Source organism: Chiloscyllium plagiosum, unplaced genomic scaffold (genome assembly GCF_037043375.1).
Source record: "Chiloscyllium plagiosum isolate Xiang-an unplaced genomic scaffold, Cpla_swu_hap1 HiC_scaffold_30, whole genome shotgun sequence".
Taxonomy (NCBI): Eukaryota; Metazoa; Chordata; class Chondrichthyes; order Orectolobiformes; family Hemiscylliidae; genus Chiloscyllium; species Chiloscyllium plagiosum.
Window position 1 is genome coordinate 14,118,862 of NW_028270168.1, and position 144,179 is coordinate 14,263,040.

Below are 144,179 nucleotides of genomic sequence, written 5' to 3' on the forward strand. Positions count from 1 at the left end.
TAACTCCCTCAGCAACTTGTGCTCTTTGTTAAGCCTGGATATTGTCTGCATTGTTGCCAAATTGTGACTAATGGTCTGAGCTTTTATCAATGTAAGTGCAGATTCAAACCCTTGGGAAGCAGCCATTAATTGGATGGTTACTTTTTTAAAAAGCCTTTTATGGGCTGTGGGTGTCATTGGTAAGGTCAATGTCAGTTGTCCATTTCCTAATTGCCCATTAGGCTCCATTATTTCCAACAGTAGTTAGAAGTCAACTTTTACTAGGGTCAGACCAGCTGAAGATGACAGATACCTGTCTCTACAATGATGTTAATGATGGGTTTTTAGTTGTCATGGTCACCATCACTGAGACCAACTTTCTGTTCAGATTTATTCATTCACTTTACATCCCATCAGTTCTCGTGGCAGGAGTTGAATTTTTGTTTCCTCGGACACCTGTCATCCTTATCCAGGTCTGGTATACATGCGACTCCAGTCCCACAGCAATATGATTAACTCATAACTGCTCTCAGGGCAATTAGAGATGGGTAATAAATGCTGGGCAGTGGCACCTACATCCCACAAATAAAACATACCTAAATAAAGGGGCAGCATGGTGGTTCAGTGGTTAGAACTGCTGCCTCACAGCACGAGGGTCCCAGGTTCGATTCCAGCCTTGGGCAACTGCCTGTGTGGAGTTTGCACATTCTCCCTGTGTCTGTGTGGGTTTCCCCCGGGGGCTCTGGTTTCCTCACCATAGTCCAAAGATGTGCAGGTCAGGTGAATTGGTCATGCTAAGTTGCCCATAGTGTGAGGTGCATTAGTTAGAGGGAAATAGGACTGGGTGGGTTACTCTTCGGAGGGTCGGTGTGGACCACACTGTAGGGAATCTAACATAATCTAATCTAAAAGACAAGACATGCCAGGAGAAGTAACATTCTGGTCCAGTGCAGTTGGCTATTGGCTGGGAGATATCAATAGTTCGGGAGTCCATGTTGAGATGAAAGTGAGCTACAGGCAAGGCAGGCAAGAAGTGACAGACTGGGAATCTTGTGAAAGTCAGCAGATCATTAGAACTGGTCCATTTGCCATGCAACACTTAGTTGGCTAAATGCCTCGTAGGTTAGGAACAGATGATTGTGCATTTGTATGATGTGTAGGTTATTGACCAGGAACAGATAAAAAAAGCAGAGGAATGGCTTTACAATACGACAGAATAAAAACAGGACAAGATCCAATGATGGGCTGACATAATTCAGTGTGTTCAAAGGCAATTAAGAAATGCTGAATCATAATTTTCTGCTTAGTTGCTAAACATGAAGTAAAGTCAAACATGAAAGTAACATGGATCACTTTACAGCACAGTCAGTGAAAGACCTCAAAATGACCAATATGGTTATTTTAGGATCCATTAAGATGCTAAAATATTGATGAGAACATTACATATCTCTTACTTGCCGCTGAGATTCAGAATCAATGAAGCATGACACCCAAAAAAAACTGTTAACTCTTCATAATCTTTAGAATTTCATCACAGTTTGACATAGACACATCATACTAACTCTTAACCACAGACTCTATGAAAATGATGGTGTAATGATTAAACTTAAACTACTGAACAGTCAGAAATGATACACCTCAACGAAGACGAGGCAAAAGTGGATACTGCAGATGCTGGAAACCAGAGTCAAGATTAGAGTCGTGCTGGGAAAGCACAGCAGGCCAGGCAGCATCCGAGGAGCAGGAAAATCAATGTTTCGGGCAAAAGCCCTTCATCACAACTCAAAGAAGAGCCCAGGCCAGTTTGCAGGGGTCATAGTATCTTGTAGGAAACAGAAGGATGATTCCTGATCTTCTCAACAAACAAACGTAAAGGTTTTCTAAGCTGTTGGAGAGCAGTCAAGCTGCCTCATGGCCTGTGGAGCTGGAAGGACAGTACACAATGCTTGCTTCATGCAAATGTATCTGATGATTGCGGTTCAGCTGTTTGCTGGCTTAGGGACCATTTCCATATTTAAGCAGCCTTACAATAACAATATGTTTGTGCAGAGGGAGGCTGCTGAGTAGAGAACATGGAGGGGTTTCAACACATGGATGAGTATTTTAAAATTCAGCTGTTCACAGATTAGGCACAGTGGTTGCTGATCGAATACATGATGATGGAAGAACAAGTCGTGGGTGTGAGTTAGGACAAGAGTAGGAGATCATTAGATGATCTTCAGGCTAATGTGTTGCTCGTTCACTTAAAGGCCATGGATATCCTATGCGTGACCAAGGTATTCCACATCTCCACCCCTTCCTAATCTTCAATTGCTTTCTAGTTTGAAATCAAAGGCAAGCAAACCAGAGCTGATAATAAATCCCCACAACACAACACTGGCTTCGTGGTCTGATTACTAATCAGTAATTAACCCTCTGAATGACTTCCACCTTTTAATTGTGCTTAAGATCAAAAACAAAAGTCAGTCAAAGTGACCATAGTAAAAGCACAGTGACCGTGTTCTGAGTGATAAAGTGATTGTTTTTGACTGGCACGGACATGATACGTCAAAGGGGCTTTTTCTGTGCAGTAGATTTCTAGGACTCTGGGCTCGAAATGTTAACTCTTGTTTCTCTCTTCTCAGATGCTGCCAGACCTGCTGAGTTTCTCCAGATCTTTTGTTTTTATTCTACTGACCATAGTACTGCCTGATAATGCCTGAGGAATTTATTTTCAAGAATGCAAACAAAGGTACCCTGTTACTGTGTGACAGGGACCTATGTCTATATTATACATTTAATTGTTGTACAATGTTTCGCTCCTGTTCTTAATAAGTTCACTTAAGCTGCTGGAAGTGCCACTCGAGATCTGCTAATGTGTATTCCTACACCACAGGGATTTATAGTCAAACATTAATTCAATAATGCTGGAATGACATAATTCCTATTGAAATATTCTTCTGGCACACAAAATGTCGAAAATTGCAAATGAGTTGAGTTTCATCAGGGTGAACTGTAATTAATGCCTTCATTAATATTGTTGTCAGTGTGCTCTCATCTTGATGCGTGTGCTTAATAAAGAGGAATGGACTTGCATTTCTATAGCAACCTAGCTGAACTTGGGAATTTGCTCGACGAGTTGTAGCAAACAAAGTACTTCTGAAATGTAAAATGCAATAAAACTGATTAAGGAACCACTGGACTCAAAATGTTAACTCTGTTTCCCTCCAGAACTTTCTGTTTCACTTCTGAAGAATGTTGTAATGCAAGGATCAAATTCATGCACAGTAAGATCCCGCTTTCAGCAATGAGATAATTAACTAGGTAGCATTTTAGTGATAAAAGGAGAATACAATGTGAAAATTAAGCTCTAATGATGTTAAAAGCAGAACTAATAATACTATTATATGCAGTGAGTACACTGTGCACTTTAATTCCTAAGTTTATCAGTCTCTTTAATCTATAACTATGTTTCTGCTGTCAATGTTTCAGTATTCCATTGAAAGTCGTGTTTCACATGACTGCATTATGTTAGTACCTATCTCTAACCATATTGAGCTGTCAGAGATCTTTTGTAGCTCTGCAGTGTATTACTATTCCATGTACAGTGTGTGCGATTAATATAAAGGGCAACATGGCAGATGCACTCAATGACCATGAACTTCTGAAATTGAGGTTAACGCATGTTTGATTAAATCTTTCAATTGCTATCCACCAACCACCCCTTCAGTTATTTACTTACTTGAAGCAGATCTTGTCCTCATTTATGCCTCTCCTGTTCTACTCTCATCTCTGGAGACACTAACTTATGCCAAGGCTCAGTTCCATATGAGCACTGATCACTATCTGACACTTTGCTAAAATTATCATTACTCACACACGATTTGTGAGGTTAGTATCAGTGGGAACATCACAGCTATGTGCAAATCTGTTCTATTTATGCACCTCATACACTTTCCAACAGGAGCCATTAGGTAGTATCACAGAGATTCACAAAACGGAGGCCAATCAGGCCTTTGTATCTATGCCAGCTCTTCGTTAAAGTGATCCCAAATTTAATCTGCTATCCTCTTCAATCACTACAAATGCTGCATCATCCTCCAGTTCAAAAGGTATTGCAGAGAAAAAAAGGATTCGCATTCAGATTGCACCTTTCATGACCTCAGCACATCTCAAAGCATCTTACAGTCGATGAAGTATTTTTGAAGGTGTGGTCACAGTTGTGGTCTTGGAAACATAGAAGCTGATTTGTACACAGCAAGATCCCAGAAATGTGAAAATGCCCAGATAATCTGCTGTTCTGATTTTCCTTGAGGGATAACTATTAGGCCCAGAGAGAATTTCCTCTACCTATCTTTGAAAAAGTGCCAAGGGTTTTTTTTCACAGCCACTTTGATCTGAAATAGAATTCCTATGATCTTTCCAACCCTCCTACCTGCTTCCTCTCAGTCGAAGTTTGCTTCACCTCAGGTCGTATTTTTATTGTTATTCTGATCAAAATAAATGAACTCACTATATGCAGCACATCTATAGGTGTGATCAGTTGTAAAATCTCATTCATTTTGAAGCTACAAATAAAATCTCTAAATCAAAATTGTTGTCTAGCAAAGGCAAAGTATGGTTGAACTAGGGAGATTTTATAGTCTCGTAAGTTAAAAAAAACTGCATGGAAGATTTATGTCAAGCCTCCTTTGGTTATTTTCACAGAACTGAGTCAAACCCAATATTTGTTCATCTTGAGTTTGCAAGAAGTCCAGTTCTGTTAAAAAAAAGTTACATATGGCCAAAGTGGAAATCACTTCTAGAGCTTGTAAAACTGTTGCAAAATCCTTAAAAAATTCTCAGGAGGTCTCTAATTGATTTAGAGATTGATTTGAAGCAGACACACAATTGAAACAGTCTACTCTACAGGCAAAGACTTGACAATGATATTGTTTTAATATATTGTACGGTTTGTTGTAAAAGTCAGGCTCAGCTTGTTTATTCCATTTATAGCACCATGCATTGATGTACATTGCAATTATAATGAAATTAAAAAGACTCAAGAATATCATTAAGTCGACAGCTTTCTCTTGGAATGTTGAGAACTAATGCATGTTAAACACTTTTACCAATAAAGCAAAGATGAGGGAAAGGTGCAGGAGTGCATTGTTCCAAATGCAGTATATTTTTCATCATCCATAAAGGGAGATATCAATAAATTTCTACTTGTTACAGTCTGTCTAACACCATTGACAATTAACTCAACCCCAAGATGCTCCTGGTTACATTATCAAACAAAAACAGTGAGTGTTCAAATTCACTCCAGGTTATGACAAGAAACAGACAGTGTCAGTTTACTTCCAGTGACTGCAATGGATCTGAAATATCAAGCTCTGTGCATAGCCAGCACTCTCTCTAGTAATTTTGACATTACTGCCTAAGATTAATTTTGAGAACAGCTCAGAATTTAACAACTGGAAAGATTCAATCCATCAGTGTTGGAATCAAAGAGGTTTATTTCATCTAGGAGTTTGGGTGTAAGTCCTTGCTCGGCACGTGAGCCCAAGAGGGGAAGATGGGATGGGAGTGTGCCGAACATTAAGAGTATGGGTTCACTGCAGATTATACACAATTTACTGCAAATGGCATCAGTAAGGTCAGCACTTAGGAAGGATCGAGGGGAACAAAAGGGAATGTTCGAGAAATGTTAGCTATTAGGCAGTTATAATAACCTACACAGCATGCATTGGACTGTGGTATTACATCAATATGAGAGCAATGTTTTACATTTAATATCAAAATGTCAGTTGTAGCTGAATTGTAATGCTCTTGCTGCAGAGTTATGAGATTGTGGGTTGAAGTCTCACTCCAGAAAAATCAATGCTGGCTGTCCCGTGCAGGACTGAGGGAGTGCAACGCTGTCAGCTCTGTGATTTCCACATGAGATGCTAAAGCAGGGCTCAACTCACTTCTCAAGTGGATGTAAAACATCATCAGACAGTATTTCCCAGAAGAGCAGGGAGATCTCCCCAGTGCACTGGCCAATTGGTATTCTTAATCAACACCACAAAAGTGACTATCAGGTTGCTGTTTGTAAGAATGGGTGGGCGGCACAGTGGCACAGTGGTTAGCACTGCTGCCTCACAGCGCCAGAGACCCGGGTTCAATTCCAGCCTCACTGACTGAGGACTGACTGTGTGGAGTTTGCATGTTCTCCCCATGTCTGCGTGGGTTTCCTCCGGGTGCTCTGGTTTCCTCCCACAGTCCAAAGATGTGCAGGTCAGGTGAATTGGCCATGCTAAATTGCCTGTAGTGTTAGGTAAGGGGTAAATGTAGGGGTATGGGTGGGTTGTGCTTCAGCGGGTCGGTGTGGACTTGTTGGGCTGAAAGGGCCTGTTTCCACTCTGTAATTAATCTAATCTAATCTAATCCACTGTGCATAAAATTAGCTGCCACATATCCTGTACTGCAACTGTCTGCCCTTGAAAATAATTTCAGTAATTGTCAGTCGTTTGGTGACATTTTAGTAGTTGTGAAAAGTGCCATATAAATGCAAGGGTTTCTTTGCAATCCTGTTCAATGTATGGGTTGGGCTGTGCTGAAACAATATTCGAAGTGCTTTCTGGGGTTTGGAGATAATTTAAAAATCTTTCATAGTCTTCTGTTGCAATTCTTTACTAACTCACAGCACTTCGTATTTACTTATTCACTTGCACGTTGTTTTGGCCGGCTGGATAAAAACAAAGCAATTTTAAAACACAAAACTGGATTTTGGCCACTCCTTCAAGTTTTATTGATGCTCCAGTCCTTGAACAAATTATTTATTCAGACTTCTGAAGGTCTCTGTTATAGCACACATCTGATTAAACTAAGAGTATTTCCAGTTGATGGGAATCCATGCGTTAGTAAATCTTCCTCTCGGGTCCACACACTTCCTATCAAACCCTGTGATAAATGGATTGAAAGCTCAGCAACTACAGACTTACCTCAGTGACAGAGAAATTTCTGGAAATGGAAAATTAGGACAAAATGAATAGTCACTTGGGCCAAAGCAGAAGGAATGTTAAATCATGTCTAATTATCTTACTGGAGGTATTTAAAGAGGTAAAAGAGAGGGTCAATGAGCACAATGATGTTGATATGGTATACATGAACTTCCATAAGGTACACATACTGTGCCACACAACACATGTGTGAAAAAGTTAGAGCGTATGTAATAAAAGGGTCAGTAGTAAAGCAGATTAGCAAATAGCTGAATGACAGAAAACAAGATTAGTGGTTAATGGATGTTTCTTGGATTGGAAGAATTTCTGTAGTGGTGTTGAAAGGGATGATTTTAGGGCCCCTGCTCTTTCTGGTGTATATTAATGACCTAGACTTGGTGGAGTGGGCATGATTTGCAATGGTCAAAAGCTTACAAGTACTGTGAACTGTGACACTAACAACGTGGAGATGCTGGAGTGGGACCGTGACGGACAAAGTCACACGACACCTTGACTGAAGGAGCAGTCAAGCAGTCCTGTTGGACTATTACCTGGTGTCATGTGACTTCTGACTTTGTGATTCTAATGGTCTAGAACATGAAAACATTGGTGAACTGGATGAGCAAATGACAGACAACAATTACTGCAGAAAAGTGTGAGGTGATTCATTTTGGTAGGGTGAACATGGAGAGAGAATATAAAACAAAAGTGACAATTCTAAAGGGGTGCAGGAGCAGAGGGATTGGTGTGGGTATCTGCATAAGTCATTGAAGGCAATAGGACAATTGACAGCGTGATTAATAAAGCTTTTTTTTACAAGGACATAGAGCGTGAAAACAAGGAATTAGTGTTAAAGTTGTCTAGAACACTGGTTCAAGTGCAGTTGCAGTATTGTATCAGTTTTGGGTGCCACACTTTAAGATCAACCTGAATGTGTTAGAGACCGTGAAGAAGAGATTTGTGAGAATGCTTGAAGAGAAAAGGAACTTCAGGTTCTTTGATGGATTGGAGCAGTTGGGACAGTTTTCTTTGTGGAAGACAGCTTATGTGGAGATGTGTTATAGGCAGTGAGTGGTCTGGACAAAGTAGATAGAGAGAAATTGTACCCACTGATAGAAAAATTAATGATAAGAAGGCACCAATTTCAGATAATTGGCAAAGAAGCAACATTGACTTGAGGAGAAATGTTTCCATGCAACGAGTGGAATGTACTGGCTGAGAGCATTGGGAAATAAATTCAATTGAGGCAATCAATTGGATTATTATCTGAAAAGGAAGAATGTTCAGGGCTAGCAGATAAAAGCAATTTCATCTCTGGACAGCCAGTGTAGATGTGATGGACCAAATGGCTCCGTTCTGAGCTGTAGCCGTTCCAGGATTCCGCGGCATTGGAAATCTAGGAAAGTGACATTAGAAACCTAAAGTTAAAACGGCCAGCTATTTTCAAACATGAGAGATTCACCTTCTATCTCTTCAGTGCATTGTGGTTTGGTATGCACATTACACAATGCAGCTTAGTGTAAAGCAGCTCCTGGAAGAAAAATCTATCCACAGTAACAACAGAAATCTGTGTACAGGAGGAAGCCATTCAGTCCATCTTTTCTGCGTTGGCTTTCTGAAAGGGAAGTTGTGCTTTGACTCATAGCTCCACTTCTTGTCCACAGCCCTTCTGACTTATTTATACTCAAGGTTGAATTCTGCAGTGGTGCCCTAATCCTACTGGAGCACCTTCAAAGGACCTGGACAAGAAAACAGCAGAATCATAAGGTACATGCGAAATGATCTCTGCGAAAGTATTTCCGCAGATTTCAAATGAGGGGTTTAACAATTTCAATGAAATGTAAAACCTATGCATTTCAATCCTTTTCAGACTTTTAAAATAAGTGCTTAGCATCAGCTCAGCAAGAACTCTGGTGATAAATCTCAGCAATTTAATAGATGTCACATTGTATCAATTGTGCTGACTATAATGAATGTCATGCATCTGAACTGATTTTTTTATTAAATAAAATAAAAGTTACCATCACTTCTGTTGCAAATTAAGATGTGGAGAGTGAATTGGGATTTTTAAATGAACCAGTATTAGTATACAAATGGCTCAATCGTTTGTCTGTATCTCTTTAGTGTAGAGCTACATGCACCAACCCCTTTCTTTAATAGATAAAGGATAAGGCACTGCATAAGGCAGTGTTTACTGACACTGGCAACTGTGGGCAACTTTGTGCGTTTGCTCCTTTGAGAATGGTCCCAAATACAATCCCTCTTTCCTAGACTTTACTTCACTAAGTTTTTAACGCTGTCAACTTTACTCAACTCTTTTAAATTTAAGCACTTGTCAACTTTAACAAAGGCAATAGGTAATGCTGCAATGTAAATGTATCTGAGTATTTATCTGTCCTTCCTGCACTTCATATGATCTCTGGGGATGGGAGTGGAAGTGGGAAATGAGGCAGGTGTAGTGCACAGGGAATGTGAGAAATTAGGAGATTTGTGTAAATTCAGGTTGAAATAACATTATGGATTCCTCTGTCTACAGATGTTTTGGAAGCCCTTCACAGTTTTCCAGATATTTTACTTGGATTAAATTTATCTGAGTGTCAAACTGTGTACCCAAACTCCATGTTGACTATATACTATGTTGACTGGTGGAGGTTATTAAGCCACATGTGCTCATATTTTAAGCTTCCTCCAGAAACTTGATCTTTTGCCACAGTGTTCCTTGAAGGTACTATTAGATGTTAATTTGATTTAGTTTCATTTAACTGCGTTTTCAACGATTAGATATGGGAACAAGCTGAAAGGAAATTTGTTGCTAAGAGGTGCACATTGTGTAAGGTATTCCACGATACATATCAGTTTGTAAGTGGATCCATACTGAAGGTGGAGGGGCTGGTGTAGAAGTGATGATGTCATTTTGTTGGTAAACTATAATCCTGTTAATGTTCTGGAAACATGGGTTCAAATCCCACCATGGCAGATGGTAAAATTTAAAGTCAATTTGAAAAAAGAAACTAGAATAAAAACAAGAGAAAACCAATCTAATAGGTGACCATGATTGTGACACAAACCCCCTTTACTGCTTTTTAGAGAAGGAAGTGTGCCATCTTTACCCAGTCTGACCTACATGTGATGCCAGGCTTATAACAAACGTGGTTTGCTGACTTAGGAAATGGCATAGATAGCCAATCTGTTGAAGGGTGTTGAGGGATGGGTGACAAATGCCTGTCTTGCCAGTGATGACAATATTTCATGTCAGAACATTTTGTAAGAAATGCCCAGCTGCAGTCCTATTCTGCAATACCTGGCAACCCGAGTTTTACTGCTCCACATTATCTGTTCTACCACAGGCACCCAGTCAATTTGGAATGCTGAGCCTGCATGATGTGTTTGTAGACATGCCCTTTCAAGGGACAGGCTAATGAAAGGCTATACATGGGGTTTGCCACCCTAGTACAGGATAGCGGATAGGTCAATAGGAGGCTTTCCAACACTACCACATTACTAACCCCACTGGGCAAGGTGAGAGTTGCAGACTCGCAATGGGCATAGAGTGAATGCCTCAATGTAGTGGCATCACATGAAGTAGAGGACAGGCTTTCTAATAAATTTGAAACACTGTTGGCCCATGACCATGGAGAATCCATGGGACCAGCCAGTGTTCACCACTGTATCCTAGCAATTCCTGTGGGTTGGGAGGTGAAAGTCATTTTCATTCTTTGTTCCCCGCCACCACCCCCCCCCCCCCCCCCCCAAGCACTCGCTGCCCACTTTCTGTCCTGAGGCCATAACATTAGCATGGCACTTTTACCTATTATCCATTGACCTGAACCGGTTACACAGTGACAACCTCAGCTTGAGTTGATTTTGTCTGTGGGAAGAGTCTTCTACAACACTTTGATAATAATTATCCAAGTGACCACTTCCTCATCTTCCAGCTCACAATAGGTTTGCTGAGGGGTTTTTTTTATATCTTAATGTTTCTAATAAATCCTCATGATGTGCAGTAAATTGTACAATAAATCTTCGATTCTTAGATTTATAACTCTGACCTTGAATGTTATCCATATTCTCCCTTACTGTCAATGGGATACTTAAACACTTTTTTCCACTTTGAATACAAAACACCTCGATTTTCAAAATTAAGGATAAGTTTTAGTTAATTTTATAATTTATCTTATTAATTAGCTAGAACTATGATGAACAGCCAAAATATAGTTTTATTTTGTTGTGCAATACAACAACTCTCCAGTCAATATTGCTAGACCAACTTTTGCCTAATTCTAAATATTTACTGCTAATTATTTCCTGCAAAGAGCAAAACAAGAATCTTAATAAAATATCATTTGTGTCATTTATAAGTTTAATGAATGAATATATGTTCCCTCTCATCTTGGAAGGTGTGCAATACATAAAAATAGAACCATTTTCTCCGACATATTGAAAACCATAAATATTCAGTAAAAGTGCTGACCTTCACAACCTGGCTGTCAGTTATTGAGTTGGTACACTTGCTGCATTCTTATTGTATTCCGTTAGTTTAAGGATGACATTCTGCGCATTTTTTACTGAGAAACTAAAGTTAAGGCATAAGATACTTAGTGCATTGATATAGTGCCCGTCATAACCACAGGAAGTTCCAAAATGCTTTATAGCCAATGAGGTGTTTTTGAAATGCTCTCACTGTTGCAACGTAGGAACCAATGCCAATGTGTTTTCGTTCCATGGGCCCAAAGCCAAGGTTGTCTCTCTAACAATGTTTCCCCCTACACAAACCTCCAAGATCTGTGCGTGGTAGCAGCTTCTGAAAGTGGAAGCCGTTATGTCTGTCCGTCAATCGGCATGTGCAGAAATTCCCAGTGGCTCTGCTGTCATGCAGCTCAAGGGGAACTTTGTCTGAAACTCTGGAATACCCTTAATAAACCTCTCCACCTCATTACCTCACTTTCCTCTTCTCAGACAATCTTACGGAATGAGGATAAAAAATTCCAGATACTGCACCCGTTCAAGTAAGTACAGCAACAACAAGGCATATTTATATAACGCCTTTAACATTATGAAGCGTCCCAAGGTAATTAACAGGAGTATTAGCAAACAAAGTATGATAATGAGGCAGGCTGGGTTAAATGAGATGGGTTCCAAAGATTAGAGTTCAGAAGTGTGGCACTGGAAAAAGCATGGCAGGACAGACAGCATCCGAGGAGCAGGAGAGTCGACGTTTCAGGAATAGTATCTGGAATTTTTATGCTGATTCCATAATAGCACAGGATATTTTTTTCTTGGTGATGTTCTCCTGGCTTTGAATCTATTTGTTGATCAGCTTAGATGGTCAGTCCATGAATCAATCACCATTGTTGCTGCAGCTCCTTCCCAGCTCTATAGCACTGTGCCATGACCTGTGCCAGAACTGTCCTGCTGTTGGGACAGGACATATCCAGGGATGGTGATGCTGGTGTCTGGGACATTGTCTGTAAGGTATGGTTCCGTGAGTATAACTTTGTCAGGCTGTTGCTTGACGAGTCTGTGAGACAGCCCTTCCAATGTTGGCACTGGCCCCTAGATGTTATTGAGGGGGACTCTGCAGGGTTGGCAGAGCTTTGTTTACAATTGTCATTTCCAGTGTCTTTGTCCATAAGGCCATAAGACATAGGAGTGGAAGCAAGGCCATTCGGCCCATCAAGTCCACTCCACCATTCAATCATGGCAGATAGGCATTTAAACACCACTAACCCATACTCTCGCCCTATCTCTTAATTCCTTGCAAGATCAAGAATTTATCAATCTTGTTGATGATTGATCTGGTGAACCAGGTAGGTTTTTCACAACACTGGTTTGATCGTCATCCTTAGACTTTCAATTCCAGATTTTATTAAATTCAAATTCCACCAATTGGTGTGGTGAGATTCAAACCCAGAACATTACCTGAGAAACCAGATCACTAGTCCACAGGCAGTACCACTACAACTTTGCCTCCTCTTCAGACTGAAAATGGACAGGATCACTTTGGGTTACAGGTTAGATATGTGAGACTTTGCATTCGCACTGGGCAGTAGGTTTTGAACCTTTTGGAGGGATTTGAGACCCATACTGTCTAAACACTGTGCACAATGATCTCAAGAACAAGTTGGTCCCTGATCCAAATTAAGTGGCGATAGGTCAGCTGGAACCTGCAATGGTTTGTGTGCCTGACTACAAAAGGATTTCCAAATTACAACTGCATTGAATGGGGAGGTGTTCCACTTGACAAGAATGCAATGTGGTTTTTTTTGTTACTGAATGCCTAGGCTTTTCTCAAAGAGAAAATAAAATCACCATTATTTAAAATTGACAAAGAAATGAGGAACACATACTGTAATGTCTTTAAGCGGATTACATCAGCAACACAATGAACAAAAAGCTAAAGTCTGCTGCAGTAAGGTAAACAATCTCAAAAATTAACACCACACTACAGTCAACCTTATTATCTTTGCACCAACTTATTTTTAGCAAGTTTATAGTGACGTTTGCAAATAGCACTCCCTATGGTGATCCTGCTGTATCTGCTGTTTAGCAAAGGAAGCACACTCAGTATGGAGGTTAATTCTTCCAACCATTGTTACAAAACTACAGGAGAGCTTCCCTTTTCATTTATGTGACCTTGACACCAATGAATGCATTTCCAGAGCTGAAAGCTCAATATTTTCCAGTGCTGTCTGCCACCATAAAATTAGTTACAATTGTTGACAGTAAGATCCTAACGCACAACTGCAACCCTACCCTCTTTCAGGTCGAGGTAGTACCATTCATAGTCTGAGGACCTAGCTAGAAGAATGGATGATAATAGAATCATAGAATCATAAAGATGTACAGCATGAAAACAGACCCTTTGGTCCAACCCGTTCATGCTGACCAGCTATCCCAACCCAATCTAGTCCCACCTGACAGCACCCGGCCCTTATCCCTCCAAACCCTTCCTATTCATATATACATCCAGATGCCTCTTAAATGTTGAAGGCTTGAATCATTTTCCCAGTATTTGATACATCAGTATGACAGTAGATCAGTGCTGTATGTCTTGATGGAGAGGAGGTGACAGTGTCTTATGTAGCATTGCTGCCCCGAGCTAGAAGCACTGGGTTCAGGTCCCACTCCAGGAAATAATGGCCAAAAAAGAGGTAGTTTGTAATATGACAGGTTGAGTGCCATCTTGAAAATCCTTCCAACACATACCAATAGCTAGCTGTTAGACTGGAAGTGATTCCTGATGAGACAAGTGATGGGAAAACTTTGGAGTAGTCACATCTCCAGGCAACAACGCATCTGTAAAAGTGCACAGTATCACACCAACTTGGACTTTGTGATTGATCTATGAGACACTACCTTCATAGTAAGGGGAAATGTTTTAGTTTATGACTATTAACCTCAGCCTCCATCTCTCTCAATAGTAACTTCCGTTGATGCTTAAAAGAATGATTTGCTATCAGTCCGATCAACACATGCATTGTTGCAGGGAATAAGCAAGAATACGGTTCAGGCGAACTCCATCAGATAAAGTCATACTTCAGTTTAAGGATGAAGTGCTCTGACAATTCCCTGCCAGCTAAATACATTAGTCCTGTGCTAGAAACCTTAGTTGCATTTCATATTGCTGAACGAGTCAACCAGTAAATGCCCTACTCATCATCACTAACAACATCTATGGAAGAAGCTTTCATGTATTATACATGATTGACAATGGAGAACAGCCAGTCCCCATCATTTCAAGAAAAATAATATACACCCTGCATGTTGTAGACCAGTCTTGGTGATCATTATGCAGTCAGGGTTTGACTGAATTGCTTTGTACACGAACTAAATTTATTAATCAATTTCCGAGTATTTCAGGTTGTACTGCTGACAAGTGCACCTGATTTTGATGGGTTTCCAGAATATCCTATAGGATCAGCAAGGGACTCCTGTGGCTCAGTGGCTCTGACCCTACTTCTGAGGCAGGAGGCCAGAGTTGAAGTCGCACCTGTATCAGACATATGTCATGCTATTTCTAAATAGGTCGATTAGAAAATATCCACTGCAACTTCACTTCCACAGGCACTCTGTCTAAAAATAAAGGCTGGAATTGCAATTTTATATTGGAGTATAAAATACAATGTCGAGAAGTTAGCAAAGCTGCCATGTAATAGAAAGGTGATGAATCTGTCTGAATCACAAGTAGAGATATATCGAGAAACAAAACCTGAATGATTTGTGACTGTGTAAGTGGGCAGCTTTACCAAAGTAATGGTACTAATTGATACATCAGCTTTCAGAATTATATTTCAAATGATCAGAGAAATGATCCTTGCATAATACCGAGTGGAGAGAATCAAAAGGGATTGTAATTTTCCTTCACTTTAAGTGCATTAAAAGAAAGACTGTTCCCGTATTGCAGATATATTGCAAGTGCCGGTCTGAGGCCACTTCTCCATGGAATGTAATCCATATTCCATGGAGAAAGTGAAGATTGCAGATGCTGGAGATCAGAATCAAAACGTGTGGTGTTGGAAAAGCTCAGAAGGTCAGGCAGCATCCGAGGAGCAGGAGAGTCGACATTTCGGGCATAAGCCCTTCATCAGGAATGTTGGGAGCGGGGAAGGGGGCTGAGAGAACACCACTCAGCCAACATTCCTGATGAAGGGCTTATGCCCAAAACGTTGACTCTCCTGGTCCTCGGATGCTGCCTGACCTGCTGTGCTTTTCCAACGCCACACTTTTTGACTCCATGTTCAATGGACCCAAGTTATAATGCCAGTTGCAACCTGCCTAAGGGTCAGCTACAGCGAAACATGCACATAGTCCAGATTCTTCATTGTTTGTATAGGGCATGTGGGAGCATCTGTTTACTCTGAACATTGTAAAAAGTGATGAGTGGGTCCCTAAAGAGTCTACAGGCTTCAGAGAACAACTGGGACGGTTTGAAATCAGGATTTGTTGAGCTGGAGGTATGCTGCACCTAGTCAATTTGACACTTCCCTGAAGACTTCTTTTCCCATTTTGACATCAGCAACTCAGATTGTATGTCTGTAATAATGACAAGCTAACTGACACTTAACAAAGCAGAATATTACCAAAATGTTAAATATCTATCAAACACAATTGCGATATTCAAATAAACTGATATTTTTGATCTTTGGCATATTTGACTGCCTGAATATCAGCTTGTGGTGATTCACAATTAAGGTCTTTACAACATGTAATCTGAGATCCCACTGATGATACAGAATCTCACCAGATATGAGCTCTGGATGTAAATATGGTTTCATTAATGAGGCTCCCATTCTGAGCATCCAGTTCTCCAGAAATACGAATCTGGATCAGAGGGGAGCATCATAGAATCCCTACAGTATAGAAGCTGGCCACTCAGCCCATCATGTCCATACCAACCCTCCAAAGAATAACCCACCAAGACTCAACCCCGCTTCCCGATTCCCATAATCCTGTATTTTCTATGGCCAATCCAACTAGTCTTTGGACTGTGGGAGGAAACTAGAGCACCTGGAGGAAACCCACACAGATACAGAAGGAACATACAGACTCCACACAGTCAGGTGCTGTGAAGCAGCAGTGCGAACCAACAAACCACTGTGGCACCCCACAGCTTCTGCCTTTTACAAAAAAGATGCATATGGTTAGAAGCACGGGATGATAACAAAGTAATACATTTTTGGAGGGAAACATGTGAGAAACACACCGCTCACCAATCAAATTCCCTCAGTCAAAATAAATATCTTCCACATAAAACCTTAAAAAGCTTCAAAAGTAGTAGAGGTCTTGGAAATAAAAGTGTGGAACATAGAATACATAGAATACATAGAAAAATACAGCGCAGTACAGGCCCTTTGGCCCTCGATGTTGCGTCGATCCAAGCCCACCTAACCTACACTAGCCCACTATCCTCCATATGCCTATCCAATGCCCGCTTAAATGCCCATAATGAGTGAGAGTCCACCACTGCTACTGGCAGGGCATTCCATGAACTCACGACTCGCTGAGTAAAGAATCTACCCCTAACATCTGTACTATACCTACCACCCCTTAATTTAAAGCTATGCCCTCTCGTAATAGCTAACTCCATACGTGGAAAAAGGTTCTCATGGTCAACCCTATCTAAACCCCTAATCATCTTGTACACCTCTATCAAGTCACCCCTAAACCTTCTTTTCTCCAATGAAAACAGCCCCAAGTGCCTCAGCCTTTCCTCATACGATCTTCCTACCATACCAGGCAACATCCTGGTAAACCTCCTCTGCACCCGTTCCAGTGCCTCCACATCCTTCCTATAGTATGGCGACCAAAACTGCACACAATACTCCAGATGCGGCCGCACCAGAGTCTTATACAACTGCAACATGATCTCAGGGCTCCGGAACTCAATTTCTCTACCAATAAAAGTCAGTACGCCATATGCCTTCTTCACCGCACTATTTACCTGGGTGGCAACTTCCAGAGATCTGTGTACATGGACACCAAGATCCCTCTGCTCATCCACACTACCAAGTACCCAGTACCCCATCTTTTTGTTACTCTTACCAAAGTGAATCACCTCACACTTACCTACATTGAACTCCATTTGCCACCTTTCTGCCCAGCTCTGCAACTTATCTATATCCCGCTGTAACCTGACACATCCTTCCTCACTGTCAACAACTCCACCGACTTTTGTATCATCCGCAAACTTGCTCACCCAACCTTCTAGCCCCTCCTCCAGGTCATTTATAAACATGACAAACAGCAATGATCCCAAAACAGATCCTTGGGGAACACCGCTAGTAACTGCACTCCAAGATGAATCTTTACCATCAACTACTACCCTCTGTCTTCTTCCAGCCAGCCAATTCCTAATCCAAACCTCCAACTCACCCTCAATGCCATATCTCCGTATTTTTTGCAGTAGCCTACTATGGGGAACCTTATCAAATGCCTTACTAAGATCCATATACACCACATCTACCGCTATACCTTCGTCTACCTCCTTAGTCACCTTCTCAAAGAATTCAATAAGGTTTGTGAGGCACGACCTGCCCTTCACAAAACCATGCTGACTACCCTTGATCACATTATTCCTATCCAGATGTTCATAAATCCTATCCCTTACAATTCTCTCTAATACTTTGCCCACAACAGAAGTGAGACTCACCGGCCTATAGTTACTAGGGTTATCCCTACTCCCCTTCTTGAACAAGGGAACCACATTTGCTATCCTCCAGTCGACTGGCACTATTCCTGTAGACAACGAGGACATAAAAATCAAAGCCAATGGCTCTGCAATCTCCTCCCTTGCTTCCCAGAGAATCCTAGGATAAATGCCATCAGGCCCAGGGGACTTATCTATTTTCACCCTTTCCAGAATTTCCAACACCTCTTCCCTACATACCTCAAAGCCGTCCATTCTAATTAATTGTGACTCAATATTCACATCGGCAACAATGTCCTGTTCCTGAGTGAATACTGACGAAAAGTATTCATTCAGTGTCTCCCCAATCTCTTCAGCCTCCACACGCAACTTCCCACTACTATCCTTGACTGGACCTATTCCTACCCTTGTCATTCTTTTATTCCTGACATACCTATAGAAAGCCTTAGGGTTTTCCCTAATCCTACCAACTAAGGACTTTTCATGTCCCCTCCTTGCTGCTCTTAGCTCTCTCTTCAGATCCTTCCTGGCTACCTTATAACTCTCAATCACCCCAATTGAACCTTCACGCCTCACCTTTACATAGGCCACCCTCTTCCATTTAACAAGGGATTCCAATTCCTTATTAAACCACGGCTCCCTCACACGACCCTTTTCTCCCTGCCTGACAGGTACATACTTATCAAGGACACTCAATAGTTGCTCCTTGAACAAGTTCCACATATCAATTGTGCCCATGCCTTGAAGCCTACTTTTCCAAGCCACGCATCCTAAGTCGTGCCTCACCGCATCATAATTTCCCTGCCCCCAGCTATAACTCTTGCCCTGCAGTGCTCACTTATCCCTCTCCATCACTAGAGTAAAAGTCACCGAATTGTGGTCACTGTCCCCAAAGTGCTCACCTACCTCCAATTCTAACACCTGGCCTGGTTCGTTACCCAGAACCAAATCCAGTATGGCCTCACCTCTTGTTGGCCTGTCTACATATTGTGTCAGGAAACCCTCCTGCACACATTGGACAAACACCGACCCATCTAACAAACTCGAGCTATAGCTTTCCCAGTCAATATCTGGAAAATTAAAGTCCCCATAACAACCACCCTATTACTTTCACTCTTCTCCTGAATCATCCTCGCAATCCTTTCTTCTACATCTCTAGGACTATGAGGAGGCCTGTAGAAAACTCCTAACAGGGTGACCTCACCTTTCCTATTCCTAACCTCAGCCCAAACTACCTCAGATGGCGAGTCTTCATCCATCGTCCTTTCCACCGCAGTAATACTATCTTTGACAAGCAATGCCACACCTCCTCCTCTTTTATCCCCACCTCTGACCCTACTAAAACATTTAAACCCTGGAACCTGCAACAGCCAATCCTGTCCCTGTTCTACCCATGTCTCCGTAATAGCCACAACATCGAAATCCCAGGTACCAACCCACGCTGCAAGTTCACCTACCTTATTTCGTATACTTCTTGCATTGAAGTATACACACTTCAAGACACTTTCCTGTTTACAGGCACCCTCCTTTGAGATTGATGCCATGTTCCTAACCTCCCTACACTCCAGGTCCTGCACCCTAAAGCTACAGTCTAGGTTCCCATGCCCCTGCAGAGTTAGTTTAAATCCCCCTCCCCAAGAGCACTAGCAAACCTCCCCCCAAGGATACTGGTGCCCCTCAGGTTCAGGTGTAGACCATCCTGTTTATAGAGGTCCCACCTTCCCCAGAAAGAACCCCAGTTATCCAGATACCGGAATCCCTCCCTCCTGCACCATCCCTGTAGCCACGCATTTAACTGTTCTCTCTCCCTATTCCTCGACTCTCTATCACGTGGCACCGGTAACAAACCAGAGACAGCAACTCTGTTTGTTCTAACTCTGAGCTTCCAACCTCGCTCCCTGAAAGCCTGCCTAACATCCTCAGCCCTCCTCCTACCTATGTCGTTGGTGCCAATGTGGACCACGACTTCGGGCTGCTCCCCCTCCCCCTTAAGGACCCGGAAAACACGATCAGAGACGTCACGTACCCTTGCACCTGGGAGGCAACATACCAAACGTGAGTCTCTCTCGCCCCCACAGAACCGCCTATCTGTGCCCCGAACTATCGAGTCCCCAATAACTATTGCGAACGTTGAGAGATAACTGAAAATAGAGAGGAAATCTTTGAATATTATTCTAAGGGAGACACAGGGAGGTGGTAGCAGATTGGAAACAAACTGTGATCACTGGATAATGCAAAGTGTTTGATGAAATCAATCAAATACTTTTGAAGAGTGGTCACTGTCGAAGGAAAGAAACACACACTCAGAAAGGGCAACAAATCAAACACCGATAACTAAAGAATGATGAATTTTCCTTCAGTCTTGAGTAAGATAATGGATTGGGTCAAATCTAAACTGCACTATCTGTAAAGAAGCAATGGCATTGTATGCCTCAGGAGATGGTGGACTGCATGTGGGGTGAATGTCACCTCTGCTGTGAATGTTGCCTACTGGTGCCAGTCAAGGCTAATTTGTGAGTAGAAGCACTTCCCTAGCTGGCCCAGATGAACAATATGGCCCGAGATCCAGGGCAGTTTCTTCCTTCTGCTGGACTCTCTTTTCCATCATCTGGTCATTTCTTTTGTCCATGGTCCTTCTGATTGCTTGTCTTTAATCAGCTGTGAGGATTTCCCATGTATTCCCAGCAAACTTGAGATCTTGCTTGTGGGTATCCTTCTATCACCCAGACCAGTTAGTGTTGTGGCGAGAGCAAGTTCAGCATTGAACATATCTTCAGTAATGTAGCCATCAATCATTCAGCTCACATGAACCAACCATCCAGGGTGACTCAGACTGAAGAGGGTGAACACACTGGGGACCCCTACACAGTGATGTGAAGCCCAGCACAGTGGCACGGTGGCACAGTAGTTAGCACTGCTGCCTCACAGCGCCAGAGACCAGGTTCAATTCCCGACTTGGGCAACTATCTGTGTGGAGTTTGCACATTCTCCCTGTGTCTGTGTGGGTTTCCTCTGGGTGCTCCAGTTTCCTCCCACAATCCAAAGACATGCAGGTCAAGTGAATTGGCCATGCTAAATTGCCCGTAGTGTTAGGTGAAGGGGTAAATATAGGGGTCTGGGTGGGTTGCTCTTCGGAGGGTCGGTGTGGGCTTGTTGGGCCAAAGGGCCTGTTTCCACACTGTAAATAATCTAATCTAAATCCTTGTTCAAAATCAGGTTTAATTACAAATCAGTCAGTTTATGTTCAGTGAAGGGGAAACTTCTCAGAACAATAATTCAGGATAGGAATTAGTAGTCTCTTAAACAAATGTGAGTTAGCTATGGAGAGCTAGCAAGGATATCAGGGAAAATTGATTTTAACTAACTTGTTTTGAAGACGTAACAGAAAAGGTCAATGAGGGCAATGCTGCGGATGTGTGTACACAGACTTCCAAAAGCTTCCAATACAGTTCCACACATCAGGCTTGTGAGTTAGGGCTCAGGAATATAAGGCACAGTAATGACATGGATATGAAATTGGCTGAGTGATAGGAAACAGAGTGGAATAGTTATGTCTTAAAGGACTGGAGAAGGTCAGTAGAGAAGTTTGTTCAGGCTCTGTATTAGGACCCATCTTTTCCTAATATATATGAATGATCTAGATCTTGGTATACAAGGGACATTTTCAAAGATTGCAGAATATACAAAACCTATAACCATTGTAAACTGTGAGGAGAAGAAAGTGAGGTCTGCAGATGCTGGAGATCAGAGCTGAAAATGTGTTGCTGGAAAAGCGCAGCAGGTCAGGCAGCATACAGGGAACAGGAGAATCGACGTTTCGGGCATAAGCCCTTCTTCAGGATTCCTGAAGAAGGGCTTATGCCCGAAACGTCGATTCTCCTGTTCCCTGGATGCTGCCTGACCTGCTGCGCTTTTCCAGCAACACATTTTCAGCTCTAAACTGTGAGGAGAACAATTTAGGATATCAAATGGACATTGTCACCCTGATGGAGTGAGCAGATAGGTGACAGGTGAAATTCAATGTGAGGTGACCAGGCCATGCAACCATAAGATATAAGAGCAGAATTGGGACATTCAGCCCATTGAGCATGCTCCCCAGTTCGATCATGGCTGATATATTTCTCAATTCTATTCTCCTGCCTTTACCCATAACCAATCAAGACCCTATCAATCTCTGTCTTGAATACAGTCACTGAATTGGCCTCCACAGCTCTCTGCGGCAATGAGTTCCACAGATTCACCACCCTCTGGTTGAAGAAATTCCTCCTCATCTCAGTTTGAAAGGGTTGTCCGTTCACTCTGAGGTTGTGCCGTCAGATCCTAGTCTCTGCTCCGAGTGGAAACATCTTCTCCATGTCCATGCTATCCAGGCCTGTTGGTATTCTGTAACCTTCAATCAGATTCCCTCCTCATCTTTCATATTCCATTAAGTACAGACCCAGAGTTCTCAACTGCTCCTCATATGTATCATATGACATTTGGTTGAAAGAACATGGAGAGGTAAAGGATACTCTGGTACTTGGTCTGCAGTTGCAGAGAGAGATGGGTGGAAGTGAGCATAAGTCATTGAAGATGCTGCACAATTTAGGAAAAACGTGAATGCATTGAAGTAACAACAGAAGAGATTGACCAGAATAGTTGGATAGAGGATAGATGGGAAAGGTTAGGGCTATTTCTCTTGGAGAAGGGGCACTAAGAGAGGATGTTCTAATGAAACAAATGTGAGGTGAGAAAAAAGTGAGTTGTGGAGGTGGCATCAATCCATGAATTGATAATGAGACTTGATGATTGTGTGAATAAAAACAATGTGCAAGGCTATGGGGAAAAGGCAGCAGGAGAATGGCACAATGTCCCGATGCTTAATAAAGAGCCAGTACAGACACAATGGTCCTTTTCTGCACCGGAACAATTCTGTGATTCTATCAAATACAGCAGTAAATCTGTACAGTAATTGTTTAGTAATCAGCAGTCAATGAGATTCGTAAAGATGAATGCTGCATGACTAATCTCCTTGGCATCTTTGAAGATGTGATTTTCCCAAGTAGCTTATGTTAACCCCGATGACATGTTGTAGCTAGGCTTCCAAACTGCAGTTGAAAAAGTTCAGTAATGACAAAAACTTGGTTTTGTGGATAACAAATTGGCTGAGGGTAAAATAGCAGATATCCATTTGAGCAATTACATCATGCTGGCAGAAGCACTTAGTAGGTTCCTCAGGGACTGGTGTTCGGGTCATTACTGCCTTTAATTTACACTGATGTCTGGAAATTGGACACTGAAAGCAAATTGGATAGATTTGAAGCTGACACCAAATAAGCAGAAACATTGGGTTCAATAAAGGTAACTTAAAAACTGCAGGACAAGTTGAATAAGTGAGTGAGCCAGAACAATGTTTGGTGAACCGTAATTTAGGTAAGTGTAAAGAACAAAGAAACAAAAAAAGGATGTCACAGGAATATGAAAAGTTGAAGATGAAGGTGAAAGAGATCCAGAATTGTTAGACACAACTCTGAATGCATTCAACTAGTTTAAATCATTTTAAAAAAGTATGCCAATGTTTCCCTGGCTGGCCTCCCATATTTGCTGATGACACAAATGTAGGTGGAAATGCAGGTTGTGAGAGGGATACAAACAATTTACAGTGAATTGATAGGTTATGTAAGTGGGCAAAAAGTTGTAAATGGATTAGAATGTGGGAAAATGTGATTTGTTCATTTTGGAAGAGAGAACAAAAGAGCAGAATATTATTAAAATAGAGAAAAGTCGCAGAATGCTGCAACACAAAGGCACTTGATGTTCCTTGTGAGTGAAACACAGAAAGCTTGGGGCAGCACAGTGGCTCAGTGGTTAGCACTACTGCCTCCCAGTGCCAGGGACCTGGGTTCAATTCCTGCCTCGGGCAACTGTCTGTGTGGAGTTTGCACATTCTCCCTGTGTCTGCGTGGATTTCCTCCGGGTGCTCTGGTTTCCTCCCACAGTCCAAGATGTGCAGATTAGGTGGATTGGCTATGCTAAATTGCCTGTAGTGTTAGGTGCAGGGGTAAATGTAGGGGAATGGGTCTGGATGGGTTGCTCTTCGGAGGGTCATTGTGGACTTGTTGGGCTGAAGAGCCTGTTTCCATACTGTAGGAAATCTAATCTAATCTAACACACTGAGTGCAGCAGGTAAGTAAGAAGGCTAATGGAATGTTGGCCCTTATTTCAAGAATTTGGGAGATAAGATCAGGGAAATCTTACTGCAAACATACAAGTTACTGGTGAGATCATATCTGGATACTGTGAGCAGTTTTGGTCCCCTTATTTAAGGAAAGATATCATTTAATTGAGGCAGTTTGGAGAAGGTACACTAGGATGATTTCCAATTTGGAGAGATTGTCTCATGAACAAAGGTTAAACAAGTTGGGACTCTACTCACTGGAGTTTGGAAAAATGAGGGGTGATCTCATTGAAACATATAGGACTCTTAAGGGGCTTGACAGGGTCAATGCTGAGAGAGTGTTTCCCCTCATGGGAGACTCTAGGACCAGAGGGCATGGTCTCAGGATAAAGGGCGCAAAGGTAAGACTGAGATGAGGAGGAATCTCTTCTCTTATAAGGTAGTAAGTCTTTGGAACCCATTGCCACAAAGAGCTGTGGGACAGAGTCCTTGTGTATAATTAGGGCTGAAACAGATAGATTATTGATCAATAGGGGAATTGAGGATTATGGGGAAAATATAGGAAAGTGGATTGTTAGATCAGTCATGATCCCATTAACTGGTGAAGCAGGCTTGAGAGCTAAATGGCCTACTCCTGTTCCTATTTCTTATGCTCTTATGGTCTATTTTCTGTGTAAACTTGTGGTCATCCAGAGTTCTGTGTTGTGTTATTTCTCATGGTCATTATATCAGTATACCTTTAAGATATGTGCACATAATATTATCACTGCATCATAGTATGTGCCTTCTCAAGCTCACCCCTCACCTAAAATGATTTGGAGATGCTGGTGTTGGACTGGGGTGTACAAAGTTAAAAATCACACATCACCAGGTTATAGTCCAACAGGTTTAATTCTTCAAAGCACTCCTCCTTCATCTGGTGGTGAAGGAACAGCACTCTGAAAGCTCGTGCTTCCAATTAAACCTGTCGGACTATAACTTGAAATGTTAGTGATGCTCAGGTTAAACAATCACCAGTCATTTTTCTCTGATGATTGAACAGCCCTCTGGTCTGGTAAGACTCTTAACCTTACCTAATACGTGACCTAATAGTCTAAAATTCTCAGATAATATTTTACTCAGGATCACGTGGAACATGAAATGTCAGTAGAAATTGTTCTTCTGCTGTAACCAAATACCTAATCCCAGTTCAGATACCTGTCTATCTGTTAGTGTAATATTTGTGTATAATAGTGAACTGTGATAAATGTCTGTTGGATCTTTCAATACCTTTCAACATTATGCTCAACTAGATTCTTATGTTATGAGAGATCCCAGAGGGAAACACCATTCAATAAAGGCAGTATCTGCAGGCACATGAACTGCAGAGCAACTGTGTAGGTGCAGTCACATAGAAACATGGACATGGTTCAGACCCTCAGTGTGATTGTGTCTGCGCTGCCCAGGTGTCCAGAACAGGAGTGTATTAAAACAAGATTCAGACAGGTCTGGGTGGAGATACTGGATTGGGGTAAGGGGTTTGGGGAGGAGGGGCGAAGGGACTAGGAATAGTGGAGGGACAGAACAGCCCAAGCTGTGAGAAGAATGGTCAGGGGAGTGAGCTGGAGAAATGGAACATTCTGGGGAGTGTTGACATATGGGAGAAAGCTCCCCCAACACTCTCTTCCCTCCTGACCCATTCTTCTCCACCTTCAACCCATACGTTCCCCACCCCCTCGACCTGTTTCTGGAGAGTAAAGCCTACACTCAATGTGGTGTCAGCAAGCATAGCAATATTTTGTACCATAATGCCCCCTGTGACACAGCTGGGGATATTTAATGATGTTATAGGCACTATGTAGATAAGTTGTTGTTGTATATTGATGAGCAAGAGAATAGTTGCTAGGGGACACCTTGATTTTTATGCCCATTTCAGGTCACCGCGAAAAAAGAGAGACATGAAGCATTGAAGCCCCTGCAGTGAAGAACCATATGATTGATGCTTAATGTTTAAACCATGGTATGTATGGAGGCATCTGGATGGTAATGTTAATCCAGAGCCTCAGACTTATATTCTGGGCACACCTGGGTAGATGGTGGAATTTGGGTTCAATAAAAAACTAGTCTAATGGTAACTGTAGTTGATTATAGTTAAAGACCCATTGGATTCACTAATGTCATTTAGGGGGAAGGAAATCTGCCATCCTTACCTGGTCTGGCTCATATGTGATTCCTAATCAACAGCAATGTGACACTTAACTGCCCTTCTCCAAGCCAGCATTGCCCATATCCAATGAATAAAAGACATGTACAGTGTCAAGGAAAAGGCAGTCCCAGAAAATAATGTTAAATTAGAGAGCCACAGATTCAAATCATAAAATTCTTACAGAGACAAAGCAGGCCATTCGGCCCATTGAGTGCACACTGACCCACAAAGAGCATCCCACGCAGACCCAAACCCCTACCCTATCCCTGTTACCCTGCATTTCCTATGTCTAATCCAGCTACACATTCCTGGACATTATGAACAATTTAATATGGGTAATTCACCTAACCTGCATATCTTTGGACTGTGGGAGGAAACTGGAGCACCCGTAGGAAATCCGTACAGCTAATCTTTAAAGAGAATGTAGAACTAAGGTCTGGAGGTTTGTCACCACAGATATAGTGAAGGTACATTAAATAGCCCCTGAGAGAAATGGAGCTTAAGCACTCTTGAATTATTTATAAAAAGAATTACGAGAGAGGAAGAGTATTTAGATTATTCTAGATGAATAAATTCAGATGAGCTGGATATCCTTCTTCATCCAAAGTTATTTTGTGAATAAGTCTAAGATAATTTATAATGAAGGTGAAAGTGAGGGCTGCAGATGCTGGAGATCAGAGTTGGGAGTGTGGTGCTGGGAGAGCACAGCAGGTCAGGCAGCATCCGAGGAGCAGGAGAATTGACGTTTCGGGCAAAAAGCCTTTCATTCCTGATGAAGGGCTTATGCCCAAAATGTTGATTCTCCTGCCCCTCAGATGCTGCCTGACCTGCTTTAAGTTATAATGAATTAAACTTATCTCAGGATAGCCACTTACAGAAAAGCTTTTGGCAATTTTATCCTACTCTTCAAGTGTTAATAACCATGAATCAAAAATATCAGCACATCGACTTTTTTTAAAGAATTGTTAAGGGTTTAGCAGCTGGGTTGCATTAGCACAGATATATCTCTGTTTCTTCAGTGTTGCTGGGTCAAAATTTAGGAAATCCCTTGCTATAATGGCATTGTGGGTCCACCTACATCAAATGGACAGCAATGGTTCAAGAAGGCAGCTCACCATCATCTCGCTTAGCCCTGAATAAATTGCTTAAAATTCCATTGTGGTATATAACACCCATAATAAATCTACACTCTGTTACATTTGATCAGCAGTTTGTAACGATTCCAGTACACAAGTCTGGTAAAGGGCAGTTGCATCTGGCTTGTATATTCAGTAGTAAGGACATGCACTCATGCTGATATTCAGCAAATGAACATTATTAAGGAAATGGAAAAGACATTACACTTATATAGTGCCTTTCACAATCACAGGTCATCTTAAAGCACATTACGGCCAATGAAATATAGAATATTAGAATCTACAAAAGGGGTCCTTCACCCCGCATTGTCAAAAATATACAGGGAGACGCCCTGTATCTGCAGAATTGTTTCCTGCATTTTTGTTCTTTGCGGTTTACCACACCCTGTACATATTATAGGGGACCAGGGACCAGGAGGCTGCAGGGAAGGTACATTTCCCATTGAAATGGGTTCGCTCCTATCCGCGGTTTCGAGCTTCCGTGACAGGTCTTGGAAGATATCCCCCCACGGGGACGTGGGAGACAACCGTACTGTATTAGTCCCACATTCCAGCACTTGGCTCATGGACTTGGATTTTGTGATTTTGCAAATGCTCACCCAAGTACATTTTTAAAGGTTGTAAGGTTTCCTGCTTCAACTAAGCTTCCAGGCAGTGTGTGCCAGATTCCCACCATCCTCGGGGAATAAGCGTTTCTTCAAACCCCCTCTAAACCTCCTGCCTTTCACTTTAAAATGATGCCGTCTTGTTACTGACCCTTCAACTCAGAGGAACAGCTGCTTTCTGTTCACCCTGTCCATGGCCTGAAGGCATTAGTGAACCAGATGGGTTTTTACAAACAGTACGCACATGCTCACCATTCAGTTAACTTTTCAATTCTAGATTTTCGATCAAATCCAAATCCCACCAACTACCATGCTGGGAGTTTAACCCATGTGCCCAGAACGTTAGCATGGTGCTCTGAATTACTAGCCTGATTACTGGTATTTTAGGAGCACAGTCCTTCGTTAAAAGCACAGCAGCCAGTTTATGCACATCAAGGTCCTCCCAAACAGCAATGCAAGAGCAAACCCAGAGGGCAGTGGAGGCCCACTCTCTGGATTCATTTAAGAAAGAGTTGGATAGAGCTCTCAAAGATAGTGGAATCAAGGGTTATGGAGATAAGGCAGGAACAGGATACTGATTAGGAATGTTCAGCCATGATTATATTGAATGGCGGTGCAGGCTCGAAGGGCTGAATGGCCTACTCCTGCACCTATTGTCTATTGTCTATTGTCTAGTAGAAGGATTTTAAAGATGTTGATTGACAGACAAACAGATGTGATTCACCTTCACTTCGCCAAAGGAAGAATCTGGGATCCTTTTACACTTAGCTGAGAGGGCAGGTGGAGTCATAGATTCATAGAGATTTACAGCAAGGACACAGGTCCTTCGGCCCAACTTGTCCATGCCAACCCAGCTTTCACAATTAATCTATCCCATTTGGTCCATTTCCCTCCATACCTTTCCCATCCTTGTACCTGTCCAAATGTTTTCTCAATCACAAAGTTGTACTCGCCTTCAATACTATCTCTGGCAGACACTCACCACTCTCTGCGTGAAAACAAATTGCCCCTCTGGACCCTTTTCTATCCCTCCCCTCTCACTTTAAACCTATACCTAGACTCTCCTACCTTGAGGAAAAGCTTTGGCCATCTACCTTATCTATGCCTGCTATGATTTAGAAGCTTACCTTTCAGTCTTCAATGCACTAGGGAAAAAAACCCAGCCTATCCAGCCTCTGCTTATAATTGACACCTTCCAGTCCAGGTAGCATACTTAGGTCAATGCCTCATTTGAAAGTTGGCACGTTCAATAGTGTAGCTCACCCTCAGTAATACACTGGCATACCAACCTTGATTGTGTACCTAGCTCCTGGGATTTGAATCCAGAAACCTTGTAGCTTGGAGGCGAGAGTTCTGCTAACTGAGCCACAGATATGCAGAAACACTGGCAATGAGTATAGCTACTTATTAATTTTTTTCTTACTGCAAAAGAAGAGCACTGCAGCGTAAGAAGTATTATTCTTTCATTGAGTGACACTTTGGAACTTCCAGGCATTGTTTTTATAAAATTAATTCTGATTAAATTTGTCACACTGTATGCAAGAAAGATCAAAACTTTTTATTAAAAGGAAAGCGAATGAATGCATGAATACAAAAGTGGATTACTGAATTGCAAATTAAGTAAATTGAGCTGCTGTGAATTGAATTTAAAAATATTTCATAATTTTAGGGAACCGGTGTATTCGATTTATTTCGATCCCAGAAGGCAACTATCTTTCTTAATCAGTTGCACAAGAAAACTCAACAACCTCGCTAATCCAATTAGAGAAATAGGTTTGAAATTGTCCAGCAGCTCTGTCAGTGCAGCAACATCCAAACATTTAACAGCTGAAGCAGGCAGTAGACACATCCATGTGAGTGGTCCATGAAACCTGTTCATGAGACACCCTCACTCGATGGGATCATGGATCAGAAAATCAGCTCTCTCCGACCCTATTTCCAACCAACTAATCCTTCAAAGAAAGAGAGGTGAATGTTCACCTCCCAGGAGATCTTCCTGCCTTTGATTGAGCAGAAACCCATCTCTAGGTCGTTTCTGGATGCTAAAGGGGGAGCTTGGGTCTGGTTGTCAACTGCGGTGCCATTCGAAACAGAGGCAGTAAATAACTTGAAGAAATTGATATGGTAACTATTGCCGTGGGAGTGACTTTGTTCTGGTATTTCATCAATGTTAGGGATATTTACACAGCATGTTATAAATGCTTGTAATTGCCTTAATGTTTCACCCAACTATCTTCAAATTGCTACCACCATGACACTGTTCAGCTTCGTCCTCAATGCTCACTGCTGTTGAAACTGCCCTACCCTGTAAATAAGTCCACTGACGACAGCAGGCAGTACTCCAGCCCACATTAGCAGGAAACTCTTGCAGGGCCTTTTCTAATATGCATGTGATAGAAAATGCTTGGCTTCACACTGGGAGAAAAAGATTAGCTGACTATTTATCAGCACTTTCTACCGTTCTGAAAAACTGAGAGATTGCTTTGCCAAAGTCACAAATCTCAAGATGTCATTAGGTTCTTCAGAGAAATAGTTTTCTCCACAATTTCGATGCTGCATCATGTGGAACAGGCTGTTCCAATCTGAAACACTGCTGATAACTCTTGGAATGTGATTACACTGTATGGTAAATCACCCCTTTGTTAGGATACTGAGTTTTGCATATTAGTGTAAGATAGGAGATCTTCTTCCATTTCTGCCTTTGAAAATTGTAACATCCTCTTAATGTCAATGAATTAGCTTTTGTGGAATTACAACTGTGCCTAAATGATTGTTGGTAATTCGCCCTAGATGCTTTAGGTTTTCAATAAATGTTTATGTCATGAAGATGGATTTTGTGAGCCAAAATGTTGGTTTAGCCTGGATTAATTGCAATACACCGTCTTTATGAAGGGGTTGGAATCTGTCTACTGGGACTGGCCTTAAAAGATTGCTGTGCAATATTTTAGTGGTTAGCATTTGTCCCAATGGTATCTCCCAACATCTAGTGAACAGCTGTTCCAGAACACACAGCATGGACGTTGACTTCAATCATCCCTTAAAGGTGCATATGCCATTCCCCATTTACCTGTTAGTGGAGCTAAGAGATAGATCTCTGGAAACACACCAGGGACATTCTGAGACAACACATAAGCACAACTGCCAAGGGGCACTTGACAGGGTGAATGCTGTCAGGATGCCTTACCTTATTGGCAGACATACTTGAAATATCAGGGGTCTTACATTTAAGACTGAGACAAGCAGAATAGCTTTCTCTCAGAGCGCCTTAAGTCTGTGGAATTCGCTTCCCCAGAGGGTGGTCAATGCCTACTCAGGGAAAGCAGGAAATTGGCACGAGGTAAGGATGCTTGTTTGAAAAACAGACACAATGGGCTGGATTTATTCCTGTTCTATATCAATTCCTTGATGTTGACGTGAACTAAGGATTTTCATTGCACATCAGTGGACATGACATTGATGTTGCTTACTCTTGTACTTTTGAATGCAGTGATGTTTACAGTGCCCTGAATCTGAGTCACCTGTTTGTGCTTTGAATTTAATTTATTTTGTTTGGTATTCAGAATGAGGAAGCTGATCAGTGGGGAATTTGAAGTTTTTCCCAACATTAGGCACTGCTTACTGAATCTTAAGGCTGTCCAGTGCTTATGATACTGGACTGGTAATCCACAGGCCTGGGCTTACGATGTGGAGAAGCAAGTTCAAATCCTAGCAGGGGAATTTAAATTCAGTTCAATGAATCTAGACTAAAATGCTATATCCATAACGATTATTGTTTAAAAAAAAACTGAGCAGATCCAGCACCATTTGTGGAGAGAAAGCAGAGTTATCGTTTCAGGTCCAGAATTGAGAATAGCGAGGAAAAGGCTGGAATTGAGGATGGGGGAACAATCAAACAATATGTGGAATTGGAGCCCAGAGAGACAGCACAACTGTTCGGCAGACAAAGGACCAAAAAATTGCCAAAGCTGGAAATCAGAAATAAAAGCAGAAATTGCTGGGAAAACTCAGCAGGTCTGGCAGCATCTGTGGAGAGAAAACAGAATCATTCCAAAGAAGGGTCACTGGACCTAAAACATTAACTCTGCTTTTTATCCATAGATGCCACCAGACTTGCTGAGTTTCTCCAGAAATTTCTATTATTTTTAAGATATTCCAGCACCTGCAGTTCTTTGGACTTTTCTTCAAAACATTTAGATAAGGAAGCTGTCATCCTTGGTCTAACCTACATGTGGTTCCGGACTCACACCAACTATCCTCCGGAACAGCCACTTATTGATGTTCAAAGCAGGGGGTTGGTTAGTTCAGTTAACTGGATGACTGGTGTTTGATGCCAAGAATTAGGGTTCAATTCTCACACTGGCTGAGGTTTTCGTGAAGGGGCCACCTGAGGCATGGTGACCCTCAGGTTAAACTATCATCGATCATCTCTCTCTAATGAGGGAGCAGCCCTGTGGTCTGGTAAGACTATGGTGACTTTACCTTTGTTTCAAAGCAGAGATCCCACATCACCTTCTCAAGGGCAATAAATGCAGTGTCCTGTCAGTAACACGCACATGCTGAGAATAAATTAGGGAAAATGACACATATTCGATAAGAAATTCCCTCTAGTAACAGGTCATTAAAGCTCAAGAACAAAAATTATTACCCCAATTGAAAGGACTGTCAGAAGGACTAGGAAAGGACTGTCCTACTGTGGAAGGCATGAGGGATTAAATAATAAAAGCAATGATGGTGTGCAGCATAAAGAAATAATAATATAGAAGCAAAGGCTGTGTTTAGAAGAGGAGGAAATAACAAACCATCAGCTGCTGCTGGAACAGCATAAGGGACAATGTTCATTATCTGAAACTTTAATTTTCTGCCCACAGATGATTTTAGATTTGCTGAGTATTTCTACTAATGTCTTTTAAGTACAACTAAAAATTCAAACATTCAGCAGGAATGATTTTCTTTGAGTTTAGCTACAGTTTACAGAGTGAAAACTAAGATATTTAAGGCTCGATTAGTGAGCAGTTCCTTCTGACTGAGCCTGTTTAAAATGGCTCCTATTTGTGTAGCTTTCTCAGTGGGTTTGTGCTGAATCTACATTGTTGTTGTTGTGGGTTCACAATGAAACCCATTCCCCCTAAAATCCCAACAGGAAGCAGAGAACTGAGTTTTATCCCAAATGGATGGTTTTGACTCAGACCCACAGTCAGAAGTGAAAGAAGTATGTGCTAACTTCCTACAATCAAGGGTTGGATGTTCTTTTCATGTCCTTGTTATTTTTGTCGTGCCCTTACATTTAGTGAAATAAATATTGTCTAATCACAGAAGTCTTACAGTACAGATGGAGGCCATTCAGCCCATTATTCCTGCTTCTAATGTGTGCTGCTGTGAATTAAATGTTGCAATGTGTGCACAGAACCTTAATCTTGTCCAATGGGCTTTGAATGGTTAAGATACAGTGAATTAACTGCTCACTAATCGAGCCTTAAATATCTTAGTTTTCACTCTGTAAACTGTAGCTAAACTCAAAGAAAATCATTCCTGCTGAATGTTTGAATTTTTAGTTGTACTTAAAAGACATTAGTAGAAATACTCAGCAAATCTAAAATCATCTGTGGGCAGAAAATTAAAGTTTCAGATAATGAACATTGTCCCTTATGCTGTTCCAGCAGCAGCTGATAGTTTGTTATTTCCTCCTCTTCTAAACACAGCCTTTGCTTCTATATTATTATTTCTTTATGCTGCACACCATCATTGCTTTTATTATTTAATCCCTCATGCCTTCCACAGTAGGACAGTCCTTTCCTAGTAGGTATGATGGGTCGAATGGCTTCTATCGACACCGTAACAATTCCGTGCTGCTGTGATCTTCTTTATTCTTCCCCTAGCCCTAACCCTGCGTGTGGATGTGCTTAAAACCTGCTTCACCTCATAACATTGTACAGTTCCAACAAAAAGCTTCTGACCATATTACCTCTCGCTCCCTCTCAGAACATGTTGCCTAGTATTTTCAGCGTTTTCTGTTTTTAATTCAGAATTCCAGCATCCACACTGTTTATGCTTTTGTATTTTGTGTCTCATTGATCTCTTAAATAAAATAAAAGTGACAAAGGAGGATGACAGCAACGAGATTATGGCCTGTAGCCAACACCACAGTCCAGACTATGGAAAAGGCACTCTACACATTGATCGATAAATCTCTTGCTCCCGCATGCATTGCATGCTAGAGGGGTGATGTGTTCTGCACCCTGAAGAGAGGATGATGGTGCTGCATTCAGATTAATTCCTCTGCATTGCCTTGGAGAATGTTTCTGTAAAATAACTGAGAGCAGGTCAGATGGGAGTATGGTTGGTGCTATCCATGTCCTTGAGAGACCTTATCTGCACAACACCCATGAGCTGGGAGGGTTAAGTCTACCAATCATCCAAAAGAGATGAAGGAAGAAACAGCCTGGCAAACACTGGAACTGAACAGAAAACGCAGAGTATCATTTTGGGGAATTTCAACAGCCTTGAGATTAACTGGATTGAAGAGGTTGCAAGGGATGGTGTTGGTTCACATTTTTGACTCAGCAACACAGGAAACAGTAATATATTGGTCCAAGTCAAGAGGGCGAGTGACTCAATTGGGGATCCTGCATGTGGTGTTGTCGCTTTGATCCTGCTCCTGGAGCAGCAGAGATCTCGAGTTTGGAAGGAGATGAGTTGTTGAGTATATCCAAAGTTGACATCAGCAGCCATTTGGGCACTAAAGGAATTGTGGAATTTTGGGAAAGGGTGTGGAAGTGAGGTTGAAATAAAGGATTAGCCATGAACCTGCTGAATAGTGGAACAGCTTTGAGGGCACCTGAAAACGACAATGCTGCTGTGCTATCTAATATTCCTGGATAGGAGCTTCTCTACATATAGTATCATTGGTTGCAGTTAAAGCTCAGATTTCAAAGAATGGAAACTCAAGGGATCCAATGATAATAAGTATCAATTTAAAACTAATTCACTGCCCTTCCCTCCATGTAATCCAGTGCCAAAATACCGCTCCACTCTGCTTAGTTTTACTTGTTACAGTTTTGAGAAGGGTAAACAGAGGGCCCACTATGTTGTCTGTAGCCAGCCCTGATCATTATCCAAACCTGGGCCAGAGGATTTATAAGTCAGTCATGGGTGAAGAATCCACAGAGCAGATGGGGGAGTCACAATGCCAGTCACACATGTTGCAAAACCTTGAAGGGAAAACAGTTTGAAACACAAATATATCAATGTGTTTTCACTCCCCATTAATGAAGCAGGCAGCTGTTACCGCTTTCTTCATGCTCCACACCAAAAACAAATACAGGAGGGGAAAAGTAGGACTTGAATAGAAACTGCAAAACACATACAGAGAGTGAGATACCATTCCTTCCGTTCCTAAGCAATGTTATTTTCACCATTACGTGTGGAAGAATATCTTGATAAATAACATCTGACCAATTGTGGTAAATTGCAGAGAGACACGGGATTAATGTAATGAAAGCTTATAACCTCTGATTGACAATTATTGCTTCACAGCCACTTGAACACAAATAGTGCAACCGTAACAGAGCAGAGATGGGAATGGAATGATCCACTGTGTCACTTTACTTCTTAGTAGGAACAATTTATCACTCAAACCATCCAGGTGAGGGCTCCTATGATGCAGTGTTAGTGTCCCTATCTCAGAGTCAGGAGACCCAGATTTGAATCCTACCCACGTCATAACATCTCCCAACAGATTTATTAAAAAATACCTACAAACTCCCCCCCAGGTAACACCTCCATTTCAGTGTGTTACCAACTGCTGGGCTCTCATTCTCTCATCCCTATGGAGACAACGATCTGATCAATGTACACAATCATAATAAGGTCAGATGACAAAGACTCAATCATTACAAACCAAAAGCAGAATAATTGCAATTACAGACATGGACTATAACCTGGTGTTGTGCGATTTTTAACTTTGAACAATAACTGATGCTGTGTTCCCTGTTCCCTGTGGGGAGGGGGAGAGGGGCGTGTGCAGGGGTTAGTGTTTGCTGTAAAATAAAAGAACTGAAGCTTCCAAATCACCCCCAAAGAGGACATTACCAACAAGATTCCACTTTTTGTAGCTTTTACTGTAATAAGAATCAGACCATTGCAAATTACACCATCAATTAACTGGCAAAGGGTACTTGAAATAAAAAGGTAAATTTTATTTTAAGTAATTGACATAGCAAAGAAACGAAGTACATGGCACAAGTTTTCCAATCTCTCCCTGCACAGATCTGGCATTACACAATTCCACCCTGTGCTGCTGTTTATTTGTACAGATGAGGCCAGCGATCCTATCCACTAATATCATTCATCATTAAATGATGATTCTCAGCAAGGCACTCTCCCTTGAACACTCTGTCCCTCAGACAATAATAGTCCTGATAATGTACTTTTCCAGAATTCCTTTCAACCAATTAACCAAAAGCACCCTAATTTATATTATGGCCAGTTCTAGGAAAACACCCACCAGCTCATTAATGTCTCTAAGCTATTCAGGAAGCTTGCTGGGTTTTTCTGACCTCTCTTAGTCAGCTCACATATCGCTTCCAGCAGCTCCTGACTTCTTTTCTGCCGATTTCCCCTCAGAGTTAATCAATCACAGATGAGCAATTGATTATTCAATTGTCAATAAGAACTCCATTTTCTGAAGGAGCATCACTGGACACGAAACGTTAACTCTGAATCCTGTCCCACAGATGCTGCCAGACCTGCTGAGCTTTTCCATCAATTGCTGATTTCCGGCACCCGCAGTTCCTTCAGGGTTTTATGGAACTCCATGTGTTTTGGGTTTGCAAGCTGCATGCACAGAAAACATAAAGTTAGTTTGTTGTAACACTGCGTGTGTAACATGCTTTACTGTATTCTTCTAGTGAACCTGTGCTGTATATCCTCTAACGTGTATGCATCCTCTCTATGTGAAGGGACCAATCTGAAGGCACTTCATGGTCAGTGAGGTGCACCATTGTTCCTGCAATTGGAATAAATTAAAGGGCACCAGGTGGGTTACTTATAAGCACACATGCAGATCATGACCAGATTTTCCAGCCTCAGTCTGCCCAACCTGTGTTTGATATCCTGGCAATGAAACTAAGATCTCCCTACCTGTAGCCCTCTACAGGGTTGAGGTAGGAAGAGATTATTCCTCAATACTCTCCTCTGGAAATACTCATCAGCTTTCTGCAATCTGCAGTATTTAGGTACCAAATGCATCACTAACAATGACCATGACCAGCTTCTGAGGCTAATTTTTTAAAGTGCCCATATTGAAGGCTATCGGCTGTGTGCTGACCTTTGACCCAAAAGCAGCACAGAAAGAATAATATGTAATTTCTCTAGATTTCCTTTGGAAGGAAGGAATGTATAAAAAGGATACTTAAGGGTTTGCGTCCATAATAAATGTATCAATTCTAATTTTCTTAGATAGTCAGAAATACTGGCGACCTAGGAACCCTTAACCTGGAAGCACGGATTAAGAAAGAATCCCATGTCATTAGCAGGCACAAAGGAGAGCTACCAACAGAGGAGATAGAAGATAATGACACCGATAGAGGGTGCAGACAGAGACAAAAAGATGAATGCATAGTATTCTTGTGAAGAAACAAATCACTCTCAGAAAAAGGTTTTTCACTTCTGGGGATTTTGCTGTGAAAGCATCACGGATGAAAAAAAATCCTTGTTTGATATCTCAAGTCTGTTTTTTTCCAACAGGAGTTACTAGTTGGTCACTGTGCAGAAATGACAAGATTAATTGGAAATAGAGAAACTAAACATTAAATTCATACTTGAAGAGATAGTTTATTTAGAACAAGTAACACACATTGTAAATTATGAAGCAGACATTTAAGAAAACCATCTTATTTCTGTGAATGCATCCTGGAAACACACAGCAGACTAATTGATAGGCACAGTCACAATATTATACACATGGAGTCAATGATGTTCTTAAAGGTGAATTCCTTAATGGCAAGGTCAAAATGTAACAGGCTGAAGGGTGCAACTCAGCATTTAGATGGAAAGTAGCTTGGTTCCTGCCTCCTCTGTTGTTAGATGTTTTTAAACCAGATTAACAAAGCTGTTTTGCAAATAATGAAGCATACAGCGATCTCCACATAAACAGCAAGGTAATAAGACATCAGACAATGTATTGAGGTCTAATACAAAAGTAGAATACTGCAGATGCTGGAAATCTGAAATAAAAATGAGAAATGCTAGAACTGCTCCACAAGTCAGAAAATGCCTCTGGAGAGAGGAAGCACTATTTAAAGGCTGAACTTAACAAAGGTTGATCAATTCTGGTTCTCAGTTCACACATGTTGCCTGAATATTTTCAGCAGCTTTTGTTTCTATTTAATATTTGAAGGTGTTAGTTGTGAAGTCAATATTGAAGCATTAAGCTGTGTCACACTTTGAGTTCAGATGTTTTACTGAAAAGGCAGGGTGTTGGCTGACCGGGGAAAGAGAAGGAAGATAATCCTGTCCTCCAGGTCTCACTACCTCATGGCACATACTGCCCAAAGGGGTCCAAAGGTTTGCTTTTCGAGATTTGGTCTGTTCAGTCACATGTTGACCCGCAGCAGAAACACGAGACCCTGATGAGATGTCATCCTGAAAGGAGGGACAGCCAATGATCCAACTGGATGTCTCAGAGTATTTTATGAACCCTGAAAATAAAACATTTCTATGGATTCCTGAGGTGTATAAGTGCGGCTCTGACTCCAAGGAGCCATGCCCCAACCAGGTCAACGCCAGGATGTAGCCGAGGGCACTGGCAGAAGGGAGATGGTTGGATGCTGAGGTCTTTGCTAAGGTGAGCTGTATGCAGAGATATGAGCTAAAACAGGGCACAGAGCACAATCTTGTTCTTTAATTGTCATTTCATCTTGTGTCTCAGGACTGACATTTCATATTACGCCAATGTCAACATTTTTGTATGAAATTTGCTGTTCTGCCGTCTTAATAGAAATGCTAATCTGCTTACTATAAAAAGGAGCCAAAGGAATCTTATGTGAACAAATTATATCCAGGCCATAACTTACTGTCAAAATAACAATGAGGCCTGATGCTCGCTGTAATTTATGTGCAAACTGAACAGGCAAGGGCAAGTCTTACTAACAGTGTCCACTGTTCATTGCCTTGTCACAGTAAATTATGGCTGGTTAACTGTACACCAGTTAATGTCTAAACTGCATAATTTTAAAGTGAAAACTCCCCTATATCTTGCCCCACTCATTTATCTCCTTTATCGAACCAAAGCACTGAGAAGAGAATTAAGCAGGTACAGGTTCTGAGATTATAACTGTACGTTTTCTGAAATTTGCTGTTGAATTAGTTTAGAAACAGAAGTCAATTATGGCAACTGATTTCAGATTTCTAACCTATTTTCTGCATTGGCTTAGAAGTGTTCACCATGTGTTAAGAGATCATACTCTATCCCAGCACACAGCAATCCTTCTGCCTGAAGGTGAAAATATGAGGTCAAAGGCTCAAAACAGTAACCAATGTGTTTCTTATATCCACTGCCCTAGCTTTACCTACACTTCCCCAACCCACATCTAACCAAATGCATTTTTAAAATGTTCACCTCGGTACTTCTAGACTTACAGCACTGCTTTGATCAGACCTAACAAATGCTAACAAACTACACTGTACTTTCAAAGAAGTAAAAGTCAGAACATTATTCAGCTGAAGCAAATCAGTTTCGCCATGTTGCAATACAATCTACCAGTATATGTATGTGCCACAGAAACACCACTTCTCAGTACCGCAGGTGAAAGAAAAACTCAGTCATCCTACAGTTTTTCAGAATTGGGACTTCAAGCAATGCTCAAAGATCAATTGCTAACATAGTCACGTTGAAATAAAGCAGTCTTGCCTGTTAGTGAATCAATGCACAGTCTCTCCCTCCTACTGAAATTATTCATAACCTCCTCTCCTATTTAAATGATTCACAGCCTCCCCTCCTTGGGGAGACACTCTGCAGAGAGGTTTAGAAGTTGAAAAGGCAAAGTTGAATAACTTAATAAAATAAAGAAATATTGTAAGTGCCCAACCCTAGATCTTGTGACTTATACATTACTGCCTTTCCTTTTGTGTTGAATTTGTAAAGGAAAGTGTCAGGAAGTCATTACTTAAGAATAAAGGAGAGACATTAAAATATTTATAAATCACAATAAACTGAAGCACTTCAAAAGGCTAACCAAATGTTAATGGTTTCCTTTGGTTTGCAGATGATACATTGATGAAAATTTATGAAGCTGAGTTTGAAGGAATTTGTTGAGCAACAGGCTGCACATCAGTTTAACAAAATGGTTTGAAGAAAATTATGCACATTTTTTAATCAACCTGTTCAGAGATGTTGCTACACACCTCTGGAACAGGTGGGACTCATGCCCCAGTCTCTTAGCTCAGAGGTAGGGATATTACCACTGCTCCACAAGAAAATTGGAACATCTGCTGTAGAAGATTATGAGGTATAGTGGAGGATAAACGTGGAGAGTGAAGCAGACTCTAAGTGCTGGGGAGCCAAAAAACCTCACAGGAAAAGATTTAGGTTGCCTAAAAGCAGACAATAACGTCTCCACCATTCTTTAAAGTGTGTTAGATATTAAGAATAAAACATTGAGGCAATATTCAATCCAATCATTTCTGTAGGTCTTCAATACAAAGAGGAAATAATCTTTGTACTAATTCACTGACTACTGAACTGGGATTGGAGACAGATTGGAACCAAAATTGAGTGAGACAGTCAGGAAACATAGGATGGATCTCAAAGGGATAAATATTCCATTGGAAGCAACTATTAGCATCACTATATAATGGCTCTTTGAAGTGGACACATCATTCAGACCATTTCTTTATAGAGAAATAGCTGGAGAAGTGTGCCTTCATGTAGATGGATGGTTTTGGAGTGCACTTGGGAGATATTAGAACATTCAACATTGATCTTGACTTTGTGTAATCATTGAAGTCAATAAATATAAAGATATGTCAAATGGGTACTTTCTTGCTCTCAGCTGTTTTACAGTCTCAGGCACAATATCAGGATCTATCCTGTGTGTCTGAATTTTAATAGTTCCTTACACAATGCTTTTGAAAGACATGGTTGTTGAATATTTCATCATAAACAAACTATTATTATTAAGTTGTAAGTGTGCCCCTTTAAAGCCAATAACACTAAATGATTGTTAATTAAGTGCAGTTACAGATAATGAATGTCTAAGATATGACAGTGATGGCTGAATGAGGCTTGGAATGAGGAAGGAAACAGGCACCAGCCTTTTGGATGAGCTCAAGCTTATGGAAGGTGGGCAGGAGAGTCTTGGAATAATTGAGTCTGGAGCATCAATGAGAGTTTGAGCAATGGGGGGATGAAGCAGGTTGGAGAAGAATGAGCTTTTAATCATCAGATTGAGCTAGACAACATTAAGCCACATCAAGCCGTGCTCACCATGACTGAAGCTGCTTCTGGAATGCAACTATATCAGCAGTTTCCTCAAACCCGACTGATAACATTCTCAGCCACTGCCGGGTTCACCTTGTTGATCCTAATATTTTTATGAGAAATATTCCTACAGTGTACCATATCTTAATTAGGCCTTGTTTCAAAGGTACAGCTCTCTAATGAATACATATACAAAGGGAACCTTCTTCCTTGGTGCAAGTCCATGAATGAAAGTGGCTCTTCTTTTCAACCAGATTTCAATTATTAAATACATTTTGTTTCTTTGTTGCAGAGAATGATTACTTTATGATTTGAACTAAAGCTGTAGCTGAACAGCCTGTTATTGAAACCATTGTTTCTTCTCTTTGTTCATCTTTCAATGTTTATTGACTGTGTTCGACTGTCTTTCATTGCGGCTGTTCCAGTTAAATACGGGTGTATGGTGTTTCTTCTGCATCATTTGCATTTTTGCCCAAATGAATTGGTCACCCAAGAAGGATGAATAAGTCCACCACAACCCCCTTTATTAATATGGCAACCCAGAGATAAAAACATTATTCACAATATCTCCTACCCCCAGATATTCATCTGAATGGGTTCTTCTGCTGTCAGTGATGAAATCAAATTTTGGGAGAAAATCCAAATTTATCTCATTTCAGATGCAGCAGTTCCACTATCCCTTATCAAAAGCTGTCTTTCGATCAATGAAATATATTAATATGAATAGCTGTTGCATATTTATGAAGAAGACTTATGAAGAAGCAACAATTTGATTTGGATCAAGTCCATGTTTTTATCTACAATCTAAACAGTGGATTAAAGTTTACCAACTAGGTAGTTCTGGAATAAGATGATTCCAAACATCCACACAAACGTATCATTACCCTATTACATCAATCAGTGACACAACTGTTTTCTGTCACTAATCTCACTCAGTTCCAGGTCAGTCAGCCAAGTGACATTTAGGTGAAATAGAAACTACTTCTGTGCTGGTTTTAGTGAGCAGGCTTGGGTCCTTGGTTAGCTCAGGTGGCTGGATAGCCAGTTTGCAGAGTGCAGCCCATACCAACAGTATGGGCCCAATCCCATGCCAGCTGAGGTTACCTTGCGGGACTCCTTTCCTGTGATATGGTGACTCTCAGGTTAAACTGCCACTGACTATCGCTCTCTGATAAGAGAGTTGGACTATGACAACTTTACTTTTGCCTTTTACATAATCAGGATTCATCATAGAATCCCTTCAATGTGTGAAAGCAGACCATTCGGCCCATTCAGTCCACACCGACCCTACAAAGAGCATCCCACCCCAGATGCACACTCCTACTCTATCCCTGCATTTCCTACGGCCAATCCACCTAACCTGCATACTTTTGGACTGTGGGAGGAAACCGGAGCATCCAGAAGAAACCTTCACAGACCCAGAGAGATTGTGCAAACCCCACAGAGACAAGATGACCTGTCAGGTCAGTCCATTGTTTGCTGGATCAGTAGATGAGCTTCCCAATTAGCAAATCCCAGAAGATTGTTCTGGGATCATGCAAGAACCGCTCCACATGAACAATGTGAGAGGAGTAGCCGGGTGTAGCTCGGTACCACAGGATCAGGCTCAGGGTGGGACACTATGGCATTGGCAGGTGTTTCCATCTCTGTTCATTTTAAATTCCACTGTCGTCTGTGTCAAACCTCCTTAGAGCAGAGAAAATTAAGATGAGATTTAATAGAGGGATTCAAAACTATGAGGGGTTTTAAATGAATAGACAAGGGAATTTCTTACCACCAGGGGACATTTATTAACAGAAGATGAAGATTTAAGATAATTGGAGAAGAAAAGGAAGGAGTAGTTTCTTTCACTCAAAGGATTATGATGATCTAGGATGCACAGCCTGAGGGAGAGAGAGAGATGGAAATGGATTCAATCTCAGCCATCAAAAGGGAATTCAACCGAGACCTGAAAAGGGAAGATTTGCAGGGCTATAGGGGAAAAGCTGGAGGACCAATTAATTAGCTCAGGCATAAAATACTATTGATTCCTTTAGGTTTCTTGATCCTTATAATACAGAAAGGGGCACTGCTTGTCCGAGAGTAGTCCAAGATTTTGAAATAAGTTATCTGATTAGTCTCAGTCTTTGCTTTCTTTTCCGTAACACTGGATTTTGTTTTTCCAAGGGCATATCCACTTCCCATCAGCAAGTTGTCATTGAATCCACTTCACTACCACTGTAACCACAGCTTCAGGCAATACTTCCAAGAACAGTCAGAAAATACATTACTCTATCACAGAATGAGAAGCAGTCAGTGATGTGTGTAACAGGCCAGCAGAGAACATTCTCTGCCTTCCAATTTGTGGAATCTGATAAAATCTGTGATCATATTGTTGAATGGACATGATGGTCATTTCTCTCACATGAAACCTGTAAATGCATTTGAAAGCATTTTGAGTGCTGGTTTGAATGCGTCGGGCACTGACAGGATGCTGTATTAAATCAACAACAATTTGTATTTATGAAGTATCTTTGGTGTAATAAAACATCCCAAGGCATTGAGCAAATTGGCAGGTGACTTGCAGCTTTGCCTATTTTTAATTCCACTGTCTTCTGCAGAGCAGAGAAAATTAAAGGGAGATTTAATAAAGGTTTTCAAAATTATGGAGCATCAATAAAACAAGACACAATTAGAAGGTGTCAGAGCAGGCGACTTGTAGCTTGGTCATAGAAGTGGAGTGTCTTAATGAGGAATTTGAGGCCGAGAGGTAGAGGAGGGTATAACAGAATTTAGAGGTAAGGCAGTTAAAGGCAACAAAGGAATAATTAATGTCAGGGATGCTCAGGATGCCAGAGCTCTAGAACTAAAAATATATTATTTTCATAATCGGGAAGAAAAAGCTGCCACTAAAATAGGAAGCCTCTGTTGTGTCTTTGCTAATTACCTCAGTTCAAACAACTCTTCTAACACAATAGGATATCCTGTTATATTAAGAGTTTTTCAATTTTCCTCAAATATGGAATTAGAAAACTTACTCTTCAATTCAATTCCGTGTTGTAATTTGTTTCTTAGCTGATGGAAATTATAAGTGAAAGTTTGCATTGTTGTTAGAATGTTTTAATGTGATTTTAAAAGTTGGCATCTCCCAGCATTCTTTTCTGTGAACATTGTCAGCGATAGAGCAAACTGAACGAAAGGGAACTTGTCATCTTGTCTTTGATAATTCAATGTCTCTTTTTTAAAATTATGCCTTTTAAAGTTTGCTGTAGTAATTATCTTCTCCATTGTTGGGGGCTGTGTGAACTGATTCTTTTCATTGTCCCAATCCTGTACTGGCTCTAACAGAGTTGCAATGAAAAAGAAGCAGATATTGCCAAGAATACATATTAGACTGTATATAGCTCAGTAGTGATAACAGATCCACCAGGTTTCTGAAAGTAACAAACATTGAATTTGTTTTATTATAAAAACCCACTGAAGCAAAGATGCAAAAATTATTAATGAGAGTTCTAAATGTCCAACTATACACCCACGAACATACACTTGCACACACGATACTTAAATGTACATGCACGTAAATTACATGTACGCAATTATTACACATAATACACATTACACAATACACATACATGTTACACACATGCACATACACAAATGCATACACATGTACACATGTTCACACATGCACAAACAGCTATACACACAGACAAGCTTGAATTATCATTAAAGAACGTTGGGAAAATAGCAGTTAAATTTAGAAATAATTATTCACAGATTGTCCAAATGTAAGTTTGCAGCCAAAGTCCCTTTCCAAATAAGCTGTGGCACTATTTCTCTTTTGTCCCTGAATCATCTGGAGCTGGCTAAAGTCTCTATTCCAGAGACACTGGTGCAGATTTAGACTCCTCCTTTCGGAACACTCCAGCCATGGCTTAGAATGTGTTTCCAGCTCACAAACCTGAATGTGAAGGTTTCAAAGAAAGCCAGAGATGGAAAAGGTTGTTCTCTCTGTAGCTGGCTCTCTCTGGCTGTCTTTTGTTCAAAACCAATACACTTCACATCCACTAACTAGATCGTCTAACCCCTCTTTGTAAGTATTGAGATCCAGTCACTCCATTCGAGAAATTCGCTTTGACCTGAATGCAACATTGCTACTCCTATATGCATGGGATATCTCCTGGACATTCCTGTCCAACTCACAATGATACAAATTGATATTTCAGATAGCATATCTTCACAACACATACATGTGCTTTACTTGAAGTACAGTGAGTCATTTTAAATTAAACACTGAATGCATATAACCTTGACCTTGTGATGGGGGAGTACCAAACAAAGAATTGCACTTTTTCAAATCATGAAGCTTACAGGGATCGATATTTCTAAGCAGCATGGAAATGTGACTATGTTCATTTCAATTTAAAATTGTGAACCCAACAGTGGAGAAAGCTTGGTGATTTTCTTCTCAGTCTAAGATGTTGGAGGCGCAGATTAATTTTGACTGGGCAGCTAATGCTACTGTAAGGATCAAGGCAGTATACTTAATGATATTTAACCTTGGCATTTAAATAACTTTATTGTGATTTAATTTGAACTTTCAGAGGGTTTTTATTTGGTGTGAAGACAAATTTCTTTCAGCCGGTGTCAGTACTTTTAGTCCTGGAAAGGTTTCTGAAGGTAACCGTGATGAAATTTAATTGGGCTGTTGTGAACAAGTGCTTTTTTAAATTATTTTATCCATTATGAATTGTGTTTAGTTAATAAAATGTTGATTTGAATTAAGTTGCAAACACTGAGAGAGTTTTATCAGCCCACACAGATCAGGATCATGGTGGTGTTGCTGTAAAGTTGAGGGGAGACATGTCAGAATGCACCCAGTCATGTCCATAAGACATAGGTACAGAAATAGGCCATTCAGCCCATCATGGCTGATCTGATAATCCTCAACTCCACTCTCCTGCCTTTTCCCCACAATCATTGATACCCCTCCTGATTAAAGATCTCAGTCTTGAATAGACTTAACAACCCTGTCTCAATAGCCTTATGCTATGAAGACTTCCAAACCATCACTCCCCATCTATTCGAAATGTTCGTGCTCTTATTTTCAGATGATACCCTCTGGTCTGAGAATCTCCCACAAGAGGAAGCACCTTTTCCACCTCTAATCTGTCAAGCCCACTAAGGACCTTGTATGTTTTAATAAGGTCATGTCTTATTCTTCTAAACACCAATGAATACTGGTCAAAACGTGTGGCGCTGGAAAAACACAGCAGCATCCGAGGAGCAGGTGAGTCAACATTTTGGGCATAAGGCCTTCATCATAAATAAGGAAGTGTGTACGGGGGTGGGGGGGTTGGGGAGGGGGGAGTTGGAGGGATGGCAGAGGGGGTGGGGCTGGGGGATGTTTGTTGGGAAAGCAACAGCTAGATGCAGATGGGGGGTTGATAGTGGTAGGTCAGAGGAGAGGGTGGAGCGGATAGGTGTGAAGGAATACAGGGAGAACTAGCTATTTGAATACAGAACTGGCTCAAAGGTGCAAGACAGAGGGTGGTGGTGGAAGGTTGTTATTTAGACTGGAGGCCTGTGACCAGTGGATTGGTGCTGGGTCCACTACTTTTTGTCATTTATATAAATGATTTCGATGTGAGCATAAGAGGTATAGTTATTAAGTTTGCAGTTGACACCAAAATTGGAGGTGTAGTGGACAGTGAAGAAGGTTACCTCAGATTATAACAGGATCTTGACCAGATGGGCCAATGGGCTGAGGAGTGGCAGATGGAGTTTAATTTAGATAAATGTGAGTTGCTGCATTTTTGGAAAGTAAATCTTAGCAGGACTTATACACTTAATGGTAAGGTCTGAGGGAGTGTTGCTGAACAAAAAGACCTTGGAATGCAGGTTCATAGCTCCTTGAAAGTGGAGTTGCGGGTAGATAGAATAGTGAAGAAGGCGTTTGGTACGCTTTCCATTATTGGTCAGAGCAGTGAATATAGGAGTTGGGAGGTCATATTGCGGCTGTACAGAACATTGGTTAGGCCACTTTTGGAATATTGCGTACAATTCTGGTCTCCTTCCTATGAGAAGGATGTTATGAAAATTGAAAGGGTTCAAAAAGATTTACAAGAATGTTGCCAGGGTTAGGATTTGAGCTATAGGAAGAGACTGAATAGACTGGGGCTGTTTTCCCTGGAGCGTCAGAGACTGAGGGGTGACCTTCTAGAGGTTTACAAAATCATGAGGGGCATGGATAGGATAAATAGAAAAGGTCTTTTCCCTTGGGTGGGGGAGTCCAGAAGTAGAGGGTATAGGCTTAGGGTGAGAGGGGAAAGATTTAAAAGGGACCTAAGGGACAACGTTTTCACACAGAGGGTGGTGCAGGCATCTGAATGGTATATGAATAGGAAGAGTTTAGAAGGATATTCCACCAGGACCTTAAATTCACATGGAAACATTCCATCCCAACCTTAAATTCACCTGGACCATCTCTGACACCTCCTTCCCCTTCATGGACCTCTCCATCTCCATCAGTGACGACCAACTCAACACTGACATTTTTTACAAACCCACTGACTCCCACAGCTACCTGGATTACACCTCTTCCCACCCTACCTCCTGCAAAAATACTATCCCATATTGCCAATTCCTCCACCTCTGCCATATCTGATCCCAGGAGGATCAGTTCCACCACAGAACACACCAGATGGCCTCCTTCTTTAAAGACTGTAATTTACCCTCCCACGTGGTTGAAGATGCCTTCCAACGCATCTCATCCACGCACTCACCTCCGCGCTCACACCCTACCCCTCCAACCACAACAAGGACAGAACCCTCCCAGTCCTCACCTTCCATCCCACCAACCTCTGCATAAACCGCATCATCCACTGACATTTCTGCCACCTTTCAAACTGACCCCATCACCAGGGATATATTTCCCTCCCCACCCCTTTCCAATTTCCGCAAAGACTGTTCCCTCCGTGACTACCTGGTCAGGTCCACGCCCCCACCCCAACAACCCACCCTCCCATCCTAGCGCCATCCCCTGCCACTGCAGGAATTACAAAACCTGCGCCCATACCTCCCCCCTCACCTCCATCCAAGGCCCCAAAGGAGCCTTCCACATCCATCAAAGTTTCACCTGCACTTTCTCAAATTTCATTTATTGTTTTCGCTGCTCCCGATGCAGTCTCCTCTACATTGGGGAGACTGGACACCTTCTCGCAGAGTGCTTCAAGGAACATCTCTGGGACACTCGCACTAATCAACCCCAACGTCCCGTGGCCGAACATTTCAACTCCCCCTCCCACTTTGCTGAGGACCTGCAGCTTCTGGGCCTCCTCCACCACCACTCCCTCACCACCCGATGCCTGGATGAAGAACCCGCCTTGGAACCCTTCAACCCCAGGGCATCAGTGTGGACTTCACCAGTTTCGTCATTTCCCCTCCTCCCACCTTACCTCAGTTCCAGCTCAGCACCATCCTCATGACCTATCCCACCTGTCCATCTTCCTTCCCAGCTATCTGCTCCACCCTCCTCTCCAACCTATCATCTTTACCCCTTCCTCCATCCACATATTGCACTCTCAACTACCTTCTCCCCAGCCCCACCCCCTCCCATTAATCTCTCCACCCCCAAGGCTTCCAGCCTCATTCCTGGTGAAGGGCTCCTGCCCGAAACGTCGATTTTCCTGCTCCTCAGATGCTGCCTGACCTGCTGTGCTTTTCTAGCACCACTCTAATCTCGCCTTTAGAAGGATATGGCCAAGTACTGGCAAATGGGACTAGATTAGGTTGGGATATCTGGTCAGCATGGACAAGTTGGACCAAAGGGTCTGCTTCCATGCTGTACATCTCTATGACTCTATGACTCTAACATGGACAGGTGGGACAGTTTAAGAGGGTGGTGCTGAGTTGGAGAGTTGGATCTGGGACGAGGTGGGAGGGTGAGGGGAGTTGAGGAAACTGCTCAAATCAATGTTCATGCCGTGTGGTTGGAGGGTCCCAAGGTGGAAGATGAGGCGTTCTTCCTCCAATCGTTAGGTGCCTTGGATTTGGTGGCGGAGGAGGCCCAGGATTTGCATGTCCTTGGCAGATTGGGAAGGGGCTTTGAAGTGGTTGGCAATGGCAATGGGGTTGTTTAGTGTGTGTGACCCAGAGATGTTTCCTGAAACGTTCTGTGAGCTGGCATCCTGTTTCCCCAATGTAGAGGAGACCATATCGAGAGCAGTGGGCACAGAAGATGAGGTGTTTGGATGTGCAGGAAAATCTTTACCGAATGTGGAAGGATTCTTTGGTGCCTTGGACGGAGGTGAGGAGGGAGGTGTGGGCACAGATCCAATGAATATGGGCCCAACCTACTCACCACTCCTCATAAGACAGTCCCTCTATACCTGGGTAAAAATCACACAACACCAGGTTAACTTTGTACACCCCAGTCCAACACCGGCCTCTCCAAATCATGACCTCTATACCTGATATTAGCCAAGTTCTGGACTGCCTCCAGTGCTGGTCTATCTTTCCTCAGGTAAGAGACTGCTCACAGTATTCCAGCTGTGATTCGATTAGTGTCTTGGACAATTTGAGCAAAACCTCCCGAATCTTTATTCTGCAACTCACCCTTGAGGAACTTTATTAAGGGTGGAACCAGTTTTTGATAGGTTTCAAGACATTCTAGAAGCTGAGTTGCAAGTTGAAGTGCAGAAATGTTTTGATTACGGAGAAGTTTTAATACCCTTGTAAATACACCTGTTGCACACTTAAGAAACTAACATAATTTCTATATTACTCGGAGATACATAGAGTATTCAGCAATCCCTGTTTCTGTGCTGTTGATGAGGTTCCTGCTTGCCTGATCCTTGGCAGTACTTGAGGCCTGACACAGGATGACAAACCTGGTAACCATGGCAATGGAGGAAGACGGGGAGTGTGGAAGCATGGTCAGGAAGCAGATATTACATGGCTCAATACCCTCACCCTCAATCTCACCCAAAATCTATAGTTACTTGTGGATTCATGTGAGTAAACATTAAATCACTGTGGTGATTGGAATGAGGGCCAGGTGGATCTTATTGGCTATGTGATCCTTGACTGGGGTTGTTAACCTGGGCCAATCAGGAATCCCAGTCAATAAGATCTAGCTGGCCCTTGCTCGAGTCACTACAATCAGCAATAACATTTGACATAACCCAGGCTGAAGGCAGAGAAAAGATTAATAATATGTTGATGATTGCTTCAAGTCAGAAAATACGGCGGGTGGCCTCTTTGACCCATCTGGGTGTGACAAAAAGTGAAAAAGTTCAAGTTTTTAAGATAATTTTTAAAAAAGTCAATCTAACCCAGCATTTGCTTCCATTGACATGTTTCAAACAGAACAGTATACACAGGAACAGTTCCTTTGGCCCACTGTCTGTGCTGAACATGATACCATTCTAAACTAATCCTGTCAGCCTGACCATGGTCCTGCCTGTTCATATGTCTGTTAAAATGTGTCTTAAATTTTGCTAATGTACCTGCTTCCAGCATTCCCTCTGACAATGCTTTCCATGAGCCTCCAACCCTCCATGCCCCCAAGTATTTGACCTTTTCACCCTGGGAAAGAGACTCCAACTATCCACCTTATCCAAGTCTCTCATAACTTTATATACTTCTATCATCACCCCTCCCCCTCGCCCCAGCCAGCCTCTGACACTCCAATGAAAACAATCCAGGTTTCTCCTTATAGCGAATACGTGCCAATACGGACAATAAAGCTCTTTGCACCCTCTCCATATCCTTCCTACAGTGTGATAACTAGAACTGTACTCAATACTCCAAACGGGGCCTAACTAAAGTCTTATACAGTTGCATTATAGCTTTAGGAATAGAGCAAACGAGAACTAAAGGGCTTCTATTATTGCCTCTGTCTGACCAACAGGGGCTGGGAAACACGGTAAGTATTTGACCAAAGGGCAAAGGCAGAAACAATTAAAGCTAACTAAAAATGCAACAACAGTTAAAAGTGTAAACTGGTTGATTATTCATTCCTCAGATATGGGCATCGCACGCACGGCCAGTGCTTATTGTCCATCTGTGACTTCTATTGAAATTGTGGTGGGGTGGGCTGCCTTCTTGCACTGTTGCAGTCTTTGTAGTGTTGGTCCCAGCACAGTGTTATTAGGGAGGGGAATCACAGGATTTTGACCCAGCGACAATAAAGGAACAGCAATACAATTCCACGTCATGATACATTGTAAATTGAAGAGGAACATGCAGGTGCTAATGCTCCCATGTGTCTGCTGCCCTTGTCCTTTCAAAGGTTCTGGGTTTGGAAGGTGCTGTCAGACTTGCATTGCTGAATTACTGCAGCATTCCTTGTAGATGATACACTCTGTGACTCTCAAGTGATGGTGGAGGGAGTCATTTTTAAGTGGGTGGATGGAATGCTAATCAAGCACATTGCATTGACCTGAAACACGTTGTGCTTCTTTAGAGACACACCATTGAGATAAATGAACAGTATCTCATTACATTCCTGAATTATGCCTTGTGGACAGGTTTTGGGGAGTCAGTAGATGCGTTACTTACCGCAGAATTCCCAGCCTTTGACTGTGTCCTGTAGCCAGAGTATTTATACGTCTACTCCAGTAAAGTTTCTAGTTGCATGCCAACCATCATAAGAACATAAACATAAGAATATTAGCACTACGAGCAGAAGTTGTCAATCTGGCCCTTCGAGTCTGCTCCGCCATTCAGTAAGATCATGGCTGATCTTTTTGTGGCCTCAGCTCCACTGACCCGCCCTCTCACCTTAACCTTTAATTCCTTCATTTTTCAAAAAAACTATCCAAGTTAGCTTTACAAACATTTACTGAGGAAGCCTCAACCATTTCACTGGGCAGGGAATTGCACATTCACAACCCTCTGGGTGAAGAAGTTCCTTCTCAGTTCAGTCCTAAATCTGCTCCCCCTAATCTTGAGGCTATGCCCTCTTGTCCTAGTTTCACCTGCCAGTGGAAACATCCTCCCTGCTTCTATCTTATCCATCCCTTTCATAATTTTATATGTTTCTATTCATTCTTCTGAATTCCAATGAATATAATCCCAATCTACTCAGTCTCTCCTCATAAGCCAATGCCCTCAACTCCAGAATCAACCTAGTGAGCCTCCTCTGTACCCCCTCTAGTGCCGGTACATCCTTTCTCAAGTAAGGAGACCAAAACTGTACACAGTACTCCAAGTGTGACCTCACCAACACCTTGTACTGCGGCAACACAACCTCCCTGCTTTTAAACTCAACCCCTTAAGCAATGAAGGACAAAATTCCATTTGCCTTCTTAATTACTTGTACCCGCAGACCAACCTTCTGTGATTCATGCACAAAGACACCCACGTCCCTCTGCACAGCAATATACTGCAATGTTTTACCAGTCAAGTAATAATTCTTTCACTGTTGCTCCGACCAAAATGGATGACTTCAGATTTATTAACATTGTAGCGAGTTTTGAGAAGATTATTAACATTGTATTCACTCACTTAAACTATCTATGTTTCTCTGCAAGGCTTCACAGTCCTCTATACACTTTGCTCTGCCACTCATCTTAGTGTAATCTGTAAACTTTGACACAGTGCATGTGGTCTCCAACTCCAAATCATCTATATAAATGGGGAATAATTGCGTGCCAACACTGATCCTTGAGGCACACCACTAGTCATTGATTGCAAATCAGAATAGCACTAATTTATCCCCACACTTTGCTTTCTGTTAGTTAACCAATCCTCCATCCTTGTTAATACATTACCCATAACACCTTGCATCTTTATTTTCTGCAGCAGCCTTTTGTGTGGCACCTTGTCAAATGTCTTTTGGAAATCTAGATACACCACATCTACTGGATCCCTGTTGTCCACTGTGTTCATAGAATTCCAAAAGATTAGTTAAGTATGACCTGCCCTTCTTGAACCCATGCTGTGCCTGTATAATGAGATGATTTTTATCTAGATGTCTTGCTTTTTCTTGCTTGATAATAAACTCAAGCATTTCCCCCACTATATAAGTTAAGCTAACTGGTCTATAATTCACCATATTTTTTCTATCTCCCTTGTTAAACACTGTTGTCACATTTGCTGTTTTCCAATCTGCTAGAACGGCCCCAGAATTTAGTGAATTTTGGAAAATTACCACCAGTACACTTGCTAATTCTCCAGCCATCTCCTTTGGTACCTTGGGACACATTCCATCAGAGGCAGGAGACTTATCAAGCCATAGCGCCATTAGCTTGCCCAACACTACCTCTTCCATGATAATGATTGTTTCCAGGTCCTCACCTACCTTCATCTCTTTGTCAATTACTGGCATCTTATTAGTGTCCTCCACTGTGAACACTGATACAAAATGCCTGTTCAATGCCTCAGCCATTTCCTCATATCCCATAACTAAATGCCCCTTCTCATCCTCTAAAGGACCAACGTTTACTTTAGCCACTCTTTTGTTTTATATATTTATAGAAACCTTTGCTATCTGTCTTTATATTCTGAGCTAGTTTTTTTTTCTCATGTTCTATTTTATAGCTCTTTTCTGTGGTCTTCTGTTGACCTTTAAAGTTTTCCCAATCTCCTCGCTTTCCACTGGTCTTGGCCACTTTGTGTGCCTTCTCTTTCAATTTGATAGCCTCCTTTATTTCCTTAGATATCCATAGCAGATTACCCCTTTTCCCACATTCCTTCCTTTTCATTAGTATATACTTTTGCTGATCATGCTGAAAAATTGCTTTGAAAGTCCTCCACTGTTCGTCAACTGTCCCACCATAAAGTCTTTGCTTCCAGTCTACTTTATCCAACTCGTCCCTCATCCAACTGTAGTCTCTCTTGTTTAAGCACAGGACCCTGGTATTGGTTTTTATTGTTGTACTTTCTATCTGTATTCTAAATTCAACCATACTGCGATCGCTCCTTCCAAGAGGATCCCTAACTATGAGGTCATTAATTATTCCTGTCTCATTAGGCAGAACCAGCTCTAGGATAGCTTGCTCCCTCATTGATTCCATTACATACCGTTCAAGAAAACTATCACGGATACATTCAATGAACTTCTCCTCAATGACCTGTCTTCAGTTACATTCCGTCTGAACACCCTCTAAAACACCATTTACCCTGTCCCCATGCCCATTGTATGCTCATAACTTGTCCAGGAACATCACACAGAGGCATGCAATTGTACAGATACAAAGTCAAATGTACATTTTTGTTTACAGATAGTAAAAGGGAACAGAAAGGAACAATTCCAACCAAATGTTGGCAACCTGACCAACCTGGTTCAACCAATCAACTTGTAGATTAAAATCCCCCATGATAATTGCTGTTCCATTTTTACTGACATTAGTTACTTCTTTATTTATTGCCAGCTCCAATGTGATATTATTATTTGGTGGCCTATAGACTACACCTATCAAGGATATTTTTTTCTTAGAATTTCTAATTTCCACCCAAATGGATTCAACCTTATCCTCCGTAGAACCTACATCATCTTTCAGCATCGCCCTGATGCCATCCTTGAATATCAGAGCTACAGCACCTCCCTTACCTTCCTGTCTGTCCTTCTGAATAGTCTGATACCTCTGGATATTTAACTTTCATTCATGACCATCCTGCAACAGTGTCTCCTCAATGGCTACTAAATCATATTCATTTGTGATGATTTGTGCCGTTAACTCATCAACCTTGTTACGAATGCTAAAAACATTCAGGCAGTGTTCTTATGCTAGTTTTTGTACCATCTTTATGAATTCCAACATCTCCAATAATAATATCTCCTGAGTTATCCTTCCTTTTCACTTCTTTCATAGTCTGCCATGTAGTTAAACCCTCCTGCACACATGTTAACCTGCTGCTTTCCTTTCTATTTACCACCATGCATCCTGTCGTTTTCCCCTTCTGTTCCCCCCGACTCACCATTTTAAAGTCCTAATGACCACCCTATTTATCATTTTCAGGATATTAATGGTGGGGGATTCAGTGGTGGCAATGCCAATGAACATCATGGAGAGATGGTTAGACTCGTTCTTCTTGGAAATGATCATGTCTGGCACTTGTCTGGTGTTCATCACCTAGCAGAGCAAGCTTTATAATTGCGGAAGTTTTGCTGCAGTTAAGAAGTTGAGAATAGGACAGAACACTGTGCGATCAGTAGTGAAAAGCCCATTTCTGACAATATTTCAAAAGCACATGCCGAGGTTGGATTGCAGTGTAACTATAGAACCAAACTATCCTTAAACTTCAGGGCATTCTTGAATTTCAGGCCCGTGCCACCTTGCGGCAGGAGTGAACAGCTGGGGCTGTCTATCGAGGACTTGTGCTGGCCTTTGACATCTGAGAACCTGCTTGGAGGAACAATGAACCTGGGAACCAGGTTGTACTGCTAGTATACTATTGAATAGGAACGGAAGATCATATCAGTATCTGTAATTATTGTTACAAGAAATTGTGTGTGAGTCATCAGTGGTATAATTGTCACTGGGTTTATTAGAGTTAGAACAAACTTGAAATGTTTTTATTGTGACAGTAACTGGTGGGAAATCTGCACAGCAAATGTTACATTTTTATATATTATGAAGAATTCTATGGCTGTAACCAACATATTACCAGCAGCCGAGGGCAAATTTATGCCGCTGAAAAATCTATCAAGGCAAACATAAAGGTCAGGCCACTCTGTCTGGTCAAAATATAATCCAACAGACCAATCACTGAAAAGAGTAGAAGATATTTTGGTCTATGACCATTAAGTGGTTATTTCAAAATCAATGTGAAGAGAAAAACTTTGAAAGCTTCACAGGGGACCTTCTAGATATCGCAAAGTGCAGAGCAAAAGCACAGTAATCAGTGTAGTGACCACTATTTGAAATGAAATACAGGATTACATTTCATCCCATCCAATACAGCCTAGTGCCTAAAGACATAGTCAATATTCCAGGAAAGACTCACAATGTTTGATGTTAGGAGGAAAGTGTGCATTGTTCTAATAGGCTGTTATTCGAGATGGGTTGAATTGGCAAGGCTTCATTAAACCACAGTGAACTCAGTGTCAGAGCACTGAAACGGATCTTTGTGATATACAGTGATGGCAGTGATATTTATAATAATGATTACAGACACCGTGGGCTGAATTTGATGTATTTTGTCTGAGCTGTCTTTCTTTTGTGGGTTCACTGTGAGGTCTTTAAAATTCTCTTTCTGTATCTTACCAACCGCACCTCACTCATTACCCACGCCTTCCTTAGGGTCTTCTTCATTCCCAATTCCCACCCAAATCTATGATGCACTGTTCCCAGAACCACTCACACTCAGACAAGTATTTGTAAATAGGCATTGCCCTTCACTGACAATGTCACATCATATAAACCACAACGCCACACTACCCATGGCATGTGACTAATACTCTGCCCACACAGACTATCCCATTCTCTCACCCTGGGTACTGTTTAACCACAAATCTACATGTTTGACCTGTCTTTAGTTACATTCCATCTGAACACCCTCTAAAACACCATTTACCCTTCAAAGTTTGTGAGAAGATTTGTAGCTCGGGTGCTCGTTGCTGTGGTTCTGTTCGCCGAGCTGGAAGTTTTTGTTGCAAAAACTGCGACCACTAGGACCACACAGCACACAAACCAACAGCCACACTCAGACAAAACTCACCAGAACGAAGGACCCGATACCCAGCATGAGCAAAACTAATGTAGTGTACAAAATCCCATGCAAGGACTGCACAAAACACTATATAGGACAAACAGGAAGACGGCTAACGATCCGCATCCACGAACATCAACACGACCAGCTATCCCTAGTAGCCACACACGCAGACAACAAGCAACATGAATTTGACTGGGACAACACTACCATTATAAGCCAAACAAAGAACAGCCAGGGAATTCCTAGAAGCATGGCACTCATCCACAAACTCCATCAACAAACACATCGACCTGGACCCAATATACCGGCCACTACAGCGGACAGCTGAAACTGACAACCGGAAGCGGCAGAGACAGGCCACTATAAATGCTGGAGGAAACACCACAGAAGCGCTTCAAAGGAGGCTCCCAAGCACTGAAGATGTCACCTAGACAGGAGACGAAACGTTTGCAACAAAAACTTCCAGCTCGGCGAACAGAACCACAGCAACCATTTAACCTGTCCCCATGCCCATTGTGTACTCATAACTTGTCCAGGAACATCACACAGAGGCATGCAATTGTACAGATACAAAGCCAAATGTACATTTTTGTTTACAGATAGTAAAAGGGAACAGAAAGGAACAATTCCAACCAGATGTTGGCATCATGACCAGTGACTGTTCTACTTTCTGTGATGGTCAGTGACACCGTCTCCAGGAACCGGGTGTCAATCAGCTCCTGTCTGGTTTGGAGAACCCGACACAGCTGAGCTCTATCATAGGCGAGGAGAGCTTCCTCCTCCCTCCCCACTGTCCTCCCCCTCCTTGGAAGGCTGCTCCCACTGTCTCAGTCCCTCAGTGTCCAGCACCCCCACCTCATCGGCTCCGATTGGACAGATCACAGAGAGTGCCAGGATGAAGTGACACGCATATACCCAAGACTGGCCCAAGCAGTGGGACTTCACTTTCAGCTGTCTCAGTGTCTGCTCCACCATTGCCCTGGGCAAAGCCTGGACAGCGTTATGTCTGTGCTCCATATCCATTAGGGCACTGGGCAATGGCGTTAACACTGTTGGTGTCAGTGGGTAGTCCGTGTCCCACAGTAAGGCCCCTGGACTCTAAGAACACACCAGGTACATGCGAGAGCTACAGGGTGTAGGAGCCTTGGCAGCTGACTGGGTAGTGGGCACACCCCTCCAAGAAGTGGCAGCGGTAATCACGGGTGCTCACTCCAGCTTCCTTGTCATGTTTTCCTAAAGTCAAACGTATTTGGTGAGTTGGGAGGCTGCATATTAACGTGCTACTGACAAAGTGTGGAACAAGTAACAGTGGTTGTTAATTGGCAACTCACTTTGCCACTTGTGTAAAGTGTAACAGAAGGTCAGAGTTGCTGCTGATCTCGAGATGGACCTTGCTGCTCCTATCATCTGATCCTACCACTCACTATAGTTCACATTGCTAACATCTCTTTAAAATTCCACTTTCCATAGGTAGGCCAAAGTAAATGACTGGAATAATGGAGACCAAGGAGAGGGAGACCTGGGGGGGTGATGTTGTTCCATAAGATTCATGTGAGCCATGACAATGTAACTGACTGACATCAAAAGATACTAGATGAGTTTCGGGTGAGGGAAGAGCAAGGTCTTAGACACCATACTAGAGATTACTTTGTACGAAATTAAATGGAAGAGTGTACCAGTATTTTTTGGAGTTAAAAAGCCTTACGTTGAAATATGAACATACAACCTCAGGCCCCACAGCTCATCTACTCCACACCAGAATGTCAAAATGTAGGCAGTAGTTCTGACTTAAAGCCCCAGATAAAGCAGTCAGTATCCTTAGATTTTACAGATCAGGCTTCTTACAAACAGCTGCAGAGAATCTCTGAAATGTAAGCCAGGGATCAGTAAAGAAATGCTTAAGTGGTTGATATAGCAGCGTATTGCACTTCATTATGGGCCAGGTAGACATCTCCTGGAGACTCGGCTGATTGAAACTTGTTTCTCGAGGGTTTACATCCATTGTCAAATGAGCAGCTGTATAAAAATGCATATCTCCCTTTGGAGCTTCAATTTATTGGCTAAGGGGTAATTCAAGAATCCAGGAAAATCCAAAATCCAGCATGGTTTTGGTGCCGAGAGTGCTCTCTTTCAGACATTATATCTTTATGACTGTTACCATCATCTCAGCAACTGTTGTAAAATGGTCTTGTACTTAGATTAGATTCCCTACAGTATGGAAACAGGCCTTTCAGCCCAACAAGTCCACACCAACCCTCTGAAGAGTAACCCACCCAAGTCCCATTCCCCACTCCATATTTATCCCTGATTAATGTACCTAACACTATAGGCAACTTAGCATGGCCAATTCATCTGGCCTGCACATCTTTTGGATTGTGGGAGGAAACCCATGCAGACACAAGGAGAACATGCAAACTCCATACTGACAGTTGCCCGAGGCTGGAATTGAAAACAGATCCCTGGCACTGTGAGGCAGCAGTGCTAACCACTGAGCCACTGTGCCACCTGTGTGTCGTGATGCAGTATTTGTTTGGTCTTGGTATAAGGATTTGATGTGAGGTGGCACAGAATTCTAAGATTACTGCCTCTGGTTTCAGATATTGAAATCTACTGTTCAATACTACTTTACTTTTGTTCAAAAGCAGAGGCACTCCATGAGTTACTGCAGAGATGAAAAAAAATGTAAAGTTAAAAATACAACTTGCATCTTCATAACAGAGACCCACAAGCTAACTATGAAAATTTATGAATTTATGCCTTAATGGGTTGAATATTCAACATCACTATTTATTTGTTGACAATTTTTTTAAAGGAGCTGTAATTCCTTACACAACCAAGACAGATTTTTTTAAAAATCTGTCTAAATCTTTTCATTTATAGTTCATGCTTTTAGAAAGATCCACTGCCAAAAAGATTTCCAGCTGTGAGGCCTCCACTATTTATAGGATAGAATCAGTGTGTGTCTGCGTGGGTGGGAAAAAAAACTATGTTCATAAACAACAAGGTATACACACACAGGATGAGGCTGGTCCAATTCATCCTGGGAGAAAGGAGACTTGGCACCAAAATGTGAACTTTTTAAAAATGCAAAGGGAAATGTGAAAAGATTCTCCTCTGCTTTCCTAATTGAAACCACATGTTGTGTCAACTCCCATCGTTTGTTCTATTGTCATGAGGAATTTATGATGCAAATGATAGAGTCAAGGTTAATGCAGCACTTATATAGAATTGAGAGAATTTCACTTTACCACAGGATACCAGTACCTTACCTCATCTAATTGTGTCAACATATCCATCTCTTCACTTCAGTGAAGAGGGTAGATTGAAGAAGTTGGGACTGTTCTTCTTCAAGAGAAGAATGCTAAGAGGAGATGAGATAGAGCTTTTCAAAATTATGAGCAGGTTGGTTAGACGAGAGAGGGAGAAGCTGATACCACTCGTAAAAGAAAAAAAGAACGCGAGGGTGTGGATTCAAAGTGATGTGCAAACGAAGGAAGGATAATCGAAGAAAAACCCTTTACCTACAGTCAGTCGCTAAGGTCTGAAATGCACTGCTTGTAACTTTGGTGGGAAATGGTTCAATTGAGGCATTCTCGGCAGTGCTGGATGATTATTTGGATAGCAAAGGTGTGCAGGGATATGGGGAAAAGGCAGAAGAATGATGCTCATAAATAGAACTGGTGCAGGCATGATCACAGAATCCCTACAGTGTGGAAGCAGGCCATTCGGCCCATTGAAGACCATCCCACCGGACCCACCCTATCCCCATAACCCTGTCTTTCCCATGTCCTTTATCAATGACCATCAATGAAAAGTAGATTGCCTCGTGATTATTTTATTGTTGATTGTGGGAGCCTGCTGTGTTTAAACTGGGTACAATATTTACTACATAATGACAGTAAACAAAGGTCAAAAGTGCCTACAAGGCTGTAGTGCTCTTTGGTGGAAGTGTCATATATAAATTGACCTGTCGCTCTCTCTTTCACTGGTTGAGGAGTGGCCTGTTGGGAAAGTATGAGTCTGGAGCTAGCTTGATGTTCACACAATCTCCTTGCTGCAAACTCTCAGGTCTTCCACATGGACAGCAGATTAACATGCTTGAATAACTTTAAGCAGTAGTTATAATCAAGACTATAGTCACAAACAGTCTGTCATCTTGGCAAGGGTACTCATTGTCAGAACACTTGCTGTGTTTTGCTTTATTTTTATCATTTTTGGTTCACAGCTGTGGACTGTGAGCTAAAGCTCAAGGTGACCTTTGGACTGTGAGCAGCAACTTGTTTTCGAAACAGACAGACCAAACCAACTTATATTGGCCATGCAGAAAAATTAACTAAAGGTGGATTCTTGTTCAAAGAACTCCAAAGACAGTACAACTCCAGAGAGTCACTGTGCTCAAACAGAGGGAGCGGCACAGTGGCTCAGTCATTAGCACTGCAGCCTCACTGCGCCAGGGACCCGGGTTAGATTCCAGCTTTGGGCGACTGTCTGTGTGGAATTTTCACGTTCTCCCCGTGTCTGGGGGGGTTTCCTCCAGGTGCTCCGGATTCCTCCCGCAGTCCAAAAGATGTACAGGTTAGGTGGATTGGCAATGCTAAATTGCCCATAGAGTTAGATGCATTAGTCAGAGGGAAATGGGTCTGGGTGGGTTACTCTTCGGAGGGTCGGTGTGGACTTGTTGGGCCAAAGGACCTGTTTCCACACTGTAGGGTATCTAATCTAATCAGGGCAGATGTTTGAATATTACCTGAGACCCCTCAGGGAGACCCGTGTCAACAAGTCTAACAAAGAAACACCCAGTTTGAACTGCATTTGGATTGTGTTTATGTCAGAAGGATTGTGACTACCAAAGCTACAGGAATGAAATCTGACCACTCTCTATCATCCCATTATCAATTCAGAGAATAAAGTCTCAGTTATAAGAATTAACTGAATATTCCACAGAGTCTACTCAAAGCTATTTGCAATTACTAATGACTTCAGAAATCAAGCAAGATACAATCCCATGTGTCTGTGCTACTAATTATCATGGAAACCACTGTACTGGACTAGACCAGATTACGTCAAAAATATTTTGAGAAAGTAGACTAGATCCGAACATTTTCTTATTTTAAAGGTAAATGTAAAGTATCTCAGATGCAGTGTGACTGGTCAAACTACTTGACATTAAGCAAAACATAATTTATTTTAACATTGCAGTTAAAATACAACAAAAGAAAGGAGAATTTAGCATAACTTAACTATTGGAAAACTTTACAGAATAATAGATACAGTACCTATTACTAATTAACTGTTCCAATTATAGTAACATCCCATATACACACCCATTGGGAAAAAGGGAAATTTTGACACTGTAGGGAATCTAATCTGATATAATCTGATCTATTCTCACATGCAATTCTCCAATCGAAGAGGAAAGAACCATCAAGAGAAGATTCAGAGAGAATAGCAGCTAAGACATATTAATGGAGGCTTCTAACTTTTTTGAGGCCCCAATATCTTCTGATGTTACTGAAAAAAACCAAAACCCAGATATCTGGATCCAATCAGACTGTTAAAGAAAATACCCAAGGCCTCCCAAGCTGTTTACTCAAGAGGGTCTTCAGTTGCCAGTACAGCTCCTCTGCCTTAGAACCTCTCTTCAAAACAAAACCTGGACAAAATAAAGTGACAGCATCGTCACTCTCACTGCAGTTAACTGACACCTCTATTTTTCTTTAATTTATCCCTTAACTGTGCCTGTTTCTCTGTCTATGTCTGGACATGGGCTAGACACAAAAAAGATTAGGTTTAAATCATAGGCATTAATTGGATTATCTTGTTCATAAAATCATAGTCATAGAGATGTATGGCATGGACCAACTCATCCATGTCGACCAGATATCCTAACCTAATCTAGTCCCATTTACTCACACTTGGCCCATATCCCTCCAAACCCTTCCTATTCAGAGATCCTTCCAGATGCCTTTTAAATGTTGCAATTGTACCAGCCTCCACCACTTCCTCTGGCAGCTCATTTCATACATGCACCACCCTCTGCATGAAAAAGTTGCCCCTTAGGTCTCTTTTATATCTTTCCCCTCTCACCCCAACCTATGCCCTCTAGTTCTGGACTCCCCCATCCCAGGGAAAATACTTTGTCTATTTATCCTATCCAAGCCCTCATGATTTTAAAAGCATCTATAAGGTCACCGGTCAGCCTCTGATGCTCCAGGGAAAACAACCCCAGCCTGTTCAGCCTCTCCCTGTAGCTCAAACCCTACACTCCTTGCAACATCTTTTAAATTTTTTTCTGAGTTCTTTCAAGTTTCACCGCATCCTTACTCTAGGAGGGAGAACCGAACCAATGTCCTGTGCAACCACAACATGACCTCTCAACTCCTGTACTCAATACTCTGGCCTTTAGAAAGCATACAAATGCTTTTTTCTCTACCTGCGACTCTACTTTCAAGGAGCTATGAACTTGCACTCCAAGATCTCCTTGTTCAACAACACTCCCTAGGACCTTACCATTAAGTATATAGGTCCTGCTAAGATTTACTGTCCCAAAATGCAGCACCTCGCATTTATCTAAATTAAACTCCATCTGCCATGCCTCAGCCCATTGGCCCACCTGATCAAGATCCCGTTGTAATCTGAGATAACTTTCTTTGCTGTCCACTACACCTCCAATTTTGTTGTCATCTGCAAACTTACTTGCTATACCTTCTGTGTTCACATCTAAATCATTTATATTAATGACAAAAAGTACTGGACTCAGCACTGATCCCCAACTTTGCTCTGTTAAAGCTACTGTATTATTAATAATTGTTCATTGTTCTGTTTGAGCTATAAAAAAGTCTGGTTGGAAACCACTGGGACAATTTTGAGAGTCAGTGAATATTTTAATTTTATTGCATTGTGAATAAAGGAATGGGGAGGCTGATTTGATTTGGCTAGGAGGAAGTGGGTACTGCAGATGCTGGAGATTAGAATCAAGATTAGAGTGGTGCTGGAAAAGCACAGCAGGTCAGGCAGCATCCAAGGAGTAGGAAAATCAATGTTTCAGGCAAAAGCCCTTCATCAGGAATGATGATTTGATATGGCTATCTGTTTCCATGTGATAGCACCCATACTATGACTTCATATTCAAAAGTCTGCTGGCCTTTCTTGAACATACAAGCCCCTTGTTGAGATATTTGTATCATTGACAGCCACAGGTGAGGTGCCAGAAGACTGGAGAGTGGCTAATGGGGTGCTATTACTTAAGAAAGGCTGTAAGGAGAAGCTGGCAAATACAGCCCAGGGAGACTGATGTCAATGGTGGGTATATTATTGGAGGAGGTTCTGAGGGACAGGATTGACATTCATTTAGAAAAGCAAGGACTGATTAGAGATGGTCAATATGGGTTTGTGTGTGGGAAATCATGTCTCAACTCACTTGATTGAGTTTTTTGAAGAGGTGACAAAAGAAGACTGATGAAAACAGAACGGTAGATGTCGTCTACATGGACTTCAGTAAGGTTCCGCATGGTAGAATGGTTAGCAAGATAGATCACATGGAATACAGGGGTTACTAGCCAAATGGACATAAAATTGGCTTGAAGATAAGAGACAGAGGGTAGTGGTAGAGGATTGCTTTTCAGACTGGAGACCTGGGACCAGCGGTGTGCCATACAGACACATATGTATCTTGCTTTTAGTCATTTATGTAAATGATTTCAATGTGAATATAAGAGGTATGGTTAGTAAGTGGTGGTGCAGTGAACAGTGAAGAAGGTTATCTCAGAGTACAATGGGACCTTGATCAGATGGGCCAATGGCTAAAGAGTGGCAGATGGAGTTTAATTTAGATAAATGTGAGATGTTGCATTTTGTTAAGGCAGGAATTATACACTTAATGGTAGGGCCCTGCGGAGTGTTGCTGAACAAGGAGACCTTGGAGTGCAGGTGCATGGTTCCTTGAAAGTGGAGTCACACATAGACAGGATAGTGAAGGAGATATTGACATACTTCATTGTTTAATGCATTGAATACAGCAGTTGGGATGTTACAGGACATTGGTTAGGCCACTTTTAGAATATGGTGTAAAATTCTGGTTTCTCTCCTATAGGAAGGATGTTGTGAAACTTGAAAGGATTCAGAAAAGATTTACAAGGATGTGGCCAGGGTTGGAGGATTTGAGCTATAGGGAGAGGCTGAATAGACTGGGGCTGTTTTCCCTGGTGTGTTAGATCCTGAGGAGTGACCTTATAGAGGTTTATAAAATAATGAGAGGCATGGATAAGATAAATAGACAGCGTCTTTTCCCTGGGGTGGGGGAGTCCAGAACTAGAAGGCATAGGTTTATGGTGAGAGGGGAAAGATTTAAAAGAGACCTAAGGGGCAATGTTTTCACGCAGAGAGTGGTGAGTGTATGGACTGAGCTGCCAGAGGAAGTAGTGGAGGCTGGTACAATTGCAACATTTAAAAGGCATATGGATGGGTACATGAACAGGAAGAGTTCGGAGGAATATGGGCCAAATGCTGGTAAATGGGACAAGAGTAATTTCGGATATCTGGTGGGCTCGGATGAGTTGGACCGAAGAGTTGAGGTTGTAGAGGATATTGATGAAACCTCTTCTGGAATACAGTGTCTGGTTCTCGTCACCCTGATATAAGAAGGATATTATTAAAGCAAGAGAGGGTTCAGAAGAGATTTATCAGGATATTACCAGGTATGGAAGATTTGAGTTATAAAGAAAGACTGGACAGCTAGAACCTGCTCACTGTAGAGTAGGAGGTTGAGAGGTGACCTTATAGAGGTTTATAAAATAATGAGGGGTATACATAAGGTTAATGGTAGTTGGCTTTTCCCTAGTATGCAGTATTTCAAGACTAGGGGGCATATTTTTAAGGTGAGAGATTTATAAAAGACCTGAGGGGCAGATGTTTTACACAGTGAGTGGTTCTTGTGAGGAATTCACTTCCTGAGTTTGTGGTGGATCCGTGTACAATTACAACATTTAAAAAAGACTTACAGGAGTACAGGATTTGGAAATTGGAGCAAGCAGGTGGGACTAGTTTAGTTTGGGATAATGTTCAGTGTGAGCCTTTAGGACTGAAGGGTCTGTTTCCGTGCTGTGTGACTCAATGACTCTGGAGCCCAGACCTTCACAGAAGAAACTCATTCTCTTCTCCAGGCAGCAAAGGGATCAAGGTGGTGACATCCACCATGTCCATGTCAGATTCCGAGGTATCTGCAACGCTTGGCAGAGAGGAAGAACACGCAGCTCCCAGAACAGTTGGAAAGGCTGTCAAGGGGCCGGGCACATTTTGCTCCCTCACTGTTTGCACGTTTGCAGCTTTCATATGTTCCATGTGCTTGTTCAGGACTGTCACACCTACTCAAACTTTATATGGCACTGGCCCTGACCTCACATCGACCACACCTCTTACCTGCACAGGGCTATTCCTGTGGTTGGTACACCAAATATCGTCACCTGAAGTAAACTGTCTGTCTCACTTGTTAGAATCTTGTGTTCAGAATTGATGTTCCTGATGATGTTTCACCTTCCTCCTTCCCACACTGCCCCAGTCTGGAAGATCAGATTTAACTTAGTGTGGAGTCTTCCCCCCATTAGCAACTCTGCTGGAGCTATCCCTGTCGTTGCGTGAGGGGTGGTCCAACAATCAAACAGGAAACAGGATAGATTGGTATTTAGTGAAGCTGCAGGCTGTTTCATTAAGTCTGCCTTCAAAGTTTGGACTGCTCTTTCTGCCAGACCATTGGATCATCGATGGTATGGAGTTGTCTTTACATGTCGAATATCATTCAACTTTAGGAAATACTCCAATTCCCTGCCGGAAAACGATGGCCTGTCATCTGTGATGAACACTTCTGGGAGTCTGTGTGTTGCAAGTACGCACGGCTCATGTCCAGCTTTGTGAAGGACAGCTCCCCCCCACCCCCCACCCGACCAGTTTTCTTTATAAATCCTCTATGTGAGGGATTGGGTATTTATCCAGCTGCGAGAAGTGGTTTAAATCCTCACAAAGGTGAACTAGCCCTTTGACCTTCACGGTCAGTACGACCAGTGCTGCCCATTCCACAAACTGGACTGATTTGATGATTCCTTCACTTTCCAGCCTCCTGATTGCTGCCTCTACTTTTGCTTGAAGTGGGAGTTGACATTGAGCACACAGACACAAGATGGCCGCTGAGCCATGTTGGTCACTTAGCTCACAAGATGGCCGCTGAGCCATGTTGGTCACTTAGCTCACAAGATGGCCGCTAAGCTGTTACATGGAAAAGTACAGTGAAGCATACACAGATGAGGCCAACAGGATACCAGCACAATAGACACAGAACATAGATAATTAGTTAAGATGGGTGGGGGAGAGAATGCACATCAGTAACATCTACTGCCCGCCGAAGTGTCTGAGTCCAGCCACCACCTTCGGTAGAAATGTTAACTACCTGAGACTGCTTGTTTGTAGGTATTAATACCTTAGATTTGCACTAATGGAAAACAATCTTCCTTCTCAGAAAGAATGATCACAACCAATTACTGCAGCAATGGACTTCTGCGTAGTTGCTGAAACTGACAATGACTCCGTAAAATTCCTCTGAAACTGACAAAGACTTTGTAATATTTTCTGTAACCAAACCAAGCTGCACAAACAAAGACTCGATATCTGGACCATTATACCATGAAATGTATAAACTATTGTGACATGTGCTCCGAGGGGGAGAGAAGGCTCGCAGCTGACAGCCGTGCTGCCGGACGTCTCTCTCTCTCCCCTGAGCTCCGGTTTCTTTGTACAATAAATCGTTGAATCCCAATTCTGACTCCAAGACTGGTGATTTTCTCCACAACATGCCCATAAGGCAAATAGCACTGGGCCCTGCAGAATCATGGAATTGCTTCCTAGTCAACATGTAAAGTAGCCTTGGCTCTTTTGATAGTCCCTATACCTTCCTGAAAATCTTAATTAGGACTTAACTCAGGCAGCCACTTTCTAATCAAAAAATGTTGAGCCAATGGAGGTGAATCATTTTCAACTAATTTTGTCCCCTCAAGCTTGGGACTGAGTCTTTTACTATAATCAGTGGTAACTGAACCAGCTGCTTCTCCTAAGAGACCAGAACCGAAGTTTTACCATTAATTTACAAAGGTTTCCCAGTATAGGTTCTCGGTTTAGCTGAGGTCTTGTGCAAATTTAAGGGTTGGAGTCCAGAGTGAATTTTGTTAAAGACTGGTTCTGCAATCACTGAGACAGCTGCAATGGTATTGACCTCTGTTAGAACCAGCTGACCATTTAATCAGATGTTTATTTTGTTTGGTTCTGACTTGGCTGTTGCTGATTAATTTAACTGCTCCAAACCAGATGTAGGTAGACTTTCCAGGGTGTGCACTCACCTGGATACCAACCTGTGAGTTTTCTTAGTCCATATAGATCTAGTGGGACTATTGTGCTGCCTTGAGGTCTGCATACCAATAGCAACTACAATGGCCAACCTGGATCCTGAAGGAAATTTTATCCATTTGGCCAAGGCTTGGCTTTGTTTTGGAGTTTTGCTGTGGGCTGGTCTAGCGTCCCTCTGTTCAGGATAGTCCAAAGTGAGGTTCTGCAATTGTCTTCACTCAACTGGTGTTCCCCACGCTCAGTCACCCTGGGCGTGCACCTCCATCGGAATATCCTGCAACTCATGTGCACCACTTGCTGCATTTTCCAGTGACAAAGCTAGTTGTAGTGCCTGTTTGAAATCCAGTTGGGCTTCAACTAGTAGGTGCTTTTGCATGGTCACATCATTAGTCCCACCCTCACCACCACTGAAATGACCCCATAGAGGCTAGTATCCTGTCACCAAGTTTCTTTTCAGTTCCACTTGGAGAATCCTTGACACTGGTCCAGCTCCCTCGGAGCCAGCTCTCAGAGTGAACAGAACCTCTGACACTCCTGTTCTTTTTTTTTAAATATATTAACCCCTACACTACCACCTAAGTGCGGTAGTGCTTATTTTTTCCCCAGCACCCATGGTGTGTGTGTGCAGGTGTGAGACACAGTGAAAGACACAAAGTGCACGACACTCCTGTTCTTATCTATCAGCCAGGGCTCCCTGATTGGACCAGATTAACAGCTCCAATCAGGGAACTCATAATCTATGAGGTCCACCTTGTTACAGTGTTTGTGTGTCCTTTGCAGCTTATCTCAAGGTTCTTGTCTCAAAGCAGCCAATAACAAGTCTCACCTACTGCTTTGTTTCTGAAAAAGCTTTGAATGCTGCACTGGTTGTTTTAATTTCCAATTTTTTAAATTCACGGGCCCTCAGCACTTATGGGTGGGGCAATGGAGGGCAGGTACTTGTGCCTCTCCATCAGACTCTGAGAGGGCTGGGCCTGGTTCTCCACTGGCAGCTCCCTACCTGTCACAGCCAGACCATCGCAGGATTTGCTGCACTGCTGCAGCCTTGTGCATCGTTGCATCCCAAATGTGTTACGTGTGTCCTTCCCTGTGCTTCTTCAGAAAGCTCCTCTCGGGGTCCTGTCCGGCCCAGGCCTGAGCCATTTCCTGGTCTTCAGCCGTTCTCTGAGCACCAGCCACCTGGGCCGTTTCTGTTGTTAGACTGTTGGCCTCAGCAGGTTGAGCTTCCAAAGCTGAAGGCTCCCACCAAAGTGTCAGTATCTTAGTTAGCGGGGGCTGAGGGAGGAAGCATGACTGATGCTTTCTCTTGCACCCGGGACTCCCATCCTCAGTGAACAAAGAGGTGGTTTCTTGGGGGAGCTGAGCATTTCTCAAGGATATGGTGGTGGTAACTGCAAGATTAAAAAAAAGTGTGAAGACAAGGCAGCCATTAGTTCGAATGGGTGTGCAGTGAATGACAGTGACAGCAGAGTCAGTGTGAGGGATGCACTGGTACGAAGAATAAAACTTACTTGAATGGCAGGACTTGAATATCTCAGTCTCCCTGCATGTGAAGTCTCAGTCCTCTCCTATAGCAGCCAGGATTCTCTCCCCATATGGGTTGTCAGTCTGTTGGTACATGGTAAGATGGAGCTGGAATCAGACATAACAAATGCCATAGGAGTGGGTTCAGTAGTCGATGAGCCGAGGTTAGTAAGATACAGTTAGAAAACCAATTGTGTCAGAAATCTCTCCAAAAAAAACTCAACGTAATACAGCCTTAGAAAGGAAAGCATAAGATTCAGCCCTATGTCCCCAATTTCCATGCACCGATCGATGGAATCATCCTCAGTGAGTAGAGCTTTGTGCTATGAAATGTTCAAAAGGAACCGAGGTTAGATTGGAAAGGAGGTCCCACAGACAATAGCACTACCTGTGAGATCCTTCATGTACACTCGGTCAGTCTGTGCCACCAGACCTGCCCTCAAAGAAGCTGCAGGGGAGGGGGTAGAGACTATCTCACATCTCCTGCTGGAATGTGCCTTTGCAAAGGAAGTCTAGAGATAGACACAGTGGTTTTTGTTGAAGTTCGTCCCGAGCAGCCCTGTGACACAGGATTCTGTGCTCTATGGTCTGTTCCCCAGGACATACACCAAGACAAATACTGACCGTCTGGAGGGCCATCAACTCAGTGAGAGACGCTTTTTGGTCTGCCTGAAAATTGTTGGTCATAGAGTCATAGAGATATACAGCATGGAAACAGACCCTTCAGTCCAACCTGTCCATGCCGACCAGACATCCTAACCCAATGTAGTCCCACCTGCCAGCACCCGGCCCATATCACTCCAAACCCTTCCTATTCATATATCCATCCAGATGCCTTTTAAATGTTGCAATTGTCTTCCAGAACAAGGAGTTGACCTTGATCGAGTGTTGTAGACTGGCACATTCCAAGGTGCAGGACTATGTGCTGAGGAACACACTAAAGCTTGGGGCAGCTGCCACCAAGGCGCGGTGGAGAAAGACCACTGTCTGAGGTCTTCCTGCTGAAGGTAAATGGGGGTCCCTTCAGTTATTGAACTTTCCTAGAGCCTCAAATATATGTAAATATTGGTATTGTATGTATAAGAGAGGTCTGTGGTTTTTTTGGATAGAGTCAAGGTCCAATGTTTTGTTTGTTTACCTGATTCACAATTGTACCTCACCAAATAGCTTTTGTGACAAAGTATATATACAAAGAGATCTTTTATGAATAAAATATATATTTGCAATTTAAAAAGTCTGTGAAAAGGAGAAAAGCTTACTCCCACCATTAACGCAATTCACTCCCTCCCCTGGATCTGGTGGAATCTCACAATCAAAGTAGAGTTCACAAAGCTGCTGTCGCGATTAAAGCAGGTAGGGTTTGGTACAGGAGGTACAGGGAGATGAGCTCCCAGTCACTGGTCTCCTGTTATCCAAAGGAAACGAGCATCTGTCCATTCAATGCAGCTGTATTAACAGTTTAGGTAAAAACAATGACTGCAGATGCTGGAAACCAGATTCTGGATTAGTGGTGCTGGAAGAGCACAGCAGTTCAGGCAGCATCCAACGAGCAGCGAAATCGACGTTTCGGGCAAAAGCCCTTCATCAGGAGGGACAACAAACTGTATTAACAGTTTGTTGTCCCTCCAGAGATTGGAGGAAACAGTGAGAGCGGCAGAGCATGAGCCTTAGGTGGAACTGTCAGAAAAAGCTCAAACTGTCTCAACTTGTTAAAGAAACCTGACAAAAAAATGTACAAATCTTACAAATGAATTCTGTAAGATGCTAAGTAACCTTGCAGTAAATGATAGATGTTGCAAGAAATACAGGGAAAGCCAATTTGTATCTCTTCTAACACGGCATTGTTTTTGGATAGATGATCAGGAACATTTTCTACTTGAAATAACACAGCGTAAAACATTTGTTCTTTTCCATTTGATCCCCATTAAATTCTTTCCTCCTGCCACTTCTCAGTGTTACAAGCCAATTCTTAACTCTTGTTGAATCCACGTCAGGCATCTCAACCCTTCACTGTCATCTTCCTGCATCACTGACTGGCAGCTGCTATCCGTAAATGGGGAACGTAATTAAAATCTCCCCACAGCAGTTGCTGCACAAGGTGACTGACAGTCACAATCTAAAAGTGAAAATCGTTCATCCTGAATGGGAAAACAAAATCACGTTAGATTGAGGCCTTGTTATTACCATCTTTACAGCTTTCTGAACTCACAAACTGAGACTGACAGTTACAGGAATCCATTCAGAGAGATCCTATTCCACTCTACTGCGACTACTATTGTTTTGCTTCAACTAGTGCACAGGTAATGAGTTCAGTGTGAGCTTGATGGAATACAGAATAAATGCCATGCTGGAAATCTGAGGTATAAAGCAAAAGTGCTGGTGACACTCAGCAGGTCTGGCAGCATCTGTGGAGAGAGAAACAGAGTTAACCTTTTGAGTCCAGTGTGACTTCTTCAGAACTCATTGAGGTTCTCCAGAACTTTACGTTTGGATTATGATGGAGTCCAGACTTCAGCTTTACATGAAGCACTCTGAGATGCTGCCACACCGAAGAAAGTGCGTGCATTTGTATATAACCTTTCACAACCTCAAAACATGCTGCAGTGTTTTATGAAGCACTTCTTAAGCATAGTCGCTGTTGTAATGCAAGAATTGCAGTAGCTAACTTGTACGCATTAATGTCTCACTAATCACAATGGGCTACACGAGGTGACGGTGCCTATGTTGTACTGGGGTGGACAAAGTCAGAAGTTACACAACATCAGGTTATAGTGCAACAGGTTTACTTGAAACCATAAGCTTTCTAAGCGCTGCTCCATCATCAGGTAAAGTGACTATAACCTGGTGCTGTGTGACTTCTAACAATGGGATAACAATTGGATAAGCCATTTTTTTCCGATGTTATTTGAGCGATAAATATTAACGCTGGGTTTTGACAATAACTCCATTGTTCTTCTTTGAAATAAGACATATGATATAGAAGTAAGCCATTCAGCCCTTCTATTCTGCTCTGCCATTCACTGAGATCATGGATGATCTGCTAACCCTAAACACACAAAGAGAATGCTGAAGAAACTCAGCTGGTCTGGCCACTTTTGCGAACAGAGGAACCAAGTTACCATTTTGAGTCCGGTATAGTTCTGAAGAAGTGATACTGAACTCAAAATGTTCATTAAAGAAATTCTTCCAGATCTCTGTCTTAAATGGGTAACTGAGATAATGTCATCTGCTCCTGGGCTCGCCCAAAAAGGGAGATGATGGAAAAGCACAGGAGGTCAGGAAGCATCTGAGGTGCAGGAGAGTCAACGTTTGGAGCATAAGCCCTTCATCAGGAGCTTATGCTCAAAATGTTGACTCTCCTGCCCCTCGGAAGCTGCCTGACTGGTTGTGCTTTTCCAGCACCACACTTTTTGACTCTAATTTCCAGCATCGGCAGTCCTCACTTTCTCCTGTTCCACAAAGGAAAGCAACCTCTCTCCATCTCCCCTGCCAACTCCCCTAAGAATCTTACATATTCAAGTAAGGTCTCTCTCATTTTTTAAAACTCTAATGAACACAGGCCCAAACTGAACAACTCTCCTCATAAGGAAATCTAGTGAATCTTTGGACTGCTTCAAATGCCAATATATCTTTCCTTAGATACTGGGGTACAAAACTGTTCACAGTATTCCAGGTGTGGCCTTAACAGTACCTTGTATAGTTTTAGCAAAACCTACCTGCCTAAATACCCCATTCCCTTTGAAATAAAATGCCCAATTTGCCTTTCCTATTACATATTTCCTTTTTGCCTCGAACCTACCAAAGTTGATAATGGGTTGAGGTTCTGGTTGAAACCTAGCCCCCCACCACCCACTCCTCCCACAACCCCCGCCAGATGCTTTCTGTATCTTTTGTTAGCAAAGTGACATGTTCTTTAATTGTCCCCCATCTCCTTGCATTTCAATTTTGCTCTGCCTGAATCTGCCCCTGAGCTGATGTAGAGAAGCCTACTTTGTAAAAATTAGGTGCTAACAACCCACTTCCATTTGAATCGACCTGAAACCCACCAGTGACCAATCCAATGTTGGTCATGGCAAGATGTCAGAAATCACCAACAAACAGAATTGGTTGTCCCCCTCGCACCTATCAAGTTAAGAGAAATTAAATTGCTTCTTCCCATTGAGCTGCAGCATCCCCTGGCCATATGCTGTCTCCAATAAAGCTAATTCCTTATTTTTATTCCAGTTATATAATTATCGTTCTGAGCAGCAATTCTGCTGATTAATATCCATTATTGCCCAAAGGCTACAAGACCCATAATGCCTGAATAATAAGAATCATTTGCAAGTGTGATTTATCATCCACGCCTGAAATACTGCTTCCATACATCATCAATTCTGAGTTATTAATACCTTGATATAAAAAAATTTAAGAACAGGAACAATTATATTGACAGCATACCCATACATCATATGTAGCTCTAAGATGCTTTCTCTTTGCTAAGTCTGTGTGGCATGATAAATTGTACTTGTGTTTTCTAAGTCCAAATGCCACTATTTCTTTTCTGGGCAGGAATTGGAAGAGATTGGCTTCTGGGTAAATGTTTTCTCTGAATGTTTCCAGATTGTTGATGAATTTTGTGCAACTTCAGCCAGGAAACCTGGGGAGGTAGCAGCTCTGAAAGGAAAGCACAGAGCCAGGATGTCTGTGGAGTTCAACTGTCAATTTATTGTCACGTGTACCGAGGCACAGTGAAAAGCTTTGTCTTGCAAGCAATACAGGCAAGTCACAGTGTTAAGTAGCATAGATAAGTAAATAATAGGTAAACAGTGGCAAAAACAAAAACACAGGTGCAGGCAAATGTTAAGAGTTTGTGAGGCCATTCAGTATTCTAACAATGGTAGGAGAGAAACTGTTCTGAAACAGGCCGGTGCATGTGTTCAGGCTTCCATACCTTCTCCCCAATGGTAGAGGTTGTAGAAAAACATTGCCAGGGTGGGATGGATCTTTGAGAATGCTGGTGGTCTTTCTTTGACAGTGGGCCTGGTAGATGGATTCTATAGATGGGTGGTTGGCCTTTGTGATTGTCTGGCCTGAGTTCACCACTCTCTGTAACCGTCTCCGATCTTGAATGGTACAGTTGCCATACCAGGTCGTGATACGTCCAGACAGAATGCTTTCGATGGCGTACCTACAGAAGTTGGCAAGGGTATTCACTGTCATGCCAAATTTCCTCAGCTGCCTGAGGAAGAAGAGACGTTGTTGGGCCTTTGTAACCAGTGTGTCCACATGAACAGTCCAAGAAAGCTTGTTGTGGATTACCACTCCCAGGAGCTTGACACTCTCCACTCGTTCCACCTCTGTGCTGTTAATGTATAGGAGGGGCATGAGTAACATCCTGCCAAAAGTCAATAATGCGTTCCTTGGTTCTGCCAGTATTGAGAGCTAGGTTGTTCTCAGTGCACCATTTTTCCAGGTCTTCCACCTCCCATCGTGGTCTGTTTCATCGCTATCTGAGATTCGACCAACTATGGTGGTGTCATCAGCGAATTTGTAAATGGCATTAGTCTGGTATTTGGCGACACAGTCATGGGTATACAGTGAGTACAGTAGGGGGCTGAGTATACACCCTGGGGGGGGCTCCAGTGTTGAGTATTAGTGAGGATGAGATATTGTCCTCAGTCTTCACTGATTGTGGCCCGTGGGTCAGGAAACTGAGGATCCAGTTGCAGAGAGTGGGGCTTAGTCCAAGATCACTAAGTTTAGTAATCAGTCTCGAGGGAATAATCGTGTTGAAGGCTGAACTGTAGTCAATGAGTAGAATTCTTACATAGCTGTTCTTGGTGTCAAGATGTTCTAGGGAGGAGTGAAGGGCAAGTGATATGGCATCTGACGTAGATCTGTTGGTCCAATAGGCAATTTGGAGTGGGTCAAGAGTAGTGTTTTGTTTTAAATTCCTTTGTGGGATTGGGCGTCACTGCCTGGCCAGAATTTTTTGCCTGTCCCTAGTTGCCTTTGAGAAGGTGGTGGTGAGCTGCCTTCTTGAACAGTCCATGCACGATAGGTAGACCCACAATACCCTTTGGGAGGGAATTCCAAGATTTTGACCTAGTGACAGTGAAGAAACGATGATATATTTCCAAGTCAGAATGGTGAGTGGCTTGGAGGGGAACTTGCATGTGCCCATGTACCTGCTGCCCTTGTCCTTCAAAATGGAAGTGGTCGTGGTTTTGGAAGGTATGTCTAAGAATCTTTGATTCTGCAATACATCTTGTAGATAATACACACTGCTTCTACTGAGCATCAGTGGTAGAGGGGGCAGAGGGTAAGCTATTGGTGCCGAGAGAGCTTTTGGATCTCGTTGAAGCAATGGTCACTCCTGCTGGGAGCTGTGTAATCCAGCAGTCAAAACCCGAACTCTGGTATTCCTTTAGAAAGTCTCTCTACCTCAATCTCCATATTTTAAGATGCTCTTTAAATCCTACCCCTTTGAACAAGCTTTTGGTCATTTGCACTGTGGATAGGATTCTCTGTTTGGGTTAGAGATTCAATTACAAGGCCTGTTGGATAAGAAATAGCGACCCGACATTGATTAGTACTGCATTGGTCAATTGTAGCCAAAAGGATGGTGACAGAATTAAGAAGGTTGGTATAGTCTTGCAGCTGAAAGGTATGTAGGAAACGCTCCAGCATGGAGCAAACACATCAGTTTAAAAAAATGGTCAAGCCACCAACATCTCACTTGCCCATCGAGCTGCTCAGTTATGAGAGAGCGATATCTAGATTTAGTTTAACCGGAGGGTTACTACACCTCAGACGAGGAGAGAGGTTGAGAAGGAAATTCCTTCATAGCAGGAGTAACTAAGTATGAAAGAGGGCATACTGCTGCACCGTAGCAGGTTCTATGATTCTAGAACATTCAGGAAAGGGAGTTAGTTCGGTTATCCTAAATAACCATGCTGAGAGACAGGCCCAGGTGATCTGGTGGCTATGGGAAAAACAATTCAAACAGAAACGTATTGAAAATCATGTTAGAGACAAAAAAACTGCAGATGCTGGAATCCAAAGTAGACAGGCAGGAGGCTGGAAGAACACAACAGGCCAGGCAGCATCAGGAGGTGGAGAAGCCAACGTTTCAGTTATAACCCTTCATGACAATACACACACAGTAAAGGTAGAGCTGTTTTCTAAGACACAGGCAGAGCGCGAAACGAGTTGATGATGTGTGGAGAAGCAGAGCAATGGACGATTCTATGACTGTTTCATTTTAATGGAGCATGAGATACAAAGGGGAAGTATATCATTAATTGTAGATTAGCCAGCCCTTCCAGTTCAACTTTAAAAGAGTTTTGACACTCAGGTTGGTTTTGACAGTGTCAATCTAAAAAGTTGATTCCACGGCAAAAGAAATGTGATTTAAATCATCTGCGAGAGTAAAAAAATGTGAGATATATAACAAATCAAAAACTGCACATTGATCTGATTTCCTTTTAGTGCACATGATGAAATCTGCATGGTATTTGTTGTGATACAAGTTTGTGGTTGTGTCTCCACTGGAACCATCTGAGATACCTTGGGTAGATGCCAGCAATCCTTCTTTATTGGCTTTAGTCTAAGTTTCTGAAGTGGGGAAGGATGCCCACAATATGTCTGCAACAGAGGGGAGGCTTGATAAACAAAACAGGTCTATTACATAATGAACAATAGTAAATTATATCTGAGTTACTTATGAGACATGAGGCTGGAGATAACAGTAAATACATATCACTGTTTAGCTACCTGGAACTTAGCTTCTCTTGATGGGTGGAACTTATCTTGTGATGTCAGTTAACCCTTTCAAGTAGTAACTGCCTTATCCAACAGTTTGGAAGAGCCACGCATCTTTGACTCAGCTGCTAGCACTCTGAGTCAGGAACAATATCAACATGCCTTTATAAAGTGCATTCAATGTAGTGAACAGTCCAAAAGTATTTCGAAGGAATATTATTGATCTCAAGGAGTTGTGAGGATTGGTTTCTATTGTACAGGACCTTGAGTTCAGTCATAGAGTCATAGAGATGTACAGCATAGAAACAGACCCTTCAGTCCAACCCGTCCATGCCGACCAGATATCCCAACCCAATCTAGTCCCACCTGCCAGCACCCGGCCCATATCCGTCCAAACCCTTCCTATTCATATACCCATCCAAATGCCTCTTAAATGTTGCAATTGTACCAGCCTCCACCACATCCTCTAGCAGCTCATTCCATACATATACCACCCTCTGTGTGAAAACGTTGCCCCTTAGGTCTCTTTTATATCTTTCCCCCTCACCCTAAACCTATCCCCTCTAGTTCTGGACTCCCCCAACCCAGGGAAGAGACTTTGTCTATTTATCCTATCCATGTCCCTCATGATTTTATAAACCTCGATAAGGTCACCCCTCAGCCTCCGACGATCCAGGGAAAACAGACCCAGCATGTTCAGCCTTTCCATGTAGCTCAGATCCTCCAACCCTGGCAACATCCTTATAAATCTTTTCTGAACCCTTTCAAGTTTCACAACATCTTTCCGATAGGAAGGAGATCAAGGCACAATTGAAAAATAAGAGGGATGCCACTTAGATCCTTTTTTAAATTCATTCACAGGATGTGGGCATCTTTAGTTAGGCCAGCATTTATTGCCTGTCCCTAATTGCCCAGTGGGCAGTTAAGAGTCAACCACATTGCTGAGGGCCTGGAGTCACATGTAGGCCAAACCAGGTAAGGATGGCAGCTTCCTTCCTTCAAGGACATTAGTGAGTCAGATGGGATTTTCTTGACAATCGATAATAGATTCATGGTCATCATTAGACTCTTAAATCAATTTTTAAATCGAATTCCAGCATCTTGGTGTTGGGATTCGAAGCCAGGTCTCCAGAACATTATCTGGGTCCCTGGATTAACAGGTCAGTTGTGAACCTTTGGAATTCTCTCCCCTGAGGGCTGTGCAAACTCTCTCTTTGAGTATGTGTATAGATTGTTAGATTTTTGATTATCAGTGGCTTACAGAGAATTATAGGGATGGGGTAAGTCAAAGTCATTGAAATGTTTGATCAGCCATAATCATATTGAATCATGGGTTGAATGGCCTACTCCTCTTGCTATGTTCCTCTAGTGGATTGAAGTCCAAGGATGTGCAGGTTAGATGGACTGGCCATGCTAAATTGCCCATAGTGTTCAGGGATGTGCTGGTTAGGTGGATTAGCCATGCCAAATTGCCCATAGTGTTCAGGGATGTGCAAGCTAGTTGGATTGGCCATGCTAAATTGTCCCGTAGTTTCCAGACACGTGCAGGTTCAGTGATGGTGGATTAGCTGTGGTAAATGTGGAGTTATGGGAAAAGGGTGGGGGTGATGGGTCTGGATGGGATGCTCTTCAGAGGGTCAGTGCAGACTCAATGGGCTGAATGGTCTCTTTCTGCACTGTAGGGATTCTACGACTCTATGAAATGGGAGGGAAAAGAAATCCCAACTTCAGAAATACATTACTCACTATCTTCAAGAAGGGAGGTGATAACTTGCTATAATGGAAACAATTGAGGTATTTCCATCTTACTTGGAGCAGGGAAAATCCTAACACATGTCCTTCTGAATCATCTATTTCCTGTACATGAGGAAATCCTGCCAGAGATACAACATGCTTTCCAGCTTCGAGAGAAACCTCTGACATGGTATTTATCGCCAGGTAAATCCAAGAAAAACATGAAGAACAATACTGGCAAATCTTCATTGCAATCATAGACCTGACCAAAGCATTTGCTTCAATATATCACTAAGGCTCTGTGGATTGTTCTCCAGAGATTTTCTAATCCAAAACATCTCATCACAATCCTGCACCTGCTTCACTGACTGAAGTGAGCTGTCAAACTCCAGGCGGGCATCAATCAAGGCTGTGTCAGAGTCCCTATCCTTTTTACAGTCTACCTGATAGTGATTCTTCACTACAAAGGTCAACTGCCCTCTAGTGTGAGTGCATTAAACATTGACCTTGACTTATCTCAAGAGTAGAGAGATCGCTATCAATGTACTAATTAGGACACAGGTATTTGACAGCAAAGACAACAAACTGACTTGAGAGCAAGTAAAGCAAAAGTCCCAGTGTACAGAGCAGTTGCTAGCACCATAATCCTGCACTGCAGTGAGATCTGGACATTGTATCAGTGAGGTGTGGTGCTGGAAAAAGCACATCAGGTCAGACAGCATCCGAGGAGCAGAAGAGTCGATGTTTTTGGCAGAACCCTTCATCAGGCCTGAAACGTCGAAGCTCCTGCTCCTCAGATGCTGCCTGACCTACTGTGCTTTATCCAGTAGCACATTTTATCGACTCTGACTCTCCAGCATCTGCAGTCCTCACTTACCTCCATTGTATCAGAGACACATAAGAGCATAAGTGAAATTCTGTCAGCAATGTCTCTGCCACTTTCTCTGGATTCAATTGGCAGATCATCAAACAAGTGTGTGTGTCCTTCTTCAAGTCGGCTCTACAGAATTTAGCTAAAACTACAACTAAAATCAACTACAATGGACTGGGCATTGAGTTGGAGAAGCTGAGAAGCATTTCCAGTGCCAGGCTCTTGGCACCAAGGTTTGCCAAGGTTCTGCAGGAGAACAAAGAAAGCATTACAAAGACACCCTGAAGCTCACCATCAGTAGATTTGACTTGATTTTACTGGACATGCTACCAATTGTACAAGATGGGGCGGCACAGTGGCTCAGTGGTTAGCACTGCTGCCTCACAGTGCCAGGGTCCTGGGTTCAATGCCAGCCTTGGGCGACTGTCTGTGTGGAGTTTGCACATTCTTCCCGTGTCTGCATGGATTTCCTCCGGGTACTCCGGTTTCCTCCCACAGTCCAAAAATGTGCAGGTTAAGTGAATTGGCCATGCTAAGTTGCACATTGTGTTCACAGGTGTGTAGGTTAGGTGCGTTAGTTAGAGGTAAATATAGGGTAGGGGGAATTGGTCTGGTTGTGTTACCCTTTGGAGGGTTGGTGTGGACTTGTTGGGCCTAAGGGCCTATTTCCACACTGTAGCGATTCTATGAACTTGACCCTTGAACTCCTCAATGATGAGGCAGAGCAGTGGTAGAGAAGGAAAGAAAAGGAAGTAATTTTCAATTTCCTGGTCCCACTACTTCACGTGACATACTGCACCACGTGATCAAAACCCATCTGTGGGTCAAGAATTGGTCTGTTCAGTCACATGAAGATCCTTGGAAGAAATTTATGTCCTTGAGTAGATGTCATCTTCAAATCACAGGACAGCCGACAACGACAGTCATCATGAACCTGACATTGCATCTTTAAAGAGAAATTAGGACCAGTGAACAAAATCTTTTTTCAGGAGATAGCTTTTAAACAGTGGGCTTAATGAGGAAGAAGAGATTTAAAAAGTGGAGCGTCTAAGAAGAGAATTCTAGACCTTAGGGCCCAGGCCTCTGAAGACATGGCCATCAGTTCTGGAGTAATTAATGTTAGAGTTGTGTCAGGGTGGAACTGGAGGTGCATAGACATCTCAGACAGCTCTCCTTGAAGGAGAGTACAGAGCTTATAAAAAGCTCTGTAAAAACTTTCTGATCATCCATAATTACGATCACATGCAGTTTGTTCCAAATATTTGTATTCAAGTTTGAGAAAATATAAAGACGGAATAAGGGTGGGCCTGATTTTAATTCTGAATGGCTAGTGGTTGAGTGAGGAAATTGGTTTTCAGCCTCTGTAAAATCAAGGAGTCATTGATGACCTGACTGGTGCAGGCCAGTGTATGGGAAGACCATTCAGGAGGTTCTTATGAAAGGGAAGAAGGGGTTCCCATGAAGATGAGAGAGATATGGCACTACCTTTAAGGCCCATGGAAGGAGTCCTGTCTGGCTTTAACCTGCAAGTAAAGTACCAGTACATACCTCAACCTGCATCTTCTGGTTCTGCATCTTTCTCATGCTTGACTTTACCAGATCAACCACTTAGATCAACATCAGCATGCAATGATGTCAACTGGGTCTCAGATCTGAGTTGGTTACGATGGAGCTCACCAACCGGTTACAACCACCTGATTACCTCACCACCTGTCCAGAATAGATGAGAGGCAACATTATGGATTCAAGATTAGAGTGGTGCTGGAAAAGCACAACAGGTCAGGCAGCATCCAAGGAGCAGGAAAATTGACATTTCGGGCAAAACCCCTTCATTATGAAGAGCTTTTGTTTCCTGACGAAAGGTTTTTGCTCGAAACATCGATTTTCCTGCTCCTCGGATGCTGCCTGACCTGTTGTGTTTTTCCAGCACCACTCTAATCTTGATTATAATCTGCAGCATCTGCAGTACCCACTTCCGCCTACAATGTTATGGATAGTTTGATCTAGAATGTTGTTTCTTCCTGGACATTTTATTTACTCATCTGTTTTCAATGAGTGGTAAATTTAAAATCTGTGACCAGTCCTTAGTGTCTCAAATGTACAGACAAACTCTGGTAACACAGTGTCCAGGAGGAAACATCCCACTGACCACTTACATAACCTTGAAATGAACTGAGCACAGGTTTTAGTGTTGATGTAGACGTTTTGGTTTTATTGAAACCATCCAGCATTTAAGCAAGAACCCTTTGACATCTGATGCTAACACTTGGACAGGATTAATAGTGGGGAGGGTGGGGGTCGAGTGGCAATGTCACAAAGGCTAACAACCCAGAACCCTCTCAGGTTAATATCCTGAGAGCTAACAACCCAGAACCCTCTCAGGTTGATATCCTGAGAGTGATCAACTCAGAACCCCTGCCCCCCACCCCCAGCTAATATAATGGGGACACAAGTCCAATAGCAAATGGTGAAATCTGAATTCAATAATAAAGATCTTAAATAAAAAGCTAGCCTAATAGCAAAAATGTAACCAGCTCCCTGGGAGGAAATCTGCCATCTCGACTTGTTCTGACCTACATGTGATGCCAAACCCAAAGAAATGTATTTGACTGTCAACCGCTCTCTAGGCAATTAGGGATGAACAATAAATACTAGGTCCAGCCCTTGTTTGATGAATGAATGATCTGAAAGAAAATGCTCTGTTTGCAAAGTTTGACATGTCCAAGGAATCTTTGCAACGTGTCACTGCTGATGTCAATAATGGGATATACCACATTCGCCACTGAAGCAAACAGGTCTGAGACATTCTTTTTCAAAATGAACAACAGAGGCAACATTTGTTTGTAATCTTGGTGTCCCATTCAATCCCGATTTGTGCTTCCATTAGAATGTTCACTAAGATTGCTTTTTTCACCCCCTGTGATTTGGTCAACTGCACCTCTGGCTCAGTTTATCTGCTGCCCAAATCCTCAACAATGCCTTCACTTCGAGACTCAACTGTTCCATCATTCCTGGCTGCTCTTCCATCTTCTTGCCTCCATGGTCAGCCTGCCCAGGCCTTAACACACTATAAATTCCATTTCACTATCACTAGTGCACCATTATTCCCAATGTTTTGCTTTCTCGTTCTTAAAGTTAGCTTCTTTATTTCTTGCTGCTGGCTTTCTCACCTAAAGCTGCAATGTTGCTTTCAATGAGGTTTTTCACCACTTCTACTCAAAGGGACTTGGATTAGAAAAGTAACTTCAAGAAGTGATTTCTGATCCAGCATCCTGTTCTCACATGACATTCCCTGGCCTCCCCATTCAGCTTTTCTTCATAATGTCATGGGCTTTGTATATTTTACTTCAATTTAGGGAACAGAATACAGGGCCGGTGAATATTTTAAGGCAGAGGTAGACAGGGTCTTCACTATCAAGGGAGTCAAAAGGGCTTTGGGGCAGGCAGGAATGTGGAGTTGATGGCACAAGCAGATGAGCCATGATCTCATCAAATGGTAGACCAGGCTTGAGGGGCCGAATGGCCTACTTCCATTCTTAATTCATATCTTTGTACGTACGCCACCAAGGGGAATATGGGGAATGCACTTGCCTGAACACAGTTGTTATTCAAGGTATTTTAATAGTGTACAAAGGTTTTAAATTTTAAACTCTGCACGGTCACTAATGAGACTAAGAAAAGTTCAATAATTCTGCAATCTCAGTGTTGCTTTTACAACATCCCATGGTCATCAATCAGGATTACATCTGGATATCAGAAACATTTTTTTTAATCACCATCCACTGGGAGCTAGCGGACGTCATGTAATTACAGCACTGTGCAGAACTTGCTTTTATCTGTCTGCTGACTCTCTGGGAGTAGGAATTAGCATTAACTCTATTATTTTAATTAAAGTGGATTTGCATTGTCATGGAGCTAAGGATTTGATGTACAGGACTGACAGTCTGCTCCTTGCTGCAATTTACGATCTCAGTTTGCAGGCTGTGACTTAGGCTCACTCGCTCTAAGGCAATGCCCACTTCTCTGGAATCCCACCCAGGTCGACCATCTTCAGTGGGATTTTATCTTCCAACTCCTGGTGCAAACTGATTAGATGCTTAAAATCCTGCAGAACACTCTGTCAGCTGTGTTAATGTCAACTCACTCAGAGAGTCAAATCAGGGATTGGGGGCGGGGGGTGGTGGGTGTCTTGAGGCACAGTAATAGTGCCCGGCCTCTGAGTCAGAAGATGTGGATTCAATTCCCACCAATCCTAGAGCTGTGCCCGAACAGGTTGATTTAAAAATAACCCGATGTAAATTGGGTGACTCTCAATTTGTTACATCTGCCAAAACTGATGTAGAATCTTTCTGGGTCGAAGGAGGCTTCGGATTGATCCATAAGAGCCATTTACAGCCCCCTGCCCCCAGCGTCCCCCCATGACACTCTCCAAACACTTTTTCACCATCAGCTACCATGTGAGGTCAGGCAGACTCTCGGGCACCAGATCTGTGTGGGTCAACATCAGTCGGTTCCATCATTATGCCTGTATCCACAGAGGAAAGACATCCTGGCTTCCCCAGTACATGGAGAAAGTGAGGACTGCAGATGCTGGAGATCAGAGCTGAAAATGTGTTGCTGGAAAAGTGCAGCAGGTCAGGCAGCATCCAAGGAGCAGGAGAATTGACGTTTCGGGCATGAGCCCTTCTTCAGGAATAGCTCATGCCCAAAACGTCGATTCTCCTGCTCCTTGGATGCTGCCTGATCTGCTGCGCTTTTCCAGCAACACATTTTCAGCTTCGCCAGTACATGACCAGACTGAGCAAAGCATAGAGGCAGACACTGGAGAAACTCAGCAAGTTTGGCAGCATCTGTGGAGAGAGAAACAGAGTTAACATTTTGAGTCCAATAGGACCTTTCTTTAAAGGACTCAAGCTCTCTCTATCTCTCTGTCTGTCTGTCTGTCCACAGGCCCTGCAGCGTTTCTCCAGCATTCTCTGTGTTTGTTTCAGATTTCTATCATTTCACAGTATTTGTTTTCATTAACAGTAAGGAGCTAGCCTGAAGGCCTGGCAACTGGTATAGATCCTACTGCATCTACCCTAATGAGACATCTGCTAATATCTGTTTTACTATGACTGGTTCCTTAGCTGGATCAATCATCAAATATTCATAAACCACATTCTTTCAATCAACAATCTAAAAAGATTCTCAGTCAAAGCTTTGAACTTGGGCATAAAGCCACTGACATCAAACGGCCACCATGACTGGCAACCACCCAATTCCCTACTTACTGAATTGCATTGGGATAACAGGAAAGGTGGGTTAGTGGGTCTTTGATCCAATTCACATTGGTACAGATATAAAAATGAATGTTCCATGTTTAAGAACATAAAGAAGCAACAACAGAGGTAAGCTATAACACTCCACGAGGCTGGGAAGCATAGCCATTAGGAGCAACTCTGAGCTATTTGACCTATCAAGCCTGTTGTGTCATTCAGCTAGATTAAGTTGATTTTAGTTTTATCTTTCATTTCCTGATGAAGGGCTTATGCCCAAAATGTCGATTCTCCTGCTCCTTGTATGCTGCCTGACCTGCTGCGCTTTTCCAGCACCACACTCTCAACTCTGATCTCCAGCATCTGCAGTCCCCCATTTCTCCTTTTATTTCAACCCTATTTTCCTGCACAATCCCCATATAGAGTTATAGTCATACAGCAGAGAAACAGATCCTTCGGTCCAACTCATTCATGCTGACCAGTTATCTTGAACTGACCTTGTCCCATTTGCCAGCACTTGGCCCATATCCCTCCAAGCCCTTTCTATTCATATACCCATCCAGATGCCTTTTAAATGGTGGATTTGTACCCACCTCCACTACTTCTTCCAGCAGCTTGTTCCACACATGCACCACCCTCAACATGAAAATGTTACCCCTTAGGTCCTTTGATCTCTGTTTTTCACATACTAACAAACTGGAATCACATGGGATTCAGGGTCAACTTGCAAATTGAATACAAAATTGGCTTTACGGTAGGACACAGAGGATGGTGGTGGAAGGTTGTTTTTTTGGACTGGAGGCCTGTGACCAGTTGTGTTCAACAGGAATCAGTACTGGGGCCACTTTTGTTTGTCTTTTATATAAATGATTTGGATGAGAATTTAGGAGGCATGGTTAGAAAGTTTGTGGATGGTGGTATAGTGGACAGTGAAGAAGGTTATCTTAGATTACAAAGAGATCTTGATCAATTGGGTCAATGGGCTGAAGAGTGGCAGATGGAGTTTAATTTGGATAAATTCAAGGGATTGCATTTTGGTTAAACAAACAAGGGCAGGACTTACACAGTTACTGGTAAGGTCCTGGGGATAGTGTTGTACAACAGAGAGATCTAGGGGTTCAGGTATATAATTCTTTGCAATTTGCGTCACAAGTTATCAGGGTGGTTAGGAAGGTGTTTAGCATGCTTGCCTTCATTGCTCAGTCCTTTCAGTATAGGAGTTGGAACATTATGTTGAGGTTGTACAAGATGTTGGTGAGGCGTCTTCTGGGATACTGAGTAAAATTCTGGGCATCCTGTTGTAAAAAGGATATTATTAAACTGGAGAGGGTTCAGAAAAGGTTTACCTTTTCAGAAAAGGGCATTGTTGGGAATGGTGGAGGGTTGAGATACAAAAGTAGGATGGATAGGCTGGGACTTTTTTCACTGGAATCAGGAATTTGAGAGGTGAGCTTATAGAGGTTTATAAAATCATAAGGGGCATGGATAAGGTGAATAACAAAGGTCTTTTTTACTATGGTGGGGGAGTTCAAAACTAGGGGGCATATTTTTAAAGTGAGAGGAGAAAGATTTTAAGAAGACATGAGGGGCAACTTTTTTTACATAGAGAGTGGTTAGTGTGTGGACTGGACTGCCAGAGGAAGTGATGGATGCGGGTACAGTTACAACATTTAAAAAATATTTGAATAAGTACATAAATAGGAAAGGTTCAGAGGGATATGGTGCAAATGCAGGCAGATGAGATTAATTTAGTTTGGGAACATGATCAGTATGGACTAGCTGGACTGAAGGGTCTGTTTCAGTGCTCTATGACTCTGTAACTCTCTAACTGAACTTGCATAGCACGCTGGGGTAGGAAATTCAAAAGATTCACCATCCTCTGACTGAAGACATTCCTCCTCATCTCAGTCCGAAATGCCTTTCCCTGTATTCTTATGCACAATATCTTTCCTGCCTCTATCCTGTTGAGCCATGAAAGAATGTTGCATTCTTCCAGGCTGTAGAGAATATAGACTCAACTTCCTCAATCATTCTGTATCTTGCTATACCTGGAATCAGTCTCAAGGACCTCACTCCCTTCGAAAGCAGGTATTCCCTTCCTTAGGTAAGGAGACCAATATTTAACATGATATCTTAAAGTTGGTCTGCTGTTCAATCAGATCCTCGGTGATCAATGTCAACTTCATTTTCTCATTCATTACCTGTGTCCCATACTTTCCAAAAATCTACTGGTCTTAGTTGTGAATATACTCAATGATTGAAACTTCAGACTAAGGAAAGCATTTTAGTTGTGACAGGGTGGAGCAGAATGATACATGAGTGTTCTTCTACCAAGCTAAAAGCTAATGTTGCCATATGTTAGCAGACCATAGGGGCTCCTTGCTCATTGGAGAGAGAGAGAGAGATGACTGATGGCAATTTAACCTGTGGGTCACCACACCTCAGACAAGGGGAGAGGTTGAGAAGGAGAATCCTTCCTGATAATGTCAGCTGTTGTGAGAATTGAACCCACAGTGTTGGCAGCAGTCTGCAATGTAAGCCAGCTGTCCAGCCAACTGAGCTAACCAACCCCCTACAACCCAATCTATGGCCCAATTGTATAACACTTCACTGAATTAATTATTAACCCACTCACTGGAGGGGATAGATTTCATCCATCTACTCCATCTATAAATACATAAGAATTCTGTTCTGTCTGTCTTTAATGTACATTTTGGACATCTATTTCAGATCAAGGTGAAAAACATGTTGCATTCCTGGATTTCAAAGGAAAGGTTTTGGGTTTTGGTCTCCTGGCTGAGGTACAGTATCAAAGCTGTGATCTTCCTGAACTAGTCACCTTAAATCATCAGGAGAAGTGAGTTCAAATCCCACAGTGACAGGTTGGGAATTTATTTTCAATTAATTAGATCTGGAATAAAAGAATGACCCTCAGTGAAGTCATTGTGGTATTGAGGAAGAAGGCAATCACTCAGCCCAGTAATCTTATGGTGGTTCTCTGTAGAATGATCCTATCAGGTATATTTTGTTACTCTATCACTGTAGTCCTGTTTATTTCTATCAGGTGTTCATTCAACTTCCTGTTGAAACCTTTGATCTTAGCCATTTTTACCATCCACACAGACAGTAAGGTTTCTCCCATCCAAGGATAAGGTCATGAACTTCCATTGGGTTGGTGCACAGTTATTGGCAAAGTGCGACAATGCTTTGTCATTGCCTTCTGCAAGATGGCTGACCAGGAAGCTCTCTCACTCTCACAACCTGCCTTCAGGTATGTTTAAAGAACTTACAAGCTGATGGTCGCACTGTTTATCCACAGTATAAATGCCCTTTTCAGGGCCACTGATGTAAATATTGTTGCATGCTATTTTAAAAAAAATGATTGATTCATTCACAGCAGGTGTGCATCGTTACTGCCTATCCCTAATTGCCCAGAAGGCAATCAACCACCTTGCTGTGGGTCTGGAGTCACATGTAGGCCAAACCAGGTAAGGACAGCAGTTTCCTTCCCTAAAGGATGTTAATGAGCCTAACAGGTTTTTCCAACAATCGGCAACTATCTCACAGTCATCATTCGAACTTACATTCCAGATCCTTTACTTGAATTCAAATCATACCATCTGCCAAGGCAGGATTTGAAATTGGTTTAATAGTCTCTCAACAATACTGCCAAGCCTTCAACATCAGTGCCCACCAACCCTTCTCTCCCACCCTTCCCCCCCTTCTAAATTGCCTCTTAGAAAGAAGAATAGTTTATCATTTGAAAACTTTAAGTAGCTATTTCTTTGGCTGTAGTGTAATAGTTTGCACTATACTTACTATATACTTGAAATAAAAAATGATATAATGCAGAGTTGATATAATCAGTTGTAGCACTGGATTGTAAATCTTTACACCATACACTGGTAGCAGACACATCTGAAGTGAGATCCTTTTACCTTTTGCAGCTGAATGCATTTAGAAGTCTGATACATTAGGAATAACGCAATTATATGAAACAGTTTGCAGGCATGACAGCAAACCTGACTTATAGCCGCCTACTGCATTAACAATTTGCTGTATTTAATGTCTAGCTCCAAAGGTATGCCAGTTCACTCTTGATTGAAAGCATTAAAACTAAAGCCATTTTATATCCCACACTTCTACAAACAACTCATTCAGTATTCCACAACCCACTTCTTGAACCATCTGCAATATCGTTGGAAGGCTCCATGCTGTCACAGTGAATTGATTTTAATGGTTCTCGTCCTCACTTTTAAATCCCTAAATGGCTTTGCTCAAGCCTCTCTATAACACCCTGCAGCAATACTGTACTCCTCCATTACTCTGGCACCAGTTATTCCATATTTTCCACTACCCCAGTTCGACTGTCAGTGGTTGCTTTATCTGTCACTTCCCTCAGGATTTATCTCACTAAATACCATAGTCTCGTCACCTCTCTCTCAGTTGCCCAGCATCCATTTTCTCTCCATCAAGTGCCTTGAAATGTCTTTCTGATCATGAAGAATACTATAAGAGATAGCGGTTAGGTGTTTCATTTTATTAAAGCATGAATCAGATTTGAAGATTTTTTGTAACCATCTTGAGGAGCTTGCTTGGAAATGACAGGACGTGAAAGGAAAGAATTATTTTCACATGTATACACATTATAACAGATAGAGAAAGGTGTTGGGATAATCTTTCCTTCTTTCCCTCACTTTGATTGTTTACAACAAGATGTACATTTTAGAGACAGTACTTTAAAAGACATTATAACTTTAAAGGACCAACAAGTTTTCTGGGAAGTTTAAATCAAAAAAGGAGAAAACATTTATTCTTACAATACCCCAGATATAAACACACGCCCATAAACACACAGACAGTCAAACACACTGGCAAAGATGAGCTCTAAAGATGACATATTATTAATAGACTAACAAGAAAATAGTCACATGTTCTTAATGAGTCCTTTAATATGAAAATGTTGCAAGACCAATGGGTTTCACCTCTTGGTACTTTCAAGAGAAATGGATATTGCAAATCCATAGGTTTCCATACAAAGTTCTGGCTGGGATTTAAAGGAAAGAGATATTCCCTTGCAAATGGAAACAAATTAGCCTCTCCCATCGACCTAAAGTGGCTGTCTATTTAGGTAGGGGTCTGCTCTTTTTGCTGGATCCCCTCTGTGCTGTTTGTCACAGATTGACTTACCCTGGCTGGTCTTTGCAGCAATTAAATGTGTTGTCACATGGCAGTTTTGATATGGGGACCCAAGAAGCAAAATGTTCATTAACTAGATGCACAATGCAGAACTATGGTGGCTGTTCATATCTGCCTATGACAAGAATGGTATCACCATGTACCTTTGTTCGGTTTTGCAGTTTATCATGTCACAAATGGGTAGTGCACTGGAAAGCCTCCACTATTCCTTGATCCATCAAAATTGAAAAACTTTAATCAAACTATCTAAAGTCCCCAATATATCTGACTGACTAACACAGGTTAAAAGAAAACACTCACCTGTCTCTGTACTTAAGAAGAAAATGACTGTTTACGACAAACAAGTTATCTTTAACGAATGGCAGCCAGAAAATATATAACACCTACAGCTCTGTATGACTAAAGTCTTCATAATGTTAAACTTATAGTTTAAACTCTACCCCTTTTAAACTCCTTCTTTCACATTCAGACAGACATACAAAGGCAGACCAGACATAGATATTAGTGGTGAAAAAGGTAAAAGAGAATAAGGAAGCACACAGCTCATGTGTGTCAATCTGGAACATGGGGTTTAATGATTTCATATCTTAATGTTCCTTTCTTACTTTCTTTTGTTTGCTGATGAGATAAGGTTTTTTTTTGTCTGTCTTTCATTTGCTGGTTGAGAATTTGCCGTTTCACTGTTTCTCATGGTGTTTTATCCTTCCTCCAATGGCAGTGGGGGTGGAGGGTGGGGGGGTGTTATAGAGAAAGGTGAATGTGGAAGACAGCTAACTGGTACATGAGACTTTATTATATCTCCACAAACAGAAGAGAGACATGGAGAGAGATTCCTTGATGCTATCTCTTTGCATGACAGATACTCTTCTGGCCCCACACAGGCCATGGTAAACTCATCAGGAGCCAATAAATGTCGTTGTCAAAAAATTGTCCCTGTAGTTCAGACCCCATCAACTTTGAGGTGTCTGCTTTTGCTCTCACATTTCTGGGAAAAGCAACACAATAAAACTGCAGAAATTGCTGGAAATGCTTAGCAGGTCTGGCAGCATCTGTGAAGATAACATTTCTCTGAAGGATCACTGGACTTGAAATGTTAACTCTGATTTCTCTTCATAGATGCTGTCAGAACTGCTGACCTTTTCCAGCAATTTCTGTTTTTGTTTCTGATTTACAGCATCTGCAGTTCTTTCATTTTTTTTCTGAATAAAACTGAATGCGCTTTAGTGAAAACGATTGTTAAAACTACAGCCATTTCCTTATTAGTCTCCTTGGTTTGAAGCAGTTTTTTTTTTACTCCACTGTCTAAAACTAAAGAAAATAAAAACATGTGATCCTTACAGTTTTCAGACCCTGAATCTGAAAGACATTTGTATTTAAGTTTCAATAAAGAACTAACCAATGGTTTCTATAAATAGTTCCTACAAAGAACTAGCCAATAGGACTGTACATTCTGTGGACTTGCATTCTGAATGCCATTTCAAGGAAGGATCCTCAACCTGAACGTTCACATTTTCAAAAATTTCCAGAGATATGAGATCTTCCCTGTCTGTGCAGAAGTCCCAAAAAAGACTTCTACACTGTTTCCTAAACATTGCCTTTTGTCTTCATACATTCACAGACAGATCACATGAGCATGACAACACACGTTCACACTGTGGGTTCGCATTCAGTGCCATGTTCAAGAAAATGGTTTATCTACATCATCTTAAAGCCAGTTAGGAACAGGCAATAAATGGCAGCGACCATCACATCCCATGAATAAATTTAGAAGACACACACAAAGAAATATAGAGAAATGTCAGCAGAAGTGACAATTATCAAAGTGTCCATATGATTACAATGGTCAGGCAATTTGACCACATTGCATTTCCTCTGTGGAGGGTGTTTCTGAAGTTAATAATGATGCCTTTACCTCAGTGTTCTTGTGAAGCTGAGATATTTGTATCATTGATAGTCATAGGTGAGGTGCCGGAAGACTGGAGGTTGGCAAATGTGGTGCCACTGTTTAAGAAGGGTGGTAAGGACAAGTCAGGGAACTGTAGACCGGTGATCCTGACCTCGGTGGTGGGCAGGTTGTTGGAGGGAATCCTGAGGGACAGGATGTACATGTATTTGGAAAGGCAAGGACTGATTAGGGATAAGCAGCATGGCTTTGTGTGTGGGAAATCATGTCTCACAAACTTGATTGAGTTTTTTGAAAAAGTAACAAAGAGGATTGATGAGGGCAGAGCAGTAGATGTGATCTATATGGACTTCAGTAAGGCGTTCAACAAGGTTCCTCATGGGAGACTGGTTAGCAAGGTTAGATCTCACGGAATACAGGGAGAACTAGCCATTTGAATACAGAACTGGCTCAAAGGTAGAAGACAGAGGGTGGTGGTGGAGGGTTGTTTTTCAGACTGGAAGCCTGTGACCAGTGGAGTGCCACAAGGTTTGGTGCTGAGTCCTCTACGTTTTATCATTTACATAAATGATTTGGATGCAAGCATAAGAGGTACAGTTAGTAAGTTTGCAGATGACACCAAAATTGGAGGTGCAGTGGACAGTGAAGAGAGTTACCTCAGATTACAACAGGATATTGACCAGATGGGCCAATGGGCTGAGAAGTGGCAGATGGAGTTTAATTCAGATAAATGCGAGGTGCTGCATTTTGGGAAAGCAAATCTTAGCAGGACTTATACACTTAATGGTAAGGTCCTAGGGAGCGTTGCTGAACAAAGAGTCCTTGGAGTGCAGGTTCATAGCTCCTTGAAAGTGGTGTCACAGGTAGATAGGATAGTGAAGAAGGCGTTTGGTATGTTTTCCTTTATTGGTCAGAGCATTGAGTACAGGGGTTGGGAGGTCATGTTGTGGCTGTACAGGACATTGGTTAGGCCACTGTTGGAATATTGTGTGCAATTCTGATCTCCTTCCTATCGGAAAGATGTTGTTAAACCTGAAAGGGTTCAGAAAAGATTTACAAGGATGTTGCCAGGGTTGGAGGATTTGAGCTGTAAGGAGAAGCTGAACAGGCTGGGGCTGTTTTCCCTGGAGCGTCGGAGCTGAGGGGTGACCTTATAGAGGTTTACAAAATTATGAGGGTCATGGATAGGGTAAATAGGCAAAGTCTTTTCCCTGGGGTCTGGGAGGCCAGAACTAGAGGGCATAGGTTTAGGGTAAGAGGGGAAAAAATATAAAAGAGATCTAAGGGGCAACTTTTTCACGCAGAGGGTGGTACGTGTATGGAATGAGCTGCCAGAGGAAGTGGTGGAGGCTGGTACAATTGCAACATTTAAGAGGCATTTGGATGGGTATATGAATAGGAATGGTTTGGAGGGATATGGGCTGGGTGCTGGCAGGTGGGACTATATTGGGTTGAGATATCTGGTTGGCATGGATGGGTTGGACTGAAGGGTCTGTTTCCATGCTGTACATCCCTATGACTCTATGACAGGATAGACTTCAATCTATTCCACTTTCTTCTTCTCTCTTAGTATTAGCTTTCCAAACATTAAGTCTAGAATTGTGTCTGAGGTTAATTAGGTCCCAATTTACATTCCACATTAAACCATCCAAGCACTTTGGAATCAATCCTATTTATTGCATGGCTCAAAAGTAAACGATGATGGATTGCCGACATTTCACTTTCCAGTGATTAATGTGTGCAAGAGTCACATAGAGATAAGAGAATGCCCAGAAACTCACTTCAATTCTAACCTGAAAAGCAGCTCCAATAGATCCTGTTTTACTGCTTTGGAATAGTCAAGAGATACAGCCTATTTTAACATTATCTTTAAAGCTGTAATTATCTGTCACAATTGAGTCTAATCAGCTTAGAGTGAATAAGAAACGATTATGATGTAAGCTGAAACCCGGAGTCAATCGTCAGGCAGGGCTTGTATTTCCAGCAGGAGAGTTGAAGGGGCAATGTAGCTGACCCATTGGGCCCTGTTGAGTGGTTTTTATACTCCACTGTTGAGTGGTTTCATGAGGATAGAAATTGAACACATACTGATGTGAGGAGAGGGGCAAATCAGCAACTTGAAGTAAATGTTAAGATGCAAGAAATTGAAGTGGGGGCAATGGTCTAGTGGTATTATTGTGATATTGTTGATCTAAAGACCCAGGTAATATTCTAAATGCTGCCCCCTCCCCACTTCAGTTCTCAGACTGGAAAAGTTAGCTTGGCCTCTCTCCTTGGATGCTACCTGACCCGATGTGGTTGCCAACATTCTTAGTTTACAGTAATGTTCTGGGCACTTGTGTTCAAATCCCATCAGAGTAGGTGGTAGAGTTTGAATCCAACAAAAAAAAATCGAGAATTAAGAGTCTGGTAGTGACAATAATTTAATTGTCAAGAAAAATTCTGCCTGGTTCCCTAATGTTCTTTACATAAGAAAATTGCCATCCTTACCCAGCCTGGCATACATGTGACTCCAGATTCACTGTTTGTTGACCACATTACTGTGAAATTCACAACTGATCTTAGAGGAATTGTTTGGGCAAAGTTCACAGCACAGAATCAGATAAGTTAATCGTTTTAAGTGGCCTACAGAAAGTCTGCAGTAGTGAGTAGAGTGGGTTCTTTCTTGATTATATGTTTTTGAGATATGTCTCTTGATTAAACTTAAAATATAAGCTGTAACTATTAATCTAACCTGGGGCAGTGTTTTGTAGAGGAATACGATGGTGTCATTTTCTGGGTCTGTAGATTGTAAAGGAGCAAAAATGGTCTTTAGTACAGTGATATGTGCTTCTTGTCAGATGTGGGAGTTTAAAGAGAGTTTAAGGGTTACTGCGGTTTATATCTGCAATAAATGCTGTTGGTTGCGAATCTTATCAGATCAAATGGATTGGTTGGAGAGACAGTTAGAAGCAATGAGGAATTTGCAACAGCAACAGTATGTGATGGATGGCAGTTATAGGAAGGGGGGAAGTCTCAGATACAGTCACATAGATGGGTTAACTCCAGGAAAGGTAAGAGAGGTAGAAAAATGTGTTGCTAGAAAAGCGCAGCAGGTCAGGCAGCATCCAAGGAGCCGGAGAATCAACGTTTCGGGCATAAGCCCTTCTTCAGGAATGAGGAGGGTGTGCCAAACAGGGTAAGATAAAAGGTAGGGAGGAGGGTCTTGGGGGAGGGGCGTTGGGAATGTGATAGGTGGAAGGAGGTTAAGGTGAGGGTGATAGTCCGGAGAGGGGTGTGGGGCGGAGAGGTCGGGAAGAAGATTGCAAGTCAAGAAGGTGGTGCTGAATCAGAGGGTTGGGACTGAGATAAGATGGGGGGAGGGGAAATGAGGAAGCTGGAGAAATCTGCAATCATCCCTTGTAGTTGGAGGGTTCCGAGGCGGAAGATGAGGCGCTCTTCCTCCAGGCATCGTGTTGCCATGGTCTGGCGATGGAGGAGGCCAAGGACCTGCATGTCCTTGGCGGAGTGGGAGGGGGGAGTTAAAGTGTTCAGCCAAGGGGCGGTTGGGTTGGTTGGTGTGGGTGTCCCAGAGGTGTTCTCTGAAACGTTCCGCAAGTAGGCGGCCTGTCTCTCCAATGTTGAGGAGGCCACATTGGATGCAGTAAATGATGTGTGTGGAGGTGCAGGTGAATTTGTGGCGGATATGGAAGGATCCCTTGGGGCCTTGGAGGGAAGTGAGGGGGTGGTGTGGGCGCAAGTTTTGCATTTCTTGCGGTTGCAGGGGAAGTTGCCGGGAGTGGAGGTTGGGTTGGTGGGGGGTGTGGACCTGACAAAGGAGTCGCGGAGTGAGTGGTCTTTCCGGAATGCTAATAGGGGAGGGTAGGGAAATATATGCTTGGTGGTGGGGTCTATTTGGAGGTGGCAATTGGAGGGGTCACCAGGACAGAACCCCACTGGTCCTCACCTACCACCCCACCAACCTCCAGATATATCGGATCATCCTTCGTCATTTCCGCTTTTCCAGCAACACCTTTTTCAGCTCTGATCTACAGCATCTACAGTCCTCACTTTTTCCAAGGTAAGAGAGGTAGGCAGCTTGTGCATGTGTGTTCTGTGGCTATTCCCATTTCAAACAGGGTATGCTGTTTTGGAAAATGTAGGGGGTGATGGATTCTCAGGGGAACGTAGCATGAACAGCCAAGTTTCTGATATTGAGACTGGCTCTAATGCAATGAGGGGTACTTTGGGTTCCAAGAGATCAATTGTGTTAGAGGATTCTCTAGTCCAAGGTACAAACAGATGTTTCTGTGGCCAACAGCGAAAAATTAGAATGGCGTGTTGCTTACCTGGTGCTAGGATCAAGGATGTCTCAGAGAGGATGCAGAATGTTCTCGAGGAGAGGGGCCAGCAAGAGGTCACTGTACACATTGGAACCAACGACATAGGAAGGGAAAAGGATGAGATTCTGAAGGGAGATTACAGAGAGTTAGGCAGGAATTTAAAAAGGAGGTCCTCGGGAGTAGTAATATCTGGATTACTCCCGGTGCTACGAGCTAGTGAGGGCAGGAATAGGAGGATAGAGCAGATGAATGGATGGCTGAGGAGCTGGTGTATGAGAGAAGGATTCACATTTTTGGATCATTGGAATCTTTTTTGGTGTAGAAGTGACCTGAACAAGAAGGACGGAATGTACCTAAATTGGAAGGGGACTAATATACTGGCAGGGAAATTTGCTAGAGCTGCTCAGGGGGATTTTAACTAGTAAGGTGGGGGGGGACCCAGGGAGATAGTGAGGAAAGAGATCAATTTGAGACTGGTACAGTTGAGAACAGAAGTGAGTCAAACAGTCAGGGCAGGCAGGGACAAAGCAGAGAACAAGGGAGGACTGATAAATTAAACTGTATTTATTTCAATGCAAGGGGCCTAACAGGGAAAGCAGATGAACTCAGGGCATGGTTAGGAACATGGGACTGGGATATCATAGCAATTACAGAAACATGGCTCAGGGATGGGCAGGACTGGCAGCTTAATTTTCCAGGATACAAATGCTACAGGAAGGACAGAAAGGGAGGCAAGAGAGGAGGGGGAGTGGTGCGTTTGATAAGGGATGGCATTACAGCTGTGCTGAGGGAGGGCATTCCTGGAAATATATCCAGGGAAGTTATTTGGGTGGAACTGAGAAATAAGAAAGGGATGATCACCTTATTGGGATTGTATTATAGACCCGCTAATAGTCAGAGGGAAATTGAGAAACAAACTTGTAAGGAGATCTCAACTATCCGTAAGAATAATAGGGTGGTTATGGTAGGGGATTTTAACTTTCCAAACATAGACTGGGACTGCCATAGTGTTAAGGGCTTAGATGGAGAGAAAGTTAAGTGTGTACAAGAACATTTTCTGATTCAGTATGTGGATGTACCTACTAGAGAAGGTGCAAAACTTGACCTGCTTTTGGGAAATAAAGCAGGGCAGGTGACTGAGGTGTCAGTAGGGGAGCACTTTGGGGCCAGCGACCATAATTCTATTAGATTTAAAATAGTGATGGAAAAGGATAAACCAAACCTAAAAGTTGAAGTTCTAATTTGGAGGAAGGCCCTCAAAGACCAGCAAGGTGGCCTTTGTGTGGAGCCACAGAAAATGGGGGAGGTACTAAACGAGTATTTTGCATCAGTATTTACTGTGGAAAAGGATATGGAAGATATAGAATGTAGGGAAATAGATGGTGACACCTTGCAAAATGTCCATATTACAGAGGAGGATGTCTTGAAATGCATAAAAGTGGATAAATCCCCAGGACCTGATCAGGTGTACCCTAGAACTCTGTGGGAAGCTAGAGAAGTGATTGCTGGGCCACTTGTGAGATATTTGTATCATCGATAGTCACAGGTGAGGTGCTGAAAGACTGGAGGTTGGCTAACGTGGTGCCACTGTTTAAGAAGGGTGGTAAGGACAAGCCAGGGAACTATAGACCAGTGAGCCTGACCTCGGTGGTGGGCAAGTTGCTGAAGGGAATCCTGAGGGACAGTATGTACATGTATTTGGAAAGCAAGGACTGTTTAGGGATAGTCAACATGGCTTTGTGCGTGGGAAATCATGTCTCACAAACTTGATTGAGTTTTTTGAAGAAGTAACAAAGAGGATTGATGAGGGCAGAGCAGTAGACGTGATCTATATGGGCTTCAGTAAGGCGTTCACCAAGGTTCCTCATGGGAGACTGGTTGGCAACGATAGATTTCATGGAATACAGGGAGAACTAGCCATTTGAATACAGAACTGGCTCAAAGGTAGAAGACAGAGGGTGGTAGTGGAGGGTTGTTTTTCAGACTGAAGGCCTGTCACCCTTGGAGTGGCACAAGGATGGGTGCTGGGTCCACTACTTTTTGTCATTTACATAAATGATTTGGACGCGAGCATAAGAGGTACAGTTAGTAAGTTTGCAGATGACACCAAAATTTGATGTAATGGACAGTGAAGAAGGTTACCTCAGATTACAACAGGGTCTTGATCAGATGGGCCAATGGGCTGAGAAGTGGCAGATGGAGTTTAATTCAGATAAATGTAAGGTGCTGCATTTTGGGAAAGCAAATCTTAGCAGGACTTCTACACTTAATGGTAAGGTCCTAGGGAGTGTTGCTGAACAAAGAGACATTGGAGTGCAGGTTCATAGCTCCTTGAAAGTGGAGTCACAGGTAGATAGGATAGTGAAGAAAGCATTTGGTATGCTTTCCTTTATTGATCAGAGTATTGAGTTCATGTTGTGACTGTGCAGGACATTGGTTATGCCACTGTTGGAATATTGTGTGCAATACTGGTCTCCTTCCTATCGGACAGATGTTGTTAAACTTGAAAGGGTTCAGAAAAGATTTACAAGAATGTTGCCAGGGTTGGAGGATTTGAGCTGTAAGGAGAAGCTGAACAGGCTGGGGCTGTTTTCCCTGGAGCGTCGGAGGCTGAAGGGTGACCTTGTAGAGGTTTACAAAATGATGAGGGGCACGGATAGGATAAATAGACACAGTCTTTTCCCTGGGGTCGGGGAGTCCAGAACTAGAGGGCATAGGTTTAGGGTGAGAGGGGAAAGACATAAAAGAGACCTATGGGGCAACGTTTTCACACAGAGGGTGGCATGCGTATGGAATGAGCTGCCAGAGGAAGTGGTGGAGGCTGGTACAATTGCAACATTTAAAAGGCATCTGGATGGGTATATGAATAGGAAGGGTTTGGAGGGATATGGGTGCTGGCAGGTGGAACTAGATTGGGTTGGGATATCTGGTTGGCATGGATGGGTTGGACCAAAGGGTATGTTTCCTTGCTGTACATTTCTATGACTCTATGACTCTTAGCTTCCCTCTGGGAAATTAGGTGTAATATATCGTTCCATAAATAAATTTTTCGGAAGCGGGCTATTCAATCCTGCTCCATTATTCAAGAGGATCAGAGCTCAATTTCTACATCAATTTACTTTATACCAAATCCCTTTTAGCCCTCAATTCCCTAAATGCTTCAAGACCTATCCATTTCAGTCTTGAAAACGTTCAATAATTGAGCAACCAGAGCCTCTGGGGTAGAGAATTCCAAAGATTCAGAACTCTCTGAGAGAAAAAAAATTATCATCTCGGTTCTAAAACAGCCCCACTGACTAAAGTCTATCAGCCTTAATTATAGGCTATTTTGCCAGAAGAAACAGTTCTCAACATTCACCCTGTCAAACCTGCTCAGAATTTTATATAAAATCATGTGTTACACATGTACAGACCTGTACATGATTTTGACCAAGGAGATGAGCTGTAGAAATGAATGTGGTAGGAAAGCTAACATGGCAAATACATCAAAGAGAATGAGGACCCAAACAAAGCTAACACTGTACTTCACTACCTAGTTGAAAAGTTGTAGCTCCATAACAAACTCAGATCCTATCATTTTCCCCTCACACTGGTTTCATTAACAAATTCCAAAAGGTTTTGCAGAGTTAAAACAATTTCACTCTTCAGTCCAATTTTCTGGTTCATAAGCTAGGTTCTTACTGATTCTCCAAACTGTCTCCTGAATCATGGGACAGACGTAATAAAATCATTCCTGTGATTGGCCCATCAGCCTGTAGGTGGACCTGGTAAAAATAACTGAGACTTGGCAAGCAGTGAAATAGCTGTCACATCGATATGTCCCGGTCCTTGAAGGTAAAAGTCCATGAGAGTCTCTAAGCACACATATTGCTCATTAACAACACATATTATCTAACCCTGAGGAAGAAAGCTTAGGCACCCGCTCAGCTCCCTCTGCAATATGGCCACAGCCATCAAATTTTAGAAATTTAATTTCTTATTTAAGTTACAGCAATTTGTGATACAGTACAGCACCTTTATTAAGGTACTAATATTCCTATGTTATTGTATTTTATTATTAGTTATTATTACAGCAAGGCCAGCATTTGTTGCCCATACCTACTTGGCCTTGAACTGAACAGCTTGCTAGGGCCATTTCAAAAGGCAATGATGAGTCAACCAAATTATTTTGGGTCTGCAGCCACATGTCAACCAGACCAGATAAGACAAAACAACCTGCAGATGCTGGAATCCAAAGTAGACAGGCCGGAGGCTGGAAGGACACAGCAAGCCAGGCAGCATCAGGAGGGACAGGCAGGAGGCTGGGGGAACACAGCAAGCCAGGCAGCATCAGGAGGGACAGGCAGGAGGCTGGATGAACACAGCAAGCCAGGCAGCATCAGGAGGGACAGGCAGGAGGCTGCAAGAACACAGCAAGACAGGCAGCATCAGGAGGGACAGGCAGGAGGCTGGAAGAACACGGCAAGCCAGGCAGCATCAGGAGGGACAGGCCGGAGGCTGGAAGAACACGGCAAGCCAGGCAGCATCAGGAGGGACAGGCAGGAGGCTGGAAGAACACAGCAAGCCAGGCAGCATCAGGAGGGACAGGCAGGAGGCTGGGAGAACACAGCAAGCCAGGCAGCATCAGGAGGGACAGGCAGGAGGCTGGGGGAACACAGCAAGCCAGGCAGCATCAGGAGGGACAGGCCGGAGGCTGGAAGAACACGGCAAGCCAGGCAGCATCAGGAGGGACAGGCCGGAGGCTGGAAGGACACAGCAAGCCAGGCAGCATCAGGAGGGACAGGCAGGAGGCTGGAAGGACACAGCAAGCCAGGCAGCATCAGGAGGGACAGGCAGGAGGCTGGAAGGACACAGCAAGCCAGGCAGCATCAGGAGGGACAGGCAGGAGGCTGGAAGGACACAGCAAGCCAGGCAGCATCAGGAGGTGGAGAAGCCAACATTTCGGGTATAACTTTCTTCTGGACTGAAGAAGAGTTACCCCTGAAATGTTGATTTCTACACCTGCTGTCTGGCTTGCTGTGTTCCCCCAGCCTCCTGCCTGTCCCTCCTGATGCTGCCTGGCTTGCTGTGTTCCACCAGCATCCTGCCTGTCCCCCTTGATGCTGCCTGGCTTGCTGTGTTCCCCCAGCCTCCGGCCTGTCCCTCCTGATGCTGCCTGGCTTGCTGTGTCCTTCCAGCCTCCTGCCTGTCCCTCCTGATGCTGCCTGGCTTGCTGTGTTCCCCCAGCCTCCTGCCTGTCCCTCCTGATGCTGCCTGGCTTGCTGTGTTCTTCCAGCTTCCTACCCGCCTATTTTCCCGAAAGGAAATTAGTAAACCAGATGTTTTTATGGAAATTGACAATGGTTACATCATCACCATTAGATCAACTTTTAATTCCAGATGTTTAAAAGAATTGAATTCAAATACTATTATCTGCTGTGGTGGGATTTGACCCACTGCCTCCAAAGCATTAGCCTACAGCTCTGGACTAATGATATTACCACGATGCTACTACCTCTCCAATGTCCACAGGAAAGAAATTGCCCTAAGTTTGGATGTTCAATTCTATCTCTAATAGTGAAGTCACCATAGTCCTGCTTTCCCATTAAAGAATGCTGACTCATGGTGTTTTAACCTGAAGGTCATCATGTCTCAGGTAAGAGGAGACATTAGGAAGGAAGTTCCTTCTTAATGGTAACATCAGCCAGTTGAACCCCACATTGCTAACCAGCTATCCAGCCAACTGAGCTAACCAACCCTTATAGCCCCAACTCTAACAAAAAAAACTTAGAGCAGTAAAGTAACTGTGCAACAGCAAAGCTCGTAGCATTTACCATGAGAATGTGATGTTACAATATTGATTTGAACTCTGTGTTTCTTTATTTACCTCTATTAGTTATTAATTTATTCTGTATTTACCTGTTTAGTAGAACACAGCACCACACATTGGCAAGGGAAAGTAGAGCTTTACAAATGTGTGCTTTCTATATATCATTAAACAAATTCTGTCATTTATTTATACTAGCAGTGTTTATCATAATTTTAACTCTGAAGTTTAATAATCGTTTCTCACAGAACAGATGAAGCGTGTGCAGCAATTGCCAACAGTCAACTGGATGCTAAAAGAACACTGCTTGCCAGGGTAGTGCTACTGGTTAATCTCCCTCTACCTGGCAGAACTCACTGGCATGATCAGATCACCATTTGTGTCGCAAGTAGGCAATTTTATCACCACAGTTGGTAGAACGCGAGGATAATCTTATCACTTGAGCAGAATAAGGAGCATGACAGCGGACTTCGGCCAAGCAAAGACATAGAAACAATCTTCCCAAAAGGCAAACATGGCTGACGATGGCCATTCAGCCCATCTCAGGGCTTCAATGCAAAGAGAGCCTGCTGTTTCCCTTTCCTGCATGCACTATTCTTTGGATGATTCAAGAATTACCTCTTCGGCCTGAGCCACATTATTGGTCAAGAATTGCCCCACTTTCTGTGGGAAGCAGAAAGCCACGAGAACTGTCCTAATGTTTCCCATTCACTGCCAGGAATTTGTATACCTACCCCATCCTTCTTACATTTATGGGAATCTTTTTGTTCTGGATTTCCTCACTCAAGAGTCTATTTTCTTATCCATTGCCTCTGAAAGTGAACAGACCACATTCTTTCAAACCACAGTGAAACCTGAGACACTCTGCCACTGCAAAGAGGTGTTCAAAACAACTACCGTTTTTACTCTCTTATTTTAAATTAAGCAGCTGTAGCTTATTCATGAATGTGAAACAGTACAAAGAGACTTGCTCACCCACATATCATGCATATGACACCAAGGACAAATGATCTGCAGCCATTTAAGAGAACAAGAATATTCAGACTAAGAATGACTCAAAGTTAAACAGAATTCCAGTCAGGTTACAACCAGAAATGAGATTGCTTACTAGCCCCTGTAGCTGACCTTGAATCGCACAGTGATGTGAATTTGTGTTAATATATCTTCCACCTGGTCTAGAGCTGCAGCACATCTGCTCTGAGAGGACATCAATATAACCTGTGTGTTTTCCACTTTGCTGTAAAATGAGCAGAAAATGGAGTCGCAATATTCCAGACCAGTACACATTAAGTGCAGATCATTTCTGTTGTTTATTAGCAACTTCAGTGAGCAGTGAGTGGTGTTGCATAGTATTAATAGCAAGAGGAACAGGTCTTTTGTTACAATTGGCCCTTATTGATATTTATGCTCATCACAAGTCACTTGCTACTTTTACTGTATCTAATTCTAACGATGCAACTTTCCACCTCAATCTGCCTCACGTACCTAAACAGCTTCTCCTTTTAATGTTTTGATGCTCTTTGCATTGTGATCACAAGTTCCATGTTGTACTCACTATCTGAGTCCACACTATCCAGTCTGTGTGAGTCACAATTCACTGACTGCATAGGACTTGCTCAGGAAGTTTGCAGAACACACTCCCTCAGATGTTCAGTCTTCAGTGATCATTATAATTTCCCAGTTCTGGTGTTGGGCTTGTAAATCCATTTATTTTCTCATCTTCTGCAGGATCTCTATATCTTCTTTGTAATATGGCCCTGAAAATTAAACTTAGCGCTCCAGTTAAATCTAACCAGGATCCTATATAAGCTCAGCATTACTTCATTTGTAGTTATCTTTCAGTGCATCCCTGACTCCTTCCTGTTCTGTCCAAACCAAATTAATCTCAGTGAAAAGAAAGAAAAAGCAACTATGAATCAGGTCCAATATTTGCTGGCGATACAGATCAGCTTAATGACAGTACTTCAACGAAAGAGGAACAGAAAATAGGAACTCTACAGCGTGTAACTCACCTCATGGTATCTAGAGCATGTAACTCACTTCCTGGTTTCAGCAGCATGTAATTCACCTCCTGGTATCTACACCATGTGACTCACTTCCTGGTATCTACAGCATATAACTCACTTCCTGGTATCTACAGCATGTAACTCACCTCCTGGTATCTACAGCATTTAACACACCTCCTGGTTTCTGCAGCATGTAACTCACCTACTGGTGCCTAAAGCATGTAACTCACCTCCAGGTGTAATTACAGATGTGTGCAGTTCTGTAAAACAGAGAGAGACTGAAAACACCCAAATATTGTTAATATTCATCAGGTTAGATTGGCCCCAGTTGATAAATATTTTACAATGAAACAATTTTTCCAGAAGTGTATCAAACACTGGTCTACTTTTGAACAATTTTAATTGGAGTCAGACGGACAAAGCAACAACTTGTATCTACAGTGTATATCTGTCCTCCTAGTATGCACAGCATGTAACTCACCTCACCTCCTTGCTTCTAGTGCATGTAACTCTCACCTTGGTATCTACAGCGTGTATCTGACCTTCTGGTATCTACAGTGTGTAACTCACCTCCTGGTTTCTGCAGCATGTAACTCACCTCCTGGTATCTACAGCGTGTAACTCACCTCCTGGTATCTACATCATGCAACTCGCCTTCTGCTTTTTACAGCATGTAACGCACCTCCTGATTTCTATGGCGTGTTACTCACCTCCTGGTTTCTACAGCATGTAACTAACTTCCTGGTATCTAAAGCATCTAATTCACCACCTAGTTTCTACGCATGTAACTCAATACGTGGTTTCATCAGCATGTAACTCACTTCCTGGTATCTACAGTGTGTAACTCACCTCCTGGTATCTACAGCATGTAACTCACCTCCTGGTATCTACAGCATGTAACTCACCTCCTGGTTTCTACAGCATGTAACTCACCTCCTGGTATCTACAACATGAAGCTCACCTGCTGGTTTCGACAGCATGTAACTCAACTCCTGGTTTCTACAGCATTAAACTCACCTCCTGGTATCTACAATATGTAACTCACCTCCTGATATCTACAGCATGTAACTCACCTCCTGGTTTCTACAGCATTAAACTCACCTCCTGGTATCTACAGCATGTAACTCACCTCCTGGTTTCTACAGCGTGTAACTCACCTCATGTTATCTCCAGCGTGTAACTCACCGCATGGTTTCAGCAGCATATAACTCACCTCCTGGTATCTCCAGCATGTAATTCACTTTCTGGTTTCTGCAGCGTGTAACTCACTCCTGGTTTCTACAGCATGTAGCTCACCTCGTCGTTTCTGCAGCATGTAACTCACCTTCTGGTATCTTCAGCGTGTAACACACTCCTGGTTTCTACATCATGTTACTCACTTACTGGTATCAATAGCATGTAATTCACCTCCTGGTATCTCCAGCATGTAACTCACCTCGTGGTTTCTGCAATATGTAATCCACCTCCTGGTATCTACAGCGTGTAACTCACCTGCTGGTATCTACAGCATGTAACTCACCTCCTGGTATCGACAGCAGGTAACTCACCCCCTGGTCTCTGCAGCATGTAACTCACCCCCTGGTATCTACAGCGTGTATCTGACCTCCAGGTACCTACAGCATATAACTCACCTCCTAGTATCTACAGAATGTCACTCACCTCCTGGTTTCTGCAGCATGTAACTCACTTCCTGGTTTCTGCAGCGTGTAACTCACTCCTGGTTTCGACAGCATGTAGCTCACCTCCTGGTATCTACAACAAGAAGCTCACCTGCTGGTTTCGACAACGTGTAACTCACCTTCTGGTATCTACAGCATGTAACTCACCTCCGGATATCTACAGCATTTAACTCACCTCCTGGTATCTACAGCGTATAACTCACCTCCTGGTTTCTACAGCATGTAACTCACCAGCTGTTTTCTGCAGCATTAAACTCACCTCCTGGTATCTACAGCGTATAACTCACCTCCTGGTTTCTACAGCATGTAACTCACCTCCTGGTATCTACAGCATGTAACTCACTCCTGGTTTCTAAAGCATGTAGCTCACCTCGTCGTTTCTGCATCATGTCACTCACTTCCTGGTATCGATACCATGTACCTCGCCTCCTGGTATCTCCAGCATGTAACTCACCTCGTTGTTTCCGCAGCATGTAACTCACCCCCTGGCATCAAAAGGGTGTAACTCACCCCCTGGTATCTACAGAATGTCACTCACCTCCTGGCTTCTGCAGCAAGTAACTCACCCCCTGGCATCAAAAGGGTGTAACTCACCTCCTGGTATCTACAGGATGTAACTCACCTCCTGGTATCTACAGCATTAAACTCTCCTCCTGGTATCTACAGAATGTAACTCACCTCCTGGTATCTGCAGCGTGAAACTCACCTCCTGGTATCTACAGCATGTAACTCACCCCCTAGTCTCTGCAACAGGTAACTCACCTCCTGGTATCTACAGCATGTAACTCACCTCCTGATATCTACAGCATGTCACTCACCTCCTGGTTTCCACAGCATTAAACTCACCTCCTGGTATCTACAGCATGTAACTCACCTCCTGGTATCTACAGCATGTAACTCACCTCCTGGTGTCTACAGCAGGTAACTCACCTCCTGGTTTCTGCAGCGTGTAACTCACTCCTGGTTTCTACAGCATGTAGCTCAACCCGTCGTTTCTGCAGCATGTAACTCACCTCCTGGTATCTACAGCATGTAACTCACTTCCTGGTTTCTGTAGCATGTAACTCACTCCTGATTTCTACAGCATGTAGCTCACCTCGTCGTTTCTGCAGCATGTAACTCACCTCCTGGTATCTACAGCGTGTAACTCACCTCCTGGTATCTACAGCGTGTAACTCACCTCCTGGTTTCTACAGCATGAAGCTCACCTGCTGGTTTCGACAGCATGTAACTCACCTCCTGATATCTACAGCATGTAACTTACCTCCTGATATCTACAGCATGTAACTCATCTCCTGGTTTCTACAGCATTAAACTCACCTCCTGGTATCTACAGCATGTAACTCACCTCCTGGTATCAACAGCATGTAACGCACCTCCTGGTATCTACAGCATGTAACTCACCTCCTGGTATCTACAGCATGTAACTCACCACTTGCTTTCTGCAGCATTTAACTCACCTCCTGGTATCTACAGCATATAACTCACCAGCTGTTCTCTGCAGCATTAAAATCACCTCCTGGTATCTACAGTGTGTAACTCACCTCCTGGTATCTACAGCATGTAACTCACCTCCTGGTATCTACAGCGTGTAACTCACCTTGTGGTATCTACAGCATGTAACCCACCTCCTGGTGTCTACAGCAGGTAACTCACCGCCTGGTTTCTACAGCGTGTAACTCACCTCATTTTATCTCCAGCATGTAACTCACCGCATGGTTTCGGCAGCATATAACTCACCTCCTGGTATCTACAGCATGTAATTCACTTCCTGGTTTCTGCAGCGTGTAACTCACTCCTGGTTTCTACAGCATGTAGCTCACCTCGTTGATTCTGCAGCATGTAACTCACCTCCTGGTATCTTCAGCGTGTAACACACTCCTGGTTTCTACATCATGTTACTCACTTCCTGGTATCGATAGCATGTAACTCACCTCCTGGTATCTACAGAATGTAATTCACCTCCTGGTATCTCCAGCATGTAACTCACCTCGTGGTATCTACAGCGTGTAACTCACCTCCTGGTATCTACAGCGTGAAGCTCACCTGCTGGTTTCGACAGCATGTAACTCACCTCCTGGTATCTACAGAATGTCACTCACCTCCTGGTTTCTGCAGCATGTAACTCACCCCCTGGCATCCAAAGGGTGTAACTCACCTCCTGGTATCTACAGCATGAAGCTTACCTGCTGGTTTCGACAGCATGTAACTCACCTCCTGATATCTACAGCACGTAACTCACATTCTGGGTTCTACAGCATTAAACTCACCTCCTGGTATCTACAGCATGTAACTCACCTCCTGATATCTACAGCATGTAACTCACCTCCTGATATCTACAGCATGTAACTCACCTCCTGGTATCTACAGCATGTAACTCACCACCTGCTTTCTGCAGCATTTAACTCACCGCATGGTATCTACAGCGTGTAACTCTCATCCTGGTTTCTGCAGCATGTACTTCACCTCCTGGTATCTACAGCATGTAACTCACCTTCTGGTTTCTACAGCATTAAACTCACCTCCTGGTATCTACAGCATGTCACTCACCTCCTGGTTTCTACAGCATGTAACTCACCTCCCGGTATCTACAGCATGTAACTCACCTCCTGATATCTACAGCATGTAACTCACCTTTTGGTTTCTACAGCATTGAACTCACCTCCTGGTATCTACAGCATGTAACTCACCTCCTGGTATGTATAGTGTGTCTCTGACCTCCTGGCATCCACACCATGTAACTCACCTCCTGGTACCTACAGCGTGTAACTCACCTCCTGGTTTCTGCAGCGTGTACTTCACCTCCTGGTATCTACAGCATGTAACTCACCTCCTGGTATCTCCAGAATGTCACTCACCTCCTGGTATCCACAGCATGTAACTCACGTCTTGCTATCCACAGCGTGTAACTCACCTCCTGATATCTACAGCATGTAACTCACCTCCTGGTTTCTACAGAGTGTAACTCACCTCCTGGTATCTACACCATGTAACTCACCTCCTGGTATCTACAGCATGTAACTAACCTCCTGGTTTCTACAGCATGTAACTCACCTCCTGGTATGTATAGTGTGTCTCTGACCTCCTGGCATCCACAGCGTGTAACTCACCTCCTGGTTTCTGCAGCGTGTAACTCACCACCTGCTTTCTGCAGCATTTAACTCACCTACTGGTATCTACAGCGTGTAACTCTCATCCTGGTTTCTGCAGCATGTACTTCACCTCCTGGTATCCACAGCATGTAACTCACGTCTTGCTATCCACAGCGTGTAACTCACCTCCTGATATCTACAGCATGTAACTCACCTCCTGGTTTCTACAGAGTGTAACTCACCTCCTGGTATCTACACCATGTAACTCACCTCCTGGTATCTACAGCATGTAACTAACCTCCTGGTTTCTACAGCATGTAACTCACCTCCTGGTATGTATAGTGTGTCTCTGACCTCCTGGCATCCACAGCGTGTAACTCACCTCCTGGTTTCTGCAGCATGTAACTCACCTCCTGGTATCGACAGCGTGAAACGCATCTCCTGGAATCTACAGCATGTAACTCACCTCCTGGTATCTACAGCGTGTAACTCACCTGCTGTTATCTACAGCATGTAACTTACCTCCTGATATCTACAGCATGTAACTCATCTCCTGGTTTCTGCAGCATGAAACTCAACTCCTGGTTTCTACAGCATTAAACTCACCTCCTGGTATCTACAGTGTGTAACTCACCTCCTGATATCTACAGCATGTAACTCACCTCCTGATATCTACAGCATGTAACTCACCTTCTGGTATCAACAGCATGTAACTCACCTCCTGGTATCTACAGCATATAACTCACCTCCTGGTATCTACAGCGTGTAACTCACCTCCTGGTTTCTATAGCATGTAACTCACCTTCTGGTATCAACAGCATGTAACTCACCTCCTGGTATCTACAGCGTGTAACTCTCCTGCTGTTATCTACAGCATGTAACTTACCTCCTGATATCTACAGCATGTAACTCATCTCCTGGTTTCTGCAGCAGGAAACTCAACTCCTGGTTTCTACAGCATTAAACTCACCTCCTGGTATCTACAGCGTGTAACTCACCTCCTGGTATCTACAGCATGTAACTCACCTCCTGGTATCTACAGCATGTAACTCACCTTGTGGTATCTACAGCATGTAACTCACCTCCTGGTGTCTACAGCAGGTAACTCACCGCCTGGTTTCTACAGCGTGTGACTCACCTCATTTTATCTCCAGCGTGTAACTCACCGCATGGTTTCGGCAGCATATAACTCACCTCCTGGTATCTACAGCATGTAATTCACTTCCTGGTTTCTGCAGCGTGTAACTCACTCCTGGTTTCTACAGCATGTAGCTCACCTCGTTGATTCTGCAGCATGTAACTCACCTCCTGGTATCTACAGAATGTAACCCACCTCCTGGTATCTACAGAATGTAACTCACCTCCTGGTATCTACAGCGTGTAACTCACATCCTGGTATCTACAGCAAGTAACTCACCTCCTGGTATGTACAGCATGTAACTCACCTCCTGGTATCTACAGCGTGTAACTCACATCCTGGTATCTACAGCATGTACCTCACCTCCTGGTATCTGCAGCATGTAACTCACCTTGTGGTTTCTGCAAGATGTAACCCACCTCCTGGTATCTACAGCGTGTATCTGACCTCCAGGTACCCACAGCATATAACTCACCTCCTAGTATCTACAGAATGTCACTCACCTCCTGGTTTCTGCAACATGTAACTCACCTCCTGGTATCTACAGCATGTAACTCACTTCCTGGTTTCTGCAGCGTGTAACTCACGCCTGGTTTCTACAGCATGTAGCTCACCTCGTCGTTTCTGCAGCATGTAACTCACCTCCTGGTATCTTCAGCGTGTAACTCACCTCCTGGTTTCTACAGCATGTAACTCACCTCCTGGTATCTCCAGCATGTAACTCACCTCCTGGTTTCTACAGCATGTAACTCACCTCCTGGTATCTACAACATGAAGCTCACCTGCTGGTTTCTACAGCATGTAACTCACCTCCTGGTATCTACAGCATGTAACTCACCTTCTGATATCTACAGCATGTAACTCACCTCCTGGTTTCTACAGCATGTAGCTCACCTCCTGGTGGTCTGCAGCATGGAACTCACCTCCTGGTATCTACAACAAGAAGCTCACCTGCTGGTTTCGACAACGTGTAACTCACCTTCTGGTATCTACAGCATGTAACTCACCTCCTGGTTTCTACAGAGTGTAACTCACCTCCTGGTATCTACACCATGTAACTCACCTCCTGGTTTCTACAGAGTGTAACTCACCTCCTGATATCTACAGCATGTAACTCACCTCCTGGTTTCTACAGAGTGTAACTCACCTCCTGGTATCTACACCATGTAACTCACCTCCTGGTATCTACACCATGTAACTCACCTCCTGGTTTCTACAGCATGTAACTAACCTCCTGGTTTCTACAGCATGTAACTCACCTCCTGGTATGTATAGTGTGTCTCTGACCTCCTGGCATCCACAGCGTGTAACTCACCTCCTGGTTTCTGCAGCGTGTAACTCACCACCTGCTTTCTGCAGCATTTAACTCACCTACTGGTATCTACAGCGTGTAACTCTCATCCTGGTTTCTGCAGCATGTACTTCACCTCCTGGTATCCACAGCATGTAACTCACGTCTTGCTATCCACAGCGTGTAACTCACCTCCTGATATCTACAGCATGTAACTCACCTCCTGGTTTCTACAGAGTGTAACTCACCTCCTGGTATCTACACCATGTAACTCACCTCCTGGTATCTACAGCATGTAACTAACCTCCTGGTTTCTACAGCATGTAACTCACCTCCTGGTATGTATAGTGTGTCTCTGACCTCCTGGCATCCACAGCGTGTAACTCACCTCCTGGTTTCTGCAGCATGTAACTCACCTCCTGGTATCGACAGCGTGAAACGCATCTCCTGGAATCTACAGCATGTAACTCACCTCCTGGTATCTACAGCGTGTAACTCACCTGCTGTTATCTACAGCATGTAACTTACCTCCTGATATCTACAGCATGTAACTCATCTCCTGGTTTCTGCAGCATGAAACTCAACTCCTGGTTTCTACAGCATTAAACTCACCTCCTGGTATCTACAGTGTGTAACTCACCTCCTGATATCTACAGCATGTAACTCACCTCCTGATATCTACAGCATGTAACTCACCTTCTGGTATCAACAGCATGTAACTCACCTCCTGGTATCTACAGCATATAACTCACCTCCTGGTATCTACAGCGTGTAACTCACCTCCTGGTTTCTATAGCATGTAACTCACCTTCTGGTATCAACAGCATGTAACTCACCTCCTGGTATCTACAGCGTGTAACTCTCCTGCTGTTATCTACAGCATGTAACTTACCTCCTGATATCTACAGCATGTAACTCATCTCCTGGTTTCTGCAGCAGGAAACTCAACTCCTGGTTTCTACAGCATTAAACTCACCTCCTGGTATCTACAGCGTGTAACTCACCTCCTGGTATCTACAGCATGTAACTCACCTCCTGGTATCTACAGCATGTAACTCACCTTGTGGTATCTACAGCATGTAACTCACCTCCTGGTGTCTACAGCAGGTAACTCACCGCCTGGTTTCTACAGCATGTAACTCACCTCCTGGTATCTACAGCATGTAACTCACCTCCTGGTGTCTACAGCAGGTAACTCACCGCCTGGTTTCTACAGCGTGTGACTCACCTCATTTTATCTCCAGCGTGTAACTCACCGCATGGTTTCGGCAGCATATAACTCACCTCCTGGTATCTACAGCATGTAATTCACTTCCTGGTTTCTGCAGCGTGTAACTCACTCCTGGTTTCTACAGCATGTAGCTCACCTCGTTGATTCTGCAGCATGTAACTCACCTCCTGGTATCTACAGAATGTAACCCACCTCCTGGTATCTACAGCATTAAACTCACCTCCTGGTATCTACAGCGTGTAACTCACATCCTGGTATCTACAGCAAGTAACTCACCTCCTGGTATGTACAGCATGTAACTCACCTCCTGGTATCTACAGCGTGTAACTCACATCCTGGTATCTACAGCATGTACCTCACCTCCTGGTATCTGCAGCATGTAACTCACCTTGTGGTTTCTGCAAGATGTAACCCACCTCCTGGTATCTACAGCGTGTATCTGACCTCCAGGTACCCACAGCATATAACTCACCTCCTAGTATCTACAGAATGTCACTCACCTCCTGGTTTCTGCAACATGTAACTCACCTCCTGGTATCTACAGCATGTAACTCACTTCCTGGTTTCTGCAGCGTGTAACTCACGCCTGGTTTCTACAGCATGTAGCTCACCTCGTCGTTTCTGCAGCATGTAACTCACCTCCTGGTATCTTCAGCGTGTAACTCACCTCCTGGTTTCTACAGCATGTAACTCACCTCCTGGTATCTCCAGCATGTAACTCACCTCCTGGTTTCTACAGCATGTAACTCACCTCCTGGTATCTACAACATGAAGCTCACCTGCTGGTTTCTACAGCATGTAACTCACCTCCTGGTATCTACAGCATGTAACTCACCTTCTGATATCTACAGCATGTAACTCACCTCCTGGTTTCTACAGCATGTAGCTCACCTCCTGGTGGTCTGCAGCATGGAACTCACCTCCTGGTATCTACAACAAGAAGCTCACCTGCTGGTTTCGACAACGTGTAACTCACCTTCTGGTATCTACAGCATGTAACTCACCTCCTGGTTTCTACAGAGTGTAACTCACCTCCTGGTATCTACACCATGTAACTCACCTCCTGGTTTCTACAGAGTGTAACTCACCTCCTGATATCTACAGCATGTAACTCACCTCCTGGTTTCTACAGAGTGTAACTCACCTCCTGGTATCTACACCATGTAACTCACCTCCTGGTATCTACACCATGTAACTCACCTCCTGGTTTCTACAGCATGTAACTAACCTCCTGGTTTCTACAGCATGTAACTCACCTCCTGGTATGTATAGTGTGTCTCTGACCTCCTGGCATCCACAGCGTGTAACTCACCTCCTGGTTTCTGCAGCGTGTAACTCACCACCTGCTTTCTGCAGCATTTAACTCACCTACTGGTATCTACAGCGTGTAACTCTCATCCTGGTTTCTGCAGCATGTACTTCACCTCCTGGTATCTACAGCATGTAACTCACTTCCTGGTTTCTGCAGCGTGTAACTCACGCCTGGTTTCTACAGCATGTAGCTCACCTCGTCGTTTCTGCAGCATGTAACTCACCTCCTGGTATCTTCAGCGTGTAACTCACCTCCTGGTTTCTACAGCATGTAACTCACCTCCTGGTATCTCCAGCATGTAACTCACCTCCTGGTTTCTACAGCATGTAACTCACCTCCTGGTATCTACAACATGAAGCTCACCTGCTGGTTTCTACAGCATGTAACTCACCTCCTGGTATCTACAGCATGTAACTCACCTTCTGATATCTACAGCATGTAACTCACCTCCTGGTTTCTACAGCATGTAGCTCACCTCCTGGTGGTCTGCAGCATGGAACTCACCTCCTGGTATCTACAACATGAAGCTCACCTGCTGGTTTCGACAGCATTTAACTCATCTACTGGTATCTACAGCATGTAACTCACCTCCTGGCATCTGCAATGTGTAACTCACCTACTGGTATCTACAGCTTGTAACTCACCGCCTGGTTTCTACAGCGTGTAACTCACCTCATGTTATCTCCAGCGTGTAACTCACCGCATGGTTTCGGCAGCATTTCACTCACCTCCTGGTATCTACAGCATGTAATTCACTTCCTGGTTTCTGCAGCGTGTAACTCACTCCTGGTTTCTACAGCATGTAGCTCACCTCGTCGTTTCTGCAGCATGTAACTCACCTTCTGGTATCTTCAGCGTGTAACACACTCCTGGTTTCTACATCATGTTACTCACTTCCTGGTATCGATAGCATGTAACTCACCTCCTGGTATCTACAGAATGTAATTCACCTCCTGGTATCACCAGCATGTAACTCACCTCGTGGTTTCTGCAATATGTAACCCACGTCCTGGTATCTACAGCGTGTAACTCACATCCTGGTATCTACAGCATGTAACTCACCTCCTGGTATCTACAGAATGTAACTCACCTGCTGGTATCTCCAGCATGTAACTCACCTCGTGGTTTCTGCAATATGTAACCCACCTCCTGGTATCTACAGAATGTAACTCACCTGCTGGTATCTACAGCGTGTAACTCACATCCTGGTATATACAGCATGTACCTCACCTCCTGGTATCTACAGCATGTAACTCCCCTCCTGGTATCTACAGCGTGTAACTCACATCCTGGTATCTACAGCATGTACCTCACCTCCTGGTATCTACAGCATGTAACTCACCTCCTGGTATCTACAGCATGTACCTCACCTCCTGGTATCTACAGCATGTAACTCACCTCCTGGTATCTACAGCATGTACCTCACCTCCTGGTATCTACAGCATGTAACTCACCTCCTGGTATCTCCTGCATTTAACTCACCTCGTGGTTTCTGCAATATGTAACCCACCTCCTGGTATCTACAGCGTGTATCTGACCTCCAGGTACCCACAGCATATAACTCACCTCCTAGTATCTACAGAATGTCACTCACCTCCTGGTTTCTGCAACATGTAACTCACCTCCTGGTTTCTGCAGCGTGTAACTCACTCCTGGTATCTACAGCATGTAGCTCACCTCGTCGTTTCTGCAGCATGTAACTCACCTCCTGGTATCTTCAGCGTGTAACTCACCTCCTGGTTTCTACAGCATGTAACTCACCTCCTGGTATCTCCAGCATGTAACTCACCTCCTGGTTTCTGCAGCATGTAATTCACCTCCTGGTATCTACAACATGAAGCTCACCTGCTGGTTTCGACAGCATGTAACTCACCTCCTGGTATCTACAGCATGTAACTCACCTTCTGATATCTACAGCATGTAACTCACCTCCTGGTTTCTACAGCATGTAGCTCACCTCCTGGTGGTCTGCAGCATGGAACTCACCTCCTGGTATCTACAACATGAAGCTCACCTGCTGGTTTCGACAGCATTTAACTCATCTACTGGTATCTACAGCGTGTAACTCACCTACTGGTATCTACAGCTTGTAACTCACCTCCTGGTGTCTACAGCAGGTAACTCACCGCCTGGTTTCTACAGCGTGTAACTCACCTCATGTTATCTCCAGCGTGTAACTCACCGCATGGTTTCGGCAGCATATAACTCACCTCCTGGTATCTCCAGCATGTAATTCACTTCCTGGTTTCTGCAGCGTGTAACTCACTCCTGGTTTCTACAGCATGTAGCTCACCTCGTCGTTTCTGCAGCATGTAACTCACCTTCTGGTATTTTCAGCGTGCAACACACTCCTGGTTTCTACATCATGTTACTCACTTCCTGGTATCGATAGCATGTAACTCACCTCCTGGTATCTACAGAATGTAATTCACCTCCTGGTATCTCCAGCATGTAACTCACCTCGTGGTTTCTGCAATATGTAACCCACCTCCTGGTATCTACAGCGTGTAACTCACCTTGTGGTTTCTGCAATATGTAACCCACCTCCTGGTATCTACAGCGTGTAACACACCTGCTGGTATCTATAGCATGTAACTCACCGCCTGGTATCTACAGCGTGTAACACACCTGCTGGTATCTATAGCATGTAACTCACCTCCTGGTAACTACAGCGTGTAACTCACATCCTGGTTTCTGCAGCATGTACTTCACCTCCTGGTAACTACAGCGTGTAACTCACCCCCTGGTCTCTGCAGCATGTAACTCACCTCGTGGTTTCTGCAATATGTAACTCACCTCCTGGTATCTCCAGCATGTAACTCACCTCGTGGTTTCTGCAATATATAACCCACCTCCTGGTATCTACAGCGTGTATCTCACCTGCTGGTATCTACAGCATGTAACTCACCCCCTGGTCTCTGCAGCATGTAACTCACCTCCTGATATCTACAACATGAAGCTCACCTGCTGGTTTCGACAGCATGTAACTCACCTCCTGGTTTCTGCAGCATGTAACTCACCCCCTGGCATCCAAAGGGTGTAACTCACCTCCTGGTATCTACAGCATGAAGCTTACCTGCTGGTTTCGACAGCATGTAACTCACCTCCTGGTTTCTGCAGCATGTAACTCACCCCCTGGCATCCAAAGGGTGTAACTCACCTCCTGATATCTACAACATGAAGCTCACCTGCTGGTTTCGACAGCATGTAACTCACCTCCTGGTATCTACAGCATGTAACTCACCTCCTGATATCTACAGCATGTAACTCACCTCCTGGTATCTACAGCATGTAACTCACCACCTGCTTTCTGCAGCATTTAACTCACCACATGGTATCTACAGCGTGTAACTCTCATCCTGGTTTCTGCAGCATGTACTTCACCTCCTGGTATCTACAGCATGTAACTAACCCCCTGGTCTCTGCAGCATGTAACTCACCTCCTGGTATCTCCAGAATGTCACTCACCTCCTGGTTTCTGCAGCATGTAACTCACCTCCTGGTATCTACAGCATGTAACTCACCTCCTGGTATCTACAGCATGTAACTCACCTACTGGTATCTACAGCATGTAACTCACCTCCTGGTATCTACAGCATGTAACTCACCTCCTGATATCTACAGCATGTAACTCACCTTCTGGTTTCGACAGCATGTAACTCACCTCCTGGTATCTACAGCATGTAACTCACCTCCTGGTTTCTGCAGCGTGTAACTCACCTACTGGTATCTACAGCATCTAACTCACTTCCTGGTATCTACAGCGTGTAACTCTCATCCTGGTTTCTGCAGCATGTACTTCACCTCCTGGTATCTACAGCATGTAACTAACCCCCTGGTCTCTGCAGCATGTAACTCACCTCCTGGTATCTCCAGAATGTCACTCACCTCCTGGTATCCACAGCATGTAACTCACGTCTTGCTATCCACAGCGTGTAACTCACCTCCTGATAACTCAACTCCTGGTTTCTACAGAGTGTAACTCACCTCCTGGTATCTACACCATGTAACTCACCTCCTGGTATGTATAGTGTGTCTCTGACCTCCTGGCATCCACAGCGTGTAACTCACCTCCTGGTTTCTGCAGCATGTAACTCACCTCCTGGTATGTATAGTGTGTCTTTGACCTCCTGGCATCCACAGCGTGTAACTCACCTCCTGGTTTCTGCAGCATGTAACTCACTTCCTGGTATCGACAGCGTGAAACGCATCTCCTGGAATCTACAGCATGTAACTCACCTCCTGGTATCTACAGCGTGTAACTCACCTGCTGTTATCTACAGCATGTAACTTACCTCCTGATATCTACAGCATGTAACTCACCTCCTGATATCTACAGCATGTAACTTACCTCCTGATATCCACAGCATGTAACTCATCTCCTGGTTTCTGCAGCATGAAACTCAACTCCTGGTTTCTACAGCATTAAACTCACCTCCTGGTATCTACAGTGTGTAACTCACCTCCTGGTATCTACAGCATGTAACTCACCTCCTGATATCTACAGCATGTAACTCACCTCCTGGTTTCTACAGCATGTAACTCACCTCCTGGTATCAACTGCATGTAACTCACCTCCTGGTATCTACAGCATGTAACTCACCTCCTGGTATCTACAGCGTGAAACTCACCTCCTGGTATCTACAGCATGTAACTCACCACCTGCTTTCTGCAGCATTTAACTCACCTCCTGGTATCTACAGCATATAACTCACCAGCTGTTCTCTGCAGCATTAAAATCACCTCCTGGTATCTACAGTGTGTAACTCACCTCCTGGTATCTACAGCATGTAACTCACCTCCTGGTGTCTACAGCAGGTAACTCACCGCCTGGTTTCTACAGCGTGTAACTCACCTCATTTTATCTCCAGCGTGTAACTCACCGCATGGTTTCGGCAGCATATAACTCACCTCCTGGTATCTTCAGCATGTAATTCACTTCCTGGTTTCTGCAGCGTGTAACTCACTCCTGGTTTCTACAGCATGTAGCTCACCTCGTTGATTCTGCAGCATGTAACTCCCCTCCTGGTATCTTCAGCGTGTAACACACTCCTGGTTTCTACATCATGTTACTCACTTCCTGGTATCGATAGCATGTAACTCACCTCCTGGTATCTACAGAATGTAATTCACCTCCTGGTATCTCCAGCATGTAACTCACCTCGTGGTTTCTGCAATATGTAACCCACCTCCTGGTATCTACAGCATGTAACTCACATCCTGGTATCTACAGCATGTACCTCACCTCCTGGTATCTACAGCATATAACTCACCTCCTGGTATCTACAGCGTGTAACTCAACTCCTGGTATCTACAGCATGTACCTCACCTCCTGGTATCTACAGCATGTAACTCACCTCCTGGTATCTCCAGCATTTAACTCACCTCGTGGTTTCTGCAATATGTAACCCACCTCCTGGTATCTGCAGCGTGTATCTGACCTCCAGGTACCCACAGCATATAACTCACCTCCTAGTATCTACAGAATGTCACTCACCTCCTGGTTTCTGCAACATGTAACTCACCTCCTGGTATCTACAGCATGTAACTCACCTCCTGGTTTCTGCAGCGTGTAACTCACCTCCTGGTTTCTACAGCATGTAACTCACCTCCTGGTATCTACAGTGTGTAACTCACCTCCTGGTATCTCCAGCGTGTAACTCACCTCCTGGTTTCTACAGCATGGAACTCACCTCCTGGTATCTACAACATGAAGCTCACCTGCTGGTTTCGACAGCATTTAACTCATCTACTGGTATCTACAGCTTGTAACTCACCACCTGGTGTCTACAGCAGGTAACTCACCGCCTGGTTTCTACAGCGTGTAACTCACCTCATGTTATCTCCAGCGTGTAACTCACCGCATGGTTTCGGCAGCATACAACTCACCTCCTGGTATCTCCAGCATGTAATTCACCTCCTGGTTTCTGCAGCGTGTAACTCACTCCTGGTTTCTACAGCATGTAGCTCACCTCGTCGTTTCTGCAGCATGTAACTCACCTTCTGGTATCTTCAGCGTGTAACACACTCCTGGTTTCTACATCATGTTACTCACTTCCTGGTATCGATAGCATGTAACTCACCTCCTGGTATCTACAGAATGTAATTCACCTCCTGGTATCTCCAGCATGTAACTCATCTCGTGGTTTCTGCAATATGTAACCCACCTCCTGGTATCTACAGCGTGTAACACACCTGCTGGTATCTATAGCATGTAACTCACCTCCTGGTAACTACAGCGTGTAACTCACATCCTGGTTTCTGCAGCATGTACTTCACCTCCTGGTAACTCCAGCGCGTAACTCACCCCCTGGTCTCTGCAGCATGTAACTCACCTCATGGTATCTACAGAATGTAACTCACCTCCTGGTATCTCCAGCATGTAACTCACCTCGTGGTTTCTGCAATATGTAACCCACCTCCTGGTATCTACAGCGTGTATCTCACCTGCTGGTATCTATAGCTTGTAACTCACCTCCTGGTATCTACAGCGTGTAACTCACCTGCTGGTATCTATAGCATGTAACTCACCTCCTGGTATCTACAGCGTGTAACTCACCTGCTGGTATCTATAGCATGTAACTCACCTCCTGGTATCTACAGCGTGTACCTCACCTCCTGGTATCTACAGCATGTAACTCACCCCCTGGTCTCTGCAGCATGTAACTCACCTCCTGGTATCTACAGCATGTAACTCACCTCCTGGCTTCTGCAGCATGTAACTCACCCCCTGGCATCTACAGGGTGTAACTCACCTCCTGGTATCTACAGCGTGTATCTGACCTCCAGGTACCCACAGCATATAACTTACCTCCGAGTATCTACAGAATGTCACTCACTTCCTGGTTTCTGCAGCGTGTAACTCACCTCGTGGTTTCTGCAATATGTAACCCACCTCCTGGTATCTACAGCGTGTAACTCACCTACTGGTATCTATAGCATGTAACTCACCTCCTGGTATCTACAGCGTGTAACTCACCTGCTGGTATCTATAGCATGTAACCCACCTCCTGGTATCGACAGCATGTAACTCACATCCTGGTTTCTGCACCATGTACCTCACCGCCTGGTATACACAGCATGTAACTTACTTCCTGGTATCTACAGCGTGTATCTGACCTTCTGATATCTACAGCATGTAACTCACCTCCTGGTTTCTACAGCATGTAACTCACCTTGTGGTATCTACAGCGTGTAACTCACCTCCTGATATCTACAGCATGTAACTCACCTCCTGGTTTCTACAGCATGTAACTCACCTCCTGGTTTCTACAGCATTAAACTCACCTCCTGGTATCTACAGCATGTAACTCACCTCCTGGTATCAACAGCATGTAACTCACCACCTGCTTTCTGCAGCATTTAACTCACCTACTGGTATCTACAGCATATAACTCACCAGCTGTTCTCTGCAGTATTAAAATCACCTCCTGGTATCTACAGTGTGTAACTCACCTCCTGGTATCTACAGCATGTAACTCACCACCTGCTTTCTGCAGCATTTAACTCACGGCCGGGGTTTCTACAGCGTGTAACTCACCTCTTGTTATCTACAGCGTGTAACTCACCTCCTGGCATCTACAGCGTGTAACTCACCTGCTGGTATCTACAGCTTGTAACTCACCTCCTGGTGTCTGAGCATATAGCTCACCGCATGGTTTCGGCAGCATATAACTCACCTCCTGGTATCTACAGCATGTAATTCACTTCCTGGTTTCTGCAGCATGTAACTCACTCCTGGTTTCTACAGCATGTATCTCACCTCGTCGTTTCTGCATCATGTCACTCACTTTCTGGTATCGATACCATGTACCTCGCCTCCTGGTTTCTACAGAATGTAATTCACCTCCTGGTATCTCCAGCATGTAACTCACCTCGTGGTTTCTGCAATATGTAACCCTCCTCCTGGTATCTACAGCATGTAACTCACCCCCTGGTCTCTGCAGCAGGTAACTCACCCCCTTGCATCAAAAGGGTGTAAATCACCTCCTGGTATCTACAGAATGTCACTCACCTCCTGGTTTCTGCAGCATGTAACTCACCGCCTGGTATACACAGCATGTAACTTACTTCCTGGTATCTACAGCGTGTATCTGACCTTCTGGTATCCACAGCATGTAACTCACCTCCTGGTATCCACAGCGTGTAACTCACCTCCTGATATCTACAGCCTGTAACTCACCTCCTGGTTTCTGAAGCATGTAACTCAATTCCTGGTTTCTACAGCGTGTAACTCACCTCCTGGTATCTACAGCATGTACCTCGCCTCCTGGTATCTACAGAATGTAACTCACCTCATGGTTTCTACAGCATGTAACTCACCTCGTGGTATGTACAGCATGTAACTCACCTCCTGATTTCTACAGCAGATAACTCACCCCCTGGTTTCTGCAGCAGGTAACTCACCTCCTGGTTTCTACAGCGTGTAACTCACCTCTTGTTATCTACAGCGTGTAACTCACCTCCTGGCATCTACAGAATGTCACTCACCTCCTGGTTTCTGCAGCATGTAACGCACCCCCTGGTATCTACAGAATGTCACTCACCTCCTGGTTTCTGCAGCATGTCACGCACCCCCTGGTTTTTGCAGCTTGTAACTCCCCTCCTGGTATCTACAGCGTGGAACTCACCTGCTGTTATCTACAGCATGTAACTTACTTCCTGGTATCTACAGCGTGTATCTAACCTCCTGGTATCTACAGCATGTAACTCACCTCCTGGCCTCTGCAGGGGTAACTCACTCCTGGTTTCTACAGCATGTAGCTCACCTCATCGTTTCTGCAGCATGTAACTCACCTCATGGTTTCTACAGCGTGTAACGCATCTCCTGGAATCTATAGCATGTAACTCAACTCCTGGTATCTACAGCGTGTAACTCACCTCCTGGTTTCTGCAGCATGTAACTCACCGCCTGGTATCCACAGCATGTAACTCACCTCCTGTTTTCTCCAGCATATAACTCACCTCTTGGTATCTACAGCATGTAACATACCTCCTGGTATCTACAGCGTGTAACTCACCTCCTGGTATCCACAGCATGTAACTCACCTCCTGGTATGTATAGTGTGTCTCTGACCTCCTGGCATCCACACCATGTAACTCACCTCCTGGTACCTACAGCGTGTAATTCACCTCCTGGTATCTACAGCATGTATCTCACCACCTGGTTTCGCCAGCTTGTAACTGACCTCCTGGTATCTGCATCTTGTAACTCCCCTCCTGGTTTCTACAGCGTGTAACTCACCTCATGGTGTCTATAGCGTGTAGTTCACCTCCCGGTTTCCACAGCGTGTTACTCAGCTACTGGTATCTTCAGCATGTAACTCACCTCCTGGTATCTGCAGCGTGTAACTCATAACCTGGTATCTACAGCATGTAGCTCATCTCCTGGTTTCTACAGCATGTAACTCACCTCCTGGTTTCTACAGCGTGTAATTCAACTTCTGGTATCCACAGTGTGTAACTCACCCCCTGGTTTCTACAGCGTGCAACTCACCTCCTGGTTTCTACAGCGTGTAACTCACCTCTTGTTATCTGCAGCGTGTAACTCATCTCTTGGTATCTACAGCGTGTAACTCACTTCCTGGTTTCTCCAGCATGTAACTCACCTCCTGGTATCTGCAGCATGTAACTCACCTCCTGGTTTCTAGTGTATGTAACTCACTTCCTGGTATCTACAGCATGTAACTCACCTCCTGGTATCTGCAGCATGTAACTCACCACCTGGTTTCTAGTGTATGTAACTCACCTCCTGGTTTCTACAGTATGTAACTCACGTCCTGGTTTCGAGTGTATGTAACTCACGTCCTGGTTTCGAGTGCATGTAACTCACCTCCTGGTTTTTACAGTATGTAACTCACGTCCTGGTTTCGAGTGCATGTAACTCACCTCCTGGTATCTTCAGCATGTAACCTACCTCCTGGTTTCTACAGCATGTAACTCACCTCCTCGTATCTGGAGCATGTAACCCACCTCCTGGTATCTACAGTGTGTTGCTCCCCTCCTGGAATCAACTACATGTAACCCACCTCCTGGTATCTTCAGCATGTTATCCAACTCCTGGTATCTTCAGCATGTATCTCACCTCCTGGTTTCTGCAATATGTAACTCACCTCCTGGTATCTACAGCATGTAACTCACCTCCTGGTTTCTGCAGCATGTAACCCACCTCCTGGTATCTACAGCATGTAACTCACCTCCTGGTTTCTGCAGCATGTAACCCACCTCCTGGTATCTACAGCATGTAACTCACTTCCTTGTTTCTGCAGCATGTAACTAACCTCCTGGTATCTAGTGCATGTAATTCACTCCCTGGTATCTACAGCATGTAACTCACCCCCTGGTTTCTACAGCATGCAAATCAGCTCCTGGTTTTTGCAGCATGTAACCCACCTCCTCGTGTTTATTCCCTTCATCCCTGATGCACAATGGCAGACGTCTGTTCCATCGACAAGTTATGTACCATAACTGGCCAAAGTTCCTTAGACAGCATCTTCCAAATCCATGAGTACTACCACCCTCAAGGTCAAGGGCAACAGATCCATGGGAACATCGTCTCCTGCATGCTCCCCACTCCCCTCTAAAGCAATATACCATCCTTCCTTGGAACTATATTGATATTCCTTCACTATTGCTGGGCACATTTTTGGAGGTCCCTCTGTAACAACTCTGTGAGTGCCTCCATGTCATGTGGATTCCAGCGATTTAAGAAGACAGCTGCTTTTTCCAGGGAATTTAAGGGTGGGCAACAAATGCTACACCACATGAGCAAGGCGAAATAAAAGTAACTGGGCTCCTAACTGAGAAAATAAGTGTCGATTAAATATTATTTGTGGAAACACCAATGAGATAAGTGCTCTGATTCACAGGAGTAAATTACGCCCCAAGTGACAATTTGAATTTTGAGAACATTGTCAGGAATTTGCATATAATAAAGATTGCACAAACTTGAACATAATTACTACAAGCTTCATGGGAACTGACAAAACAGATCACATCACAGAGGGGTTTTATCTCCTCTAGGTTTGAGCTATATCACTGATTGCAAATTCTGATTTCAATTACTGATTACAATGCTTTCCACTGGGAACAGTGGGAAGCTTATTATAACAAATAATACTTGTAATTATGAGCTGCATTACACACACAGGCACACGCGCATGCACAAACATACACATGTGCATACACACACATGTGCACACACACACACCATAAACCTACAGGAATTGTTGTAATCTGTATGTTTTAACCATTCATAGGATTTGGTGTATTGTCCAGCATTCTGTGCTCTCGAGAAGGTGGTGATAAGCTGCCTGCTCTGTGTGATATAGGTCTGCCCACAAAGCTCTTGTCCCTTCACATACAGCAGTGCACACCAACCCTCTCCTGCACTGAGGCAGCCTGCAGTCCACTAGAAAAACTGACAAGATAGGTTTCTCTGAAGGCTTTAAAGTCAATGGATTTTCCTGAGCATAGGCAGGTGATTAAACATGGACAGTTTTTCTAAAAATTCATTAATGGAATGCGTCCATTACTAGCTGAGTCAGCACTTATTGGCCACCCCTAATTGCCCTCAAGTGCCTTCTTGAATCGTTGCAGTCTGTGTGGTGCAAGCACACCCACAACGAGCGATGAAAACAAGTTGAAATTCTTCTTAAAATTACACCTTTCTTAATTCATTCACAGGCTGTAAGAATTTTTATTGTTTACGAATCTCTTAATGGTAAATACTGTCTCCTGTTTCTCCAGATCAGTTGTAACTATGGACTGTCATTGTGCTTCCAAACGTCCAGAGATGCTGCTGCAAACTGAGTACTGGAAGAATGAGGATAATCTCCAGCCATCTCTCCTGTTAAAGGTTATATCCAGCCTCTGATTAACATCATCTGATCATGATTAAGCTTAAATTGGGCATTTAGCAAAATGGTGGTGTGAGTGAAGGTTGGAGGGGAAGCGGGGGCATTAGAGGGGAGAGGGAGACGTTTGGTAGGAAGGTGGAAGGGACAGCACAGTGGCTCAGTGGTTAGCACTGCTGCCTCCCAGCACCAGGGACTTGGGTTCGATTCCACCCTTAGGCGACTGTCTGTGTGGAGTTTGGACATTCTCCCTGTTTCTGCCTGGGTTTCCTCCGGGTGCTCCTGAGCAGGTAACAGTGTGTGGCTCCATTGTTGATAGCATCAGAGTGTAGCCTGAGGCTGTGTGCTGTAGGATCCAGCAGGAACCACCTCTGTGGCACTAATAACCTCAGAAACTCAGGTGTGCATTGGTGCCTTGCTGGAAGCAACTGTGTTCATGAGGAGCAATGCCAATGCCCACCCCACTTACCCCACTCTGCTTCCTGAGATCAGTAAAGTCCTTATCATCCAGCATGATCAAAAGTCAATGTTCTATAATCTCCAGCTTGACTCCAGATGAACACATTAAGTTGTTGCTTTGTAGGAACTACTAATTTGCAAAGAAAGGAATCTACCTGCTAAAATTCCTTTATCCTAATCCCAGACAAAATAAGCAAAATAATGCTTGATTATGAGGCTAAAGTATGAAACAAGACAGATCCGTCAGATTCAAGAACTAACACAGTGGAGCTAAACTGCATACTCATTAACATATGCATCATAAAGTAAGTGATTAAAAACACCTCAGGAGAGAAATACAACTTTCCTCACATCTGCTATTTCTTCTAGTCTAAAAAGTTTGCAAAGTTACTTTGCTATTTTGGATCCAATTACCTACAGCTAAATATGTTTTTTTTCACACAGAAGACGGGTGAGTAAGTAATCAGTCCCAGTGCAATACAATCAATAATGAAATCGCCCATAGTCCTGAAATACATTAGCAAACTAATATCACAGAACTTGCCTTGTACATAAAGTTACATTAAAATTCAGAGAACATTGTGGCATTCTGAGTTTGTAGCCAATCAATGCATATAATAAAAAAGAATTTACTTAGGAAACCAAACCTGAGGGAATTTGCCAATTTGCAAACATTGACTTTCTCTCATTTATAAGATTTTTTTTTCATTATGCTAAAATTAACACACCATTCTTCCTATTTATTATTTTCATATAACAGACCTTGAATGGCACAGTAAGCTGGTGCCCTGTGTTATTTCTCAGTAAGGAGAGGTTATTTCCAAAGAATGATTTGCAGATTTCAAAGCTTTCAGCAGTTTGATGCAATCAAAAATTGAAGCTGCACTGTTTAATACGAATAATATGCAAGATAAATTGCACCAAGAACATTTTTCCATCTGCTATTTTAAATATGGTTATGCATCATATAGTTCAGAAATGGGTCAGATGTTTTCATCATGGGGTCAACATTGAATCTTCCCATGTAGGCATTAACATGGTTGTTATGGACATAATACAACTCTTGGAGACAGCAGGCTAGGTTTTCAGTCCAGAGTGTGCAATAAAGGGTCAAACTGTTTCTGCTAGGTCAGGCAATTAAGATCCTAAAGCTACCTTGTAAGGATATCACAGAGCTGGACATCACAGAGTATAAATACTGCAGTGTGGTTGGAGTTAGACACTCTGGAAGCATACTGGGAAAACACACCTTGGGAAAATACACCTTGGGAACCTGGAAATGAACACATGAAGAAGATAAATGACTACTTACTTAATGTAACCAGACGTTAGGAAGGTCTGGAATATCCATAATGACCATATGCAGTTATACTTAGTATTATCGTATAATAAATACTTTGAAGTTTAAAACCGAGGAAAGTCCTTGACTTTGCCTTCTCTTCAATCAGTCTGTGATATTAAACCACGCAATAATAAATGGTGGCTGTGATGGATTTCACTGGCTAGAACATCACGGCAGCAGTGAAGACGACAAAACAAACCTGTGATTTAGAAAAGAATTCAGAACTTTTTTTTCAAAAAAACCCTCAGCACGGTTTGAGAGCCAGCGAGCAGCCATAAAGAAAGGTCACAGTGTCAAAACTCTGCGAGATAAACCACCAGAGTGCTGTCAGTCTTGAAAAAGTCTTTTACAGCCAGTAATAGGGGAAACAGGTCTTATAGGATCCCTCATTCCCCTCTGTCACCCTGCCATAAAACTCTCTGAAATTGAAAATTAGTCAATTTGTAGTAAATTTCAGCCCTGCACCTCATCATAGACTTTCCTGACTCACCTAACAGATCAATCCAGTCAAAGGCCTGGAGAGGAATAGGAGAGATATGGACAGCATGTATAAGTAAACTCATAAAACAAAGTAACCTAGGTACTTGTTTGTGCGTATATATAAAAGTGTTAATTGATGTCTGTAACAAGGGGATAAATGCTGCGGGAAGAGATTGTGTAAGGGCATTGGGACCCTGCAGCAATCTATGATGTGATCAGTGTGAATAGCAGAGGGTGGGCAGAACTAGAACCCACTAGAACTTCAGAAACACTGCAAGCAGACCACAGGCTCTCTCAGGAAGACACACCGAGAGCACATAGATGTGAAGAAGATTAGCCAGGGGCTGGTATACCTAGGACTGTATTAGTATGGACAGAATGTAGCATTAAAATGTATTAAAACATGTTACTTTGAAGTTAGGGCTTGAGGACTGTTCAATTCTGGTCTCCCTGCTATAGGAAGGATGTTATTAAACTGGAAAGGATGCAAAAAAGATTTACAAGAATGTTATCAAAGATTTGAGTTATAAGGAGAAGCTGGATAGACTGGGACCTTTTTCCTTGGAGTGTAGGAGGCTGAGGGGTGTCCGTATAAAGGCTTTCAAAATCAGGAGGGGTATAATAAGGTGAATAGCCAAGGTCTTTTCCCCAGGGTAGGGGAGTTCAAAACTAAAGGGCATACATTTAAAATGAGAGGGAAAAGATTTAAAGGGACCTGATGGGTAACTTTTTCACACAGAGGGTGGTGCGTGTATGGAATGAGCTGCCAAGGGAAGTGGTAGAGGTACAATATTTAAAAAATGTTTGGAAAGGTGCATGGATAGGAAGGGTTTAGAGGGATATGGGCCAAACACGGGCAAATGAGACCAGGTTAGTACCGAAAACCTGGGGAGCATGGATGAATTGTTTCTGTGCTGTTCAATGACTCTGTGTGGAAAATGTCAATTGGTGGAATCTTTAGAAGTATTGATTTTTCTTTAAATTTCTTTTTTCGCTGTCAACCATTGATCAGTTAGTGGCACACTCAAGTTTGAATTGTCTGATTCAAATCCCACTGCAGAACTTGAGCACCAAAAAATCAAAGCTGACACTGCAGGGCTGTACTGAGAGTGTACTGTGTTCACAAAAATACCCTATTTTGGATGGGCGTGTAATTTAAGACTCCATTTGCCTATTCCAAAGACACAAGAGATCCCAAGGCATCATTTTGATTACATTAGATTTCCTACAGTGTGGAAACAGGCCCTTCAGCTCAACAAATCCACACTGACCCTCCAAAGAGCAACCCACCCAGACCCATTCCCCTACATTTACCCCGACTAATGCACCTAACATTAAGGGCAATTTAGCATGGCCAGTTCACCTAACCTGCACATTTTTGGACTGTGGGAGGAAACACCCGGAGGAAACCCACGCAGACACGGGGAGAATGTGCAAACTCCACACAGTCGCCCGAGGCTGGAATCAAACCTGGGACCCTAGCACTGTGAGGCAGCAGTGCTAACCACTGACCCGCCATGCTAGGGTATTCACCCCATTGTCCTGTTCAATATTTATCTTCTAATCAACATTACACAAGATTGATTGGCATCACATCCGCAAACATTCAGTGAAAAGTGTGTACCGTCTACAAGATGCACTGCAGAAAATCACTCAAGATCCTTAGGCAGCACCTTCCAAACCCACGACCACTTCCATTGAAAAAACAAGGGCAGCAGATATACCATCCCCTGCAAGTTCCCCCCCAAGCCACTCACTATCTTGACTTGGAAATATATCACCATCTCTTCACTGTTGCTGGGTCAAAATCCTGGAACTCCCTCCCTAAGAGTATTGTGGGTCAACCTGCAGCAGGTGGACTGCAGCAATACAAGAGGGAAGCTCACCACCATCTTGTCAAGGGCACCAGGATGGGCAATAAATGCTGACCAGCCAGTAATGCCCAAATATCAGAACTGAATGTAAAACAAAGAAAAAGAAACATTAACCAGTCACTACATTACTGTTAGTGAGAGTTTGCTGGGGACAGACTGACTGCCATGTCCCCTACATAACAACAGAGACTACACATCAAAAAGTACTTTGTTGGCTCTAAAACACTTTGATTTGTCCAACAGTCACAAAAAGTCATAGAAATGCATGTCCTTTTCTTCTTGTTTTTTAAAGCCACATCTGACAAAGGTTGCACTTTGTACTTTTATCATTTTTTTACATGCATTTCTTATTTAAGTTGCAGGATATTAAATGCTTGAGAAACGTCACTATGTTCATGAAGTGAACGCACAGCGGGCAGCAATCCTGCAAGAAATTACTGGTCGTCAGTGAGAGACTGGCTTCACGATTCAGCAGGCATCGTGAGGACTTGTTTTTATGTCTCTTTTGATTTTGCTTTTCCTCCCGTCCTCTGCTGAAAGTGGTGGCTCATGCTGGGAATCTGAACCGGCCCCAGTACCCATGAGGGAGCAGCAGCAAGTGATGTAGTTCAGCCCCAAATCAGCCCCAAGCTAGTGCTCAGCAGGGAGGTTCTCTTCATTATTTAAATACTCTTGAAAATTCCTACAGGCTGTCAATTCATATTTCAAATGAAAAGGTGCTTAAATTCTCAGATATATTGGTCTGTTAAAGCATACAAATTACATCGCCTTCAATTATGAACCTACTGAGATCAGTTAATACATTTATTAAGTAAGGAGCCTGGGCATTTTTAATCTGGAGTCAGACATCAGACAGGACCATGTAAACATTTAGCTTCCTTCCCCATCTGAGAATGAAAGGAGGCCGATTCCCAGAGCAAATTGATGGGAACTGATACACATCAGAGTCGAAGAGTGTGGTTGAAACATCAACTGTCTGCTCCTCGGATGCTGCCTGACCAGCTGTGCTTTTCCAGCACCACACTCTTCGACTGGGATCTCCAGCATCTCCGGTCCTCACTTTCTCCGAGTTGATACAGATCAGTTTGTCAAGTATTTCCAGAACTAGGGCATCATTTGTGACTGAGCAGTCCAGTCAGCACCACTGCAGAGTTTGCAAGAGAGAGATAGGGATAGCAAGAGAGAGATAGCATGCTTGATTCAAATTTAGATTACTTACAGTGTGGAAACAGGCCCTTCAGCCCAACAAGTCCACACCGACCCGCCGAAGCGCAACCCACCCAGACCCATTCCCCTACATCTAACACTACGGGAAATTTAACTTGGCCAATTCACCTGACCTACATATCTTTGGACTGTGGGAGGAAACCGGAGCACCCGGAGGAAACCCACGCAGACACGGGGAGAATGTGCAAACTCCACACAGTCAGTCGCCTGAGGTGGGAATTGAACCCGGGTCTCTGGCGCTGTGAGGCAGCAGTGCTAAACACTGTGCCACCGTGCTGCCCACAAAAAAAAATCTTATGTAAATATTTTGTAGGGCCACTGAGGCAGGAGCCAGGGAGTGAAACAAATTGCACCATTGAGAGCATTCTGTCCAGATACATAATGGCCTGGTATGGGAACTGCTCTGCCCAGAACCGTAAGAAATTACAGAAGGTTGTGTGCACGGCCCAGACCATCTCAGAAGAAAACCTCCCATCCACGGACTCCATTTACACAGCTCGCTACCACGTAAAGGCTGCAAATATCATCAAAGACCCATCACACCCCAGTAATGATCTCCTCCAACCTCTTTCATCAGGCAGAAGATATCGAAGCCTGAACACACGCACCGACAGGTTCAGGAACAGTTTCTTCCCAGCCGTTATTGGACTGATGAATGCACCCTCTAACTTCAAATAATGCTGGCCTTGCTAATGTTGATCTTGCCTAGTGCATGCCCTGTGCGATATAGCTTGTATGTCTCTGTCTAGATTTTTTTCACCCTATGATCTATATGTCCTTGCTTAATCTGCCTGTACTGCTCGCAAACAAAGCATTTCACTGTACTTAGGTGCACGTGACAATAAATCAATCAAATCAAATCAAATTCCTGAACCACTGCAGTCCATGCACTGTAGGTAGACCCACAGTGTTAGTGCTGTTTGGGAGGGAGTTGAAAGGATATTGACCCAGCAACACTGAAGGAATGGTGACATATTTCCAAGTAAGGATGGTGAGTGACTTTGAGGGGGACTTGTAGGAGGTGGTGTTCCCATGTATCTGCTGCTCTTGTCCTTCTAGATGAAAGTGGTCGGTGCTGCACAAGGACCTTTGGTGAATTTCTGCAGTGCATCTTGCAGACAATACAAACTGCTGCTACTGAGCGTTGGTTTGGATTGCTTTCTGTTTTAATAGGGTTTCACCATTGTTTGACATGCTAATAGCACCATGATTGATACACACTTCTGTGTGTGTGTGTGTGGGTGTGGGTGTTGGGTGTCGAACATGCATTCTTTAAGACTGTTTCCTTTTTACTCAGTTGTCAATCCTTTGGATCTCTACCATCCCTATTCTCTCTTATCCTACAATAAGGCCCTCTCACTCTCTTGAACATCGCAACACTTTATTTACAGTTATACAGCTGCAGGTTGCTAAATATTACACTAGTGAGAGTGTAGTTTCTAAATGCTGCTAATTACATACTGCTGTCTGACCTTATTTTCTGCTCTACCCTACTCTGCTGGCATCTTCATTAATCCATTACAGCACACTCTAATTGGTCATTTCCCATGTGACCATTGTCCGGGAACTTCAGGTATTTTCCACCTCTGACAGCCTGTGGCACTGGGTAAAAGTTGTTTGAGGTCGGTCACTGTCACCAATCTTCATTTGTCTGGGGCCTGTCTAGTGATTCATGGTAAAGATACCCCACAACACAGTATCAGAAGGTTTATTGTATGACAGTAACACCTTTGATAAGGTATAATTATGGGGACCTTAGGGAGCAGGTACAGATCCAACTGCTCCCTCTGAAAACAAAGACAGGACTTCCTGTCTGCACCCACAGATAGTACATGACATCAGTGGAAATGGGTGGAGCAAATGTAATGTGAACATTAACCCCTTCAGAGCCACTCCCTTATACAACTCCCAAGAGGGTAAATACAGAAAAAAAGTCCTTCAAATATTTTATTTAAAATTCTTTAATCCTTTTTATTCAAGGACATACAAGCCTAATCTCTTCAACCTGCCATCTTAATTAAATCTTTTTAACAGCTATCATTCTGGTAAATCAATACCGCGCACTGTACAAGGCAATTGAATCCTTCCCAAGGTGTGGTGCCCAGAACTGAACACAATACTCGAACCAGTGTTTGCAAAATAAGCTTTAAATAATTGTACATTCTTTATGCGTGAAGACAATTATCTTGGACAAGTTACACAAAGAGAATGGAAACATGTCCCAGGCAGGGTTGGAGGTGGAAGGTGTTTTCAATATCCGGACATCAGCAACATGAGGCACAAACAGCTTCATCTGGATGTCACTGGTCAACTGACCAGCCCAAACGGAAATTAAATGGCAATTCACCCCCGGAAGAATTTCAAGTGAGGAAGCTTCCAGCTGGTACTAAAGAATGGCTTCCATAATGCAACATGGAACCTTGCGGGGCAGTGTTGAGAGAAGTCTGACAGTGGATCCCTGGATCAGAGGAGCCCCACTCATTCCTTGTAAAACCAGGAGGAGCATTCCTACTGCTCCTGGTCCCACAGGGAACGTTCATAACTGTCATAACACTGCCCAGTGTGAGCCACATCTTCCTGTTGTCTTCATCTGGAAATGAAGCTGCAACAGTTTCCGCTTAAACAGTTGTTAAAATTACAGTCAGTGCCCCGCTGTAGTTATATTCAACAAGGTCCTGTGTCCTTCGGGCTGGCATTCTGCTGGACACTCAGAAAAAAAATCACTTTAAAATAAAAGGCGACAGGTTGATCATCTGCTCGCCTTCTTATTTTCCACTGAGGATGAGATTAGTTTAGGATATCTGGTTGGCGTGGATGAGTTGGATTGAAGGGTTTGTTTCCATCCGGTACATCCTTATGACTCTATGACTCTGTGAGTGTGTCAGGTTAAAATTGTGACCAACATGTTCAAATGACATTGTGAGAGCTTCATATCCAGCTTTGTTTGTACGATCTGCCATACTGTATAAACCTAGCAAGTGAGTTAAATCTAGGGAAAAGTATATTATTTATATCATGACATTGGAATTGTCTGTGCCCTTGGTCTTAAACACAGACTATTTTAGGAATAGCGATATTTATATATGACCTCCGTAATGACCTCCTCAGGAGACAGACATGGGCTGCAATTGACAGGGTACCCTTCGTTGTTCAGTACTTCCCAGGGGCTGAAAAATTACGCCATGTTCTTCGTGACCTGCAACACATTATCAATGGAGATGAGCACCTCACCAAGACCTTCCCCACACCTCCACTACTTGCCTTTAAACAACCGCCAAACCTCAAACAGATCATTGTTCGTAGCAAGCTGCCCGGCTCTCAGGACAACTCCATACAACCCTGTCACGGTGGACGCTGCAAAATGTGTCAGATTGTGGACATAGATACCACTATTACGCCTGGGAACACCTCCCACCGTGTACATGGCAGGTACTCATGTGACTCAGCCAACATTGTCCATCTTATACGTTGCAGGCAGGGATGCCCGGAGGCATGGTACATTGGGGAAACTGAGCAAAGGCTACGACAATGGATGAATGGGCAACGCACAACAATCAACAGACAGGAGGGTTCCCTCCCAGTTGGGGAACACTTCAGTGGTCCAGGATATTCAGCCTCGGACCTTCGGGTGACCATTCTCCAAGGTGGACTTCGGGACAGGCAGCAGAGGAAAGTGGCTGAGCAGAGGCTGATAGCTAAGTTTGGTACCCATAGGGAGGGCCTCAACCGGGACCTTGGGTTCATGTCACATTACAGGTGATCACCATTGCACTACACACACACACACAGATATTCCTACACACACACACACTCTCACATGCACACGGACACAGATACACACAGACGCGCACACAGACACCCACACACACCCTTATAGACACACAGACTCCTACACATGCACCCCCTCACAGACTTAAGACACTCTGCACTCACTACACACACACACACACTTTCTCACACTCACAACCCCCACCCCAGACAGACACACACACACACAGACAAAGACCCACATGCACACATATATATTGTGTGTGGTGAATGTTTTTGGTACAAAGTTACATTGCACTTTGATCAAAAACCACATAGATTCATGTCGAACTCTGAGCTCAAAAACTGCATGAATTTATGTAAAACTCTGTTATTTCACTTTTTAGATTAGAATCAATCTAAACATCAGGTCATAGACAGAGAACACAGGGGGCTAACACCTTCAACATATTGTCTAGTTATCACCATTGTTAACAGCTAACCCGAGAATGCAACTTTTAAAAAAAAGGGTTTTGTGATTTACACATGAAAGAAGTGAAACTATCACTGTATTCTAACAGATGAAAGGCTTAACAGACAATCAATTCTTCAATGTATAATTTCAATTACATCACACTGCAAATTTTTGCTATAAATTCTGTGTTACGATCGAGCCCTCCACTATCACCTGATGAATGAGCGTCGCTCCGAAAGCTAGTGTGCTTCCAATTAAACCTGTTGGACTATAACCTGGTGTTGTGTGATTTTTAACTTTGATATTTATATAAGGGGGTAGCAACCACCCCGATTAATAACCCGTGAAAATCTGAACTGACTGAATAGATTGATACTTAATTAAATAACTCCGCTGGTAAACACATCCTAATAGGTATTTAGAATTGAGCAGGAAGAGCATTCAGGGTATTTTATTGGATCATTGTCTCGCACATTTCCTGTCGCCTGTGTTTGCTTTACTGTGAGCTAAGGACTGCAGATGCTACAAGTCAAACAAAAACAGAAGGAGAAACTCAGCAGGTCTGGTAGTGTCTTTGGAGACAGAAACCAAACAACTTGTTCTGGCAAAAGATCATTGACTGAAATGTTACTTCAGTTCCTCTTGGCAGAGATGCTGCAAGACCTGCTAAGTATCTCCACGATTCTGTCTCTGTTTTCTCAAAGCCATTTGCTTTTGCCTGGTCTCAGTTTTGTGTGTCCCATGGCCCCTCTCCACCCAGGTTCTCACTGTCTGCCTCTCAGGAATTCGGACATGTTGTATATTCTCTGTGTTCACCCTCAAAGTTGTCTTTGATTAAAATAAAACAGTATTGGATTCTGGTTTGTCTTCTGGGCAGCACGATAGAACATGTTGTTATCTCTTAAATAACTCTGCAGTAGCCTGGGTACTTTAACAACAGCTTTTCATTTACAGGCCAACATAGCACAGGTTTATGCAAGCTCAAGGTATGTCATCATTCATTCCATCATGATCCCTTAGGCTCAAGATGTTACACCATTATTCCACATTTAACCCAAGTCTTTGTTTCCATTCTTCACAATGTACGCTCAATCTCCTCACAAAACCAATCTCGTGAAGATTTTTTCTCAGCGTGATAGTTGTGTTCACTCTCCCTTTGTTTGACTTGAGTGATCATTCCTGGACTCTGTGCAGAGCTTGCAATAATTCCTTGGTTTCATGTAGAATTGTAGTGTGGCACTGTTTGTACAGATAACCTGTTGGAGAAAATCAAGGGGCTTTGAACTCTTGTTAGAACACCTTGTGAGTTTTCCACCAAACATGATCTCAGCTGCTGCAAGTTTTCAACAGCAAGGTGTTCTTGCAGTCAGTCTTTTGGTTTCAGAACTGACAATCCTCTTCCTCAATGAGGTCCCTGGTTTATTTCTCTCTTTGGATTTCTCCACAATGTCTCACTCTATCGTGGTCTTCTGTGGTAATATGAGATGTTAATCTTTTGGATAGTGATGGAAGCTACATTTGCACACCTCTCCCCATTAATAGTTCTGCTAGAGATGCCCATCTTGCAGTGGAGATGACCTACAATCCAACTGAGTCAAATCAATACCATTGATCCTCTTCAGGAATTCCTTAATGGGTCTGACTCCTCATTCTGCTTCACATTCAGTTGAGAGTAATGAGATGGACTTGTTACATGAATGATCTGTTTTCTCTTAGCAAGTTCCGTAATTGTTCCTTTGTGAACTGTTGTCCATTATCAGATATGACCAGGTCATAATGTTGAGTATAGGAGTTGGGATGTCATGCTGCGGCTGTACAGGACATTGGTGAGGCTGCTTTTTGAATGCTGCATACAATTCCATACTGTTCAATGGGTAGGACATTGTTACAGGGTGCAGAAAAAAATTTACAAGGATTTTGCAGGGACTGGGGGGTTTGAGCTTTGGGACAGGCTGGATAGGCTGGGGCTTTTTACCCTGGAGTGTCAGAAACTGAAAGGTGACTTATAGAGGTTTATAAAATCATGAAGGACATAGATAGGGTGAATAAACAAAGTATTTTCCCTGGGGTGGAGGCGTCCATAACTAGAGGGCATAGGTTTAAGTGAGGGGGAGAAGATTTATAAAGGACATGAGGGGAAACTTTTTCAAGCAGAGGGTGAGAGTGAGCTGCCACAGGAAGTAGTGGAGGCTGGTACAATGACAACATTTAAAAGGCATCGGGATAGGTACATGAATAGGAAGGGTTTAGAGGGATATGGGCCAAATGCTGGCAAATGTGACTAGGTTAGATTGAGATATCTAGTCAGTCTGGACAAATTGGACTGAAGAGTCTGTTTCTGTGCTGTAAAAATCTATGACTCTATATCTGGAATACCATGAGCTGAACAATTTGTTTCAATGTTTTTATCACCACATTTGCTGTGATGCTGCATCAGAATTAATAAAACAAAATGGTACTAGTTGGAGGAGTGGGTGATGACTTCAAAATGAGAATCCAGGATATCATTTAGTTTGTTGATAAAGATTTTATGTTTCAATTCCTTTGAACTTTATTCCTTGGTTATACATTCCCTTTGCCTAATGAGTCAGTCTACGGTCCAGAATATAAAATAAACTAAAACAAGAACCTGACCTATTTCTGAATCCATGTGGGAAATGTTTCTATGTGCCCCTTGTTTGATTAGTGGTATGATTTTAACAAATGTCACCAAAATAATTGCAATCAGAGTCCCCATGATCTCCTGATCCACACACTCAGCCAGTAAGTCTCACATTCAACAAGTTAATTAATCATGTATTTCAGAAAGCAATCAAGTGCGGCTTCCCATTGATGCTGTTCTCCCAAATTTAGGTCAGAGTCTTGATGTAGAATGTGACTTTCAGTACGCCGTAACCTTTTCCCTTTATTATCAATAGTAGCATTGCCTTGCCAGATTCTTTAAATGATCAAATTTACTTCCTTTCAGTATTATTCAAACCGATAGGTGAATGCTGAAGAGATGTTAGGCCAACTGCTTTTATTGTGTTGGTGAGATAGAGTGAACCAGAACAGGAAGAGAACATCAGGTAAACCACAGGATAAGCTTGCAGTACTGATCAAAATCGCATTTTCACTCAACTCAGGGCACGCAGCATTTAGTTTCACAGGAGATTCTGGATCAATCCAGGACATAATCCTTGCTGAATCACCACTGTATTTGTAATGCAATTTTCTAACAGCGTGGTCTGATTGTGCTGCTCAGCAGTATTTACGAAGGAAAGTAGTGGCCAGAAGCTTGTGCGCCTGGAAGTGGCAGGTTTGGAATCAGAAAAGGCCATTAATTGGACAGGATGATGGCGTAGCAAACACCTCACCACTGATTAACCAGCTTCCCGCACCACTGTCAACTGAGGACATGATGTGGCCAAATAAGCAGCAATTAAGGCCTTAATTTGCCACCACTGAGATTAATGGTCCCTCGGGTTTGTCATGTGACATGCCTGTGCAGGCATCTCATCCGCTTAGGGATGGTCCCTCAATCAAAAGTGATCGATGATTGGTCAGGTGACTGGACAGAGGGCAGGGGCTCTCTATTCACAGCCAGCCCTTGTCCTTCCCTCTAAAAGCCCTGTTCTCACTCTCCACTCCTCCCCACCCATCCCTTAACAAGAAATGCATATCAGTGGCTACATCCTCGAAGTATAATTCTCTGCCCTCCTGCACTGTACCCAGCAGAAGCACCTTTTTACTTTAGAAATAAATCTCTGCATTTCTCAATAACAGCAAAGAAGCGAAGGTGCTGGAAATCAAAGACAAAAACAGGAAGTGCTGGAGAAGGTCAGCAGCATCTGTGGAGAGAAAAATAATGTTTCTAATCCAGTGACCCTTCCTCAAAACTGACAGAGTCACTGCACTCAAAACACTCACACTTCAACACTGTCGTAACTCTTCTGAGTTTCCCCTCCATTAATCCCACTAACAACAAGTCACAAAAGAAATAAAATATTGGCCTTTAATGTGGCCCTCTGTCTGGAAAGGCTGGATAAAGTCATGGTCATTTGTCAAGTTGCATTGACCTTTTACTATTCGTTTATCAGAATTATTGAAATTCTTGAGCCAATGCTATGTGGTAAAACCATCAACAATGCTCTCAACATGTCATTATTCTTTACTCACATCTACTTCCTCCACAGCAGTGTTGGTCTTCAATGTTCTTTCAAGAACTAAGCTGCTCTATTCCTCAACCTCCTGCAGGATGAGAGCAACCATTTGATTGTGACAGTCCTAAGATCCTTGAAAACCATTCTCCTTCCTACCTTGGGCATCCAGCGTGATTCCTTCCACAATGCTTGGTCAGGAATCGGCAATTATCTTCATGGGAAAGTCCTGTCACCACGATCTACAGTGGTTCACAGTGAAACCTCATGTACATCTGAAACTAACCTAGACAGAGGTCATGTATCAAATGAGATTTTTCAGAAATTACAGGATGAGCTGGATAAAATGTGTGAGCACGTGGAGCAGTAACAGAGGAAATGTAGTGCAGATAAGTGACACGCACAGACGGGAAGGAAAACGCTACAAATGCACTCCAAAATTTGAAAGTGACTCTAAAATTTTAAGAAACTCACCATTCATAGAGATGTACAGTATGGAAACAGATCCTTCACTCCAACCCGTCCATGCCAACCAGATATCCTAAATTAATCTAGTCCCATTTGTCTGCACCCGGCCCATATCCCTCTAAACCCATCCTATTCATATACCCATCCAGATGCCTTTTAAACATTGCAATTGTACCAGCCTCCACCACTTCCTCTGGCAGTCATTCCATACACTCACCACCCTCTACATGAAAGATTTGCCCCTTAGGTCCCTTTCATATCTTTCCCCTCCAGTCTAAAGCTATGCCCTCTAATTCTGGACTCCTCCACCCCAGGGAATCTTGGAAAGAAGGCACTGAAGGAGTTGTCTCACAATGCACAATGAAATGGTGAGAGAAACAGAAACTGAGAGTAGGACAAGATGAGTCAGACTCCAACCTGTAAATGGTATTCTGTCAGGAGGGTCCTCATTGCACATGGATAACCTATCTCTGGTCAGTTCTGAAGGACCCATTGTTTTATAAGGCGATGGTGTTGAAATGGTTAATGTTGGAGTTTGCACTACACTCCACCCAAACTGATGATGTGTTAGAGGCTTGAGTGAGGACATCAGGAGAATTGTTCTGGATCTCAACTGGAACAAATGTACCATTTGTGACACCCACAGTTTTAGGAGTACTGTCTAACTAGCTAATGTAACCATCTCAACAAATTACTTGATGTTAGGGTAACAGCTTCTCCTTGTTCAGGGTCAGTGGCTGATCCTTTTCCACTGTAGACCTTTCCAGACAAGGAAAGAGGCATCATTCTTTCTGCAAATACTACCTCCAGCACTGCAGATGTCAATCTTCAGCTAGTTTGATTAGTATCATGTGAGGCAGCATGGTAACTCAGTGTTAGCACTGTCTCACAGCAGCAGGGACCTGGGTTCGATTCCAACCTTGGACAACTGTCTTTGTGGAATTTGTACATTCTCCCAGTGTCTGCGTGGGTTTCCTCCAGGTACTGCGGTTTCCTCCCCCAGTCCAAAGATGTGCAGTTTAGGTGAACTGGCCATGCTAAATTGCCCGTAGTATCCAGGGGTTTGCAGACTAGGTAGATTAGCCATGGGACATGCAGTGTTACAGAGATGGAGTAAGGATGGGATGCTCTTATCAGCCATGATTGACTCGATGGGCTGAATGGCCTTATTTCTCTCCATTGTCTTATGATCATCAGAGGGGCAGTGTAGACTCAATGGGCTGAACAGCTGTAGGGATTCAATGATCAACAAATGGTGGAGTGTGTTGGTTACAGCAAAGGCTTTGGGTCCTAATAGCTCAGCTGCTCATCCAAGGACCTGTGCTCCAGAGCTAACCATGCCTCTAGCCAAGTTGCCCTGATGTAATCCCATAACTATAACCTTCCAGACGTTTTTAAGAATTCTTCCTTTCGATATGAGCTGCATTGGAAGGCCAACATTTCTTACTCATCCTGAATTGAGAGGGTGGTGCTGCGGCACCTTCTTGAATTGTTGCAATGTGGAACAATTGCCTGAGTTATATCCAGTGCATGAAAACAGGTCAAATCAATTAATCATGAGTAAAGTGGAAGAAGGTGTCGGTGCACTTTAATCCGGTGGTACTGACCAGTAACCTGCTTACTGATGCTCAGTTTGGGTTTCACCAAAGCCAGTTGGCTGAGATTAAGGAATAGAGCAGCTTAATTCTTGAAACAACATCGAAGGCCAACACTGGTGCGGAAAAAGTGGATGTCAGTAAAGAATAATGACATGTTGAGAAAATTGTTGATTGCTTTGCCACACACAGCATTGGCTCAAGAATTTTGTTAATTCTGATAAAGGAACAGAAAAAGGTCAATTCAATTTGATAAATGAGCATGAATTTATCCAGCCTTTATGGATAGAGGGTCACACTGAAGGCCAATATTTTATTTCTGTTGTGACTTGTTGTTAGTGGGATCAATGAAGGGGAAAATCCAAGTTAATATTTGCATATTTTGAATGCGGTGACCCTTTGTCAGTTCTGAGGAAGGGTCACCGGGTTCGAAACATTAACGCTGTTTTTCTCTCCACAGATGCCGCAGAGGTTCACCAGGAATTTCTGTTTTTGTTTCAAATTTCATTACAGCCTTGTACAAAACCGGGATGTAAGAACTGAACTGGAGAGGTGAGGTGACTGCTCTTGACATCAAGGCAACATTTGCCTGAGTGTGACTTCAAAGGGAAAACTCTCTATTAGTAGGAATCATACCAGGCTCAAAGAAAGATGGTTGTGATTGCTGGAGAAGTCAACCCAGCCCCAGAACATCCCTGCAGGAGTTCCTGAGACAGCGTCTGAGGTCCAACCATCCCCAAATCTTCAGAAATAGTCTTCTCTCCATTGAAAGGAATTGGATACATACCTGGAGCAGAAATCACTGGGACAAAAAGAAAACAACAGGCAAGTGGGACAAATGAGAAAGTTCTTCAAAAAGATCAATGCAAAACCATTGCCACCTCCTTCAGGCTTCCATTAAATCAAAAGCAAAGGTGCTCAATGATGATTGCAGTGTTTAGTTCAAAATGAGCAATTCCTCAGCCACGGTCTCAAGTAATCTGTACCCTCCAGCAAAACAATTTGGACCACCTTCAAGGTTTAGCTGAAAAATGTAACAAGCAACAGTTAGACCAATCAATTTTCAGATAGTGATCATTTCCAATAAAAAACACAGATAGAGCTGGAGAAACTCAGCAGGATGCCCAGGCAGCATCTGTAGAAAGAGAAACACAGTTAGAATTCATATCAGATCCAAAATATTATTGCTCTCTCTCTCTCCACAATGCTGCCTGGACATCCTGCTGAGTTTCTCCAGCACTATCAGATTTTATTTCAGATTTCCAGCATCCTCAGTACTAAATGACCATCTACAATATGGAGTCTAACCACATCCCTGTGGCATTCAACAGTATTACCATCATTGATACATATGGGAGAAAAGCCAAATAAGGACTTGACAGGCTGAATGGCCTGCTTCCATACTGTAAGGATTCTATGATTGTATAAACAGCCTGTTCATTTCCTGTAAATAGAATGCTATACAGAATACAATGAAGTTCTCACCATCAGCAAAAGGAGGGTTGTGTGTGGCCTCAGCTCTGGCATAAGCCATATGGGCAGCACGGTGGCACAGTGGTTAGCACTGCTGCCTCACAGCACCAGAGACCCGGGTTCAATTCCCACCTCAGGCGACTGTCTGTGGGGAGTTTGCACATTCTCCCCGTGTCTGCGCGGGTTTCCTCCGGGTGCTCCTGTTTCCTCCCACAGTCCAAAGATGTGCAGGTCAGGTGGATTGGCCATGCTAAATTGACCATAGTGTTAGGTG

At 43.1% G+C, this 144,179-nt stretch overlaps 1 long non-coding RNA gene across 1 annotated transcript; it reads right to left on the reverse strand.

The window, feature by feature from the left end:
• Positions 1-36,265: 36,265 nt before the first annotated feature.
• On the reverse strand, positions 36,266-103,800 carry LOC122563539 (uncharacterized). The gene is made up of 5 exons (XR_015752129.1): positions 103,757-103,800; positions 97,223-97,341; positions 70,171-70,291; positions 69,660-70,050; positions 36,266-36,984 (listed from the first exon to the last, which is right to left on the reverse strand). It is a non-coding gene; the product is annotated as an uncharacterized LOC122563539 (long non-coding RNA).
• Between the last annotated feature and the right edge of the window lie 40,379 nt (positions 103,801-144,179).